We start from the raw sequence: 124,817 nt of genomic DNA, 5'->3' as shown, positions 1-124,817 counted from the left end.
CACAGTGGAGAATCAAAACACAAGCTTTTAGACAATGGTGTGGACGTTGAACTTCTTTTGCACCGTACGTAGGCAACCGTGCGAATCGGAGGTGCGGGGGAAGGGCAACACACCGATCACTCACTCACCCACTCCCATTCTCACTCACCCACTCACCTCCTCACACACTTACCCACTCAACCACCCATCCACTTACCCACCCAATGTATGTATGTACGTTGAACTTCTTTTGTATCGTATGTACCCAACCGTGCTAATCGGAAGTGGACAATAAGTGCGTCGACTGGGCGAGCGCCGTTACTTTGTTGCAGGTGTCCCTACGCTTTCCTACTGGAGAAGACACCAGAGCGATGGAATTTTTAGTTGTCCATCTGAGCAGGAAGTGACATGCCTGCGTTTCACAAACAGCAGTGTAAATGCAGAAGTACGTGTGGGTGGAAGTGGTCGCTGTGGCTTGTGATGCCAATTCTGAGAAATGCAAGACAGGGCTTCCAACAGTTATAGGAAAATTCAGGGTCGCTTTTTTTTACCAAGAGCGGAAACTTCTGGTTTGTAAGTGGATTTTTTTTTCTATAAAGGAAATAAAAATAAAATCGAACTACGAGTAAGTGTAAAAACATAACTAGATATGTGCTGGAACTAGATTGCATGGGGTAGAAATCATTGCTTTTAGCGTCAGCATTGATTTTTGGATGAAAATGCAATGAGATGTTTTAAAACATGCTCCGTGATTGCACATAGTGTGTCTTTGTGCTTGTGAAATGCTAGTAAAAACAACGGAGAGCCAGTATAGTATTGGCAGGATTTTGCACGGGTTTCAAACCAACACAATAAAAAAAACACATTGTAATCTCATTTTCAAAGTATGGTGCAAAATTTTCACGTAAAAATAAACCTTTTCAGGAGTTGTCCTCAACTCTGCTTCTCATGGAAGGCCTCCCCAATTAGAGCAGGCATCAAAGAAGAGAATGCTTGATTAATGGTTAGCCGAACCACAGAGGCCTCAATTACTCAATATGAAAGCCATTGCCATGGCTCACAAGTCCATGTGTGATAATGGACAATGCAAGTTGTGCCGTCATTGATCTAAAGGCGCCATCCACATCAGGTGCGCAACTACATCCCTCCCGAAAATGCGCAACTTCATCATTGCCAGCTGATATAGCCAGGTGGTGGTGGCTATGCACGTGGCCTGTAATCCAGCACTGTGGAGACTAGGGTTGGTGGATAGCACAAATGCAAACTTCCTTCCCGTCGGCGTCAATGTGTCATATACCCTTTTACACCATTGGAACCTCATTTGCCAGTAAAAATATGATAATTGGTTTTTTACCCTTCTATCTGGCAACAAAACTGACACCTTTTTTACAAGGAGTCATGTTTACATAGACCACAATACCTGCAGTCATAATGCAAACAAAAACATAACTCATTATCAGAGTTATGTTTTTGTTTGCATTATGACTGCAGGTATTATCAGAGTTATGTTTTTGTTTGCATTATGACTGCAGGTATTGTGGTCTATGTAACCATGATTCCTTGTAAAAAAGGTGTCAGTTTTGTTGCCAGATGGAAGGGTAAAAAAAACAATTATCGTGTCATACCCTGTTAGAGGTTTTTTGGATTAAATTGCATAAGTATCAATGTGTCATTAAACCCGCCACCACCCGACACATCCAATTAGCAATGTTGTGGGTTTGCTCTCCCAACACACCGGTGTGCTGAACTAGTAACTAGTAACTAATGGGCATGTTTTGTTTAGGTGTCAAACCTTGCTAATTGGCCGTTACGGTTAATGACCCATCATATTTATGTTATGTAAACCAAAAAACCTCTATTATAGATATTAGTCGCAAAAGCCTACGTGTTAAGCCACACCCTGGCATTCGAGAATTCAGGACAGCAAACATGTGGACTCCACCTGTTTCCGTCTGTATGGGATAGAGTGTTTCCCCCTCACACACGTGGATTTTCTCTGGGTGCTCCGGTTTCCACCCACATGTAAGCACTCATTAATTGGGCAATAACACCTTAATACGTAGAGGACCACAGAGCTTGGGCAATTGTTGGCGCCGGCTCACCGCGTGGCTGTCTCGTTGTTTGGCTGCGGCTTCTAGCAGCCCTGAGTTGTTGTCTTTTTGTGAGAGCGATTCGTCCCAGAACTATTTATCCCAGTTGCATGTAATCAAATTGTGCAACTGATCGCTCAGGTGGGGGCCGACCTTCAGACAAAAAAAAACAATACACACGAGGGGTGTAACGAATGCACCAATTAATATCTATTCTTAAGCTTACGATGCATGCTTCGAATCGTGATTATGTGAATTAAATTAATCTTTGTTGTCAATGGGTTCACATACACCCACAGGGGAGATAATATTCACCACAAAGTAAAAATATAATAGATTCCTGGATTTAATTGTGATGCCAAGTCACAAAATTCACTAATTTGCCATGGGATGAATTAGTTACATCACTATTACAAACACGTGTATGTGCACAAAGGAACATATCCCCCATGTAGCATTAACAGACTGTTGGGGCAAGTGCTGATAGCGAGCACCTACAAAGGACAGAAGGGCACACGATGGGGTGGTGTCGTTAGAACCATGCCCAACTGCCTTTGTCCCCCGCATGCTGATGTTTACACATCACAACAAGTATTCATTTGAGGCTGAGCCGACCTAGGTGAGGCCCGGCGACCGGCTCAGATATTCATCACTGTTGTTAGTCGAGAGCGGGAATCGAATTCGGGCCGCCGTGTTCATAGTGCATTGCGCCAACCAGTGCACAGAAAACACACATCCACAAAAGACGGCACAATAATTGTGCATTGTAGGCCGTAGAGTGTGCATATCAATCGAGCTGCGTGTAGCTCCATGTGAGACACCTGCCCGAAAAAAAGGGAATAAATCTATGAATGTAACAAATGAAGGAACTTAAATGGACTGATTTGCCCAGTTAATCATATTAAACGTTTCCATAGGTATTTTTTTTTACCACTCGTAATTTAGATTTATGTCAAGCACTGTCAAGTGGGATATTAACATTTATATAGATTCTTCACTTTCAATGTGGCGGAGTGATGTCTAACGAAAGCGTAGACGGGAACAGGATATATGCAAATACACGAAGGGAAAGAAGTTTGTAGGTACACGGAAACACTGTCCCTTTCTGTGGGTTTTCCAAGAATACTTTATTGAATCTAACAATTTACTCTGCACTACACACTCCACAAGTACTGTATAGCGCCTTTAAAATTTGCACTTTTTCACGGATTAGTTGCTTAAAAGCATATTTTCAAATGTCAACTTAAAATTCTATGTGTTGGGTTATCATTGTTTATACATTCACGTATCTTCCCTTTTGAATCATAAAGGTTAAATATGCAATACTTTTAACCAAATGCCATTGATTAAAAAGGCAATTTTTAAATGTTTAAAGTATTTGTAAATTTCACTTGTACGTGTGCAATTCCCTTTTCGATGTTATTTTGCATATTCGAATAACAAACACGTCCTGAATGCAACTCACAACCCGCGAACCAAATAAAAGATAATTGAAAACTTGTTAGCTGTTAGGGACGTATATACCACAGTTAAATATGTGCGTTATTCTTTATTCCTATTGGTATTTTACTACAAGCAAGTGTGGAAATGAGGTTGTACTTTGCATCATCACAAATCCAACAGGAGGTGTGGTACAGTGGTGTCACGGTAAAGTGAACCTCGAAGGCAAGTAACTTGTGAACGGTTAAACTGTGTTACGGCGGGACTTGCAAAACATCGTACATTCTGAGTGAATGTGCATTCTGCTGCTATGCACTAAGACTGTGGAATGCAATCCCTACCTATATCAAGAAATTGTGAAGATTATTACTTTTAAATCTATCTTGAAAACCTTTGTTTTACTGATAGGCTCTTCCTGTAGCTTGATTTTAACTTGGACTACGATAGTGTAATTATTATTATTGGCTTAATCACAGTTTCTTCTTTAACGTATCTTTATTATTATTATAATATTTTAAAAATTATTTCCATTGGATTGTATCTGCTTGTGAGTGTATTTTTTTACGTACAGTGCTTTGAGATATTCCGATATGAAAGGTGCTTTATAAAATAAAGACTGCAATTATAAAGACAACCCTCGTGTTAGTGTGAAGCAATACTCCAACAAATATGTTGCTTATAACTTAAGGAGTACTTCACGGATGGGATCAAAGTCACAGGGCAGGCATTGGCTTATTTTTTGTGGAGAAATTATCAAACGACCGAATTTCACTGACTTATCAGCTGGAAAATATGGCGTTTCTCTGAATTTTGGGCCACTATTCCACCTTAACTTCATACAACTTTTTTACACTGAGTGGAAGATTATTTTGTACATATGTACGTACAACATATGTATGTACAACACAGAGAACTGCAAAATAAAACAACTTAATTAAAACCTGGAAATATGGGTCATTTAACTTTTTCCCATGACCACCATTATTTGCAGTTAGACCTTATGGATGATTACACTTTTCTGAGCCAAGTATATAATTTCATGAATCTTGTGTAGGAGTCAAAATGTTAAAGCCAATTGTCAATCGCGTGCTGGATGAAAGACTCCACATGCCAGGCCAGTCATAAAGGGCTCTTTGACTACACTTCAGTGCGGGTTGGTGAAATGCTGTTAGTCATGGCCGAGGATTGAGCTCAAGTCTCTGGGTACATTAGGTCAGGGCGAAAACCAAAGAACCACCGCTTCACCCACAATCTTACGTAATATATTTTTTGAGCTGATATTTAACAAAATGAATTATAATGAAAAACGCGTCCAGGAATATCACTATTTTGATCGAACCCAAATGTAAACTATGTGTAAATGATCTTGTACGTTTTTTGAGCATGTAAACTGTCCTGCTTCAAATTATGCACTCACAATAACCCGTTGTTATGCCTACAATGGTCTTGCCATATCTTCTTGGTTTTTTCGGTAAAGTCACGTAGAAGGGAAATAATAAAATAATAAAAATAAAACATAATAAAATAATTCTCACGACGTTTCGGCCACAACTGTTCTTCACCTGAGGACGGCTGCTTGCGTTGTGGCCGAAACGTCGTGACAATTATTTTATTATGTTTTATTTTTATTATTTTATTTTTTCCCTTCTACGTGACTTTACCGAAAGAACCAAGAAGATGAATCCCTGCAGTCACGAAAGCTTTAAATCGGTCTTGCCATAGCTAATGTAGAGGACTCTTCATACATGGTTGGGGACACTTTAAAAAAACGTATCAAAGGGACAGGGGCGAGGAGAGTGGTGACTTCCTAGAAGTTAGTCGATTAACTCTATTAATATAACTAAGCTGTTACGGGGAGGATAAAGTGTTTCAGGCCATATGGAGCAATCAGTAATTACTATCCAGGGTTATCCTTTGTATAGGAGCCTCACTGATTTCTGACCCTCTTACTTCATTTTCAATAGGTGATTGAAATTTTGTGAGCAACCGCTCTGTATTGGTGGGAAATATGCAGAGGATTTGAAATAAAAAGTTGCTATAATTCCTCCTCATTATTTTAGTGGCCTATTTATGGCTATACCTCTTGGGTCAGACCAAATGAACGTGATCAGCATTCGTGTGGCCCCTAACACAGGGGTTCTCAACCGGGAGTTTCTGTTGGAAGTCCCAGAGATACATATATTTTTGTAGTGCCAAATGCTCCCAAATGTTCCTGGACAGGTGGACAACATGTATACAGGTGTCAATAGAGAGGCATTCCACACTGGCCATGCGTCGTTAACGTCTCTGAACAGGTCAAGGGACAGTGTCCCCAACAGCCCTTAATTCAACAGGAAAAATCTTGTGTTCCATTGTTCACTGCAACTAAATGAGAGACTAAACATGTTCTTGGTATACTGAGATATATATAGATTATTGCCAAACATTTTCCAACACTATCACAATCAATGAATGATGTGCATTTCTACTAGCAGAAATTACGTTTTTATTCCTGAATTTTTGGTGGCCACTGCAGAGTGCAGACTTCTTACCAAGTGTGAATCACCACACGGGCTGCTTATACCACTGACAATGGAGGGATGAGCTACATTAACGTGAACCAGAACTTGAATTCCTGCCCACGTGGAAAAAATTATTCTGCTATGATATGAGACATCAAATCCATCTTATATGAATAGGTTATGCTAGAATGGCAAATATTTGTTTTATTTTTGTTACAACTCTTCCATTCTGCCATTCCAAGTGTGTTGTATGGCTTCTTCATTAACACAGTAAATACCTCAAGAGAATCATCAGCACTTAATTTACGTAACGGAGTACTTGACTCGCCTTCATTTGTAAGTGTGTGAAGTTGGCTGCTCAGTGTGTTCATGTGCGGAGGATGGGAGCGCATCAGGCGGACGAGTGTGGGTAGCGCCAGCGCAGGATGGCGCCATCGGTACTGACACTCAAGATGTGCCAGCGGTTGGGGCAGATGCACAGACGAGTCACGTTGCCGCTATGCCCCTTGCCAACGAACGTCACGTCCCCATCGTTGTAGCTCCACACTTTGATGAGCTTGTCATCACCACCTTTGGGTACAAAATCGTCGTGTTAAGATGAGTTGACACTTATTTACATATTCAGCCCTACGGCCAATAAATGTTATTTTGCTCTGACCAATTGTCGCACATTTTTTGCTTTTGGCATCTGGACAGTTATTTTTTTGCCCATTCGAGACTAAAAAGCGACGTGTCTTGTTCCGTTAATGATCTATCAGTGATGCGAATATACTAAGAAAAAAACTTTACAAAATTCCGAGCAGGACATGTATGATAGTTTCAGATAATATTGAGGTTTTTCTAGGTAAATAGAGCATTTAAAACAGTCTGCATCAGCAGCAGGCCATGCTTTCCCACCTGATGACGGACGCTTGTGTTGCGCCCGAAACGTCGTGATTTTTTTTATTTTTTATACCTACGTGAGTTTATCAAAAGAACCAAAGGGTAAGCATTATTATAATAATTATTACTTAATCTGGCCAGGTGGCACAGTGACTATAATGCATGGCTCAAAATGGGAAATCCTAATTAGGCTCTCATACATCTTGACTTAAAGCTTTCGTGACTGCAGGAATTCATATTCTTTGGGTCTTTCGGTAAAGTCACGTAGGTCAAAAAATAATGAAATAAACGAAAAACCTACGACGTTTCGATCACAACACAAGCGATCGTCATCAGGTGGAAAAAAAACTAAGCTGTGTCTGCGGCAGTAGTTACATTAGGGAAACTAAGCGACATGTTTCGGACCGTGTTCGTGAGCAAAAGGCTATCACCAAAGATTCGTTCATGAAGCCATCCATATATACAGACACAAACACAATTTCAACCGAGAGCATGGGTACAAACTCAGAAATCATTGGAAGGACGTCATCAACCAGTTTAAATCATAACTGGCTGTGATGGTTCCATCTTGTCACATTCCGATGTTAGTTTTATCTTACCAAGATGGGACAAGCAATCCCAGTTCCTGCCGTGTCGCCCCTGCATACAACAAGTGGTTAATTTCTCCACGTCTCATGTGACGCCCCCTCTCCTGTTTCCGATTTCACATTAACATAACCATTGCGGTTGCGCAGGCTCCAGGGCACTTGTGCCCCACCCACTTCGTTCTGATACCAGAACGCCGGGGATACGCCCTTTTTAAACCTTTAAAACAGCTTGTTTTTTAGTGTTTCCCCCCCATTTTTTCGACCTGATGACGATTGCTTGTGTTGCGATCGAAACGTCGTTGTTTTTTTCTCATACCTTTTGGGGTCAATAAAATGAGCACCATTTTGTGGGAAGTAAACAATGTTTGTCCTTTGCATGAGATCTACCTCCCACAACGGAGATGTGGAATTCCATCTGCTGGCTCAGAGATGTAAACAAGAGATGAGTACCACCCCAATTTCTCTTTTTTAAATCCTTTATTAAATCCTTTATATTAAGTTCGCTTGCGTGCTTGCGTGCTTGCTTGCTTGTTTACGACCGTGCAAATCTTTCAGTCGTTTTTTAACCCACTTCCCGTGATCCAATCGAGTTGACATTTTGCACACAGACTCGTTGTGCGTGACAATTAATTTTCGTAAAAAAATTTTCCCAAAATTTTACACTGTTTAGGGCATTTTTTTAAAATATTTAATTACCAATTGCTTAATGCTGCCAGACAATCATCTGCCCCATAGGTGGCAGCCATCTCAAGCCAGAGGACGAGAGGACTCTAGCCGCCACGCATATAAAGGATTTATAGTGAAAAACTATGTTTTTACGGGTTAATTTTTATTAAGTTCACTTGCGCGCTTGCTTGCTTGCTTACGACCGTGCAAATCTTTCGGTCGTTTTTTAACCCACTTCCCGTGATCCAATCGAGCTGACATTTTCCACACAGACTCGTTGTGCGTGACAATTAATGTTCGTGAACATTTTTTTCCAAAATTTTACACTTTTTAGGACAAAAATATTATATTTAATTACCAATTGCTTAATGGTGCCATGCAATCATCTGACCCATAGGTGGCAGCCATCTCAAGCCAGAGGACGAGAGGACTCTAGCCGCCACGCATATAAAGGATTTATAGTGAAAAACTTTGTTTTTACGGGTTATACTTGTTTCTGCTGTCCTCACACTCTGGAACCTTCTTCCCTGGACCATCTGTGCTCTTGACTTCCTCTTTTGCTCTGCCTATGACTCATTCTCTGTGCAAAGTAAGTAAATAAATAGGCCTCGTATCTGCAGGGTGCCCATCTACCACTGTTCCGAACAGCACCTCATGGGATGGTCACATTTAGTTGCTATATACATCCAAATGTTATCTTATTGGATTGTATGTTTTGTATATGTTGAACTTCTTTTGCATCATACTAACCACTTTGCTTCATCACGATCTTTGGTCTCTGTTACACAATTTCCAGAATGTACTCTTGTCAACTTCCACAGCAATTGTTAACCCTGCACATAACTAATTACATAAGCTCCCAGTGCTGGGCAAGAGAGACTAGTGGTTGTGTTGTTGCACTTCTTGGTTGCTGGAGTAACATCACCACATTGCTACAGGAAATTACGTATTTAGTTCACAAGAATTCACAAGATTGAAACCTATGACTCCGTACTTTGTTACACAAATGACATCAATGACCTGGCTAAGTCAGTTACTTTAATAATTTAGTTTGTAAATTGCATATTGGAGAAAAATAATAAAGTCTGTGCCGAGAGTCATTCCACCAAAGTTATCATAACCTCAGTGCATGAAAAGTTTGCAGTAATCTACAAAATATGATTTTATGAAGGCCACATGACCTTGTTTATTTTTGTGAGGGTTTGTTAAAAAGCCATTTTAAATTAATCACAACCTATTTGTCCATTTTAGATTTGAAGCTGCAAGGATCCATACTCTTTAGTTTTTTCGGTAAAGTCACGTAAGTTAAAAAAGGAAAACGAAAACAAATCAATTAAATCACGACGTCTCGGAGGCAACACAAGCCCCCGTCTTCAGGTGGAACAGACACAGCAAAATTACTGTATCAAGTGAAGTGAAGATACACGACCTTATATACTGGTTAAGGGGAGGGGGGAGGAGCCAGGATGGGCTCCCCTTAACCAGTATATAAGGTCGTGTATCTTAGAGTTCACTTCACTTGATACAGTAATTTTGCTGTAACTGTTCCACCTGAAGACGGGGGGAATGAAAAGTGTTTATTGGATTTATGATGGCGGTCGTGGTCATAGCCAAACATGTAGTGGAAATAGAGTTGGTATGTGTAAATATTATAGCCGTAACAGCATTAGTTGATATAAATTATTGTTACTATTTATATTTTTTTACAAGGCACACAGACCCAAAAAAGGGCTTCAATAAATAAGCATTGTTTTCCTAATATTCCCCTATAATCAATATTTTGTAGCTTATATAAATATATAAACATGTACAATATAACCAGTGGCATGCGCAATGGTCTACGTTTAAGCATGTGTCTGCTGCTCCAGAGAGTGGATGCGATGTAGTGCTTGTAGTACTAGAGCAGGACACATTCTACCTGTTACAAAGTACTCTCCGTCAGGTGACACATCCATGCCGTTGATGGATCCAGACTGCGAGGCCTCCAGCTCGCGGATGGGGGATCCATCAAACACCTCCCAGAACCCGATCTATGAAGCGCGCACACCAGACACAAAGGGCGACGCATTACAGACCAAAAACTTTCCCCGAGGCACTTGCAAACCCATTTCACGCCCCCCTATATTCCCTCCATGAGAGCGGAGTTGTTATCATTGGATGGAGATGTTCTGAATAGTTTACGTGATCATAGTAGACATGTTGTGCAGTAAAGGTTTAATGAACACCTACTGATGGAAATTAAGAGATGAAAAGCAATATCAATCTCGAGGTGCCCCACATTTCCTTGCTCAAGCAACCGCTGGCAGTCTAGACCCTATTCTTAGGTTTTTTGGTAAAGTTACGTAGGTAAAAAATTAAAATTAATGAAATAAAAATAAAATAAAAAATCACGACGTTTCGGAGGCAACACAAGCCTCCGTCTTCAGGTGGAACCGTCACAGCACGATAGCTGTATCAAGTAAGAGAAATTCCAAGAAAACAGTCTTTGTATATATACTGGTTGAGGGTGGATGGAGCCAAGGTAGGCCCTGGATATTATTATTGTGAGGCTGAAGCACGCTGTTAGGAATGAGCCTTTGTTGTGTAGACTGGTTGAAAAGAGTTGTTAAGGTGAGGCTGATGTAAAGGTGTGTGTAAATGGGACTGAGCCTTTTGTTATGTAGAGGTGGTGAGGCTGAAACCGCTGCCAGGAATGAGTCTTTGTTGTGTAGACTGGTTGAACTGGGAGGTTCTAAGAGTTGTTAAGGTGCGGCTGATGTAAAGGTGCGGCTGCTGTGAATGGGACTGAGCCTTTGTTATGTAGATGAAAAAGCACTTTTGCAACGTTGCTGGGATTAATTCTAGATTTGCCAAATATGTGTGGTAAAACTTAAAGTAGGAAAACCAGTGTGTGAAAAAAGAAGAAGAAACTATACGGTAACTGAAGAATAGTGCCTGTCAAATAAGATGGTCCAAATATGTGTAGTTAAATATTTTTTGCATGGTTAATATCCCCTCCCTTTGATGCTGCTAATCCTGCATAATGCACGGGCATAAGTAGTACTAATCACATACCTGCATTTCCCATAAATATGCTAAATTCCTCTTGATATGCATATTCTTTTGTCAAGGCGCCCTTTTCCCCCCTTCCAAACCAGCTTATATATATGCTCCAAGCACGTGTGCTGTTTCATTCAGACGCTGTCGCCTCGACAGACCTGGTTTTCACCTGAGGACGGCTGCTTGGGTTGTGGCCGAAACGTCGTGAGAATAATTTTATTATGTTTTATTTTTATTATTTTATTACTTCCCTTCTACGTGACTTTACCGAAAGAACCAAGAAGATAATAACATCTTTCCAATGATTACTAAGTTTGTACCCATCATCACGGTTGAAATTATGTCTGTGTTTGTATATTTGGATGGCTTCGTGTACCAAGGTGTGTACCAAGGTGCTCTGCAAACCAGGAGGTTTGCAGAGCACCTTGGTCTCGGAAAAGACAATTTCATGAGAGCCCACAGCGTTGTAGCAATAATCGGCAACGGCGGAAGAATCAGTTTTGCCGTGTTTCAGATCTGACTTGTGCTCGCGGACACGATCAGAGATATGTCGTGATTTTTTATTTATTTTTTTATTTTACTTTTATTAATTAAATTTTTTTTACATACGTGACTTTACCGAAAAAACCTAAGAATATGAATCCTTGCAGTCACGAAAGCTTCAAATCTAGTCTAGACCCTACTAGAGTGAGCTCTCGAGCGCCTCTCTGCGACATCAATAAAATATTACAGCATTTTAGTTATTTGCAAAATGTAATGGTAATAATAATAGGTAGTAAATAAGTAATTTGTTAAATAATATGAGACTGAATAGCCTCGTGATCCAGTGGTAAGCATGCTTGTCATTGCAGTTTTCATTCATATGTTGTTCAATTCTTACGGATGCCCATACATTTCTATGAGGAATTACCAAAGTACAAAACCTGACGTTACATATATTTCACGAGTGAGTGAGTGTGATAAAATTCAATTCCAAATCCCAAATCTTTACATTGGTGTTATTTTTCGTTGAGTTTACAGGCCATTTAAATGGCTTGCCTACATCACTAAGCTGATCCAACAGTTACGGTTAGGACACGTGTGGGTTTGTGTGTGTGCTCTTTAACCTATTGGCCATGTGCCGTGTCGGCCTTCATAGGTTCTCGCTAACAGCATTTGCTCCAACAGTCTGTTAAGGCTAAGGGAATCTTTGCCTTTAATCTATGCATGGCTGGAGTTTGACACGTGACGGTGTGGTAATTCTATACGGTACTTCCTAATTTGTCTCACCAAGGAAGTTGGTGTCATCTTGGTCTATAGCCCACAATAAAGGCTGATGTCTGTACGTATACCCCCTACTATGGGTGTCCACTCATGGTTTGTTGGTGGCCCCCTACAGCAACACATCACCACCCACCTCCAGCGTGAAACGTGTCCTGGCTGTATGACACATAGTGGTGCATCGCCATAACTATTGCCACACTGTCTAACAGACATACGTGTGTGCAAGTGCACAATTAGTTACTCCTCTAATGCACATGAAGCACATTCACAGGTATATGTTTTCAATTGAACCAGGATGCCCCTCATGTGGAACAAGATTACTCTTGGCTTACATGTTATAACTATCCCTCCCCAGTTAATATACCAACGAATTAATTAACATGTTTTTGGGTAACACGTCATTTTCCAAATGATCAATTTGTAGCCTGATAGCGCCCGATTAACAGAGTTTATTATTCAGGCGTTTATAGAATTCTGTAAATAACTGGGAATACCGCAAATCACAAATATGAAAACAAATGCCATTTGGCTTTTTTTCAAGAACAATTATAGACTCAATTGGTCACGTTGTACATGGACATTTTAAGTCTTTAAAATTTCTGGGAAATATGACGAGGAGCTAAGAGGGTCACATGTTAAAAGCCAATCAGCTTACTGTGGTGAATTCCTTCCCTTGTGTTCAACACCCATCAAATTCAATGACACATTCCAGGATGTGCTCGTTTCACTGTAATGTTAAATGCTGCACAAGCGTGTTGCCACTTTTCGTTATAAGTTTAGTTTTTGCGGCATTCCAGGTTCATTGTTATCTTCACATCTGTATTGTTCACATTGTGATTACTACCATGGTTTAGCCATGAAGCCTCAATTAGTCTTGTTCGTTCGTTTCTCAATCCGCTTGTCCTGGTGAGGGTCCCAGCAGCAGCATGTTGAGTAGGGCGATCCAGACCTCCCTTTCCCTGGCGTTCCCAGGCCAGCCAAGCGATATTGTCCTGCCAGCGTATCCTGGGCCAGCCCCGGGGTCTTTGCCCAGTGGGACATGCCCGGGAGAGTTCCAGGGGGAGTCTATCGGGGGGCATCCTTACAAGGCACCTGAATCACCTCAACTGGCTCTTCTCGATCTGGAGGAGCAGCGGCTCGACTCTGAGACTTGTCCTGGATTACCGAGCTCCTCACTCGATCATGGAGAGGGAGCCCGGCAACTCTGCGGAGGAACCTCATTTCGGCCCCTTGTATCCGCGATCTCATCCTTTCAGCCATTACCCAAAGCTCATGACCATAGGCGAGGGTGTCTCAAGACTCTTTATCAGGAGGCTCCTGTCACGTTTTCACAGTTGGAAGCAATGGTCCCCATATATAAAATTGAGTAATTTCTGCATTGGGATGTTTGGGCAATACCAGTTGCATTGGATTTTTTTTGTCACCTATGGAAGTATTTTATCTCCCATTCCTGTGCTATCTTGTTTCTCAATTTGTCGTGTTGTTTTCCGACTGCGGTATTGGAACTAAAGCAGCGAGAAAAGCAATCGGACAACAGATCAATGTGTGGAATGCTGAAGGAATTGCCCCAATAATATGTTGTGTTCCATATGTTCAAGTGGCTCTGAATGCTCTGAAGGCAAGATGTTTATATAATCTTTCATGTTTAATCAACGGTTTGTTCTGTAATTATCAACTGATATAAAGCTGAGAGACAGAGTGCACTTAAAGTTGTTCTAAGCAAAAAACTAAGTTATTGTTGTGTTTGGCTTAGACCACTGGCTGGCCACCAGAGACTCAAACCCACAATGCCATTGGTGCTGACTCATAATTTTCTCACACATCTGTCCCTTGAGCCACCCAGTCACCATTTTCATTTACAGTTTCGATTTGGAACTGTATTATTGGTATTGGAGTTTCGTGGATAATATATATCGCCTTTTTAGAATGCGTGTTGTGCAAGTTTTGTGATGCTTTTGGAATAGAATGGAAATGCGAGGCTCTGTCCAGAGGGTTGGCAGTGTGTAGCTCCTCCCTCCACTTATCACTGTCCTCCAATAGTGTCACTGCATTGTGAATCTGCATTTTAATAATGATGATGATGTGGAATGATGATGGTGAAGAAGATGATGACATTTTGTCAAGTTTTTTTTGTAACGACGACCTTTTGTCAACTTTGTGTGAACACGAGCGATGTGCACACACCTTTCGGTCCGTGCCGCTGGTAATGATCTGGAATTCCTCTGGATGGTAGCATGCACACTTAAACAAAGTGTTGGCCATCACGATTTGCTTCCTTACAAATCGCCTGCAATACACACAGACAAATAATACATTTATGAAACATACCACCAATGTTGTCAGTTCTGAGAAATACCACAAAAAATGCCTCTAGTTGAAGTTACTTAAAACGTTTTAGATATCCACTTGTAGGAATGTCCTGAATTCCATGCACTTGTCAGGTGGCAAAAACCCATAGGCGGAGTTTCACTTATATATTTGGGGTGGGGGGGGATTCGCTTTGTCCCTCACATTAGGAATCGTGGGTGGATATAATTAATAAATTTGAGTTTTTTCTTCATTGTAAACTACCGAAAATAAATTATTAAAGGTGTCCCGTTTGGGTGGGGCGTCACCCCCCCGTGCCCCCTCACAAACTCCACCCAATATGACAATGCCATGCCAGATACAAGCCGGCGAACAAAGGATGCCAGTGCACAGCGTCGATGCACTGTGTTGCCTTTTGAGGGATTACCTCGGTGGGAATTTCTTTTGCAAATTAACAAAAAATGCGCACAGAATTTATGCAGCTAATAAATTATTATGGGCCCGCTTATTGAATCCCTTAACCATGATAGAATGCTGGCCCTCGTTCCACGTGGCAGCAGGTGTATTGAAAATAAGTGAAAATGAAAAATATCCCCAATGTACGTGACATTCTCATGAATATCAAACATTTTGTATCAGTGCACTAAAAAGTTACTGAGATGAAAACAAAATACAATGCATCATTTTGGAATTTTATATTCAAAGGTACAGTTTCAATTTATATCACTGTGTTCGCTCATCCATGTTCCCATCATACTGCCTGCAGCAGCTAAACACAACGTGACTTGTGCAACAACAACAAATTGACAATTTTCTAAAATAGCCAAAAAAGAAATACAAATTCAAAGAGTTCCCAAAAGAAATACAAATTCAAAGAGTTCCCAAAATAAATCTCTGAAATATTAATATTCATTTAATCATACCTTTGTTCATGAAAAATCGCAATTTCACATGAAAGTTTGAATTTAAATGTAAAAAAAATTACGTATTGCATTCATTGTAACTTTCTGTATCATATTATAATGCTGTAAAATGCTTGGGTGGGAGACCACCATAAACAGCAGGTCGTTATAGGTTGTGGGATTAGATGGTGAGTAGCAGAGGGCAGTGGAACAAATACATTGATGCACTTTCTTCGAAGCTGCCATGCTGTCTCCTTTACCAACTTGCACTCACCAGCATGGTAGTATGGCACATTAGGAATGGACCACTCTTTTAATAAGTCCGTATGTGCAATGCACGTGTGTACACCAGCATGTGATGACTGAGTTGGGCCTGTGGGGGGGAGGGGGGTCTGGCAGGGTTGATGATTAACCGGACGTGTACACCAGTCACGTGGTTAATGGTGACTCGGTGAAGATTACTGTGTGTGACACACGTGCTGTTGCATTCTACAGATTAACCACAATAAATGTATTTGCCCTCGATTTGGAGCACCTGCCCAACGTCCTTCATTTCGAGTGTGCAACAGTAAAGTAGGGTCACATAACCTCCACAACCTGCATGGCGTGGCGAGGCCCTCACCCATAAGCTGATTGACATGTGCATGATTGCCAAGTGGATTTACATCTAATAAACAACCCAGAGCTCTAGTCGTATACATTAAGGGAGCATAGGCTCCTATTGGGGTTTTTTCAGGCTATGCCGTTTATATATTAAGCTACATTCACACAATTGAGGGGCATAGGGCATTATTCAAAAATTATAAGTGTGTGCTAAATACTTAAATATGCCCTGCATATGCCCTTACTTACAATCCTAACAATACATGATGTATGTTGACTTCATGCATTTCCTGTGTTTTTTCTCTTGAAAATCATATTTACCAATGGACCTTTGACTCTGATTAATATATATGTCCTAAGTGTGTGCGCTTTCCTTAGAATGTATGTAAATGAAACATATGCACATACATTTGTAAAATATCTTTGCTCTAAGCATTTCTGAATCTTGTTATCTTTGAATTATTGTATAGACTAGAGCATATAAAAATGCTTGCTCGCACAAACATACATCGGCATGTCCATATCTGGAATGAAAGCTCAGCTATGAGAATTTCAGTGAAAACAGTCAAGTCAAAGTGAGTTCTTGATTAAATGAGAATTGAGCGACTGCTAATTTGTCATTTACAGCCCTGAGCCAATGGTGAACACTCCACTTTCCTTTGGCCGGGAGTGGGTCTGTACGTAGGACAGCCATTGTTGATATTCCCACACAAAGCGGCTGAGCCAACCCCCCAGCCCAATCGGGATTTCTACTGATTGTGAGCTGTTCGCTCTGCTGCTGAGCCACCAGGCCAGCGAGTGAAACCGTAAACAATAAAATTACGTAATTCTGATGTCCTTGGTTTATTTTGGCAAAAGGTTTGATTTAGAATTACAGTTTTTTCTAAAGAAACAAAAACATATAAATGTACAGTGAGCTAATGAGCTGAAGATACAATCTTCAATCATATCTAGCTAAATTCGTGTTTGTTGTTACATCAGGATATTTAAATAACACTACGTAAATCATTCATATAATTATGAATGTATATTGCTTTTGTTCATAAGAACAATTTTGTGTCTGGCAGTTGTGTTTCACAAGAACAACAAGGACTGAATCTGGATGTACCAAGTTTGAAAAGGCACTGCCTTACCAATACTTACTTCACCTGGAATGGTACATTCTACAAACAAAATGAAGGTACCCCAATGGGTTCTCCCTTATTGCCAGTGGTAGCAAATGTTTTCATGGATAAATTTGAGACAGATGCCATCCAGACATCCACCCTCCGTCCTTCCTTGAGGAAAAGATACGTAGATGACACGTTCGTCATCTGGCTACATGGCCAGACAGCACTGGACCAATGTTTTAACCACATCAATTCCATACACCCATCCATCAAATTCACCATGGAAGTAGAAAATTATGGCAAGCTACCATTCCTGGATGTTTTTATCGAGAAGAGACCTGATGACTCGTTGGGACATTCTGTCTACAGGACAGCCACCCACACATATTCCTATCTAAAGCCTGATTCCCACCACCATCCAGCCCAGAAGAACTCCCTCATCAAAACACTACACCATAGGGCACGTTGTATCACTAACATAGCCACTGCTGCTCCCTTTTGCCTCGATGGAATGGTAGCTCTCGCTGTTTAATAGGCTGTATGTCTCACTGGCACGGCCACCGTTACGGTGGTTCTCTTGCGTCGATACGCTGGCCTCTCACTGTGCAGCAGCCAATGCCGCAGCTTGTGTTGCCCATGAGGTGGCGCTATGCCCTGTCTCCTGACACACATGCTATCTTCCCATTAAACTCGTTTACATTGACATGCCAATCTCTTCCATTAACGCAGCTGCTGTGCGTGAGTGCGGTGACGGTGCTCATGTGCGACGGCGGGGCTCATTTTCCATTAAACTCGTTATACATTAACATGTCTCTGGTGTGGACCAATCAGCTTCAAAGACAATGCATATATTATCAGAGTATGAATCTTGACAAAGCTTTCGTGACTGCAGGAATTCATACTCTTTGGGTCTTTCGGTGAAGTCACGTAGATAGAAAAATAATCAAAAATCACGACGTTTCGATCGTAATATGAGCAATTGTCTTCAGGTGAAAAAATACAGCAGGCGGACTGCTGAGGCAGGAAGAAATATAGCGAGAGAGCGACTGCAGCCATAGGTTATAAAGGTTTGAGATGGGTACAACCCAAGGGTAAGTGGGCGGGGCTAGAGATGGAATTTGCAAGTAAATGTAAGATCGCAGAGCTAGGTATATCTCGGCCATTGTATTGTTAGAGATTAGCATGTCAATCTGTTAATGTAACCCCACGGTTACGGTGCTGAATAAGCCATTGTATTGCTCGAGATTAGAGATGAACATGTCAATGTGAGACGGCTCCCGCAGCAGCGGCTGTGTTGATGAGAAACATTCAGCCTATTAAATAACGAGAGCCACCGCCACATCGAGGAAAAGGGAGCAGCAGTTATGTTAGTGAGACATATTGTCTGTTAATGTAAATACATTTAACAAGGTAATGTAACTCAGAGAGTCGGAAATAACTGCGAACATAGGCAGGTAGGATGGAAGCATCACAGCCAGTTATGACTTTACCTGGCTAATAACATCCTTCCAACGATTGCTCAGTTTGTACCCATCTTCTCGGTTGAAATTGTGTCTGTGTTTATATATCTGGATGGCTTCATGAACAAATCTTTGCTGATAGCCAGTGAGTTTGCAGAGTACCTTCGTCTTGGAAAAATCTATTTCGTGTGCCCACAGCATTAAAACAATGATCAGCCACGGCCGAGGTATTGGTCTTCCCGTGTTTCAGATCTGCCTTATGTTCACGAACACGGTCCGAGACATGTCGCTTAGTTTCCCCAATGTAACTACTGCCGCAGACACAGCTTAGTTTGTAGACGCCGGGGTATTGCATGTCAGGGATCACATCCTTCACAGATGGGATCAGATCACGAATTTTACGTACGGTGATGAATCGGACCTGATTTTGGAAATCTTTGTGGTGACCCCTGCTATGTATGGCAAGGTGATGGTTTTGATTGGGTCCTCAGGTGGTTTTCTCCCAACGGATGGGTTGACAGCTTTACGGATTGTGCGATCCGAATATCCATTCATCTTGAGGGCTTGATGTACGTGCTCCAGTTCACTGGCTAGGTGGTGATGGTTGGAAATGCAACGAGCCCTATGGCGTAGAGTTTTGATGAGGGATTTTTTCTGGGCTGGCTGGTGGTAGGAGTCTGGTTTAGATAGGCATCCGTGTGGGTGGCTTTCCTGTAGACAGAGTGTCCCAATTAGCCATCTGGTCTCTTTTCGATAAAAACATTCAAGAATGGTAACTTGCCATCTTCTTGCACCTCCAAGGAGAAAACCTATTCTCGTCTCGTCTACTGTTCCTGGGAGGTTTAATAACTGGTTTCCCTGCATGCCTGTTCTAATGATGTTCTGGTATCTACTTAAGGACCTGCTTCAGGAAGCTCTCTCATGGAGAGCTAAGATTTTGTTAATACCTGGTGACATTGGGTGTAATCTCCAGCGAAATGGCATTAAAACTTGTGATCATTTTGCTTGATTTTCAACATTCCTCCGGTTTGCTGATAAACCAAAACAATCGGCATATTTGCCCACGTGACAACATGATTTGATTTTCTTTGTCAGATGGTGGAGGGATATAGTTAAAAAGAGTTACATTACACCGACGCAATATAACCAAAAATAACTCAATTATGATTGAAACAATATCTCATTGATATATCTGCCCCATCAAAGCTAGTATTTGTTCGGTGTGAGTTTGTCAAGTGACATTTTCTAACAAAGTACAGTCATACCTCGGTATACGACCGCTTTGGAATACGTCGAATTTGTTATACGTCCTGTTTTGACGAGAAAAAATGTCTTGGGATACGACGTCTTGCTTGGGATACGACGCACTTGCTAGAAGTTATATGGGTCGGGATGAGTCACCGCGTACAGTACCCATGTACACAATACTGTTACGGCTCTAACAAGCCATAACAGTATTGTGTGGAATGACCAGACAATGTCATACTTCAGTAACATTCTTAGAAGGCAAAAACAAACTTCAATGGACAGGTTTTTATCAAAACTCAAACCTGGTGAGCCTCAACCAGGTCCAAGTCAAGAAAAAAGACAGAAAAGAGAAAGAGAAAAAACCCCATAATTTCAGCTTCCTGAAGTTTTAATGGAAGGGGACTCTCCTTCCAAAAAATAACATCTCCTTCTCCCCTTCCTCACCACCATCCTCGTAGGCTATCAACTCCTCTCAGCAAGGTAAAGTGATGTCAAATTTTATTTTTATTTCCATTTATTTTAATGTATGCATTTATTTTAATTTATGTATGCATTTTAGTAATAAGTAGTTTCTAAATTATTTTATACAACCCCATTAATGTATAATATGCCATAAAAATATAATTTCTTATACTCTGGAACGGATTATTTCCTTTCCCTTTATTTCTTATGGGAAAAATTTGTATGGTATACGTCATTTTCGGTATAAGTCCTACCTTCTGGAACGAATTAACGACATATACCGAGGTACCACTGTATTGCAAGGCCTCTTAATTTGCTTTGCGTGAATGTTCAATTAAAAAAAGACTCCAACTAAATGGACATGACTCACATTTGTGTTAGAAACATCAGACACCCTTAGCCATCCTTCCTGGCTACCGCAAAACATCAGATTCAGATGTGCAAAATGCAGTGGGTGGTAATGAAATCTAAATAAAGTCGTACATTTAGTATTTTGCACCATTCTTTAAGCACGGGGCCATCAGGAAGGTTCTACGTTTCACAGAGGATGCAGTTGTCTCACAGTCGAGGACGATGATGCTATGTGGCCTACAGCAATTAGGTAATTTGCGAGTAATTAAAACAAATGCCCGTGATGCCATCATCCATGCGTCGTGAGGCCTTTAACGTCCACTGTGAAGCAGGAAAGTATATTTTTGGTGAATTCACCCACAACATTTACCAAGGTGGTCACTGGCCTTGAACGACAAACCTCTTGCAACAAGCTGTAAATATGCTACACCCGTTCAGCCATGTGCCCCGCCAAATTATTTGCATGGTTCCTTAAAATACCTGCCAGTCAATCACACACATGGGAGGAAATTGCCAGGTTCAACCACACTATGTATGTTAGTGTGTGATTCACCATGGCTGCAAAGCCCTTCCTGGTGGCACTCATCCCATTGATTGCAACGGTCACAGAGATAAGTGTGGGAATTGACCATTCAATCATCTATAACAACTGGCATTTCCTAACAATTCTGCCTGTTGAGTGCCTTAAATATTGAAGCAAAGAGGATTTTCATTTGTGACACCTTAGATGTTTTCTGTATGTTTTTGTGTGACCCGAGTTTCTCGACCGAAAGAGACTTTCAGTGTCAATGTGCACTCGCAATTCAATGATATTAAAAATGGTCAGGAGGTACGTAATAACTGCAATAGAATGACAGCCAGAAGAGAATGACAGGACAGGAGGTGGGCAATTGTTCAGAAAATGTAGAATAATCACTTGAACAAGGATATGAATTTGCACAGTGAATCAATATATCTTACTCTCATAATGTCGAGACTCTCTAAAAAAAGTAAAGAATCGTTTATGGAAGCATAAATTATAAAGCTATTAGCTTATATGGTGATAGTCAGAGTTTCAATCTAAATGGAGCTGTCCAGGGCTAAGTTCCTGATATATCGCCCCCCTGCCCCCCACCCTTGCACCTGGCACTGATGGATAAAGCGGGCTGGTATCTAGGGGGTTAGAGGGCCCCAGAAAATAGTCTGTGAGAAATTAAGTCCTGGAGATACGCCTGTAGCATATTTATTCATTTGGAGACACTTTAATGTTTTTTCTTATAATTCCCAGAAGAGAGCAGTTTGGCATTCAATAACGTTTCAGAGGATCTAGAAGCCTGAAACGGAATATATGCATGCTGGCACATGTGTGTTTGCATCCAGAGAGGGGAACGGTGGCCCAGTGGTTAGCGCTCTGCGCTACAAGCCTGCCAATCCGAGTTCGATTCCCGCTTACAGCTAAAACCAGTGAAGATTACCTGGGCCTCCCCTAGGTCGACTCAACCTCAAGTGAGTACAAAGGCAGCAGGGAGTAATGCTGGCCACCCACCGCGTGTGCTGTGCCAGCCTCCATAGGAGCTCCCTAACAAAACTTGCCCCAACATGCTGTTCAGGTCTTTGTCTTTGCATCCAGAGGCTACGAATCACAAAGGAACTAATTTTATTCGAGATTTCTTTCATATGGTTATAAACCATTAGGAATAATTATATTTTTAAGAAGAACATGGTAATAGTTTGCCTGCAAAATGGGTATTTATTTATTGATAATCCACAAATTTGTTGCTTTGAATTCTAACCAATTCGATCTACCATTCAATTTTCCCCCATATTATCAACAGTATCCACACAGCATTCATTACAGGAAAACAAGTTAGAAAATCATAGTGGTGATGTCATCAATTTGTAATAATGATAACTGGTTGGTTGTGGGTGTCCATGTGTGTCCATTTTCATGACTCACTCGAGATCCCATATGATGCAAGTGCCATCAGTACTGGCACTCACACACTCCTTGTCATTGTGCTTCAGGCGGATGCAGCTGATGGACGACTTGTGTTCCTTCATCGCCTCCACAAGCCGCTGACTCTGGGTCCCAAGCTCCCAAACACGAACCTAGGAGCATGAACCATCATGCAAACTCTGGTCATTCTCACAGCAGCGTGTGGCTAACCATCGAACAAAGATGGTTACGGCATCGTGCGCTTCCAGATGTGCTTCTGTGGCCGTCTGGAATGCTTGTCCTTCCAATATTAAGAAACCACTGCAGCTATGCACTTTTAAACCTAGATTGAAAACTGATTTCGTTAAAACTGTTGTCCCTCACCTGCACATTTGATTAACACGGTTGGCTAGTCTGAAATAAGTTCAACTTACATACATAACATTAATAGTTTATCCATAAAAGCTTCAATTGAATCACATTATCCTTATGGAGGGTCTCACATGGCACGTGATTAGTTCCTCTTTTCAGTGTTGCCACATATGGGAAGAAACAAGAGAGACCAGACCCACAAACCATCATCAGCCATGATCAAGCGACTGCTGGATGAAGGCATCCATAAGCTGATGCCATCTCTCACGGTCTTGCGATGAAACTATCCATCTAGCACCTGCGAATGATATTTTTTTCATCACTGATGTCCACTCATCTTCTTGGTTCTTTCGGTAAAGTCACGTGGACGGGAAGTAATGAAATAATAAAAATAAAACATAATAAAATAATTCTCATGACGTTTCGGCCACAATGCAAGCAGCCGTCCTCAGGTGAAAACCAGGTCTGTCGAGGCGACAGCGTCTGAATGAAACAGCACACGTGCTTGGAGCATATATATAAGCTTGGTTGGAAGGGGGGGAAAGGGCGCCTTGACAAAATAATTTGCATATCAAGAGGAATTTAGCATATTTATGGGAAATGCAGGTATGTGATTAGTACTACTTATGCCCGTGCATTAAGCAGGATTAACAGCATCAAAGGGAGGGGATATGGGAAATGCAGGTATGTGATTAGTACTACTTATGCCCGTGCATTATGCAGGATTAGCAGCATCAAAGGGAGGGGATATGGGAAATGCAGGTATGTGAATAGTACTACTTATGCCCGTGCATTATGCAGGATTAGCAGCATCAAAGGGAGGGGATAGGGGTAGCATTAATAAAGGGAAGGAGTGTTAATAGTATGTAGCTGCAGTAACTAAAACCACCACGTAAACAACTAAAGTATAAACTACATAGTATCATCAGTATACTAAATATACTCTACAATAAGCTGAGTTACTAACAGTAAGTAATACATTACAATTCTACGTCGTAAAAAAAAACATATATATATAATATGCTTCCATCTAAACTTTATTCTCTTACACGAGTCGACACCGTACTATATACTGCCATAGACAAAGCCAACATTTAATTATATACTGTATTGCTATAAACCACCTTATACATTGTAATATTACACTATGTATTATTCTACCCACCCTAATGTATATCACACTGCTGTATATTCACTATAATTACATTTGCACGACATGGAATAAAAAGAAGAATTAACTTTCGAAGCGTATATGCTGAAATGCCTAAAGTAGCCTTGTTTATCAACAACCAAGCAAACACATACCCTTCAAGGGATGACAGAAAAATTATAGATGGTGCCAAGTGCCTAATAATTTTAGGGAAAAAAAAGTGTTGCTGTGCCACTCATAGCTGTGATGATATGGTAGGTAAGAAACAGTATGTATTTTACAGTTTCAGTTCATACTATACATCTTCTATGTTCCTACAGGTTAAACCACACTCAGTTTAACACGTAGGCTTTCGCGACCAATATTATTCATAATCAACGTCCGCAGGAAAAAAACACTTTATTTCCCAACCTTTAGTGCATGATTGTTATTAACATCAGTATCATAATGAACAAAATACTATATATCACAATTGCACTATTAAAAGCTATTCTTGCATGTGGCTTTTTGCATAGCAACGCATACATTCACGTTCATGTCTGGTGGCCAAAAGCAAAGCCTTGCCAGAAGCTGAACGGATGTCTTCAATGCCTTTGCTGAATTTCAGGGATTCACAATGGTCCATGATACGGTCCAATGTGCCATTAAATTAATAAGCAAAGGATTCTTTCTAGAATTACATGCAGACACAGACGCTCACAGCACAACGGAGAAGGGCCAAGCAATGTTAGTCCTGCCTTTACAGGCTTCTCTTGTCAGGTATCACGATGTTGCGTGTCATCGTGTTTTATACTGTATGTATGTATGTAGGACTCAATTGATTACAATGAAAACTTTTTGGTGACCTGGTGGAAACCACCATATTTGCTACAAATGATAATCTTCATCCTTGGTTGATGCCCAAGAAAATAACTCGGTGGTGTTGACATAATGCTCTGCAGGCATGAAGTCAGTTCATGAAACAGATATTCTCATGTTTGTATCTAAAATCCACTCCAATGGTCAGCTTAATAAGAGGGACCTTTTCAGGTCCTTCAGACGTAAAGTGTCATTTGTGGGCTAGAAACAATTTGGAGAGAGGCTTTTGCCACTGCTTGTTGATGACAGAAAATGATCAGAGACGAAATAGCACAAAGAGGTCAATTAGAGCAACGGTCCTGACCTGGCCCTCTCCTCCACCGCTGATGATCCGTTTGCAGTCACCGGTCAGGGACACTGTGGTCACTCCCATCCCATGCGCGTTGTCGATGATGTACATCAACCGCCCACTTTCTGGTGTGAACGCTCGGATCTTACCATCGTTCCAGCCTGCAAGCACAAAGCATCCTTCGTGTGATTCGCTCAAAGCAGCTAATATAAATATACACGTGTTTTTGCCCTTCTGGGTCGTATCAGCATGGAGCGGCTGTACTTTGTGCCAACGTCAGGGCTTAATTTATCACTCGATATTTTCGGAAACACTGCTGCGCTGGCTAGAAGTGAAGATTTACGTGCGTAGGGCACTATCACTGGAGTACAATGTACGCCTATCCATAATAATCCTATATTATTGTAACCTGCATTCTGATAATCTTACGTACAAGTTTGGGACTAAATAAGGTGAGATGAAAATGGTGTCAATTTAATTCTATGAACAATATCCAGACTGGTCCAGATGGCATTAAGAACAGGCTAACATGAAAATCCTTGAGATATACAAGTACATGTAGTAAAACATTGTGTTGGTTTTAGAGGTCAGTATCGAAAAAATTAAGCATGACCACAAAGGTACACATCCTTTGCTCTTCGTTCGGTTAATGTGCAGTCACTTGTTTTTCTTAAGGATAGCAGAGACTATAAAATGGGTCAACGATACTCCTGGCAGCATCTGTTAACCCATCACTGGTGGTTGTTGGCACACGGTGATAATTTTAATCCAGAGTGGACCTAGGTAAATACCACAGCTGGTTCAATTACATCACTGAGCATTGCTTGTCGCGCACATTGTAAGATATTGCTGCAACGAGACTGTTGGCCACAGTAGCAGGCAAAACATAAAATGCTTGAATTCAGTTGAAATTGACAATTATGTTGAAATGTTCCCAAAATTCTACTTTCACGATAGTAAGTGCAGGAGCCATGGTAAATGTCTTGTTCAGTGGTCGAAATTCAAGAAGTATCAATCAGTCCAAAATCACGCCAATTTTTTTTTAATTGCTCTGTCACATGGACCACTATAATAGCCATTGCGTTATATGACCGCAAATTATAAATGAGTAAGATGTTCAGTTGTTATAAATAAATACTCTGAGAAAGGAGAAAGGGGAGCTGTTTTGATCAAACTAATTCAAGTCGAGAAGTCCGTGCTATGTAATTGTGTCCCTGCAAAGCCCTTTCCTCATTTTCCAAAAGGAGGCATGTCAACATTTTCCAAGAGAAGTCCAAAACCTGGTATGGGGCTTTAGTGCTCCCTATTCTAAGTTGCTTTGAATAGCATTACAAGTACAAGCCATGATGTAAACATTTATGGGTATCCCCATATGGCCCTTTAATATGATCTGGGATCCCATAAAAGGGCCATATGAAGTGGACTTCAGATGGAAAAACAGCCAGAAGTCGAACTGAATGTGGGTGGTGATGGCTTTACAATGGCAGAATACTTCCAGAAGCATACATTTTATGAAGGTAACCATTTTGTGTTTTATCCGCATATACTATCACTTTCACAAGGCTGCAACTAGGTCGTGTTGTTGAGTAATTTTATGGGAAAATGTCAAAACTGGGTGGTTTTTAACTTTTGCCGACAAAACTGGATCCCAAATGTCAAAACTGGGTGCACCCTGGGTGGCCAAAAACTTGAGTTTTGGACACTCAGGGTGCACCCAGTTTTGACATTTGTCAAATACACTTGATACAGTTTTGTCGGCAAAAGTTAAAAACCACCCAGTTTTGACATTTTCCCTTATATATATGTAACAAACATGTTTTGTTTTAAGTGTGCAGCACCATACTTCTCGACGCAAACACTATCTACCGTTGTTCTACTGTAGTAGGTGTAGCATGCAAGCTGGCACACTGTACCAGTATACAAATGGCAAGTTCGTGTATGTTCGCGAGCTGAAAGTGTTACTGTAGTTGCAAGCTGGCACACTGTGCCAGTATACATATGGCAAGTAAGTGTTACTGTAGTAGCGAGCTGGCACACTGTGCCAGTATACAAACGGCAAGTAAGCGAGCTGGCACACTGTGCCAGTATACATATGGCAAGTAAGTGTTACTGTAGTAGCGAGCTGGCACACTGTGCCAGTATGCAAACGGCAAGTAAGCGAGCTGGCACACTGTGCCAGTATACAAATGGCAAGTTAGGGTATGTTCGCGAGCTGTAAGTGTTACTGTAGTTGCAAGCTGGCACACTGTGCCAGTATACATATGGCAAGTAAGTGTTACTGTAGTAGCGAGCTGGCACACTGTGCCAGTATGCAAACGGGAAGTTTGTGGTGCAAGGTATGGAACATGAGCCACGAGAAACATCATTTGGAACGCTCTAAATCTGTGGCGACATATGGATGAATAACGCAAGGACCTAAACGTGTACAAAATGATACATTAAATCGTACACCTTCTTCACCCAGTTTTGACATTTGTCCACATTGAACATCACCCAGTTTTGTCATATCAAAAAGCACCACCCTGTTTTGCCTGTCGTTTTCCAAGACCACCCAGTTTTGACATTTGGGATCCAGTTTTGTCGGCAAAAGTTAAAAACCACCCAGTTTTGACATTTTCCCGTAATTTTATTGTGAATTTTTTGTCATGTTTAATTCTATTGTTACAGCAATACTGTGCAAAGTTGTATACATTTGCATTGCTAAAACTTTAAATAACAGCTGATTATACCAAATATATTTTGGGCAAGAACCATCTGAGGACCCAATCAAAACCATCACCTTGCCATACATAGCAGGGGTCACCACAAAGATTTCCAAAAACAGGTCCGATTCATCACCGTACGTAAAATTCGTGATCTGATCCCATCTGTGAAGGATGTGATCCCTGACATGCAATACCCCGGTGTCTACAAACTAAGCTTTGCCTGCGGTAGTAATAACATTGGGGAAACTAAGCGACATGTCTCAGACCGTGTTTGTGAACACAAGGCGGATCTGAAACATGTGTAGTAACGCTTATGACTCGTTCACACCGGAGTTGGAGGCACACTTGTTTATTTAACACCACACGTTGTGACATACACACTGAGGGGGTATCGGCCCCCTCACCCGTCTATCTGAGGACACACCTCTAGGCTAACCCTAGCCTGCCTCTGAGTCCTCCTCTAATGGGCTAGGGGAGGCTATCTTGGCCCGACACTGGTCAGTCGGGCCCGGTACCCAGAGTCCAGACCAGCACTGGCTCTGGCTCTGGTACCACGCCACTGGCTCGAGCCTGCGCGGTCCTGATAAGGACGGCGTGCCAGGGGGAGACCAGGGCTCTATCTAGGACGTCTTCCGTCTCCCTTCTTAGCTAACACCACACTCCCGAGCCCTTCGATACATTCCCCTTTAATACCCAACCCCTCCCTGAGGGGTGGGGCCCCGGGGGATCATAATGACCAAATCGACCCCCCAGGGTGTCTGGCGCGGACGTCGCAGAGGGCACCTGCTCGTGCACACATGTAGCCCCGCCTACTGTGTTTGTTTACCATAGGCTGCCATGCATAACGGGCTCTCTCTCTAACACCCCTACATCACTCCCCCCCGCATAGCATGCAGCCGTCCCGGCTGCCAACATACAAAAATTTGACAATAAAGGTGCCTTCACCCCCTGACCGCGCGTGTGCCTCACTATTTTTGAACAATAACAGGAACCAGAACAAGAACGCAACAGCAAGATGAGAAAACAACCCGTCGCACCCCCCCCGAATAAATACGAATTCCGTAAAAAAAAACAGCCTATATACAATCAGCAGGGAACCCACCACGCACACACAACACACGGTGAAGCCAACATATGTACATCCGAGGAGTGGGGAACACACCACCCACACAACATCCAATGAACACAACAGCTATGTACACATTTTCCGGCCTCACAACAGTTTGCGCATTTTAGCGCGCGTCCTTGCAGCGGGCCCCTCACACGGGGTAACCGCGTGTGGCGGACCATCAGGTGGCAATTGTCCGTCTTGGGGTGAGCATTCATCCGACTCCGCGTGACCCTCGGTATCCACAGGAGGGGTGATTGGGCGTGAGCCCGTCACTCCTGATGCACCTGAAGGTGGCACAGCCGGCAAGGCATTAGGTGAGAGCGACGGAGACGGACCCAGCGAGTCGGCCGACCCCCCACATGCTTGGCCACGCGCGTGTGAAGTGTGATTGTGTACCGCAGAGAAGGGTTTTAACCTAGAGGGGTGCACGAACCATCGCCGCTTCCCCCACTTGATGCGCACGCACTGCGGTCGTAACACCTCCACCACTTCCACAGGGCCCCGCCACGGCCGCACCAGTTTAGAGGAGGTTGCCAGTGGCACCTGGGGGCAGTGCAGCCATGCCTTGTCCCCCGGCTTCCACTGCAGCATGTGCGCTCGACTCAATCTGAGGCGCTCATTTGCCTTCTGACGGAGGTCAGAGTTTTGCATTGCAGCATCCCGTGCCTCTGTCAATTTGTCCAGATTAAATTTAACGTGGTCAGCCAGATTAGTTTTTCCCTGCGGCACGGGGATCTGCAACTGGGCACGAACAGGCGGGTCTGGTTCTCGGCCGTACATGAGGTAAAAGGGAGAAAACCCCGTAGCTGCATGGGGTGCCATCCGGTACGCCGCCAAGACCCCCTGAATTTGTAGGTCCCAATCCGTTTGCGAGTCCGAAACTTGTTGTGATAACATGGACGTGATGGTGCGATGCAACCGTTCGACCATCCCGTCAGTTTGTGGGTGATATGGGGAGGTCCGAATTTTCTTTGTGCCCAGGAGATCACAGACTTGTCTGAGTAGTTTACCGGAAAAATTTCTGCCCTGGTCGGTCAGCAGCCTCTCCGGAGCACCTTTGTCCAGGACATAACCCTGAACAAAGGCCTCCACGATGGCTGCTGCCGACTGGTTGGCCAGAGGCCAGGCCATAGGCCAGCGTGTAAAATACTCGACACCAGTCAACAAATATCTATTCCCCCTGGGGGTGGCGGGGAATGGTCCCAAAATGTCCAGAGCGACCAGCTCGTTTATCCTGGACACTTTGATCGATTGCAAGGGCGGGTTAGACTCCCGTGCCGGCGGTTTGCGTTGTGCACATCGAGGGCATGATCCCAACAAATCCCCAACATCCCTCGTCATGCCAGGCCAATAAAAATCAAGTTGCAGCAAGGCGAGAGTCTTTTGGGTCCCCAGGTGTAGGAGGCGCTCATGAGCGGCCCATACCACCCTGCCCCGCAACCCAGTAGGGACCACCAGCCGATGTCGACGCGACTTCCCGTCCCAATGCATCAGCAGGCCTTGGCACATTTCCCATGCGTCGGAACCACCTCTTTTTCCCCCCGCCGCACCGCCAACGCGACGTCGCCACCCGAGGAGGGACACATCCTCCATCTGGAGGCGCCCCCAGTCAATGACGGGCAACCCCAACAGGGAATCTTTGCCCTGTTGTTCGATCGAATTAGTAACTACTGTATCGTCGTCGTTGGCGGCCGCCAAGACAGGAACCGATGTGTCCCCTGGAGGTCTGCAACGTCCAGACCCCAGGAGGCATGCACACTCGGAGGTGGTTGGCAAGCGCGACAGAGCGTCCGCGTTGGTGTGGCGAACGCCCTTACGGTATGTGGTTTGGAAATCGTAATCCTGGAGGACCTCCAACCATCGGGACAATTGTCCCGATGGCTGTTGAACCCTCAGGGCGTACTGCAGTGCCGCATGATCTGTGCGGACGGTGAAATGCCGACCGTACAGATATGGGCGATACTGTTGGATGAAATGGACAATTGCCAACAGTTCCCTACGGGTGACACAATATCGTTGCTCCGCTGGAGACAACACCCGACTGCCGTACGCAACCACACGTTCCACGCCGTCAACCACCTGGGAGAGCACGCCCCCAATACCCGTGTTGCTCGCATCGGTGTCGAGCAAGAATGGTTTTGAAAAATCAGGGTAAATCAGGGGAGGAGCGTTTACCAAAGCGTCCCGAAGGGAGCAAAAAGCAGCTTCCTCCTCCTGACCCCAGCAGAACCGAACCCCTTTTGATGTTAAAGCGTGTAGGGGTTTTGCTATAGTCGCAAAATTAGCGACGAAGCGTCTATAATACGACGCAAACCCAATAAAACTCCTAACCTCTCCCACTGAGGTGGGAGTCGGCCAGGAGCTTACACACTGCGTTTTGGCGGGATCGGTAGAAATACCTGAGCGTCCCACGATGTGCCCCAAATAACGCACCGACTCGCGTAACAAATGGCATTTTTGGGGCTTAAATTTCAAATTAGCAGCCCGCATCTTTAGGAAAACCGCCCGCAACCTCTGGAGATGTTCATCAAAAGTTTTGCCAAAGACAATAACGTCATCCAAATAAATCAGGCACGACTCCCATTGCAATCCAGCCAAAACCAATTCCATCAACCGCTGGAAAGTTGCCGGCGCTGAGTGTAAGCCCATCGGCAACCGGTTGAATTGAAACAGGCCGTGCGGAGTACGGAAAGCAGTTTTAGGCTTTGAATCATCGTCCAGAGGAAGCTGCCAGAATCCCGAAAGTAAGTCCAATGTGGAGAAGAATCGCGCTCCCGCCAAGGCGTCAAGCGATTCGTCCATCCGTGGGAGCGGGTATGCGTCGGCAACCGTAATTTTGTTAAGGCGCCGAAAGTCAACGCAAAACCGCAACGAACCGTCCTGCTTCTTAACCAGGACGATCGGCGCTCCCCAAGGGCTGTTGGAGGGAGAAATGATGTCGGCGGCTAGCATGTCATCAACAGCCGATTTGACATGGTCCTTTTCGGCGGGACTCAACCGAAAAGGATTCTGGCGTATTGGCGCGCTGTCACCCGTATCAATATGGTGACGCAGCAGATTAGTGCAGCCCAAATCGTATTTATCCCGACTGAAAACGTCGGAAAATTCCCTTAGTAGTGTCTTAAGACGTTGACGCTCTAAATTTGACAGGTCCGTCGATCCCGCACAAAGCGCCTCGAGCCACCCTTCATCGCTGTCCGAATGAGGTCGCGGTGCAGGGACAGCGCCGACATGACTCGCGACGGGTTCCTCACAGGGCACCGGCGTTGCGTGAGCAAGCACGGTCCCCTGTGGGACCACCACCGTCTGCGAGCCCACATTGAGGACCGCGATGAAGGGTTCTCCTTCCCCTCTCACTATGGTCTGGGCCGGGAGTAAATCAGGTCCACTGACCCCGGCCCTAGACGGTCCCAACAGAACCCCTTGAGCCCCAATGCCCTTAGCGAAGGGCCGCCGAAGTTTCAAAGGAATCAACATTTGCGCCCCCGGAGGAACGCGCACCGTTCTATCTACGAACGCCGGCACCGTCGCGAACGCCGTCCGGCTCGTAGCGGGGGATGGCAGAAACGCCATGCGTCGGCCCGATGGGAGCTCAATGCATCCCTGGTCGATTAATATCCTAATCGGCATTTTGGCCAGGAAGTCCGTCCCCAGCAGGCACGGAACCGCCAGCGAGGAGGAAACAAAAATCGGCCCAGACAATTTAATATCCCCGACACAAATTTGGGCACGAATTTGTCCGATGATGCCAAGTGAACCCCCGTTAGCAGCAAAGAATGGCACGTTAACAGGCATCAAAGGACGGCTTTGGGCAGGGAGAATGTTATAAATCAACTCCGAAATAATGGTCGCCGATGCTCCTGTATCGACCAGGATGCGCACCTCGACCCCATCGATGTGGCCCACAACGGCCGACGACCCTGACGACGCGGCTACAACCCGATGGGCCAACACGGACCACTGGCTGGGTTCAATCTGAGTACCCAGAGCGGTGCGTGTTGGTGCCATGGTACGCGATATTGGCCCCCCCTTCGCTGCGGTGTTTGAGTGTGTGACGGGCGTGTGCGTGGGCCAAGCATGAGGGGTGCCGCGACTCGCCGGATTATGATGGTGGAGCTTGTGACGAGGGCCGGCGTCCCGTTGAGGTGTCGTCCTGCGCTGCCCAGGAGAGCGGCACCCCGAGGCGACGTGGCCCCGGATGCCGCAGTTGTAACAGCGTGGAAGCGCTGGTGACGACGATGGATGTTGTAGACGGCTTGAACCGGCCCGGTCCTCCCGTACTCCCGCTCCATGCTGCCGTTGATGGTCGATGGCGCAAACCTCTTCCGCCGGGAGGGTGGCTGCAGCGACGGCACGCCCGCTCGCCGCCTTGCTGGCCTTCCGTCGTTGAGAGGACAGGTTTGCGTGGAGAAGACGGGCCGCTTGGAGGGAGCACATCTCTGCATCGTCCTGTGCGACAATGACGATGTCTAAGTCGTCCGCCAGCAAAAGTATCTTCTCTGTCACCATGGCGTCGACACCCTCGTCATCCATTCGTGGAAAGGCCTCCTTCGCCAGTGCCAGGAGGCTTGTGCGGTACGCCAGGGGCGACTCCTTCGTCCCCCGCTGGCGATCGTAAAAGAGTTGGCGACAGTCCGATGGTGGACCATATACCGCCGACAGCACCTGCATCGCCTTCCGCAGCGTGGAGCGCCTCTCCTTCGAAGCCGATGTTAGAGTGGCGAGGGCGTCGCTGTCGAGAAGTGCTGGCAGCGCGCGGAGAGCCTCGGCGTCTGTCCACTGTGCCATCTCCTGGTGAGCGAGGAAGCGCCGCTGGAAGCCGCCCCAGTCGCCATCCTCGCCCACAAATTCCTTGAGTGGAGGTAGCCGCTGATGTAAGGCAGCGGCTGCAGAGGAAGAACGCACTCCCTCGTCCGCCTCACTCAAGTCAGCGTCGGCACGAACCAGCGATGGCATCGCCGGTCGCACCCGTGGTGACGTTCCGCCCGTTGGTGGTGACGCGGCAGGTACTGTACTCCCGCCGTTGGACGCGATGCTTAGAGCGGCCACGCCCTCAACAGCAGCTGCGGCGATGGCGGGAGTTTCAAAATGTTGCTCCGTGGAAATGGCGGGAAGGCGCTGTGATCGTCGGCTGCCGTTGCCCCGTGGCGGTCCCGCAGCCCCCAGCTGCGTGATGGTGTCGAGCATGGCGGCTGCGGCGTACAGCAGCTCGGTCAGCTTCGCGTGCGCCTCCCTCAGCCCCTCCATCGACGGCTCCCCTTCCTCCAGCTGCTGTGGCGTGGATGCGCCCAGCCCCGGCTGGTCGATGGCATCTTCAGCCGTCTCGGGCCCTCCGACTGCAGTGGTGTCTTCTGCCTCTGGTACCCCGACTCGAGTCGTCCGGCGTGTATCCATGTTCGTATTTTGTTTCACTTCTGACGCCAGATGTAGTAACGCTTATGACTCGTTCACACCGGAGTTGGAGGCACACTTGTTTATTTAACACCACACGTTGTGACATACACACTGAGGGGGTATCGGCCCCCTCACCCGTCTATCTGAGGACACACCTCTAGGCTAACCCTAGCCTGCCTCTGAGTCCTCCTCTAATGGGCTAGGGGAGGCTATCTTGGCCCGACACTGGTCAGTCGGGCCCGGTACCCAGAGTCCAGACCAGCACTGGCTCTGGCTCTGGTACCACGCCACTGGCTCGAGCCTGCGCGGTCCTGATAAGGACGGCGTGCCAGGGGGAGACCAGGGCTCTATCTAGGACGTCTTCCGTCTCCCTTCTTAGCTAACACCACACTCCCGAGCCCTTCGATACATTCCCCTTTAATACCCAACCCCTCCCTGAGGGGTGGGGCCCCGGGGGATCATAATGACCAAATCGACCCCCCAGGGTGTCTGGCGCGGACGTCGCAGAGGGCACCTGCTCGTGCACACATGTAGCCCCGCCTACTGTGTTTGTTTACCATAGGCTGCCATGCATAACGGGCTCTCTCTCTAACACCCCTACACATGGTAGGATCAATACCTCAGCCGTGGCTGATCATTGTTTTAATGCTGTGGGCACACACGAAATAGATTTTTCCAAGACGAATGTACTCTGCAAACCCACTGGCTATCAGCAAAGATTAATTCATGAAGCAATCCAGATATATAAACACAGACACAATTTCAACCGAGAAGATGGGTACAAACTGAGCAATCATTGGAAGGACGTTACTAACCAGTTTAAGTCATAACTGGCTGTGATGTTTCCATCCTACCTGCCGATGTTAGTAGTTATTTTCGACTCTTTGGTGTTACATTACCAGGTTAAATGTCTCACTAACACAGCCACTGTTGCTCGTTTTGCTCGATGTGGTGGTGGCTTTACGATCTTACATTGACATGCTAATCTCTCACAATACAATGGCCACCTCCGCAGCTTCGTCGTCAAGGAGGTGACTCTCCGATTTACCCGATCTTACATTTACATGCAAATTTCATCACTAGCCCCGCCCACTTCGCTTACGACCCTTGGGTTACACCCATCTCAAACCTTTAGAACATCCTGCCTCAACAGCTCTCCCGCTATTTATTCACCTGATGACGATTGCTTGTGTTGCGATCGAAATGCCGTGATATTTTTATTATATTAAAATGTTTTCTATCTACGTGGCTTTTCCGAAAGACCCAAAGAATATGCATAGCACATAGATAGGTTCAAAGAAAATGTAAAAAATAACCTAAAACTATGACGTTTTGATCGCAACACAAGCGGTAGACCGTAATTTTTTTTTTTTTACAATCTACGTGACTTTACCGAAAGACCCAAATAATATGAATTCCTGCAGTCACGAAAGCTTTAAGTCCACATTGTACGTGTTTCAAAAACAAAGCAATGAAACAATGGACAACAACACCACTCTTCTATGTTAAGAGCAAGACTGTGTTTCGCATTATACCTCTCGTATAAGTGTCATGGTATTTTCGTTGGTATATATTTTCCAATTTACTCCCATTGTGCTACTGAATTTTTTTCTTCCAATCAGCCATAACCTATCCCCTGCCGGATGAAGGCCTCCCTAAGTAATGACAATTTCTTATGATCTTGAGATAGAAAAATCCACCTCGCCTCCTGCATATTAGCTGACCTCGTTGTTCCACCTCCACGGTGGACGAGCTCTCAGGTGTGTTCGCTCCTTTTGCTCTGCCACTCCATCATCAGTATTGATCACCAGCCATTATCCGTCCTCGGGACATATCAGGTCAAAGCCCACACGTTTTTTGTAAAGGTCAGTATGTTGTCTCCAACTGCCTTGTCCTCTCTGATCCACGTCTCTCCGTGGAGTTCCAAGCATGTCGCCATGTAGACTATAGATAATCTCGCAGTCTGTGGAATGGTATTACTCCACACGCCACTCTCACTCTAATGCTGCACTTACGACCTCACATCGTAGACATGTGTGCACCTCCCCACCCAAAACATGTTTTGTCCCGTTGCCCCTCGGACGCATTGCACTACTGATATTCGATAAGGCTCCATTTAAAATGTGAAATTGCTGATCTTAACTCGCGTGTGTTAAGGTAGATGTGTCTCTGTGTGTATAGACGTTCACATATCCCAAGATAACAAAAAAAGCCTTTAATAAGAGAGTGCTGCAAATTCTATTCAAGAATCGTGTACAAAAACATTCACAATTGCGGTTGGGATAGATACTTATATATCAACAAATGTAAACAAAGATCCTTACCTATAATTGGTTAGATATTAAGCTAAGAGTTATAGTACAGATTAAATGGTAGGCATGATTTAAATATTCATTTCAAAATTTATTTTCGAATTTCCACCGTGAATTGCTGTCCTGCATGCACACTTCTAGCTCTACTGATGTGCTCTACTGATGTGCCGCCAAAGTTAAGTGCCTGTCGCATACATTGCACGTTGCTTCTCCGATTTTCCATTACCAGGTATTACAGTTATTCGTGGTACAAAATCTAACGGTAAAGAATGAACATGTGTGACCTAGAAAGCAGTAAGCTTGTTTCAAAACACATGCTTAACTTGTACGCATGTCGCTACTCTGGATGTAAAGGAGGGCTTGGAATGCCCAACACATTCCCAATATTTGCACACTAATATCTGCTCAGCTCTTGATCTGTTTTGTTTATGATACATATGTCACTGCAGATAATACATGGTGATCAACACGTATTTTTGTTCAGGTACATTGGTACGCCCTTTTCATTCAGTTTAGTTCCGTTTCTCAGAATAACTCCGGCCTGCTCTTGCCAGCCTCTACAGTTCATAATTTTGACCCCGGTCAACCTTGAATAATAACTGCCCTAGGTACCTACAATCTGATATATTCCGTGTCTTGAATGGTTTAGTGAAGCTTGTTGTGCATGATGCCAAATATCGCATGGTTCAGTAATCTGCAAGCTCGCTGCTAATGCAAATTTAATTTGAAAAATATGATTGTAAACACCAGTTTTAGGAGTGGTGGACTGAAAAGTATCGGGAAGTAACTCCCAGCAACCTCTAAATCTGTCCATCTGTATGTTTTATTAATTATTTCTAACAATGCCTTTATGGTTATATTCATTGTTATAACATATTGCTTTTCTAATTTTACATGTGTGAACTGCTGCAAACAATTTGAAAGGTTTTTTTTTCCACCAGCAAATCCATTGTAATAATATTCAGCACTGCTCCCACCTTTTTTCCAATTCGGCACAATACGGATTAATGCTTTGACATGTTATGAAGGCCTCTGATTATAGCACTCCCTTGCCTGTGCTTTTTCCACTATAAAATAAAAAATCTACACTTTTCATACAATACCAATATATATATGAACACTTTGCCTGCTTTGAGCTTCTTCAACATCCCTATCCTTTTTTAGCAACCTAAGTTAATGCACACAGCCAAAACGCATTTGCCCAAAATGCACTTTATAGTCTGTTTATGCAAAGTATATTTAATGTTTAGTTGCGTGAATGAACTCACACCGATTGCACATTACTGCAAACAAAGAACATTGTATACTGTATTTAGCATACATTTCCTATACATGTGTAGTGACATCGCGGATGTTGTTGTGTGGTGCCGGCCCTAGAGAGGCACGGCGTGCGATGCACTTACATCGCGGACACCCCGTACATGTGGGTGTAGTACCAGCCCTAGAGGGGCTCGGTGAGCGATGATAGAGAGCGCTGAGTGGCACCACGCTCGGCGTGCAGTGCTGTCCACTTTCGGAGGGGGTGTGAGGGTGCCGGCCATGAATGGGGTTAATAAAGGCCATGGAACTCTGGTTGACTCTGGAAGGCACGTGACGGGTAAGATCTACACAGGGGCCCCAAGTGGGGGGCTAGTGGTGGTCACGTGTCGGGGCGAGATCCTGCTAGAGGGTTCGAGGTGGTCGTGGCCAAGGGTGGAGCCAGCCACGACCAGCGAGGATATAAACCGGGTCCCCAGAGGGACCGGGGTTCAGCGTTGCTGTTGTTAACCTGAAGATCTACGTTCGATGTTCTACGTCCGAGAAGAGTCACCAACACATGGATGTGGACCCAAGCTGGGGTCCTGTCCATTGTAGCTACTCCCAGTGTAATTAGTGTAGTTAGCCTGGTGGTCCACCACCATAGGTTGTTATCTGGTAAAGGGGCAGCTACCCCTTTGTGTTGGTATCAATAACTGTGTTGCCTCCAAAGAGTGCGTCTGCGACTCAGTTGAATCCACTACACATGTATGAGGGTCTATCTATTATTCCTTTGCAGAAAAATCAAGCGTGTCGTGGGGAACATGATTAACAAAAAAGATAATTATCTCAATTGGGGTGTGTCATTATAATCATACAATATTTGCTTTCTATATGGGATGTTGGCTATCAACATCAAGGCAACTCCTATGACTAATTGGGAATGGGACGCAAGCGTAGGATTGATCACCCTGTCGCTGGCCGCCTTTGGGGAGGGTGTATAGTGTAAAAGGCCGAAACACCCTAGGAACCAAAGGTACACTACTGACGATGCGCTCCCCAAATTTCACCAGGCTCACTGTTCATGAACTCTTGGAAGTGCTTGCACAAAGGATAGTAACATCTCATCCTGTGTTCTTGGAATCCATATACAATAATTAAAGTTTTTTTTTTGTACACGGCATTCTGGGAGTTAATAATTTCAGCAGCATTGATTCAGTGCAAGCAAACTCTAGACTGGTTTTAACATATATTGTTGCTGATATTATGCCTCTCAGAATACTGTGGGGGCAGATGGGTTGTGTAATCATACTTTTTACGCAGAAACATGAAGGAGACATTCTCTGATTGTCTATTTTGTATATTTGTAAGTATGCTTTTGTACATTCAGATACCTACGTGTTTGCACTTTAGAATACATACAAATACATACATTTACATACATACACGGCATTTTATTTAACAGATAATAGTTTTAGATGACACATGTGTAAATATAACCAATGTCCTGCACAATATGAATACAAGAGGAAGCTCCAGAACTAGATGGAATAGCTATGGACATCATTAAACAATCAGGACCAGCTGTTGTAACAAAATTAGCGTACCTATTTACTAAACGTTTCTACAGTCTGCCACTGCTGCCTGAGCCACTGCTGTCATTCAATAACTCACCTGAATCCCACCCCTTCAGGAGCCACGAGTGACACCACATTGATTTATCGCTGCAGTGGGCTCATGACAAATGTTTAATGGTTTTTTCAGTATTCCTGTAATAGCTTGCCATGCTACAGTGCTATAGATTTCGTCATTATTATCATCATAAAAAAACTATTTAGAAGTATAGAATAAGATTTCCGTGAACCTACGGATAATAGTAGATAAATGTAAGACAATTTCAATGAGTCGAACTAGCCTTCGTCAATGTTTGTGTAAAATCTTGAATTGAAGCTTTCGTGACTGCAGCAATCCATACTCTTTGGTTCTTTCGGTAAAGTCACGTAGGTAGAAAAAATAATAGATCACGACGTTTTGATCGCAACAACAAGTGACCATCTTCAGGTGAAAGAACCAAAGAGTATGTTTGTGTAAAGATAACACTGTGTGTGTGTTGAGCAAGGCACACTCTTTTAAATCACTAATCAATTGGAATGTGTAGAGCACTATCTTTCACCTTCAAAGTCCTTAACAAAATAAACAATAATGCTTTTATTGCTGTTTAAATGAAATACTGTCATGATTAAACAACAGAGATTAAATAACACGTTTCTTGGAGCTACTACACCAGCAATACACACTAACCATATAACTCAGTTGTCTTATCCAATATCCGCTGTCCACTTAATGTTGTCAGAATAAAAGGCTTCTTGTTGGAAATGCAACCGTGAAATGTTTCAGACTGAAAGACAGCCTTTCGTGTTGCTCAGAATTACACTTTTGACAATAGTCTCTTGCCTCATGACATAAATTAAATCTGTATTTTGAAGCTCACAGCATGTGGTAGTGTGTTATGTTTTATTCAGAGGACTGATGTGCAACCAGCCCAGTAATCAATTATTTGGGGTACGATGCAGTCAATGTGAATACAAAATGTCAAAGAAAACTTAAAAATGTATTACACGATAAACAGAATGAGTTATAATATAATCGTTATTCACGAACTTGCTATCCGTGACTTTGGCTATCAGCGAATGGCATCTGAAACTCTACGCGACTGCATCGAGAGAGAGAAAGTGATGAGAGAGAATGTGACGAGAAAGTGATGAGATAAAGTGATGATGTTGCGCGCAGCATCATCATAATTTAAGGTGAGTTAATTCATAAACTATTATAAAATATTGACTTAAAACTTTCGTAACTGCAGGCATTCATATTTTATGGTTCTTTCGGTAAAGTCACGTAGATAGGACCAATACTTCTGCCGTGGCTGATCATTATTTTAATGCAGCTGGCTCACACGAAATTGATTTCTCTAAGACGATGGTACTTTGCAAGCCTACTGGCTATCAACAAAGATTCGTTCATGAAGCCATTCGTATTTATAGACACAGACATAATTTCAACCGAGAGGATGGTTATAAGCTCAGAAATCATTGGAAAGATGTCATCAACCACTTTGGGTCATGACTTGATTCGTGTTTTCTTATCAACCTCCACCGTCAGCAGTGTGAGTGTGTAGCGAGATGCAATGCTTTGATTGGTGTAGACCTACTGCCCGTGTCGGAGCCCTCTCCCACATTAACATTAGCTGCCCCGCCCATCTCTAAACCTTTATTAAACAGCTTGCCCTCAGAGGTTAACCTCCCTTGTGTTGCGATCGAAACGTCGTGATATTTTTAATTACTTTAATTTTTCATTTTTGTTATATTTTTTTTGTTATTATCTATCTACGTGACTTTACCGAAAGAACCATAGAATATTATTAAATATATTTTTAACTTTGTATATCATCACCAATTTCTCGTGTTATTATGATACATTTGTATGTATTTAATAACTTACGTATGTGTAAAGGTGTAATTGGGCAAAGACACGCCCTTCCCATGCAGTTAGCCGGTAGTGACGGCCACATGCCGACAGGGGGCAGAAGAGGGGCTGAGCCCCAGTGCTAAGAGACTATGGCCCATGAGGGCCCAACGTTTACCCTATGGAACGGTATGTTGAAAGGGACAGACCCCAGACCCCAGGAGGGGGGCTGGGGGATGACATCACCCCCAGATCCTTCTGGAAGGTTCGGGAGGGAAGGTGTGGCCGGGGCGGGGCGAGCCACGGCACTGCATAAAAGCGGGATCCCTGAACGGTCCCGGCAGTTGTCGTCCAGCTGAAGACAAGAAGCCTCCTGAAGAGAAGAGCCCCAAGGGCAGAGCCGTACCCCTGGCTAGGGTCGGCTCAAGCTAACCAGTGAAGACTGAAGAGAAGAGCCCAAGGGCAGAGTCATACCCCTGGCTAGGGTTGAATCTAGCTATAACCAGTGAAGACCCAAGCTTCACTCAAGGAGGACTTGTAGATTAGCCAGTGAGAGGCTTATTAGTCCGGAGGGGCTACCTCCTTAGGGTATCGGGTGTGAGGGGCCGCTACCCTTCTGTGTTAGGGATTGCTGTTAAATAAAAACCGTGTTGCCTCAGATAAACTCTCTTCTAGTTATTCAATCCACTACATATTTATAATTTAAGGTAACTCATTCCAAAGTTATGTTTCTGTAGGCCAATATCATTAACCGCAAAATTTCTATTCACAAGCATCTCCGGAATGGATCCCTCGCGAATAACAAGGGAATATCGTATGTGAAGGCTGAATAAACACAGCAAATGCAGTTTGTTGTGTTTATATTGCACCACCAGCCTTGCTAGCTCAGTGTTTTAACTCCTAAACCACCGAGCCATTTTCATGTAACTGGTGCTTTACACCTTAATTGCCAAGCCATCCATCTGGGGATTGGTTTGGAAAAATATACAGAGCTACCTACTCTTTCAGTGCTTGTGTTATAATATGTGCTTTAAATATACCTATAAGAGATCTTCGTTCAGAATATATTACTGTAAATATATGGTTGCTCCATCCTTAGCTGTATAGCTTAATTGTCTGTCCGTAGCTTCAAATGATAAAAAATTAACCCGTAAAAACAAAGTTTTTCACTATAAATCCTTTATATGCGTGGCATCGGTTTTATTTTATTATTCATTTCTGTTTTTCTTGAGAAAGAGTTTCATTTTTATCACATTGGTATTTTAAATTAAATATGACATTTTTTTTCCTAAAAATTGGAAAATTTAGGAAAAATTTTTTCACGAAAATAAATTGTCACGCACAACGAGTCTGTGTGCAAAATGTCAGCTCGATTGGATCACGGGAAGTGGGTTAAAAAACGACCGAAAGATTTGCACGGTCGTAAGCGCGCAAGCAAGCAAGCAAGTGAACTTAATATAAAGGATTTAAAAAGACACCTTTGCTCTAACCCTTGGTGCTTGTCGCTTAATATAAATATAACGGGCAAAAATATTCAAAAACTAATTCGTAAAAAATTAACCCGTAAAAACAAAGTTTTTCACTATAAATCCTTTATATGCGTGGCGGCTAGAGTCCTCTCGTCCTCTGGCTTGAGATGGCTGCCACCTATGGGTCAGATGATTGCCTGCCACCAATAAGCAATTGGTAATTAAATATAATTTATTTTTTCCTAAAAAGTGTAAAATTTTGGGGAAAAAATTTCACGAAAATAAATTGTCACGCACAACGAGTCTGTGTGCAAAATGTCAGCTCGATTGGATCACGGGAAGTGGGTTAAAAAACGACCGAAAGATTTTCACGGTCGTAAGCGCGCAAGCAAGCAAGTGAACTTAATATAAAGGATTTAAAAATGTCAACTCAGATGAACTATTTAGGAATGCAGTAAGCAGAGAGGTGGTAGAATATGCATCATGCTGTTGCTTTTGAATGCAATTGCACAGCTATGTCTAAATAACACGACATCGCGTGTATGTGAGCTTATGCACGTAAGTATTGCCGTAAGTATGCTCACCGCTCACGATGCTCTTTCCATTGCGCGCAAACTGGATGGAGTGGCAGGTCATGTTGGGCACAGTGATCCGCAGCAGCTCTTTGCCCGACTGTGTGTGCCACACACGTATGTCCTGACTTGAGCAGGTGGCGAACAGCTCCGATGTGCCACTGGTTATACAACAAGAAAGAATCAGTCAACTTTTTTTTATACTACCGTAATATTCAAATTATAAGACGCAGTTATATCCGCTGTGGTGTACTAGTTATGAATACTGGACTTACAATCCAGAGGTCACTGATACGATGATCTCCCAGTACGGCAGTTAAATCATTGGCGCAAGTTTCTGAAATCTTCAGCCTCTGACCATTCCACGAGTATAAATAGGCATGCCACAGTAAGTTGATCGGCAGGTAATATGGTGTAGCACAGTATGTATACTCCCACCTCTTCCAAATGTATGGCCAGCATGGAAGCGTAAACCAAAATACCCTCTCTCAAACTCTCTCTAGTGGAGGGACTTCTGCCAGGAGTGGCGTGAGCAAGTATTTGCAAGGCCGCACCTATCCCATGATGTAATTGAAAGCAAAAGTTGGGGGTGCACCTGTAATCCACTAGTTGCTTGTACGTAACCAGATTAGTACAACGTTATTCAGATTCAGAACATTTATTTAGACTGGAGGAATCCTATAAGCTACAAAGCTCCTTTTCACAGATGTGCAGGAGGGGGCGGGCCAGAGAGTTACAACAACAAACAATACAAAAAACAATTTGAGTGCAAAGTATAGGAAGGCTCAGCAAGTCACTAAATATAAATGGAAACTTTAAACGCGCATGCCCCCTGCATCAGTCAGTTTGTGGAACTTTTGTACCAAACTGAAACAAGATATGGAGACCTCGTCTTGTACACTGAAGTGTGCAGGCTTCGCGGTAGTAAAATACTGGACCACTTCTTGGCACTACTACTGACAATCAAGTAGTTCCTTGCTCAGAAATCATTGATACTGGGAACAAGAGTGCACCTTACTGGAGAATACGTTTTTATCTTAAATCCCAGGACAAAACGAAACGTAGGCTGGATACATAATATTCTGGTTACTCACGTTTCCCTATAAAAGAGAGACAGCTACAATATGCCTTCTTATGGTAAATTGAATTAAGGTATCATTCATTTTCTTGATTATTCATTTAAAATCTTTAGACATCGCATCCCAACTGACGTATTGACATCGGAGCTCAGAACATAGGATTTCTTCACCGAGCTCTTTCCAGGGACGAGCACGACACACCATGCTGTGAAATGACCCACAAGAGAGATGCACAATCTCTTAAGGGTCATTTCAACAGGTCTCTCGTACTGCAACCACAAGAGCATTATGTAGACAAATGCTTCCGCTCTGTGAGAGTCTATTGACACATTAAGTCATTAAAACTGTAAAAAAAAAGGATGCGAGAATATTACTTTCACGATATCCAGGGATCAGTTTTAGCACAAATTAGGCTCAAGCCCATGATCTCAGCAGTTCTCACTCAGTGCTCCAATAAAGATCGCAGCCTTCCTAGCACCATGGTGGCGAGATGTTAACTACCTCGTCTGGTATACAAAAGGTCGTGGGTTCGATTCAGACTCTGACACATGTAAAGTATATTTGGAATTTGCATATTCTCCCTGTGGTCGCGTGGGCTTTTCTCCGGGTCCTCCAGTTTTTCCCTCCAGATTTATAATCAACGTGCGTTTAGAGTATTGGCTGCTAGAAATGTCCACGTGATAAGCCACTTCGTTGAGCTTTCATTTGTGATCAGGTCGTATCTGAAAAAAAACTGAAAAAGCTCAGTGGGCCTTACCTGGTAAAATAAAAAAAATGTTTGTAGTTTTTATAGAAACATCAAAACCTATATTATAATCTATAACGTTATGCCTAACATATCTTACAGGCCACAAGCTTCCATTAATAATTTGTACAATCTTGCCACGTTTTGTGTCATCCATGTGTAATGAGATGAAAGCATTTTCTTGGTTGGTATTCAGTATTTAAATAGATAGGCATTATTTTCCTGTAATAGGCTTCCTGTTTGCTTGCAAACAGACTGTAAACAATGCGGTCTGGCAGCCCAGGTCAAAACGTGTTTAGAATGTTGATATAATTTAGGTGACCGATGAATATGCCACAATGCCATCCATTAAATTTGGTTTTACACCAGTCACTTTATTCCCACGGAGAGATGATTTACATATACGTGGATAGACATGGGAATTACCCACTGATCTACACAAAAAAGTGCAGTAAGTAGCAAACTGAAAACATTGCAAGAGTAGTTAAAGATATTTTTCATCGTTTGAATGCTCCCTGATGGACACTACTTCAATCTGTTTTGACATAACTGGTGAAAAAACAGAACATGTACAGATTACACTGCTAGTAGTTTGTGGCTCGAGTTTGGAAAAAAGCAAACGCTGCCTTGAAATTCACAGTTTCCAATCAATTAGGCCCTAGAGCTCCTTCACCTCACTCACGTGAGCAAGTGCTCTAAAGCACGTGCTCCATATTTTCTGCTGTTCTGCCCACACTGAACCAAAACGGCACGAAATGTACCATCATCGCCCAGTTTCTAACGAGAACAAAAATTCCAGTGGATCATTGCAGATCACCTGCAGGTGTCCCACGATAAACATGACTCGATCCACACTTGAACCGCAAGCCGTAAAAACGTCTTCGGACCGACCTGACACCACCCTGCTTTACAGGTCAGCTGCAGGTAGCCGTATTGCTGGCCTATTGTTAAAAGGTGAAGCCGTGCAATTACTTGAAGCTCTATAGAGCTCTTCTAGGGTAGTTTGACCCACTCTTTCAAACTGGTCAGACTTTATCACACAGGATACAACATGTTGATCTACTGACTATGGTGTACCCATTTATACTGCAGGGTGGACAGAGGTGTGGTAAATTTTAATAAACTAGCAGCATTATTTCAGCTGCCGTGCCGGGAGATGAATTGAACTGCTGACTACGTGACTGCAAGGAACCATACTCTTTGTTTGTTTCGGTAAAGTCACGTAGGTTTCTAACGATCAATTAAATCACGACGTTTCGGAGGCAACACAAGCCTCTGTCTTCAGGTGGAACCGTCACAGCAAAAATTACTCTAACAGGAGAAGGGAGCTCCAAGAGACACGACCTTAAATACTGGTTAAGGAAAAGGGAGGAGGAGCCAGGATGGGCACAGCCCAGTATTTAAGGTCGTGTCTCTTGGAACTCCCTTCTCCTGTTACAGTAATTTTTGCTGTGACGGTTCCACCTGAAGACGGAGGCTTGTGTTGCCTCCGAAACGTCGTGATTTAATTTGTTTTCCTTTTTTAACCTACGTGACTTTACCGAAAAAACCAAAGAGTATGAACTGCTGACCTCTGGATTACAAGTCATGTGTGCTACCCATTACACTATGACAGCATCCCGTTATATTAGTATTGTAAAACAAAAAAACACACGATTGAAAGCAGCCTTACAATGGAAAGGCAACGTCGTTGACGGGCTCGCTGTGGCACGTGGCGATCATCTCATGAGTGAACTCGGGCAGGTTGAACTGATAGATCTGAGCCACTGCTGTTCCAGCAAAGAACTGGTGACCTTGACCACGCAGGGAAATGGATGTCACTGCACCCTCCAGTGCCACCTTTCTGAACACGAGAAGATAACATGCATCAGTGGGGAGCCAGAACAAAAAAATGAAAGGCACAGGTGCATTCTAAAATTATTACACTCAACTGCATTCAACAAATGTTTTGTATTAGCTTGCTTGGAATATATATGTATATAATTATGAATGCACCTGCACACGACTTCACACTGTGATACAATACAATTCTCAAGTGGATTCTACCCGCACAATAGATGCACATTTGTAGGTCCACTTAAAATACAAAAATACAAGGGATAATACATCAATTGTCAAATTATTTTGTTCACATGTTATATATTTTTGGCAAATGCATGTGACTGCCGTGATTTCTGCTCATTGATAAAACATTTATAGAACTGATACTGTCTACTTAATTGCTCATAACTAGAAAAACGAATAATAATACATAATATTAATTTAAAGCCTTTGTGACTGCACTCTTGGATGCAGGCCTCCCCATACAGTGTCAGCCATGAGGGGATTGTTTGACCACACTTCACTATTCTGGGCAAAAAAAAGGGGTTATTGTGAAAGACAGAAGTACAGAATTGATTAGACATCACTCACGAATGATGCCAGCTGTGGCTGGGTATCGAAGTCAGGTTACCTGATTTGTAGCGTAGTGTGCTAACCACTGTACCAGAACTTAATCCGTTAAAGTATAACAATTAGAATAATTTCATAAACTGTATGCTATCATTGCATTAAGAATCACAGTAACAATAAGTATTCATTCATAGTGGATTGTTGATTTAGGCCACAGAATAATCTGGCCAAATGTCTGTCATAAGGCCTACAATCACCTGACATTGCCAAACTATTTAAACTGCCATGTGTACAAGCATTTAATCGCCAACTATATCTTTTTTCAACTCGCCGGTAAGTTGAAGAACAATTTTCACAACCATATGTATACATATGATACTACATCTCAGTTATTGACATATGCCAATGGTGATTTGTCAATTAACCATTGTAAATGTTAACACGTCGCGTAATCTTAAGGTAACATGATACTGCTATCCCACTACAGGTGAGTAGATTCATAGGTAGCATATAATGCTCATCATTGGCGTGGGTAAATTACAATACTGCACAATTTGAATATATTAATTTGTAAATGTTGTTCCTCTGATGTCGTAAAGAAGTCAGATCAGGTGACACGGTTATTCTGACTTCCTGGATTTACTCTCGACTTCCTGGATTTTATCCTGAAGATGCCTGGTTGACATTTCAATTAAACTTTGTATCTAAATGCTAAGTTTGAGTGTGAAAATTGTTCTTCAATTCACAGGTCAGCTGAAACAAGAATAATTGGAAAAGTTAACACTTGTACAACAAGTTATAAAGTATTTTGTTTGGCTATATCAGGTGGTGAAATGTCTTACAGCAGAAATGTAGCCAGATCATTACGTAGCCTAGCCCAACAATCAATTATGAATCATATTGGCTGAGAAAACCTATGTGTCGGGTGTTAATTGTATAAATGTTAATATTTAGCTAATATTTAAAAATAAGTTCACAACATTCTATATCATTAAATAATACAACATTTAATGTTAAAATTGTATACCTACACACCAAAACAATGATAAAACATTATGACATCTACATAAAAGAGTGGTACTTGAACAGTGAACATGATAACAAATATTGGCAGCAATTTTAGTTTGATTCTGAATTCAGAAGATGATCCAGATGCATGTCACCAACATGTGAAACTCACTGCACTCTTAATGTAGTTATACACAAATTGAGCCTTGTGCTGCTTTGTTGTAAAGCTCAAGAAAAACAGTCCAATTATCCTGAACTGTTGCACAAAATAATATTGTTGTCCATGTTGCTCTTGATTAAGCATTGGCTTTCATATGGAGCAACTTTGAAAGCCGAATAATGTCAGACCTGCATCACGCACCTTTTTTTAAATGCCTTTCAAATGTTTTTGTTGGACAAGCAACAAGTGGTCTGATTGGCTGGCTGAGGTAAGGTGATCATCATGGCAATATGACACAACACATTAACAACATCTTGCGGACTCAATGAGTCGTTCTCAGTAACCTCGTTAACGTAAATCAGGCAAATATTGACAAGTATATTAAATTTCGATTTAAAGCTTTCGTGACTGCAGGGATTCATCTTCTTGGTTCTTTCGGTAAATATAGTATAGTAAAGGTGCACTTGACAAATGTCGTGCGTAATACTTGGCCGTTTCACTAATGCTGCTGAGAATGTGACTGAGTTGCTATGGCTTTTTCTGAAAAAATAACATTTTGTACAGGGGACAGCGATTCCGCTATAGACAATGTATAATGATGATAAATCACATGAGTGACACTTACTGCATTGTCTTGAAGTTGGCTTCCTTGCAAAGTGCAACCACACCATCTCCTGTACCAACCAAAAGCTCTCCAGACTTGAGGAGACTCAAGGCTGTTACTCCCTACCAGGGACAAACAGGAATTGGATTGTTTGTTAATGGAAATGCCCGTTAGATTTTTGCTTGAATCAAATACAGCTCTTTGGAACCATTCAGAACTACAATGACAATTAAGCACACGATGCAACATATAATTGGAGATGTAATGCTCACTAACAAGAACACTCTTTTATCAGGATACATTGCAGGATGATGAGCGATGAATAAAACTGGTGACAATGGCAGCCAAATAATGTGAATCTAATCTCTCTCTGTGTGTCCTCGTGTTGTTGCTCTATTATTTCCTGCAGTCACGAAATCTCCAAATCCCTCATTGACATGCTAATTTCTATACCCCCCCCCCTCTCTCTCTGCCCCCCTCTCTCTATTTAAGGCCTCGACACAGAGGCGTTGTTTCTCTGTGTGCCTATGTGTGTGTGTCTCTCTCTGTGTGTCTGTGTTATCTCTCTCTGCTTATGTGTCTGTCTATGTGTCTCCGTGTCTGTGTTTTGTCTCTCTCTCAAATTTAGCAATCTTTGGAAGAACGTAATCACCAAGTAGGGTGTTGACTGTTGTGTTAGCCGACTCACTGTGTTGTATTGCATTATATTTCTAAGTTTACTAGGTTTGTTTTCTCTTTCATTTGTACCTGATGATGGTTGCTTGTGTTGCAATCGAAACGTCGCATGCTATCATTTATTTCTTTTTTATTTCTCAAAATCAAGTTTGAACCACCTCTACGGGGAGGTTTTAAGTTTGTGTTCTCTCTCTCTGTGTCTCTGTGTTGTCTCTCTCTGCTTGTGTGTCTGTCTTTGTGTCTCCGTGTCTGGGTCTTGTCTCTCTCTCAAATTCCACACTTAACTTCTAATTTAGCAATCTTTGGAAGAATGTAATCAACTGTGTTGCATTGCATTACATTTCCAAATTTTATTAAGTTTATTTTTATTAAGTGTGTTTTCTCTCTCTGTGTGTCTTTGTGTTGTCTCTCTAGTATTTCCTGCAGTTTGGTTTCTCTCTCTCTGTGTGTCTCTGTTGTCTCTCTCTGCTTGTGTGTCGGTATTTGTGTCTGTGTTTTGTCTCTCTCTCACATTTAGAAATCTTTGGAAGAACGTAATCAACCAGGTAGAGTGTTGACTGTTATGTTAGCCGAATCTCTGTGTTGTATTGCATTATCTTTCTAAGTTTACTAGGGTTGTTTTAACTTTCATTTGTACCTGATGACGATCGCTTGTGTTGCAATCGAAACGTCGTATGCTATTATTTAATTTAAAAATATTTCTACGTGACTTTACCGAAAGAACCAAAGAGTAACCAAAAGGAAAGTGGAGTGATTCCATAACAGCCTGAATGTAAGAAATACATTGTATTCCAGTATATCAGCTGACATAAATGTGTACGACCTTATGTGGAAAAGCCACCAAATTGAGGCATTCTTAATGAAACACTGATATGATAATTTGCAATAGTGGAAACTGAATATTTCAATGTTATTTCTTAAATGACATTCAGTAGCTGTTACAAAGCCAAGTGAATAACAACCTCTTCAAGCAGAAACACACCTAGAACAATTGCCTTTGTTCAAGAGCCTCAACATTGTTTGGAAAGATCTTGCATTAGAATGCATGGGCAATTTATTTTAGTTAATCTAAATATGTTAACCAGATATAAACGTCTGTGATGTCTCACGAGAGAAATATATCATTTTTGGATAAACATTAAATTTTTAGCTAATACATTCTAAGTTTATTATATTTTTGTCATATATCTCTAAATTAGGTTGCAATGACAGAGCGTTTGACTCACACTTGGCCATCAAATCTCCAAAGCCTCTAAAATAAAATAAAAACACTTTGTTGGATGTCAACAGTAGTTGTCATGTGGAAATACTGGCCCCATCATGTTAATATGGAATTAATATTATTGACTCCGGTACATTAATGAAGATGAGAATTGCCCTATACTTGTATGGCACCTTGTTATTTATCCGAGTTATGCAGGCCTGCCGCCAATGATCGGAAACAACAACACTTTAGATCTGCTGCTCTTGGTAATCTTGTTGTTGTTAAACAAACCCCGCCTAAAGACGACTCATGAATGCGTTTCAGAAGGTGGGCCCTTTCACGTGGATTTTACTACCCGACAAACTCAAGAACACAAAACCTTGAGTTCAACCGCTTCAAGAGAGACCTTAAAATTAATTTTAAAAACACAGTGTGACGAGTCAGAAATGCGCATTAGAGATTCTATTAGCATGATTTTGCATTTGTTAAATGACTATTTACATTACGTTACATGAGCAGGGGAATGTATTTTCACGATCTAAATACAAAATCCAACAACAGATTATTAAAAAGTAACATTATACGAACCGAGTTAAATAAAAATAAATGTTAAGTGGTGTAATGTTCTGAAAAGAATATACACAATGCCATTGAGAATATTTGAACGGTCCCCGTCACACTGCTGAATTGGTTAAAAGAACTGCAGGAAATGTGGATGAATTATTCACCGTGAAGAGGATTATTGATGAGCGTGTCAAATCATGAGGAAAGAACTTCAACATTTGTAGCATGCCACATGATCGAATCCCAGGGGTCACAACACCAAACGGTGACATGAGGGCAGTCGGGAGCCCAACAATTTTACAATACCTATGGCTTGGAATAGATGCATTACCAAGGCGATGACATTTAAAAAAAAAAAATTTCGAACACGTGGATTGGAAAGTATTTTTTTCAAGTTTTAGAATATCAAATCGTTGTTTTTGCTATTACCTTCATTAAAAGTATATACATTTGCAACTTAATAACATGAACATGGAGTGGGATTGAGCATCATTGGCAGTCATGGTTAACATCAATTCAGCGTGATATCCAAACCAATCCTGGGCCCCTCATCTCACTGCACCTGCCCTACGAGCGTTACACAACCTCCATTACCAAGGGCGAGTAAACAGACTGTTATCAAACTGTGGCTTCAAAAAGAGCTGTAAAAAGATTTGTTTTAATCCATGTTGTTATTAATCATAACAATAAAAACAAGTAAAGCAAAGAATATAGTCAGTATACTATGTATTTTTGTGATTTTCAGGCGGTCTAAGGTTTTTGGTCATAAATATTACATTCAAGATGAAAAGGTCATCACAGCAAGTGCTGCGAATGGCACTGCACCTTGTCATCACTTTCTTCCTTTTGCAAGATCCGACAATTAATGTAGAGTTGACCCCCAACTTTTGAATTCAGCTCACACAATATCCCACCACCTTCCCTTTGTCACCAACTTATGTGTCCATGTATCACTGTAATGTCTCATTCTTATTTGTGGATCGAGCATTGCGTCAACACATAACGACGCAATGCCCGATCCACAAAAACGAAGGAGACATTACAGCAGTGGCGGCTCCTGCAAAATCTCTCAGGGGGGGCAAATGTCTGGATGATTGATAAGGATAAGGTCCACCCATGCAATGGATAAATTAACAGCTTAAGCATGTAAAGGCAACTTCACTTCTTTAATATTAATGAAAAATAAAGTGACTCTTACAATACATCTTGTTTGTTTCTATACTCACTATTAAAACAAATCACTCAAGTTTCTTTTATTAAAGATTCCACTAGGTGGCGACAAATTATATTGTTGGATGAAACGTGCTTACGTATGATGACGTAAGCACGTATGATGACGTAAGCACGTTAGGGCGAGCCCTCCCGGAAGCCATAGAGAATGCATTGCAGCGCCCCCGTTCGAAAAAAAACATCTTTGAATGTAAGTCTATGGGACCACTCGGGACGATTCTCAGCTGGAGGGAAATCGCCCAAAAAGAGGCGGTACTCCACAGAACGTAGCATGACGCTGATTGGACTATATCCAGAGGCACAGTGACGGCTAGTGTGACTCTGTGGTTGAATGACATTGGTGGTGCGTCGCCCAATCGCCCTAATGAAGAAACCGCCCCTGCATTACAGCGATACACTCCGCTGCTTCTAACGCGGTTATCTGGCTTGACCACTTCAATGTGAAATTGTAGTTGTTGCTCTGCATCTCCGTCAGCCATACGAAAGAAGATGTGTCCACTCCAATGTAAGTACATTCATAATCGCATAACAATTATAACCTAACTCAAACAAAGGTTTTCATAGCCAACACATTGATGCGTATATTCTATGGGTCTTTCGGTAAAGCCACGTAGATATAAAAATAATAAAAAATATCATGACGTTTCGATCGCAAAACAAGCAATCGTCTTCAGGTGAGAATACGATTGCTTAAAAAAAGCTTTAAGTCAATGATACGTATGTTTTTGGCTTTCACCACATTGTAGTTTTATGCTATTTTTTGTCAATAGCACCCATAAAATCGTCATATTTACAGATATCACTTATGCTTGCCAATGTATTGATCAAAATCTGACCAATATCAAGCAGTGTGCTTAAGCAGTGTGCTGCTTCAGATGAAACAGCACTCATAATATGCCCTGTTCCATGCTGCACACGTATCTCACCCACCGTGACATCTTTCCGATTAAATCTACAATGCCTTCCTATCATATTTTGTTGTGAACTTCACCATTGAATTACAAGGTGTAGGATTAGATTTACGAGTGTGGAATTTTCCTGTCAACATTTGTCTCCAAATAGAAATGTACGTATTAATTACAGCATGAAAAACATGTTGAATTAACTGTAAAGCAATAAAGCATCATCAGCTAAATCAAGATTTGAATTTGTAAACTGGTAACTTAATAGGGTCACCATCAGTCTCTGAGCACCCTGAGTAATATCATTTATGCATTTTTTTGCCTGAATTTTTTGGTTATCTGTTACTGGCACGTTTTACATTTCTAAAGTCATGCAATTATGAGGTCCAGGATTACATTCATAACTGGGAAATGTAAGCTTTTTTCACCATAAAAATATATTTGTAAAATTTAGTCTGGTGAATATATAATATTTGTGTTAAGATATGTGTTTGGGTACTTGTTTTGTGTATTTATGTTACAGCTCAGTAATCTTTTAATGTTTCCTTTGAAAGAGCCTTATTACTGTAAAGGCTCGAGGTGATTTTCAATTTCATATGCGAGTGGTTCATCTACTGGCCCTTTGATTACAATCCCCATTCACGTGGCAGAGGTATGGGCAGAACAACCACCACTGACTTCCCACAAATTGCTTTTCATTTATCAAGCCTGTAGGGTAGAAAGGTTGTCTACGCTTGACTGCAATATAAACTTGCACCTTCCAATTGTGAGAAGCATATTCTAACTACTATTCCCCCTGGGGCCTTCATATATATACAACAACCGCCATTCGCTACTAAGTGGCGGTGACATCACCACGACGTTTGTGCCAAGCTATTTGCACGTTGAGGCCAAGTGAAGTGTCAAACGCCCTCTGGCAGGAGGTCACGAGGCAGACCCAGGTGCCACGGGTCGACTGACTGAGATGACTGGCTGATGCACCACCTGTGCCCTCTACTGTGCCAACTTCCTGTGCTTTAGCCACCTGGCACTCCGCTCGTTGTTTTGAGCGTCACTCCTCCCGCCTCCGTTGTTGTTGGAGGGCGACTGCCTCCAACTGCCCAGTAGCGTCCTTCACGAGCCTCCTCTACAGAGGCCAATCTTGACACTGCTGGTACCAGTCATCGACAAGTCCACTCAGCTCCACATCCTCCTGTACCACATCACTCCATCTCTTCTCTAGCCTGTGCTGCGCTTGTTTAGCCCCCTCTATCTGGCCGAACAAAAGCTGTTTAGGCATGCAGCGGCTGGGCATGCGGGCTATATGACCCAGTCAATGCAGCCTTGCCTGCCGGAGGAGCTCACCGATGGGACTTTGTCCAGATATTTCAAGGATATGTGAGCTCCTCATACAATCCAGCCTGGTTAAACCCAGGATGGATCGTAGGCAGGCAAGCCTACATGTTTCTAACCGGCGAAGATGTTCCATTAGGGGGGTCCACGTTTCGCAAGCGTAGAGAAGGGAGGGAATGACTGTGGCCGAGAAGACCTGAAGCTTCGTGCGGGGCGACAGACCAGGTAGCTTCCACACAGCTTTACACAACCGATGAAAAGATAATGCCGCTCTACTGATTCGGAGTGAGACCTCTGCTGTCAAAGCGGAGCCGGTCATGAGCACACTGGCCAGGTATGGGAAACTCTCCACTCTCTTCACAACTGCCCTATCACCAATTGGGAGTTGTGGGGGTGGAGTGTCCAATGCTACAAAATACCCAGGCAGGTGCTTAGTTTTGGTGGGGCTGATGATAAGTCCCCACCTCTTAGTGGCAAGCTCCAGGTTCAGCAGCAGCGTCTCCATCTCCTCCTCTGAGTGAGCAGCAATTACCAGATCATCGGCATACATAACATGGTTGAGCAATAGGGAGCTATCCCTTTTCCGCACCCAGGCATCAGTCTCCCATTGTATCTGTACCAGATGGAAATTCCTCCGGTACAGCTATTGAAGGCTTCACGAACGTGGTCGAAATAGATGTTAAATAATTAATGTGGGAGCCAGAGGACATCCCCGTCGCACCCCAAGGTGAACAGGGAATGGCTCCGACTCTTAGCCACGCAGTTTTACCCGGGCCCGCTCACCAGCAGCGGGTCAAGGACTCCGAAAGTACGAAGAACCCAGAGCCCAAGCCTACTGATGGCATCATAGGCCTTGACCAGGTTAATAAAACAGAGATGTAGGTCTTGTTGGAATTTCTTACACCTCTGCTGGTGGCCCCCCTTCTTAAATAGGGGGACCACCAGGGCATCCTTCCAATTCTGCGGAACCCGTCCAGTGGTCCAGACTGTTGTTATGATGTCATGTAGGGCAGTCTGTGCACAAATGCCACCCTCCCTCAGCATTTCGCTTGGGAGATCATCTCTGCCTGGTGCCTTTCTCTGGTCTCAGGCTCTGGATCGCCTTCAGTACTTCCTCAACAGATGGCACCTCAGCCAGCCACTCATAGGGGGTGACATCTTCCAATGTTTGAGGCACCGCAGCCTCAGCAGGGTCATCCCCACTTTGTCCCATGATGTTTTCCAGGCTGAGGGATTTCCCCTCCCCCAGGACCTCACAAAAATGCCCAGCAAATCTGCAAACCTGTTCCTGGGGGTCGGAGATTGGATCACCGTTCTTTCCCCTAATAATGACAATAGGTGTGGCACTGCAGGTTACTTTTTTGATAGAGTTAAGGAGCAATTTGTGATCGCAGGCCATTGAGGCAGACTCCATCTCCTCAGCAACCCGCGACCACCAACTATCCTTGCAGCACCTCACGGCTCTCCGAAACTCTGAGCGAAGGCTGCGGTAAGCCTCCTCATTTTCTGACGTGGGATGCTGTACACGATGAGAGTGGGCCTGTCGCTTTTTCTCAGCCAGCCTGAACACCTCCTCTGTCAGCCAGGGTCTCTGGGGAGGTCTGGACCGTGTACCCAAAGCAGCCATTGCAGCTGCATGAGCCACAGTCCTAAACCTGGCCCATTTCCCCTCGACATCAGGAGGAGTGGGGAACGATGCCAACCCCAGCAGAAAGTGATGATGAAATTCTCGCTTGGAACTTTCATCACCTAGCTGAGACCATGCCACTATGGGTTTGAATGGTGTCCTGGGTGTACACCCACCGGAGTGGAAAAATGGCAGGCACATTTTATAGATGACAAGTCGATGGTCAGTGGACATATCAGCTCCATGGTAGGTCCTGGTGTCAAGGACATGGGCCCGCATCTGCTGTTCCGTCACTATGTAGTCCAGCAGATGTTCTTGCTTGGACCCGGCATGCATCCAAGATGTTGTGTGGATATGCCGATGCCGGAACAGCGTGTTGGTAATTACAAGCCTATGTGCTGCACAAAAATCAAGCAGCCTCCTACCATTGTTATTGAGCTGATCTGGCCCATGCCTTCCAATCACTCCAGACCAGGTGCTAGCATCATGACCAACTCGGGAATTGAAGTCACCCAACAAGATGGCTCTATCCCGAGGGGCCGCTTTGGCCAGCACCTGTGACAGGAGTTCATAGAAGGAATCTGACTCATCGGCCTTGCTGCATCCCTCCACGGATGCTCGTCTTCGGTGGGGGCATAAGTAACCATAACCACCACTCCTCACCTCTGGTTGATGGGAAGGCGAGCCCAAAGTAGTCTGGGGCTTACATCTTCCCACACCTCACCGCCACGCGCCCACGCCCCCTTCACTCCCTGTTGTTTATCAGTCTCCTGCCCCGAGTCAAGGACTGTCCACCCCTCGTGGTAGCAGGAGCCAGAGCCGGTCCACCGGACCTCCTGAATACCAGAGATCTAGGTGGTACCGGTCCAGCTCCTGACAGAGGAGTGGCAGCCTCTCCTCCGCAGTGAGCGTTTGAACATTCCACGTGGCCATATGTAGTGGCTTTTTGTTACTTCTGGAGGAGCCCCAAGGGTAAGGATTCAGTCTCCTGGCTCTGCCAAATGGGGTTTGGCCAGGAGACATCATAGTCACCTGCCACCCCGGGGCCTCCGGCACAAGCTTAATACATTTTTTTTGTCCAGCAAAAACAACCTCCTCCCTCTTCGTGGTGCCAGACGGCAACGCTGTGGTGGGCAGTGCCGTGGGGGGAGGGCCAATTTAGATTGGCCTTTTCCTTCATGGCCATTGTAACCACGACAGCAGCCAAATGGGAGCTCTGGACGGGTGCGAGGGGCTGGTAACCCCTCCACCTTCAATTAATTACCACCAAACCACGATTAACAGGACCCTGCGGGGTGGGCTGGTAGGAACGAACAATTGAATGGCTATAATAAAATGAAATGGCAAAAAATGGCCGCCAATAAGTGGATGCCCCGTGGCCCCGCCCTCCACCCGCGTAACCCCGCCCCGGCCACCCGTGGCCCCGCCCCATCTCGGTGTCTCCGGCCCCAGCTCGTTGCCCCGCCCCTTACCGCCGTAACCCCGCCCCAACCCCGCGTAGCCCCGCCCTCCACCTCGTGCCCACGCCCCCTGCCGCCGTTGCCCCGCCCAGCCCCACGTAGCCCCGCCCCCTGCCGCTGTAGCCCCGCCCAATACACCCCTAGCGGGGGAGAGATTCCCAGGCCTGGCTCTAGGCTGGAAAGCCGCCGACGAGGAGGGGGTAGGGAGTTGTTTTTTTAATGTAAAAGCTTTAAATCTAAATGTTTCTACTAAAAAACATCAGGGAATGTAACATTTTTAAACATTAACTCCCTTTCACACATGCGGGGGTACGATACGAAGGGAGAGTTTGAGGCCTAGGTCTAGGCTTTAGGCCTAGCTATAGGCTTTAGGGCACCGTGAGTTAATTTTTAATTTATCTGTTTTAATTATTTATGTAAAAGCTTTAAATTTAAATGTTTCTATTTAAAAGCATCAGGGAATGTAACATTGTTAAACATTAACTCTCTTGCACACACGATGGGGGAACGATATGAAGGGAGAGTTTAAGGCGTTGTTCAAGGCTTGAGGCCTAGCTGTAGGCTTTAGGCCGCCGTGAGTTAATTTTTAATTTAAATGTTTTTATTATTTATGTAAAAGCTTTAAATTTAAATGTTTCTATTTAAAAGCATCAAGGAATGTAACATTGTTAAACATTAACTCCCTTGCACACACGCGGGGGTACGATACGAAGGGAGACTTTGAGGCCTAGTTCTAGGCTTTAGGCCTAGCTGTAGGCTTTAGGGCGCTGTGAGTTTTTTATTTATTTTCAAAGTTTTTATTAAAAGCTATCTCAGGGAATTATAAGGGAATGTTACACGTGTTTAGCCAGGAAAGCCTCATTAATTTAAATGTTTTAATTAAAAGCTATCTGAGGGAATTATAAGGGAATGTTACACTTGTTTAGCCAGGAAAGCCTCACAGAGTCTAAAGGTTTTTGTAGGGTCATGCCAAGTGTTTGCAGTAGGGGGCGATGTTGCTACACGGACGGACGGACAAACGGACGGAAGATATAATCTATTGTAGGCTGGTCCACTTCGTTCCTACCAGTAAAATATATATGTACATATACAGTATATAACATGCATGCGTCGGTGTCTTGAATAACCTGTTTTATTATGCGGTCTACTATAGACTGCATATGTTTTTACGATTGTGCTGAAGGGCTCTCCGATGTGTTTCTGGGTTGTACTATATTTGTTGTTCGGCATTTAGGTCCGACGTTTGCTCCTGAAGGAGCTCCCAGCAAGTGGAGTGAAACATTGGACATCGTGCCAAACAACACACGGTACAACCCAGAAACACATTGGAGAGGTGTAAAATAGAATACAATTGTAGATTTGTGTATTTTAAAACGAGGTTAGAGCCCAACTGCTATATATATGATCTAATATATTATATAAAGGTCATATTTATGCACTCGTATTTCCATGAGTCCAGACCAGATATTTAACTCATCAATACCACCCGGGGTGACATCACTTTCGTGGTTTCAATGTCTTTAAATGACCAGCAACAGTGAATAATGTGATAACCATTTGAAATGAGTGTGGTTATCAAATAATGTATTTGTATTACACATTGGTATCGCTAACGTTTTACTACCTTAGGTGATACCAATTTCTGCTCTGGTTCACGGACAAAATCCATACTTGATTTGAAGCTTTCGTGACTGCAGAAATTACTCTTTAGTTCTTTCGGTAAAGTCACATTTTCTACGCTACTATACCAACAAGTGGACTATGTCCACTTATGCAAGCCATGACTGAAAACCAAACTCAGATCATTGGGATCATAGCACAGTGCACTAACCAGAATGCCACCACTCCACCCAAGTTTCACCAGTATGACAATACAAATTCCATCTCAAGCATTACAATAATAAAAAATATAGTAGGTTAATATTTTTGGCCAGTGTTGTTTAATGCAGAGTTGTAAATAATTTAGATGGAATGACTCATAGCTGGAGACTCCACTTAAAATACATTTGAATGCGTCAGGGGACCACGTGTCAAAGTGACATGCATCTATGAATCAAGATAGTGAGATCTTATGTCATAAAGAGGCTGGAAAGATCATTTATGTAGTTCAGAGCCAAAGTTGTTTCATCACCATTTATTTTTGAAAACATAAAGTCAGTTAAGACTATATTACCTATTGTCCACGATCTGCAACATCATCCAGTGATTTCCACTGAAACTGTGTATAGTGAAATATCTCTGATACGTGACACTCTTTTCCATGATTTTATAATGTCCCAGTTCTTTTGGCTGAACCGTTATTCTTCAATATTATCAATTGATCAGCACTCCTATTGATTCACACATATTCCAGATGAGGAGTTAAAGATAGGCAATATTTTTCCTGTTTTCCACAGCAAGATGATAAAGATGATGCTGATAAGATTATGATGACAATGCTAATGAAGTTCACACGGTCACCCATGGATAACAGGATCAAGCATGGAGAGGAAGAAAGATAATAAATTGACTATGGAGATGATATACATGTTGAGCTTCTTTTGCACCGTACGATGCTAATCGTGCAAATCAGGGGTGCGGGGGAAGGACAATACACTAAACACACAAAATTATGATGAATATGCAGGAAAACATGAGATAATCATGATAACAGGATGATGATAATGATGAAGAGGATGGATAATGATAAGACAATAATGGATGTTGGAGATGCAGATAAAAAAAATGAAGGTGATAATGATGTATGATGATCCGTTCAAAGATGAAGGGGTCACAGCAGAAGGGTAGAGCCGTAGTTTCAGCAGTTTCATGCATGTGTGTAACAATGTTAGTGGAAAAGTGGATTGCACTTGGTTTCTGAGGTCAAGACCAGTCGATACGGTAAACATTTTACTTTGCTTTTCAGTAGCTTTATATTTTATTTAAAAACAAAGACATGTTACCAGTGTGAACTTGTTCTTCTCCGGACCATAGCTGTTGAGCAGCTTCGTTTTGAGATTAACCTTCAAGATGTCTCCACTTGTGGTGCCACAGTAAAAGAAGCTGTCATCTGGTGCCACCTAGACTCGGACAACAAGCACCACCACCACCATGACCGTTGAGGTTTTTCACAAATAACGGTTTATCCAAATGTAATATTTGCATCCAAGAACAAACGGGCGACAATCCTCCATTCTGGATCCCTCCACACATCCCAAAGTTCATTGACCCAGAGAGGACATTACAGCTATGAACCATTTTAAAGATCTTTTTTTTTTTACATAAGCCATTGACAATTGTGCTGAGGCCATCACACTTCTAATGCCTAAAATCCAGGAAAGGTGTCACAAGGGAAGGTGGAGGCTTCAAGTTATTGGAAAAATCTGACAGTTAAATTTCATATATCTGGCTTCTGACCCACTCTGTAGGAATGTTTGAGTAATGCCTGAACATAACAAGGCTGGATTGGCAATGTTAACATATTCACATGCAGAGCACAGTATTAAGCAAATGTTTGTTGTGGAGGAATTAAAACTATTCCTAATTCATCATATAAATTTGAGTTTATTCATTACCAGCTGAATAAATCCGTAAAACAGATAATTGACATCAAGGCAAGCCCACACAAAACAAAAAAAGGTTTAATTACTTTTCCATAACTGTTTATCGTAAATAAGTGACATCGCAACTGATCTGAGGCACCCTGCCATCCAATGCGGTGAAGTAAGACAATAAAAAATAAAACCATACAAACTTACATGGAAAACCTGAATCCAATCGTGGATGAAAAATGGCTGTAATTATTATTAATTTCAAAGGAACATCATATCATGCATATACCTGTGGTTGAACATATACATGATTTGTTCTGCCACAAATGCAAGAAGGAATGAGTACAAGGATGGAGGATATCTACTTACTGCCACACACTTGATTATCCTCTTAAGTTGACCTGTCTGGCAGTCTGTAGGTCGAATTTTACGGTTGGGGACGTCCAGTTGCCATACCCGAATGGTGTCACTGAGGAATATTATAAGAAGCACATAAAAGTTGATGAGAAAAGTGCAGTTTCCAAAATATGAAGAATGTTTGTGTTGCATGTTGTGTTTCACTCTCACGACAACATATCAAATGTTACTCGATGAGAAAATTAAGCAATTTCTCTTTTAGTACCTCGATATTGTTATTCAGAAAAGTGTTTTTTACAATAATATCATAACTGTAAATATGAGAACACTTTCTAGCAAAGACTGTAGTATCAGTATAAAGTTTGGAGCACATAAAAGACAAAATGTTTCACACACCTCATGAGATACTAAGTAACCAAATAAATTTAAAGGGGGAAAATTGATGGTGCATGCTAACGCACACGTACTCGTGAACCGCTGTGCCAGTGCATCAGTGGTGTTCACTTGAATCTGCCACAGTGCACATGGCAGTAGTGGCCAAACAACCCATCACTAGGTGCAGCTCAATAATACAATTTCAGGAACAACGTAATTTTGAAGTGGGAGCAGTTCCGGTAACTCGGCCCTGGCAGCGGAGCCAGACACGAGTACTCCAGGGCTGCTCTTACAGAATGCTACATTTTAAACTCCACAGCCAATTAGGGTGAGTGAACCATAACCACCCGAGATGACCATCGTGCGTGACCCACTCAGCGCATGTCTTGTGGCTCTCAGCCCTGTGAATGCGATGTCGCTCATAGCATCTGAATGTTTGACAACCACTGGTAGATATATAGCGAATGAGTCATGAGTCATACTGTCAATTGAAAACATATTTTACAGTTAATATGTCGTAATTTACATTGAAAAAACGTAAAGTTTATACATTCTTGCTTAGGCACAACATACTTCGGGTTATCAGAACTGTGTTGAATTATGTTGTTTGAATGTGTTTTTAAAAGCAATTGAATCAATTAAAATTTTACTTTGAACAGATTTTTTTTGGAATGTATTGTATTTTTATAGAATTACGATAGTAATACACAAATATTCTTTGGGTCTTTCGGTAAAGCCACGTAGATATAAAAATATTAAAAATATCACGACGTTTCGATCGCAACACAAGCAATCGTCATCAGGTGAAAAAATATAGCAGGAGAGCTGCTGAGTCAAGATGTTATAAAGGTTTGAGATGGGTGTAGCCCAAGGGTCATAAGCGAAGTGGGCGGGGCTAGAGATCAAATTTGCATGTAAATGTAAGATCGGAGAGCTGAGCTACCTCCACGACGACGAAGCTGTGGAAGTGGCAATTGTATTGTGAGAGATTAGCATGTCAACAATCTAAGGAAAACGAAAACCACCGCCGCATCAAGGAAAACGTGCAATGGTGGTTGTGTTAGTGAGACATTTAGCCTGTTAATATAAAATTAGCATGTCAATGTAAGAAAAACGAGAGCCACCGCCACATCAAGGAAAACGAGCAACGTTGGCTCACTTCGTTTATGACCCTTGGGCTACACCCATCTGAAACCTTTATAACATCCTGCCTCAGCAGCTCTCCTGCTATATTTTTTTCTGCCTCAGTAGCTCTCTCGCTATATTTTTTCACCTGATGACGATTGCTTGTGTTGCAATCTAAACGTCATATTTTTATTATTTTTCTATCTACTTGGCTTTACCGAAATACCTAAATAATATGAATTCCTGCAGTCACGGGGAGGGTTTCCACACAACTATTAGATCTTTTAATATACTTCGAGACAAGAAGGCTCATCTGATCGAGTCGCTCACTATTCTGAAGAGATGCCGCGACACTAAGGTCTATACCGATCTCCTTTACACTGACATCTGCTGCTGTCACTTCTCCAATTGCTAAACGGATTTTTTTCAGGGCCAACCTAGCCCTGATCTCAGAGAGAATAAGATTGCACCGATTTGAACTAAACAATTTAGACAAGACTCTCTTGCAATCACACTTAACATTGACAGAAAAAATGTCTACATCTGATTGGGACCATGTAGATAACATGACAGCCTCTTCAGCCGCCTCAATGTCAGCTTAATGCAAAGATAACCTGATTTCCAAGTTCAACCTCCTTTCTAAGAAGAAGTCAGATCCACACATTAAAAAGTTAGACGGTGACAATCAATCAGAGTAACAGCCCAATTTCCAGCAGCCTAAAATCGGTTCGAGTTAAAGGGTTGAATTTCGCAGTCACCCCTAAACTCATCCCAGTTGATGATATAATTGCCCAGGTTGACATAGCCCTTAAGGGTTTCGGACACATGCCTGCAGACGTGGCAAGATCGGATATCGCTGCAATCCTCAAAAACGCTGACACCTATTAGCAACATTAGCAATGATAAGCGTTTTGAGCTTTCTCAACTAAAAAAGAGAGATTAAATAGTCATCCTCTCAGCCGACAAGGGCAATGCCACTATCATCATGGACAAAACCACATGCTATAACAAAATTCAGGACCTATTTAATGATGGCAGCTATACCAAAATCAATAGAGATCCTACCAACCGCCTGATTCGACATTTTTAATCGAACCAACCAAGCGGCTTTCCTTAACCCCCTCTGCTGCTAGACCACCCATATTTTATGGCTTACCAAAATTTATAAAGAAGGTACACCACTCCGTCCTATCATCTCCACCATTGACTCACCCACCTACAAGCTGGCCCGATTTCTGACTGAGACCTTACAACCATTCACTGGTAAGACCACCTCAGTTGTACTTAACTCAGCTAACTTGGTATCTTTAGTAGTAGGGTTTTACCCTTTAAACTGGTACAAAACTGACACCTTTATACAAGGCATCATGTTTGCAATAACCACAACACAATCAGTCAAAATGCAAACAAAAAGAAACAACTCTGATAATGATATGCACTGTCCTTGAAGTTGATTGGTCCACACCCGAGACAGCTTTTCTTAGAGCCTAGTCTCCATAGGTGTTGGACCAGATGACACCAAAAGGCGTACAACTCAAAAACAGCGCACTATCAGAGTATTGAGAGCTCGGGGTAAACATTTACACTATGAGACCTCCTTTACCAGTGGCAAAATATAGTAGTGGGTTTTTACCCTTTAAACTGGTACAAAACTGACACTTTTATCCAAGGCATCATGTTTGCAATAACCACAACACAAGCAGTGAAAATGCAAACAAAAAGAAACAACTCTGATAATAATAATGATATGCACTGTCCTTCAAGTTGATTGATCCACACCCGAGACAGCTTTTGTTAAAGCTGTCTCGGGTGTGGACCAGATGACGCCAAAAGGTGTACAACTCAAAAACAGCGCACTATCAGAGTATTGAGAGCTCGGGGTAAGCATTCACCATGGAGGTGAAAAAGGATGGAAAGTTACCATTCTTGGAGGTTTTAATCGAAAAGAGACAAGATGGCTCAATGGGATACTGTCTACAGGAAAGCCACCCATACAGATGCCTACCTAAAACCTGACTCCCACCACCATCCATCCCAGAAGAATTTCCTCATCAAAACTCTACACCATAGAGCTCATTATACTTCCGACCATCACCACCTAGCCAGTGAACTGGAGCACGTACACCAAGCCCTCAAGATGAATGGATATTAAGACTACACAATCCGTAGAGCTATCATCCAATCGTTGGGAAAGAACCGTCTGAGGACCCAATCAAAACTATCATCTTGCCATACATAACAGGGGTTACCAAAAAGATTTCCAAAATCATGAGCAAACACAAGACCCAGGTTCGATTCAACACAGTACATAAAATTCGTGATCTGATCAGATCTGTGAAGGATTTGATCCCTGACATGCAATACCCTGGTGTCTACAAACTAAACTGTGTCTGCGGCAGTAGTCACATTGGGGAAACTAAGCGGTATGTCTCGGACCGTGTTCGTGAACATTGTTTTAACGCTGTGGGCACACACGAAATATATTTTTCCAAGACGAAGGTACTCTGCAATCCAACTGGCTATCAGCAAAGATTCGTTCATGAAGCCATCCAGATATATAAACACAGACACAATTTCAACCGAGAAGATGGGTACAAACTGAGCAATCATTGGAAGGATGTTATTAACCAGTTTAAGTCATATCTGGCTGTGATGTTTCCATCCTACCTGCCGATGTTAGCAGTTATATTCGACTCTCTGAGTTACATTACCAGGTCAAATGTCTTTACATTAACAGGCTAAATGTCTCACGAACACAGCCACCATTGCTTGTTTTCCTTGATGTGCGGTGGTTTTCGTTTTTCCTACATTGACATGCTAATCTCTCACAATACAATGGCCACCTCCACAGCTTCGTCATCGTGGTAGTAGCGCAGCTCTCCGATCTTACATTTGTATGCAAATTTCATCTCTAGCCCCGCCCATTTTGCTTACGCAGTTATTTTCGACTCTCTGAATTACATTAACAGGTTAAATGTCTGTATATTAACAGGCTAAATGTCTCACTAACACAGCCACCGTTGCTCGTTTTCCTTGATGTGGTGGTGGTTTTCGATTTTCTTACATTGACATACTAATCTCTCACAATAAAATGGCCACCTCCACAGCTTCGTCATCGTGGAGGTAGCTCAGCTCTCCGATTTTACATTTACATGCAAATTTCATCTCTAACCCCGCCCACTTCGCTTATGACCCTTGGGCGACACCCATCTCAAACCTTTATAACGTCCTGCCTCAGCAGCTCTCCTGCTATATTTTTTCCTGCCTCAGTAGCTCTCCCGCTATATTTTTCACCTGATGACGATTGCTTGTGTTGCGATCGAAACGTCGTGATATGTTATTATTTATTTATTTATCTACGTGGCTCTACCGAAACACCTAAAGAATATGAATTCCTGCAGTCACGAAAGCTTTAATTCAAGTAATAAACAAATTTAAAATATACAATTTTATTACATTTTCAACACAAATTTTTGTTATTTTGGTAACTAGCCAAGTCTTTATATTCTTAAAAAAATATGTTATGCCTTCACATATTGTAATTTCTTCCAAACAATACAAAATGTTTATTATACACTTCGTCTTTGGAAAACAAGCATGTCTGAATCGACTCTAAACTGAAAAAATGCATATTTATGGATACCATTCTGTGCAGATATACAATGATACATATACTGCATTCAAAAGTTAAAGGGGGCCCAATCCATATATTTAGAGATGGATTGGGCCCCCCAATTCTTTGGGGAATGACAGCCAAAGGAAGAGGGGTTAGTGTGATTTGGTGGATTGGGGGTTGGTGGATCATTAGCGATTGTAACAGCAACATCATCGCGAGTCATCATCAATCAACAGTGTTTAAATCCGAATCATGTAAAAGTTTGCTTCCACACTTTTGCAAAATTTCGGTGTTATGTGGAAATTCCCAAAAAAATTATTACAACAAATTCACACAGCAGTTGTTGGCCTGATTCTCCATGAGGAATGGGTGGTCCCATTACAAAAAACATCCGGCAGCCAATCAGGAACCGGCGGATTGCCCAGCAACCAAGACCACCGTCCCCCCCCACCCCCCATGCAGCCAACACCATCATCAGCACCCTCTGGACGAGCAGGCCAACTCCCACCACACCCCTCATTACAGACCTGGTCAAAGAGACTCAGCATCCCCGGGTTTGGAAGGATTAACTAATATTTGTTCCTGCTGTGTTTTGTATGTTGGCTTCAGATATGCCTGTTTAGATGAATGTTTTGCACATTGCTAATTTTAGTCATTGTTTGCATTCAGGCATTTTTTTGTTCCAAAAAAACCCATCATTTTTATATTTGTACCAGGACTGCAATTTCAGTGCCATGTTTGTTCAGGTGTGTATCCCCACATCAACACAAATTATCTTCAGACCCATGGGTGCACATACATCATCACCAGCTATCAGTACCACCACCATCATCATCACATTCATCGCTACATCTTTCTGCACGTGCACCGTGCATGCCATTCACACAGCAGCACAGAGGTTGCCCCCTGTAGCCCAGCTGGTGTCTATGAGGGTTACAACTGCAAGTGTGCATGCGCTGTGTGGTATACTGGGGTGGCAGTGAGAATGGGCATTGGCAAGTATAAAAGGTCATATAGACAAGCATGCGGAGGACACTGTACTCGTTGGTTCTTTCGATAAAGTCACTTTACCGAAAGAACCAAAGGGTATGGATCCTTGCAATCATGAAAACTTCAAATTCAGAATGGAGGACACTGTGTTGATCAATGCAAGGCAAGAAAGATTGGCCAGCCAATAACTGCCCGGCATGCCTTGTGACCTTCAAAAATAGTCATGGCTGGTACATGCACCTCCTGCCTCGCTGCATTGTGATGCATGGTGCAATGGATGTTATTTCCCTGGAGCAGGGGATTCTATTCACAATGTGGAACACAGCACGCAATGATAATGCCATTGATGTACTGCTGGGCCTAGATTAAGCTGCCCTCAGATCTGACAAGCTTGAACTAGCGTGCCTTTAAAATGACAATTGTATGCTCAATCACATAGGATGTGTGGCGATATCATTGTAATGCTTCTGTGGGCACAGCTGCACGGAATAGGTTCCGTGACCAAAGGGCCTTTCACTCCCTCCATATTGAGCAGTGAAGTCTATTATATGAGCCACGATTGATTAGGCTAAAATGAAAGTGGAATGTTTACATGTTATTGAGGTGAGCATAAAAACACAAGTGGTACATTTACAGAATGGGACCCTTTGCACTTCACGAAGCTGTCACCTAGGAGTGTGGTATGATTGGCACTTGTGTCTACCTCTCCAAGGAAGTCAGCAATAGCATGGAAATAATGCCGGGTTATGGCCTTCTGCTGCTGTGTGACTGGCAGCCTGATGCAATGGTCTGCAGCAGTCACCAATGCACAAGTGACTTTCCAAATTTGTGACAAGCAGATAAGTGTTGATTATGATGATGATTGATGACAATAAATGATGATCATAACGACATTGCTGCTGCAGGTGATGATGATCAAATTAACTCCCAATCCATAATCGCACACCAACCTTCATCTTGCGGTGATCCATCAAGAATTGCTTCCTAAGCTCTTTACTACTAGTGCACACACTGAAATTGGCTGCAACTTAAATATATTTCTCAGAATATATCCGATTTTTGTGGAATTGGCAGTCATTCCACCAAGGAATGGCAGAATGACAGTGAAACTAGCTCGACAAATCGAGCTCTTAATCTCATTTGACCAATGTCAGTCAGCTGTGTAACCAGATTCTGCTGTTTACTTCATACAATGCAGAACTCAGTCAGATAATGGTTTAACCGCTGTAGGGATTTAATTGTTAGGCAATAACTCTGCCATAGAACCACACACCTAGATTCTATACATAAACACACAAAGTATACGGTATCTTTAGTGCAGTGTATGCGCTACATGAGTTCAGATCCAGTTGGGCGACAATCTTGAAGAGCACTCAATTCCAAGGTCATAAGTGAACATATCACTTGTGAGTGTACTCAGCCCGTTGTCTCCCTCAGAATGCTAAACATGTATCATTTGTGGGAAGTAAACAATGGTTGTCTCATGGGTGGACTTACTTCTGCTGAAGAACTGTGTAATTTTCACAACTGGCCCACAGTCATCATTGGAGATGATCAGCTGACCAAGCCAATATACTTATCCATTTAATATTTTATTCACGCGTGAAGTACATGTTCACACACAAAACATTTCAAGGCTTGTAGTATGCATTGCTACTGTGATACTCACTTTCCAGCTGTAATGAAGGAGAGGTCGCTGGTGTTGGTGAAGCGGACGGTGTTTGTGGTGCCAGCCGTTGGCAGTGAAACAGCATTGCCACACACAGCTTCCTTCTTAGTCACGTTCCAGATCACCACACTTTAAAGAGATACACATTTTTGCTTGGCTTGGATTACATGGTTATCTACCATTCTTTTTCTTTTGAAGTAAATTGAATGATGCAGGCCAATGTCATTGATTAATTGGGAGATATAACAGCTGAACAGTCGGTCTCATTTGCAACACTTATTTGGTATATCTGGTTCCAATGTCAGTATCTAGCGATAAAAGCTAACCCGACTTCACAACCTGTCACATCACATTGTTCCAAAGGGGTAATTTAATTATTCAAGCCATTTCAATTTTGATTAATACTGTGTCTTGTCTATTTTAGAGTTAACATATTCAATGTTTGGTTGTAATTTTTCTCAGTTTTAGGTGACAAGATCATTGATTATTTTTGGGGATTTAAATGTAAGTAAAAATGAACACCAAATAACAAAAATACCTGCCATCATCCTGGCCTCCCAAGGACGCCAAGTAGAGGTCATTCGGTGAGAAGGCCAATGCTTCCACCTTCACCTTGTGCAAAGTGAGCCGGGCATGTAGCTCACGCTTCTCAAAATTCCACAAAATAACGTCCGCCTGCATTCAAAAGACAATTCAAGTACAAGGAACTGTGTGCATGTGGAATGCAAATGAGATTTCTCAATTCTATTTTCCGTTACTATGGCTCTAAAGAAAGCTGTCTCTGGTGTGGACCAATCAGTTTCAAGGACAATGCATGAATTATCAGTGTTTTTTTGTTTGCATTCTGACTGCAAGTATTGTGGTTAATGTAAACATGATTCCTTGCAAAAGGTTTCAGTTTTGTCACCAGAAAAAAGGGGGAAAACCCTATTATTACAATTACGCACGTTAATGTTGAGAAGGCTTTTTGTAGATATTAAGAGACTTCCTTTTTTTGTTGACAAATAAAAAAGAATTCTGGAGAGACACAACTGCTCCTTTTACTAATTAACACAAAGCAGCATATGTATATATCAGGAAATTAATAAAGGTGGACCAAGATGAAAATTATGAAATTACAGTGTGTGTGTGAGTTATTAAGTGTAACAAGCTAAAATTTGAGTTTATGGGTTTTAACATTAAGTTCGACTTGATTTAATCTCGGTCCGCCTTCACTAAATGGCATAGGAATTCAAATTTTTGACAGTGAACTAAAATTAGAAATAATAATGGAAATGTTCAGCAACAAAAAAAATAATACTGTATGTATGAAGATAACAGATTTCAATCAGAATATATTAATTTTTCAATCAGAGTATGTTGGTGAAGGAGGGGACCAGAACAAGTTCAGATATCATTTGCCATAATATTAGCCATGGTTGGTAATAATCTTAGGTCGCCAGGTTTGTACTTCAGTGCAATAACTAATTTACCAGCACTCCGCCCCAATGATTTATATTTCGTACCTTAAAGCCCATGTAGGTAACTTGACCGGATGCAACATAGCGGCCACTGTTAGACACAGCCAGACAAGACACGTTGTTGGTATGTCCATGCAGAAATGACTGACGGGCCCCCTTGAGGCTCCGGATGACCACAGTACAGCCCAGTGGATAGAGCAAGTGCTCACAATCGGGATGGGAAACCAGACCGGATGGCACCTGCCCTGCTCAACAAAAATACACACACACACATCCAAAATACAGATGCACATACCATCTATATAAATCTTAATTAGTGAATAGAGTACCGCTAATATTAACAAATACCGTTTTATACCAAAATTTCGTGTTGTGGAATACCAATACCTAAAGCCAGCTTGGAAACATTTGTTTTCACACAATCACCTAGTACTCGCTATGGTTATCAAGTAGAATTGCTCAAAGATAATAGGTAGACCGATAGACATTTTCGGAATTTATATAATCGGTTCCAAAAGTCAGTAACCGGTAATTGTTTCCAGTGGATTTTTAGTCATGCACTGATTGGCACGTGCATACGTACAATGGTACTGAGACCTAAGCCATCACGTTGTACATTTGCCTTCGCTTCTTAGTTAATAGGTAATGGCCAACCCTGCAATTTATTTTCTTATTCAAGCCATTGCTGACAGAAGGGCCTCCACTAGAGAGAGCTTTAGATGGTATACGATCTACTACTCTTCTACCCTGACCAGACCCCTTGAAATGTGGGCTTGTCCCATACTTCACCCCACCACTTACAACATGTCATTCAACTGTGGGTGTACCAATGGTTAGTGCTCGGTAGCCAGAGACAGATGAATTCAAGACACTTTCCCAACCAATTATTTCAACTGTTGCGCCGGGATATGGAGTCGAAACGCAACCTCTGCATTGCAAGTCCAGTGTACTAACCATTACACTGCAGCAGCTCCCTTCATTTCTCAGTTGAAAATGGAATGTTTTGTTTATTAATAGACATCGTTTATCTGCAGCAAACCAGTAACTGTTATTTAACTATTTTATTTCATGCGGTTACGGGTAATGAAAAAAAAGATTGAAACACCTTCTCCCAGCTTTCCTTTGCAATTGCAATAAATGTAAAAAAAAATCTGTAACCTGGTTCATCCAAATTAGTGTTTGAAAACGTAGTACAGCAAAGATGAGTGAATGTTAAGATTTGATAAATCAGTAAGATATTACATTTCGATTTAAAGCTTTCGTGACTGCAGGGATTCATCTTCTTGGTTCATTCGGTAAAGTCTGAATTCAGACGCTGTCTCCCCGACAGACCTGGTCTTTACCTGAGGATGGCTGCTTGCGTTGTGGCCGAAACGTCGTGAGAATTATTTTATTATGTTTTATTTTTATTATTTTATTACTTCCCTTCTACGTGACTTTACCGAAAGAACCAAGAAGACAGTAAGACATTGTATCGTGTCAATAAAATATTTATGTAATGTTATTCAATATTTAGTCTCTGAATTATATTTTCACTAGCTTAACTACCCGGCTTCGCCCGGGACTTGGATTCTCGACGCCCGGCCGTCTTTGTCTCCCCAGTGGCGATGTTCACACCACGGTTACTCGTTTGAGGCTGAGTCGACCTAGGGGAGTCCCAGGACCGGTTCAAATGATCGTCACAGGTGGTGGTAGTAAGTGGGAATCGAACTCGGGTCGCCGAGTTCATAGCGCAGCGCACTAACCACTACACTACCGCTCGCCCCACACACGCGCCACGTCCATAGGTACACATACACGCGCTTGCTACAGACACACATCTTTAACGGTGCGTACGGCAGTAAACGACAGGAATAATAAAGCAATGCTGCGCGAACAACGTCTTAGACCTGCAAAACATTTGTATGGCACTTTACTCACGGAGGGTTGGGGGGGGATGCGTGATGAGCAGGCACACTGCGTTACGCTTCCGCACGCGCGGGTCACATGACAGATGTGACGTCACAGCTCACTTGCCGTGCAAAATATATGCATTATTGCGCCCCCCCCCCAAAAGAATACAAAAGTAATGTTTTTATAAGTTTTGCATGGTGTACATTCTGGAAAGTACCCACATGGCAAATTTTACGTTTTTTGCATGTCGGGAAGTACGCTAAACATTTTCAACAGACACACATTGACAAATTTCCCTTTTTTATATATATAAATAGTAAAACCCGGCGTTGCACGGGTCTTCACGTGTTGTCTGAGTTGGAGGCTTTGTATTTTGTGGTTTGCATGTGGACGCGTTCGTAAAAACAAAGTTTTTCACTATAAATTCTTTATATGCGTGGCAGCGAACTTAATATAAAGGATTTAAAAATATATTCGCCTGTGAAGGACGCGGGGATCGATCCCGCGACCTTTGGCATGGGAAGCGAGGGCGCTACCAACTGCGCTACTCCGCCACGGCCTCAATGAACGGGCCAATCGCAGCGCTAGGAAAACCAAACGGACCAATCGTGTCTCGCAAATCCCTCACATTTCGTCCAATGAAACTGCGTATGGTCCGGCGACACAGACACACACACAGACAGACAGATTAGCTATTTTATATATATAGACTCGCTTAAGTAATCGGTGTTGCCCGGGTGAAAAATATATTTCTTAATAACCTTACATATATACACACCCTCACCACTCACCCTCACCATTGACCCTCACCACTCTCCCTCACCAATCACACCCTCACCAATCACCACTCACCCTCAACACTCACCCTCACCACTCACCCTCACCATTCACCCTCACCACTCTCCCTCACCACTCATCCTCACCAATCACACCCTCACCACTCTCCCTCACCACTCTCCCTCACCACTCACACCCTCACCAATCACCACTCACCACTCACCCTCAACACTCACCCTCACCACTCACCCTCACCATTCACCCTCACCACTCTCCCTCACCACTCTCCCTCACCACTCATCCTCACCAATCACACCCTCACCAATCACCACTCACCACTCACCCTCACCACTCACCCTCACCATTCACCCTCACCACTCTCCCTCAGCACTCATCCTCACCAATGACACGCTCACCAATCACCACTCACCCTCAACACTCACCCTCACCACTCACCCTCACCACTCTCCCTCACCACTCATCCTCACCAATCACACCCTTACCAATCACCACTCACCACTCACCCTCAACACTCACCCTCACCACTCACCCTCACCAGTCACCCTCACCACTCAACCTCCCCTCACCACTCACTAATCACCACTCACAATCGCCACTCACAACCGCCCTCACCATTATATTTTTGCCCCAGTCAACGCCGGATATTTCCCATTCGTAGCAGTTCATATCAACTCTATAAGCAACTTATATTAAACAGGAAGCGCGATCCTAAAGCAATTTACAACCTTCGATTAGTCCTTTGTGCGATTCAAAGAATCGATTCCTGGCATGTTGGGGGTTTACATTTTGAATGATAGAGTTTCATTTTCATTTTTATTTTATTTTTTTATTTTTTCTGGAGTTTTTAATTACATTTTTGCCCCGGTCAACGCCGGATATTTCCCGTTCGTAGCAGTTTATATCGACTTTAAGCAACTTATAGTAAACGGGAATCGTCGGAATCTAAAGGAATCTACAACATTCGATTCGTTTGCGCGATTCAGAGAATCGATTCTTGGCGCATCGGGTTTAAAAGTAATTACACAGTTGTTTTTTCATTGGTATGTAATGTTTGAAAGTTTTCATAAGATTTTAAATGTATTTTCCCCCCGGGCAACGCTGGGTATATCGAGTTTATACGACAAATGCGTGCGCATATTTTGAACGGGAATTAAAAATGGCGTCCACCCGGCAGCGAATGCGTCGCTACTCGTTGCCAGGGGCAACCGCCGTCCAATGAAACTGCGTATGGTCCGGCGACACACAGACACACACACAGACAGACAGACAGATTTGCGATTTTATATATATATAGATTACGGCTCTGTATAATGTAATGGTTTGCCTGAATTTGCTATTAAATTCCTCTCTGTTTTGTACAATGTAATTTTCGATAGAAGAATAAGATAATAGTGGCGCTCAGGATACATTATTCATTGACACTCCATGCCATGCACTAGTCCTTTTATGGAAATGTAGCTGTGGAGAATTCTGATGAATTGGACAGGAAAAGTCAATGATTGCTGAACATATAATACGGCTATTTTAAATAGCGATGATCATGCTTGACAAGTCATCATGACAACCAGTAGCATTAGCTCATTAGGTGATAGCCTATGGGCATCTCAAACCGGTACCTAACCCTAATCTGCTCTTCGATTGTCACTCAACAGAAATAATTATTTTGGCAGCTCTACCTTTCCTTACTATAACACAAGTAACCTTGTTTATCTTTCCACATTATTTTTTTTTTAAAACACACTCTTGGGGATCTTTGTATGTGAAATCCTATCCGTACATGTTAAATACCATGGACAGGCAAATTATGGATTGAGGTCAGTACCACCCTTAACATTTAATTTCAGCATTAAATAAAGGAGATGGGAAACATAAATTAGCTTTTCGTCAGCTTAGTGGCGCATTAATATGTAATGACCAACGCGATTTATCAAGGACAACTTGCAGTCTTCTCTTTCAATGTAGGGCAGTTTTATTCTAACCTCACGAACAATGTATGTTGAACTTCTTTCACACCGTTCGTAGCCAACCGTGCTAATCGGAGGTGCAGGGGAAGGACAACAACTAAAGACACAAAACATTGCCGGTGACAGCGCCAATGGAGGTGTCCATTCCTGCACAATTCTTTAAATCTAAGACAGAATTAACTCGTTTTGCACCCGTTTAACTATCGAAAAGAGAAGAATTAAAAATATATAAAGTCAATTCATTTGTCTGACTTAGCGAGTAGCTCAGGAAAGACTTTCACTTTGCTTTATTTAATAGAGCATAGCTGAATTATCTCTTGGGAATGAGACATTCTGGAAAATACAATCTGTGGAATACAAACTAAACACAAAAAGCAGTTTGAAACAAATTCGTTTTCAATCTGGAGACGATAACTTCAGCAAAGGAATATAGTGTATCACGGCTAATTCGGTGATGCGTAAATCCTCATCCACACTCGACCGCTCTCTTGTACTCTTCACTTCATCCCCCTGGCACCACAGGGCACTATGATTATTCACTACTCGTCTGCTCTCCATCCACCTGCCACCCGGCAACTCCAAATCTTCCGCACTTATCATGCTGTCGCGCCCACTCCGTCGGCCCGCGCCAACCTCCTCCGTTCGGTATCTCTCTCACGCGGCGCCGTCACTGCGGCTTGACACCGCTCACCCGGGGCCTCCTCCCTCACGGACTCTCCTTCTACTTTAATCCTTGACTTACAACTTTCGTGACTGCAGGAATTCATATTATATGGTTCTTTCGGTAAAGTCACGGAGATAAAAAAAAAAGGAATACCAATAAAATAATAAAAATTTAAATGAAAATAAAGTGAATATTATTTTATTGTTATTCTTTTTTCTATCTATGTGACTTTACCGAAAGAACCATAGAATACTTTAATCCTGTTACCCGAGCCACACCCTCCATGATATCACCCATTATCTCCCACACCACCCCCTGTCCCCACCATGTTTTCATCCCCATTGGCAAATCGGGCCATACGACCCCTGGGGCATCCCATTGTCCACCTTGCCACGACCTATTCATCAAAGCTTGGTGCCTTGACAACTCTGGTCAGTTTCCTCGTCCCTCCCAAGCTGTCCTCGAAGACCCCAACTCCCCTTGGCTGGCTCTATAACACTTTGTCCTCAGTTGCCCTTGCTCCCTCCATGCTGTCCCCCGTCTGATTACGTAATCTCCATACTGTGTGTGCGGGTGCCCCAAGCCCCTGGTAGTGTGGGTCATTGCACATACGACAGATTGGTAGGTCACTGCGCAGGTAGGGGATTAATTTCCCGCAATCATAACTGGCAGAGAAATAACATACATAACACACTCACCATAGTTATTTTGCTAATTTTCCTAATTTAAATGCTCACATTTATAAAATGACGATTATTTAACGATATGCCAAGCTTTCTAAGATATCTTGAAGAAATCCATGGGCCTTGGACTTCAGGTTAGACGGAAGCGGAAAGGGTTAGACCATGACCTATTCTGTGATACTCATGATCAGGAGAACACAATGCTCATTACTTAAAACAAAACAAACATAATAAAAAAACAATACCGCACTCTTGTTATTAAAAAAACAGCAATGGAATGCATGCACATGTACTGTGTTCGGGATGTACGTGTCAATCAACTGCTGGACGAAGGCCTCCCTAAAGCGTGCGCGTCGCGCGGGTTATTTGACCATACTTCACCCTTGTAGGATAATGGATTTTTGCTGCACTGCCCTCTGCTGCCCACAACGTACCGCGGATTACCTATAACACCTGTTATGCATGCTCTCCCATTCGAGCACTCCCAGGGCTCATGCCCGCTTAGCTTCCAAGGTCGGGTGCATTTGGGATGATTTAGTCATTGGCATTGCTGTGATTACAATAGAGTACTGTATTATTATTCACGACAATACATAATTGTGAATCATTACTGTAACAGTGCAATGAGCTATTCGTGCGAATATTGTTACTGCATTACTTGTGACTTTAAAATGTTGCACAGAGTGCAAGAGTTCAGGCGTTCCTACTATTATCATCTATTTGACTACACGAAGTCTTGCATTCTTGATTCATTCATATTCAGCCACGAATAATCCACTGATGTGTGAAAGTCTCCTGAAGTCACTATCTTGTACGGTCCCCATCATCATCAGCCATGGCCCATCCACTGCCGGATGGTCTCCCCAAAGTTGTCGCCATCTCCCATGATCCTCATCAACAGTAGCCATGGTCAATCCACTGCTCGATGAAAACCACCCCAAAGCCTTTGCCACCTCTCAATCCACCTTTAGCACCTGCACACATCATCACCCGATTCCATCACTCCATCTTCTCGGCGGAGGTCCTCTCGAACGCGTCCTTCTCTTTTGGCTCACACCTCCGTTATGATTCTTGCCCATCGTCCATCAACTCTTAATGTAGCCAAGAACACGTTCTGCCCAAGACCCATATATATATTTACTAACAATTTAAATGGTGCCATTAACCTGTGTAAGTTGTCTTATCCGCAATGGGTTCCTTCTCTGGCTTCGGTGCAATCCCAAACGTGCACCTCACTATTATCAGTATCACGATCTCTCCACCGCCGGATGAAAAGGCCAATGAGAACGTCAACTTTGCTGGCATGTCTCAACTTTGCTGGCACGTCTCAACTTTGTTGGCACGTCCAACTAAAAGCCTCTCTCCAGCACCGATCATGCGCCAATCTCATTCGCCACGTGGGCTTGACCGCCCCCAATGTGACATTGCAGCCGCTGCGACCTCTTCATCGAGTCTCCGTCGAACGCAAAGAAGGTACACCCCCCGCCACCACCGGCTGAACAACGGGTATCGATCGCCGCTCATATCGGTGACCGAGAATCGATCTCCTTACCGTTGAAACCAATCACCGACTCCAGCTCCAGTCGCGTCCCTTGCCCGTCAGTCATGGTCCGCCTCTCTCACGCGACAGCTTAAGCGCGGCCCACGGTATGTCTCGTACAATCTTGATCTCTTGTCGTCTGAGGGACGCCACCGACTAATTGTTAATGTATCGCTCGGCTAAAACCAACAAAAAACCCAGACAAAAACTATTAAATGAAGTGGAGAGATTTGAACTCCCGTTTCGGTTCGTTCGCTGACCGGGGATTGTTTACGTGTCTCGTTGCCATGGAGTCGCTAGGGGCAACCGCCCCCTCCTCACCCCCCCCCTTTCAAGCCTCCACCCCCGCCCCTACCCCGCCCCTACCCCGCCCGCCCTCCCGCACCCTCCCCTCCACCCCCCTTTTAACCCCCACCCCCTCAGCCTCACACCTTTAAAGGGGCAGTGTCGTCTCACGAGTGCCATTCATAAAAACACAACAGTCGTGCCAGTATTGCGTATGGCTGCAATGTTAAATCATAGCTGTCAATCCCTTATCAGTGTCCTACCTTATTACAGGCTAATTCAGTCCTTATTGGTCACCCCGTATCCTTATAAATCTCAACGTTCATCCTACAATTTAAGTCCCATCACAAGGAAAAAATATAAATAGACACTCATCACTAGTACACTCACCAACACTATTACTCTCAACCAATACACTCACCACTACATACCTGTCACCCCCTTATCAGTGTCCTACCTTATTACAGACAAATTAAGACCTTAATGGTCCTTATAAATTTCGACGTTCATCATACAAAGTCCCATCACAAGGGAGAAACACAAACAGACACGTCTTTTGCCCGTATTGAAACGGCTGTACGCCGTATGGACCTGAAAACTCAATTTCCCTGTACAAGAATACGGGTAAACCGTATGGGTTGGCAGGCATGTAAACTAAACGATACTTTTTTAAATTTTATTTCACCAGAGGTGATGTCCACTGAGCTGTACAGCTCTTTCTCAGTAGCGACCAGGCCACAGATGATTTCTGAAACAAATTGGCTTATCGCGTGGAAATGTATAGCAGCGCAAATTCTCTAAACGCGTGATGTTGATTCTAAATGCCGATGTGGAAAACCCGGAGGACCCGGAGAAAAATCCACGCGACCACGGGGGGCGGGGGGGAAGAGAGAGATAGACATGCGAACTCCAAATATACACGCAAGCGTCAGGATTGGGTTCGAACCCACGACCTCCTGTATACCAGGCAAGGAAGTGAACATCTCCTAGCCACCGTGTGCTCAGGAGTTAAATGCCGGACGTCGAGGTTAGCTGCTAGCCACGACGAGAGAGGCTTCAGGAGAGAGTCCTTGTAATGTTATCGTTCCTCCTAAATGCCCGTTGTGTAAAAATGTAAAAACTAACATTGAATTAAAAAGTTTGATTGAGAATCTTAAGGAGGAAGTAATTGCATTGCTCCATCTGATTTTTACGAACTGGATATTTTTTTCAGAGTTTTGCCGCCCCCCCCCTCGCAAAGTTAATTGATTTAGTTATAAAAAAAAACCTGTCGTGTGTAGTTTTTAGCGGCTGCGCTGTACGGCTCTCAGATCTGTTTTCGCTTTGTCGTAATGTGTACCCCGTGTTGTTCGGCACGGTGCGCGCTTTGGCTGGAAGATTTGCCAGAAAGGCGCCCGACGTGCTGAACCAAACATAAACTGACTTGTCCGACGTGTTTGCCCCACGTGCTTTGTGTCATCATGGTGCAGAGGGAAACATCAACCGTCATACTGGACAGCATGCGGTAACAACCCGACACAGATCGGGAGACCGTGTTTATTTGATTTGAATATCGAAGATGGCATTCTCTTTCTCCTGGACAGAAATGCTGCTGCACAAACATTCTATAGTGTGTTTATAAAAAAAGAGACACCTCAGGGAGTCCTCCATGATAATTAGTTGTATTTAAATTGCCACTTGTGTAATGAATGGCATAATGTATCCCTTTATTGCTGCTGCTTTTTGTTCCTCCCGAAATACACAAGGTTTTGAATTGTTTAACAGCCTGGTCATTAAAGACCGTGTTATATCATTAATAGTGTGTGCAAGGGCAGTCTGATGTATATTGCCGCTCTCACTCCCGCTAATATTTTCCCTCGTCTGATTTTATTACTCTTCGTCACTCTTTAAGCGATTTATTTCCCCATACATTTGCAATTAAAACACTTGTTATCGCTTCAGTGGAGGTTATCAACGTGTTAAGTCCCTTAAGTTCCAAGTGCACCTAGTTTTAGTGGCCTCTACCTTAATGTGTTGCCACCACATGTAACCCGGTCTTGAGGCACATAGATACGTACATATGCCTTCAGAAAAAAGGACACTCACATTTTTAATCGCATGTAAAAAAAAATCTCCCCAAATAATACACATAACGACTTGAAATCATAGCTGACAAAATGCAAGAAGGGTGGGAGTATTTAAATTATGTAAAACACATCCTCAATATGGGAGCATCCGCAATCACCGTTTCACCATAACCACACGATGTTTCATCATGGGACCTCCTTTGCCAGTACCAAAATATACTAATAGGGTTTTTCCCCTTTTTTCTGGCAACAAAACTGACACCTTTTGCAAGGAATCATGCTTACATTAACCACAATACTTGCAGCCAAATGCAAACAAAAAACAATACTCTGATAATTTATGCATTGACAATGCAAACAAAAAACAATACTCTGATAATTTATGCATTGACAATGCATAAATAGTTTTTTGTTTTCATTGACTGCAAGTATTGTGGTTAATGTAAGCATGATTCCTTGCAAAAGGTGCCAGTTTTGTTGCCAGAAAAAAGGGGAAAACCCTTATTAGTAACCACACGATGCTCGGTGCTATACACCCACTTTGTTAACGACTGTTTCTCGTGCGAAATATAAAATTGCATTACTTAACCTGGTGAATTTTTTTTACGAACAATGGATTGAAGAACTAAAGGGCATCAAGATAAATGGTGAACGTATTTACAGATTTACTGTGGAGATAAATCTCAGCAAAATTATTGAATCGTTTATAAAGAAGACTTCAATGCTTAGCTCAAGATACAATGTGAGCAAAACAAAAGTCACATCCAACAAGTTAGCGAAATAAATGAATATGCCTGTTGGACACAGGTACAAATGGAAACACAATTTTAGTATGCAAAATTATAAAATGAAGAGGCAGACGACACGGTGGCGCGATGTTAGCTACCTCCCCCGGTATGCATGAGGTCGTTGGTTCGATGCTAACCTTTATCCCTGTATATTTGGAGTTTCCATCTTCTCCCCGTGGCCGTGTGGATTTTTCTCTGGGTCCTTCGGGTTTCCCTTCACATTTAGAAACATGCCTTTAGAGTTATTTGGCTGTGATACATTTCTCATAAGCCACTCCGTTGAGCTATCATTTGCGGCCAGGGCGCTTCTGAAATAAAACAAATGTCTAAAGCTCAGTGGGCTTTGCCTGGTAAATAAAAAAGATAATTAGTTTTGAGTTTAGTTTAGAAAGCAGGTTGGAGTGCTTTTGAACATTTTTGTTTATTTGATCGTGAAAAGAAACACATCAGTGCCAACAAAGTAAGGTTTTCAATCAGTGCACATTACCGGGTATGCCATTCAGATTTGAAGCATATACACCGACAAAGAAAGTGGAATAAAGGCACGGAGATGTGCCTCTTTCTGTCTCTATTTTTACATCTAGCATGGATCAGAGAACCAATGCAGATTACAGACATCATATTGACTAGTAATAGAAGTAAGTAGTCATCAGTGGTCGAGACTGATGATGGAGTGGTAGCCAAATGAGAAGACATATCCGAGAGGACATCCAGTGCGGAGATGGAGCGACAAGATCAGTTCTAGCAGCGTGTGGAGAGGCCTTCAACTAGCAGTGGATAGATCATGGCTGCTGATGATGAACGTTATATTGGAATTAATTAGCTTGTCGATTTTTTCTTATTTTACCAGGTAAGGCCCCACTGAACTATATATCTCTTCTTCAGAAGTGACCTGGCTATCACAAATGATAGCTCAAAGAAATGGCTTATCACGTGGAAATATATAGCAGCTAAAAATTCTAAACGCAAGTTGATTCTAAATGTGGAGGGAAAAACCGGAGGACCTCGAAAAAAATCCACACGACCACGGGGGAGAACATGCAAATTCCAAATATACAGGCGTCACGGTCGGATCGAACCCACGACCTCCTGCATACCAGGCGAGGTAATTAACATCTCGCCACCGTGCAATGTAATATTTGTAGTTCTTACCTCGTATTCTTTAGCGTGTGCGTTTTGTGCTGAAACCAGGTGCGCAGTTTCAGAATTTGAACCTTTTGGCGGGACCCCCGGGTCCCGAATAAATGGAAATAAAAATCGTGATAAATGTATTTTTGGTGACTCCGTCCCACTGCGCACAAAAACGCCGCGACCCCCCTGGCGCGGATCATTCTGTTGTCATGTCGTCCAAGCGCAGCAGCGAGGACGAATGCGCAGAAGAGCTGAACAAGCGAATGCTGCACTCCATGCTCGGGTATGGGCAGGATCATAAGTCTTATCCAAAGCTGCTCAAACTGCCTACACGACTTAAGTCGTATATTTGTGTAATGCGAGCAAGGATTGAGGGGGGGCGGAGTCTGGGTCACGTGGGGAGTGGGTGGAGTTAGGGTCACGTGGGGGAGAGGATTTAGGGAGAGAACCGGAAGGGGAAGGGGGAGTTGAGACGGAGTGAAACACGAGGAGGCCACGCTGGGCAAGACGGAGAGAGTGGCGCGGTCGCCACGCGGTGGGAGACGTCGACACCGACAGCCATCGGTGTCAGACGAAGAGAGCTAACGGGGCAGTGAGAGGCTAGCTGTGTAAGGGGCAGCAGTGACGCTAGACAGCGGGCAGCGGTGTGGCTGCAAGGATTGCCTGACGGAGCAGCAGGGAGACTGCATAACGGAGCAGCCGAGGGCTGTGGAGAGGTCGTGGAGCGGGACGCGGGCCTGAGCGAGACGCCGTGGTATCGAGATTCAACGAACCCAATAAAGGACAACGGAGATCGACATCTGAGAGAGAGTCTTTTATTACATTGGTGTCAGAAGTGAAACGGCATGTCAAAACAGCTCAGGAGGAAGACCGTCCCTGCACCATCTTCGGCAAAATCTTCCGACGACGACCTCCCTCCAGCGGTGGCGCTACCCACAATGGAGGAGGAAAGCGGAGCGGAGACGAGCGGGGTTCCAGCCGTGCAGGACGTGGCCGCCTCGGTGGGCCCATCCGCGCGACTGGACGCTGACGACGGATGGCGACAGGTGGCGGCGCAACTGGAGGCGCTGAAGACGTTGTTGGCGCAATTGTGCGTCCTCGTGACGCCGGCGACGGCTTCGGGGAGGCCCGGCGAGGAACAACGGGCCGGGCCTTGCTGTCGCCATCAGCCCTCTCGAGCACGCGGCACGAAGACGCCATCTTGGGCGTGCCCAAGGAAGAACGGCGGGAAGCCGCCATCTTGCGCCCTCCGCCGCGGGAAGCCGCCATCTTGCACACGTTGCGGAGTGACGCCATCTTGTCGCTGCCGCGCGTGTCACCATCGGAGGAGGACGGAGGAGCAAGAACCCGCAGCTGTCATTTAACAACGGTCAAAGAATTCCCAATCGGCGGCGATTGGAGCGCATTCACCTGCCATTTTCAAGCGGCCGTACGCTCCGCCAAATGGACGGACGCGGAGGCCCTGGAAGTCTTACCAACACTTCTCGATGACGAGTCCGTCCGGTTCTTCCGCTCCATCAAGGCCGACAAAAAGAAGACGTTGTAGGGTGTCTTCGAGGAGATGGCGGATGCGTACGAGCCTCCGGACGACGCCCATCGGAGATTTGTTCAGCGCCAACGGGCGCCTGATGAATCGCCGGTGGCCTTCAGAGGCGCAGTTCTGGAACTGGCGATGGCGGCATACCCCGAGACGGAGCCCGATTTGTTGGAGCCCCTCGTGTTGGGCAAAATGCTCGAATTATCTAGAGACCTGGGGATCCCCATGCCAGTGTGCAGCCATGATAAATTGACGTCCCGTGCTGTGGCTAAGTGCTTGGACGCTCAATTTAATCTCCGACGCTGGAAGCAGGTGTCAGCTTGGACGGGGGGGCGCGTCGTTGAAGGCGGTGCTACGGGGTGGGATCCTACGAAGGCGATCTACGTTCCTGACGACAAGGGTCCACAGGAGTTGACGGCCGCCTCCGCCCAGTGGCCTGCTCGGGGGGGGACGGGGCCGAGGTCCGGGCCGCCGGCGCGGGAGCGTCGGGACAGGGGGGGTGCCGCGCGTCGGAACGACGTGGAGTGTTTCCGCTGCGGCCGTAAGGGCCACTTCGCCAGGGACTGTTGGGCTCGCATCCCGGGGCCGCCCCAGCAGGAGGCCTCGACCACAGACGTCGCGCGAAAAGACCCACCAGGACAGGCAAGTCGGTGCTCACCAAACACCTGGCAAGGCCTGTCACCTCATGCATCACCATCGCCGCGCGGTCCGTGTGTCGTTAACAACAAGGTGCCTCCGGTTGACCCGTGTCGCTCGCTGACGCAATGGCGCCGATTGGCACGGAGGGTAGTTGCGGCCGCTACGGGGTCGTCCACAATACCGGGTTCCATTCAGGGGGTCGACGTGCGTATTTTGGTGGACTCCGGTGCGTCCGCGACCATTATTTCGGATGTCATTTTCCATCTTTTGGGCATTCCGCTAGGGAGAGTGCGAGCGGTTTATGATTCATGCATAGCGGCGAACGGGGGAAGTATGGGCATTGTGGGCCAGGTGGACGCCAACATATCCATTGGGGGGGTGTCGGCTACAGGGACCGTGTTGATCTCTAGGTCCCTCGTGGTACCCTGTTTGTTGGGGACTGATTTCCTGGCAAAAATGCCCATTCAAATAAGGATTGATCAAAACTGCATTGAATTACCAGGGGGGCGCAAAATTTTGTTCCTACCGTCGCCATGGGGCCGGCCTGCCCCTGTTTGCCAGGTGCAGGCGCTGTCTGAGGTATCTGTTGACATTCCACCTGGTTCGCAGATGCTTATCCCGTTGAGATATCGGAAGCCAGTACTTGGCGTTGAGGGAGCGGCGGGGGTTCTGTTATCGCCGTCCACGGCTATAACGGGCGGCTCGGCGCTGGTTGGAGCACAAACAATTGTCCGGCCGGGCCAGCCCCCGTTCTTACAGGTGCTAAATGGGAGTGCAGAGAATGTCAGTGTCCCGGCCGGAATGGTTGTGGCTCACGCCACGACCGCGTTCACGACTCATGACAACCGGGTCCGCCGGGATATGGTAGGGGGGGTTTCGGGGCCAACGGGGCAGGATGACCGTTGGGTTGCCGAGTTATGCGGGGAGAATTCATCCCTGACCAGAGAGCAACGGTCCGCGCTTCACGCGCTGTTGCTAAATTATTCCGACGTGTTCAGCTCGGATGATTTTGACTTGGAACGCACCTCCCTGCTTTCTCACCACATTGATACGGGGGATGCCGCTCCGATTCGGTTGAACTCGCATCGGTTGAGCCCGATGGAGCGGGATCAGGTTCGCGGGGCAGTGGAGGACATGCTAGCCGCTGACATTATATCCCCGTCTAACAGTCCATGGGGCGCGCCGGTAGTCCTTGTGAAGAAGAAGGATGGGAAACTGCGATTTTGCGTCGATTTTCGGAAATTGAATAAGGTGTCCATCGCAGACGCGTACCCACTTCCGCGTATGGATGATTCCCTCGATGCCTTGTCTGGGGCGAAGTTTTTTTCAACATTGGATCTCTCTTCGGGATTCTGGCAGCTTCCCCTTGACGAGTCCTCGAGGTAAAAGACGGCTTTTCGCACGCCGCAGGGACTGTTTCAGTTTAATTGCCTTCCGATGGGCTTGAATGCGGCTCCCGCCACTTTTCAGCGGTTGATGGAGCTGGTGTTAACGGGTCTGCAGTGGGAGACATGTTTGATTTATTTAGACGATGTCATCGTCTTTAGCCGCACATTTGACGAACATTTGCAGAGATTGGAGATGGTTTTTGCTAGGATGCGCTCCGAAAATTTAAAATTCAAACCGAAAAAGTGTCACCTACTGCAACGGTCCGTGCGTTATTTGGGACACATAGTCAGTGCGGACGGGGTGGCCACGGACCCGGAGAAGACGGCGTGCGTCCGCAACTTGCCAACCCCGGCCTCGGTTGGGGACGTACGTCGCTTCTTGGAGTTCGCCTCATACTATCGCAGGTTCGTCCCGAACTTTGCTATGATCGCTAGGCCCTTGCACCTCCTTATGGGTCAGGGTCGGAGGTTCAGTTGGGGTCTACCGGAGGAAGCGGCGTTTCAGGGCCTACGCGATCGGTTGACGACGGCGCCGACATTGGACTATCCGGATTTTGATCGACCTTTTATTCTGGATACGGACGCTAGTGACACTGGGATAGGGGCCATTCTGTCACAGTCCAAGGGCGACGTGGAGCGCGTGGTAGCCTACGGTAGCCGTGTACTGTCCCCGGCAGAAACCCGCTACTGCGTTACTCGCCGCGAATTATTGTCTATTGTCTATTTTCTCCGCCAATATTGGCCGTATCTTTACGGCCGGTCATTTATTGTGTGCACGGACCATGCAGCTCTGCAATATGCCCTGAGGGTTGACCAACCATCTTGCCAACTGGCATGATGGTTGGAGACCCTGCAGGAATTTTCCTTCGACATACAATATCGGAAGGGGTCGCGTCACGCGAATGCGGACGCACTCTCCAGATTACCGCAGGGGTCCCCTTGCGCTTGCGCGTCGGGTACGAATAGGTGTACGCCGGTTCAGCTACCCCCTCGGCCTGTCATGTCAGCTGTCAAGGTGCCTGGGGCTCCGGTGTGCCCAGGACCGGCCGATGGGGTTCTGAACCTGCCGCGCTCGGTATGGATTCGCGAACAATTGCTTGACGACTCGTTGGGGGCTTTACGGAGTCAGGCTGCGAAGGGAGCGGGGAGATTGCTGTCCGGTGGGACGCCGGGGGCCGCTCTCTGGGATGGGTTGCTCATGTGGAGAGTGGGATTGCATGACCGCTGGCATCTGGTAGTACCGTCGTCGCTACGGTACGAATTGATTCGGACTCTGCACGGCGACACTTTATTACATCTCGGGGTGCAGAAGACTTTGTTAACATTACAGCGAGACTACTTCTGGCACGGCATGACAACGGATGTCGTCGGACACATTCGGGCGTGTCCCGAGTGTGCCCGGCGGAAGCCGCCTAAAAACCCTTACGTGCCGCCGGTGCAGTCTATACAAGTGTCTCGAATCAACAAGTTGGTGGCGCTGGATATTTTGGGACCTTTCCCGCCATCCGCTAGGGGTAATAAATATTTGCTGGTCGGGGTGGAATATCTTTCCCGCTGGCCGATGGCTTGGCCATTACCCGACCAGTCAGCGGCGTCTATCACGGACGCCTTCCTATTTGGATATGTGATGGACAAAGGGGCGCCGGAGAGGCTACTCACGGATGAGGGGCGAAATTCTTCTTCCAAATTGTTGGCGGAAGTGTGCGCTGCTCTGGGAACCAAGAAGGTTCGTACGTCTCCTTACCACCCGCAGACGGATGGCATGGTGGAACGCCTTAATCGGATGCTGTCGGCCATGCTATGTCACACGGTTGACGAGAAACAAGCTGATTGGGACTTGCATATACCTGGGGTACTCTCCGCGTATCGGATGACGCCTCATGCGGCCACTGGGTATTCTCCATTTTTTCTCATGTACGGCCGCGAGAATGTGCCGCCGGTGGAAGTACAGCTGAGTACGGGGGCGAAGGGTCCTGTTAAACCTCTCCCCGAATACATTCAGGACACGGTTCAATGCGTCGCCGAGGCACGGGAGGGGGCCCGGTTGGCTACTGCCAAGACTCAGGCACGAAACGAGCGTTGCTCCCGGCGCTCGACCGGTACATGCCCCTGGCGAGTGGGGGACATGGCATGGCTGCACTGCCCGCAGGTGCGGCCGGGGACCTCCCCTAAGCTTCACAAACCATGGCAGGGGCCGGTTAAGCTTATTGAAGTCCCTAACCCGCAATTCGCACGGGTTCAGTTCGGATCGCGGCGTTGGTACGTTCATAATTCTAGGCTGAAGCCCTACGTGGCCCCGCGGACGGATGCGTCATCCCCTGATGTTGCCTTGCTGGTGTCTGTTGCGCCCGACGCACCTCTGCCCTTGCCTGTTGACTCTGCAAGCGCGCCTGTTGTGCCTTCTACAGACGAACCAGCCGTGACGCCGGCGGATGTGGCGAATCCTGCTTTGGGTGGGCCTACCACGGCGATGGGGCCACTTGGCCCCGCTGCCCTTCCAACCCCACCACAGACACGGTTGCCAAAGACCCCGGACTTGGGTCTTCCTGGGGAACGGGACCTTGGCGTTGACGGGCCTCCAACAGCGGCGGGCGGTTTTACTCCCGTCGATCTTAAGACCCCGTCGCGTTCTCGGTCCGTGGGGGGACCGCCGCCCGTTCGGGACGGGCCGGCGACCCGCACGCGTTCCAAATCCCTTTCCTTTCGTTGATTGTTATTGTTCTTGTTGTTCTTGTTATCGTTCTTATATTCTCCGTTGTCCAGTGATGCCAGATAGTTCCAATATTGTTCGCATTATTTTCTTGTAATTATTGCAGCCAAGGACGGCTGGGTTTTCATTAGGGGGGGGGGTCATGTAATGCGAGCAAGAATTGAGGGGGGGCGGAGACTGGGTCACGTGGGGAGTGGGTGGAGTTAGGGTCACGTGGGGGAGAGGATTTAGGGAGAGAACCGGAAGGGGAAGGGGGAGTTGAGACGGAGTGAAACACGAGGAGGCCACGCTGGGCAAGACGGAGAGAGTGGCGCGGTCGCCACGCGGTGGGAGACGTCGACACCGACAGCCATCGGTGTCAGACGAAGAGAGCTAACGGGGCAGTGAGAAGCTAGCTGTGTAAGGGGCAGCAGTGACGCTAGACAGCGGGGCAGCGGTGTGGCTGCAAGGATTGCCTGACGGAGCAGCAGGGAGACTGCATATTGGAGCAGCAGGGAGACTGCATAACGGAGCAGCCGAGGGCTGTGGAGAGGTCGTCAAGCGGGACGCGGGCCTGAGCGAGACGCCGTGGTATCGAGATTCTACTAACCCAATAAAGGACAACGGAGATCGACATCTGAGAGAGTCCTTTATTACATTTGTCATCACGGTATGCCTAATACAGTGAAACTGCTCTCTTATCTTCATTTTTATTTGCCACCTACCAATGTCTGCAGCCACGATCAATCGATTACAATCCTATTACCTGCAGATATTTAACAGATGAGCTGCGTTGCACCGTTAATTCCTCCTGTTTGATAATACTTCTCTTGTCCGTATGCATCTGTGCAGATAGTTTTTTTTTGCGGTTAAGCCATAGTCCCCACATATCAATGCGGATAAGAGGAGTGGCGACCCACTCACCTGTAAAGTAACATTGGTATAAACGCTTGTTACAATTAGAACAGTGCATTGAAAACGCGTCCTATTTTATGCACTGTTTACAAAGGGTGTTCACAAATCCACACTGAGAAACACGATGATCGACAGAGGGGTGTAAACAATTTTTTCGATAGTGTATTTAAATAGAGGTACTGCAGGTAAGTAGCTTTCAGTTTTAAAGGCATAGTTTAACAAGACAACACTTGCCACCATCCTTCAAACCCATTGGTAAAAAAGAGCAAAGTTTTTGTTTACATACCTACTACAATCACCCAGGAATGTCTGTCTTAAACGCTCGTGACGTCACTCCACATCGACCAGCCCCCCTCATTAATATTCAAAAGCAGGTGACGTCCTCCAAATGGACACCCCCCCACCCCTCCTCATTAAAAATCATGAGCGGGTCACATCACTCAATATCGAGTATTCCACCCCCCCTCACTAATAATCATGCGCAAGTGACGTCCCTCCACATGGACCAGACCCCCTCATTAATATTCATGAGCAGGTGACGTCCTCCAAATGGACACCCCCCCCCCCCCCATTATTACCTACTTTAATGAGCCAAGAATGTGTGTAACGCTCGTGACGTCACTCCACGTCGACCAGCCCCCATCATTAATAATCATGACCAGGTGACGTCACTCCACATGGGGGGCCGAGGCGCCTACTCCCCCCTCCTCGGTGTCAACTCACGACAAAGGCAGAACCCTCACGTCACGCGATCTCCGCCACGCTATTGAGACATACAGTGAGGGAAAAAAGTATTTGATCCCCTGCTGATTTTTTTACGTTTGCCCACTGACAAAGAAATGATCAGTCTATAATTTTAATGGTAAGTTTATTTGAACAGTGAGAGACAGAATAACAACAACAACATCCAGAAAAACCAATGTTAAAAATGTTATGAATTTATTTGCATTTTAATGAGGGAAATAAGTATTTGACCCCACTGCAAAACGTGACTTAGTACTTGGTGGCAAAACCCTTGTTGGCAATCACAGAGGTCAGACGTTTCTTGTAGTTGGCCACCAGGTTTGCACACATCTCAGGAGGGATTTGTCCCACTCCTCTTTGCAGATCTTCTCCAAGTCATTAAGGTTTCGAGGCTGACTTTTAGCAACTCGAACCTTCAGCTCCCTCCACAGATTTTCTATGGGACTAAGGTCTGGAGACTGGCTAGGCCACTCCAGGACCTTAATGTGCTTCTTCTTGAGCCACTCCTTTGTTGCCTTGGCCGTGTGTTTTGGGTCATTGTCATGCTGGAATATCCATTCACGACCCATTTTCAATGCCCTGGCTGAGGGAAGGAGGTTCTCACCCAAGATATGACGGTACATGGCTCCGTCCATCGTCCCTTTGATGCGGTGAAGTTGTCCTGTCCCCTTAGCAGAAAAACACCCCCAAAGCATAATGTTTCCACCTCCATGTTTGACAGTGGGGATGGTGTTCTTGGGGTCATAGGCAGCATTCCTCCTCCTCCAAACACGGTGAGTTGATTTGATGCCAAAGAGCTCCATTTTGGTCTCATCTGACCACGACACTTTCACCCAGTTGTCCTCTGAATCATTCAGATATTCATTGCCAAACTTCAGACGGGCATGTATATGTGCTTTCTTGAGCAGGGGACCTTGCGGGCGCTGCAGGATTTCAGTCCTTCGCGGCGTAGTGTGTTACCAACTGTTTTCTTGGTGACTATGGTCCCAGCTGCCTTGAGATCATTGGCAAGATCCTCCCGTGAACTTCTGGGCTGATTCCTCACCGTTCTCATGATCATTGCCACTCCACGAGGTGAGATCTGCATGGAGCCCCAGGCCGAGGGAGATTGACAGTTCTTTTGTGTTTCTTCCATTTGCGAATAATCGCACCAACTGTTATCACCTTCTCACCAAGCTCCTTGGCGATGGTCTTGAAGCCCATTCCAGCCTTGTATAGGTCTACAATCTTGCCCCTGACATCCTTGGAGAGCTCTTTGGTCTTGGCCATGGTGGAGAGTTTGGAATCTGATTGATTGATTGCTTCTGTGAACAGGTGTCTTTTATACAGGTAACAAGCTGAGATTAGGAGCACTCCCTTTAAGATTGTGCTCCTGATCTCAGCTCGTTACCTGTATAAAAGACACCTGGCAGCCAGAAATCTTTCTGATTGAGAGGGGGTCAAACAGTGGCGGCTCCTGCAAAATCTCTCAGGGGGGGCAAATGTCAGGATGATTGATAAGGTCCACCCATGCAATGAATAAATTAACAGCTTAAGCATGTAAAGGCAACTTCACTTCTTTAATATTAATGAAAAATAAAGTGACTCTTACAATACATCTTGTTTGTTTATATACTCACTATTAAAACAACCCACTCAAGTTTATTTTATTAAAGATTCCACTAGGTGGCGATAAATTATATTGTTGGATGAAACGTGCTTACGTATGATGACGTTAGCACGTATGATGACGTAAGCACGTTAGTGCATGCCCTCCCGGAAGCCATAGAGAATGCATTGCAGCGCCCCCGTTCGAAAAAAAACATCTTTGAATGTAAGTCTATGGGGCAACTCGGGGCGATTCTCAGCCGTAGTGAAATCGCCCAAAAAGAGGCGGTACTCCACAGAACGTGACATGACGCTGATTGGACTATATCCAGAGGCTGACAGTGACGGCTAGCGTGACTCTGTGGTTGAATGACATTGGTGGTGCGTCGCCCAATCGCCCTAATGAAGAAACCGCCCCTGAGGTCAAATACTTATTTCCCTCATTAAAATGCAAATCAATTTATAACATTTTTTACGTGCGTTTTTTTTGGATTTTGTTGTTGTTATTCTGTCTCTCACTATTGAAATAAAACTACTATTAAAATTATAGACTGATCATTTCTTTGTCAGTGGGCAAACATACAAAATCAGCAGGGAATCAAATACTTTTTTCCCTCACTGTATGTGGATTCTTTTTTCACACCGTACGTAGCCAACTGTGCTAATCGGAGGTGCGAAAGGACAACAAAACTAAAAACCGCTGAGCAGTGCCCAGTGAGGGCGTCGAAGATCAAACCCAGGCACGCAAATCGCGGGGTCGCTCACAAGGAAGAGGTTCGTTGTTGATGATGAGAGGAGTGATTGCCATACCACCTGGTGAAATTATTATTATTCTTGTCAGCTACATGGATCTATTTTGTGTAAGCCTTAACAGTAAGAATGTACAGTTAATGATTTACTGAATGAGAATCACTTGTAAAAAAGTGCATGTATATGCAAATCACGTACAAATCGCAGATTAGTAGATATTCAATGCATTTTTTTTCCTTTTAACCTAAAAGCCTTTGGTTTTAATCGCTTTGAGTATCTTCAGGAGCCAGGCATAGCCAGTTGTTGAAATGTCAGGTATCTGCATTGAAGTGGGAAACTGTTGGCAAATAAGGCAATGATAATTATATTGTACTCTGCAGTATATTATAAACGATTCTATGATTGATTTGCCATGCCACCTCACTTATTTATGAAAAATCACAGATAATAGTATATGCCGGTTATCTTACTATACAGTATACAGTTATTTCCTTGCATTGAGATGCGCAATTGGTGTGGTGCAGTGGTTTAGTGCAGTGAAGTGGTCTAGTGCAATATGTATGTTGAACTTCTTTCGCACCGTACGTAGCCAACCATGCCAATCGGAGGCGCTGGGGAAGGAAACAAACTAAACACAAAAGTCAGTTCTAAAAAAATAGCTTTCAAAAATATGACATGGCCAGAGAAGCCAACAACAGTAACTGGTTTTTGTACCAGTTGAAAGGGTAAAAACCTATTACTATATTTTGCCACTGGTAAAGGAGGTCTCATAGTGAACAGTAACTGGAGTTTTGGCAACAATATAACCATTCATATACTCATCCATCATCATTTAGTCATTCACTATCATCTTCATCCTCCTACTCCATCATCATCATATCCTCTTCATATAATCGTCAGTCATGGTCTCTTCACTGCTGGATGAATGCCTCCCCCACGTGAGTCACCATTACTCGCGGTCCAGCGATGGCACAATCTATTCGTACTCGCGAAATCGATCTCATCACTCCCATCTCCGCAGGTGATTTCTCTCTCTCTCCTTTCGGCTGCCATTCCGTTGTCCGTCTCAGCTGCGTGCGTTTGCTGTAAAAGCAATCAAAATGAGCACACGTGCGCGACCACGTGTGCTCGCACGTGCTCGACCACGTGTGCTCACACGTGCGAGACCACGCGTGCGGGGTGGCAAGGGACAGTGGTGGCGGATGACAAACGTTTGGGCTGCCGAGATGGCGAGGAAGATGGCAGGTCGGGGACATTACGTTCGCGAATGCTGTTTGCGATGACCTTTTTGACGGTTGCTTCGTATGCAACATGGTTTGTTATTCACGCACTCCTGTAACCTACGTGCAATAACAACAACAAAAAACACCACCCATTCAAATGGAATTGGTTAAGCATTCAAATGCACGACCTCTTCTGAAATGGGACACTCGCTCCGAAGATTTCCTTGCGTAAATAGATGACATCGTCATTGTCATCAGAAAAAAGCAGCAGCAATGGCACGATGATGGAGATGATCACTCTTGTCGTCAGCATCATCAGCATCAGCAAACAGCGTGACAACGACATGCCTGTCAACCCATACAGTTTACCCGTATTCTTGTACAGGGAAATTTAGTTTTCAGGTCCATACGGCCTACAGCCGTTTCAGTATGGGCAAAAAAATATCATATTTTTGTCTATTTGTTTGTGTTTTTTTTTCCCCACGGGGTGACCAACAAGGTCTGAATTGGTCTGTAATAAGGTAGGCACTGATGAGGGGTTGACAGGTATGCAATGATGATGATGTCATCAGTGTCAGCATGATCGACATCAGCAACACTTTGCCTGGAACATAACTGGTTATCCTCTTAACCTTCAAATATGTGATATTATTGTATATACTGTACCACGTTCATCCTGGTCGTCCAATGGTGGGTTGTCCGAATGTGGGGAGCGGTAGTGTAGCGGTTATCGCGCTGCACTACGAAACTGATTCCTGCTCATGACGATTATCTGAGCCGGTCCTGGGCCTCCCCTAGGTCGACTCAGCCTCAAATAATTACCTGGTGCGGTGTGTAAACATCACCACTGGGGAGACAAAGGCGGCCGGGCGTGGTCCTGACCACCCACCCCCTCGTGTGCTGTGCTGACCTTCATAGGTGCTCGCTAACAGCACTTGCTTCTCCAGTCTGTTGAGGCTATACGGGGGATCTTTGTACTATTGTAACCTAAAAACACAATTGACAGCTGCGCACGAGATAAGACAAAAAAACAAGCAGTAGGGTGCCCCCCCCCCCCTTTCCTCTAATCTTGCCCCCCTACATTGAGAAAAGGATTGCATCTCCCATTGGGGATGTTTCCTACCCCCCCCCCCTTCTCCCCACTTCACTCCACCAGTGTATAAAACCAACTCCTCTAATCCATAAGCCCGGTGGATAATATGGATTCATTTATTGCCAGGTGCAACCAATTGTTGGCGGGAAAAAAAATAATTAAGTATACCGCAGAGGGATGATGGCTGTGTTTTTTGTTGTCGTTGCATAACGGTTCAGACCCACGGATAACGGGGAGTGGCAAGTGATTGGTAGGAGGAATTTCAACGTGCTGTCCATATAATGCACGTCAAAGGCCAGTTAAAGGCACGAGTACACACCGCATGACCTTTTCACGCACGTTCGGGGATTGAACCTTTTCTCCAGAGCGACACACGAAAAAAAAGACCCCGTTGGCAGAATTGACAAAATGCCACCCCATACCTCTTCCCAGAGTCAACAGCACATGTCATCACAAGTGTAAATACTTCGTGCAAACTATGTGTGGAAGTCTAAACGTGAATGATGTTTTTACAACCCTTGCACATATCATCATCATTAATCCACATGCAATGGAGAGTTACGCTGTTATTTCTGATTTAATTAGATATCCAGTTGTGTAAAAAAAACTCCTGATAGCTAATCTTATCAGCCACATACTTGCATTACCATACATCCCAGTGACGTAATGGGTTATACATTGTGAGCTGAGTTTGATTCCTGCCTCACATCAGTGGCGTCGCTGCAATTCAAAACGGCGTCTACTGCTGCCTCCTTGGATTGGTTGAAGAAACTTGCCATTCAACTGTAACACGTTTAAAAACGGTGGCTTTTCCCTTCCTGCCATGTGAGAGTGAGAGGGAGCGTGGTGCGTGATGTCTGATCCAGCTCAGGGTCACCAACCCGCACTGATCAACGTGGCCAAAGTGAGATCAAACAATCCGGTAAAGTCACAAGCGTCCGTCATCAGGTGGGAAAGCTTTCCCACCTGATGACGGACGCTTGTGTTGCGTCCGAAACGTCGTGATTTATTTTATTTTCTATCTACGTGACTTTACCGAAAGAACCAAAGAGTATGGATTCCTGCAGTCACGAAAGCTTCAAATCAAGATCAAACAATCCGCCAAGACTGACAAGGCATGTGGAGGTATTCATCCAGGATTGGATGGACAAATTATTTTGAAGCCAAATTCTTGCCTTTGAGCACGCAGATAACGCAACACTTGAAACACTGTATAACAATAAATATTTGTAAAAATGTAATTTCGACTTGCGTCTGAGCTCAGAGCCAAACATATTCAGATTCCAAAGAACACAGGATGAGATGTTACTATCCTTTGTGCAAGCACTTCCAAGAGTTCATGAACAGTGAGCCTGGTGAAATTTGGGGAGCGCATCGTCAGTAGTGAACCTTTGGATCCTAGGGTGTTTCGGCCTTTCATACTATACACCCTCCCCAAAGGCGGCCAGCGACAGGGTGATCAATCCTACGCTTGCGTCCCATTCCCAATTAGTCATAGGAGTTGCCTTGTTGTTGATAGCCAACATCCCATGGGACTATGCATGGCAGGGGTGTCCTCCTCCCTGAGTCAAGCATTGTTGACTGCATACCTCCTGGCCCTCTCACTTTGGGGCCCAGCTGGGGTCTTTCCTCTTCATCCAGAGCCACTGACTGCTGCCTTCTGCCGCCTCCGATACAGCTCTGATTGCCGAACGCTGGCTCTGGCCCTTAATCCCCAGGTCTCTAAGCAGTCTGGTTGTAGATGTTGCCACAAAACCTCTGCAGCCCACCTCCACTGGTCGGACTTCTGTGTTCCAGCCATGATGCCGTGCTTCGGCAGCTAGATCGGAATAGCGCAGATGTTTTCGCTCATAAGCCTCATCTACTGAGTCCTCCCAGGGTACTGTGAGCTCAATGATGAAGACCTTCTTGAGCGAACGGGACCAGAGCACCATGTCAGGTCTTAGGGTGGTGGTTGCGATCTCCGGAGGAAACACAAGTTGCCGGCCAATGTCAGCTAGCATTTTCCAGTCGCGGGCCAAGCGCAGCTGGTCTCGCTCTATTGGTGTAGAGCCGCTCTTCGGTGGTTTAGCCCCTTCGCGGAAAAAGGTCGTCCGTAAGGGGTGTGATGCTGCTGGGGGTGGTAGAGAGTTGGTGGCAGCTCGCTTGTCCTCCAGGGCGGACGCAAGGTTTTAAAGGACTTGGTTGTGACGCCAAGTGTAGCGTCCTTGGGTGAGGCTTGTTTTACACCCTGTGAGAATGTGCCTGAGGTTGGCTGGCATGGAACAGAGGGCACAGTCCGGATCTTCACCATACCATTGGTGAAGATTAACTGGTGTTGGAAGGATGTCATATGTTGCTCTGATGGAAAAGCTCAACCGCCAGAGCAAAATGTACTTGTTTTTTACAGCCTTCCTTTATCTTGTGTTTTCCCCAAAGAGGATGTAATGCTATGAGCTAGGACTTTCATAGGGGCCTTCAACTACGAGCTCCAAAGTACACACAGAGTTCAACACGGTTCAAGTTTAATTTCGTTTAACCAGGCAAGAACCCAAGAGGCAAGGATATCGTTTTAATTTCCAAGAGTGACCTGGGGCGATTACAGTTGATCATCGAGTATCAGGCTGCTTCCAACATTATCCGGCAGTCCCTGGCCGATCCGGTGAAACTGCTCCAAAGGCTGTAACCAGTCCGGCAATCGGAACCATGTTCGTGACAAAAAAGTAGCTATGCTTGATTTCAGTGTGAAACATTATATACACGACATTATACACTACACACAACTTAAACAATGAGAATACTGCACGTATATACATCACCCCATGCAGTCTTCGAGATTGGAGTGGTAAGCACGGTACAGTAAATAAAGTAACTTTATCAAGTAGGATATTTAGTTTGTGTATTTGTATTTAAAACACAAAAAAAATAATGATTAGTGATTATTCGGCGTTGTTAAAAAAAATCCGGCGCCCCCTCCTCCCTGAATAATCAATGGTTCTACTCTATCTGCCAGTCCGTGGCAATGATTGCCATATATATATAATCCCAATTGAGTGATTATTAGCGGACAAGTACGGATTTGGACAAAAATTTGGACCCTTGATGGCCAGCTTTTGCGAATGACGTCAGGATTTTTGTTGTTGTTGTTTTAACATCCACTTTAAAGCAGACGGCACATATCATTATTTTTACGATGATTATTACACAGCACGGTACTAATCAGGGCGGCCACCCAGATTCGAACCGTGCACCTCTGCAACAACAACCGGCGAATGCCCTACAGCAACAGTGGCGTGCAACAATTATAAATACATTATAAATGAATTCTGTTAAATGTTTAAGTGGATGCTTACACGGTTTAATAAAAAAAAAGTCGATGACTGTTCGTGACTGAAGATGATGGTGATTTATTTTAATTTGATATTAGTGTTCGAATACAAAATGTAATTTGCTTTAATAAACACTGCGGAATGAGCCTGGAATTCAACACAAGCTTCAATAGAGACACCTGCTTCAGTTCTGAGAATCAAAACGAGCCACAAGAAGCAATGAAATTAATCAAAAGGGGAAAACAAATCCATAAACGAGTACTAATCAGTAATTACACATTCATTAAAAGCCAATTCTTCTTGAATCAATGTGTGGTTATGTGCACTGTGTTGGGAATTGGAAAGCAAAACACGTGAAGGTGAATCGACAAATGTGTAATCTGTGTGCATACGTGTATGTATGTAGGGAGTGGTGGAGCAGTGGTTAGCGCTCCGCGCCTCAAACCAGGCCACCTGAGTCGAATTCCCACTCACGACCAACAACAGTGGCGAATATTTGAAGTGGTCCAAGGTCTTCGACTTGATCGACTCAGCCATAAATGTGTACCTGGTGCGGTGTGTACACATCAAGGACTGGGGGGACAACGGCTGCCGAGCGTGGTGTTGGCCACCCACCGACCCCCTCGTGTGCTGTGCCAACCTTTATAGGTGTTCGCTAAAAGCACTTGCACAAACAAACAGTCTGTTAAAGGCTAAAAGGGGGATTTTTGTCTTATAAGTGCATCTGCTAAATACGTACAGCTTTAAACGTTGATATAATACATCAACAAAGTCCCTAGGCAAAGCAGTGATGATGACAACCGTATTAATTGTAACCTGTATTTTCCTATTAAATGCAGCATATGCTGGCACACAGGAGTGCTTATTGATAAAAAAAAAACCTTCTCATTTATTTTACCACCATTAAATGCTGCCTTGGGAGACCTGCCATAGAAGAAATACAATAAAAAAAGAATAATTAGGATTACACTTTCGATAAGAATAAACTTGCATTATCCTCTACTGCTGGCTGTTCATTTGTGTTGACATTTTATTTTTTGTTCCACAAGAAACGATATAAAAAATTTAATATATATTTTTACAAAACCCATCCCTCTTCCCGCAGACCCACTCGCTCTCTAAACCCGCTTTTACTGCATCATATACGTGTGGGGGTTAAGTGTGAAGTTCACAACAGGCGTGGGTGGAATGCGTTGCAGTGAGCATGGGAGGAGGGGGGGGTTTATATAGCACCTCGGCCGCAAGTGCATTTAACACGCGTGCAGTGACGCACATTTGACACAGAATTTGATATAACAATAACTGATACGACTATTAAGCCCTCCCCGTGCTGTGCGCTCACAAGCCCCGTTGCTTCCCCGCGACCCGGTGTTCAATCCTCTCTCCCTCCCTCCTGCCTGCCTCACAAATCGCCGGTTTCCGAGAGCGCCTTGCGGCTCTCTCTACAACAGCTTCGCTATCATCCGTGCGTCGTTCCCCTCTGCACACAATTCAATGCAGGTAGAGTTTTAACCGAAGGAGGAGGAGCAGAAGCAGCGCTCGTTGGAACATGGCTCTTCAGAACGCAACAAGCATGGTGAATTCTACAGACGAGCAACGTACGTTGGCGAACTGGTCTGGAAATGCATCGCAAGAAGGTAGGCGATTCGTCAATTACACAGCATCCATCATCACGTGCTTTATTTGGTCGATAGTTTAAACCAATGTCGTGTTTATTGAACCAGAGCCAGAATTACACCGAGGCATATTTCCGCTTTTGCAAGGGCTTTCATAACAGACGTACGTACAGCTTCGTTCAAATGTATTTGTGAAAGGAAATAAAAGATTGTGATAGACCACTGCGCTGTAACCACGCTCAGAATGATTGGTTACGACCCTTAAGAAAGGGCACACAATTGTTTACATTGCTGAATGTATTGTGGTCTGCTCGTTAAGGACACGACGATAATTTGTTATTCGGGTGCAAATTACTCACCTGTTTGACTCAAAAATCGAACATCTGTACTTTAAAAAAAATATCCAAATGGGAAGAGGACATTTTAGTGGCAGTGGAGAAAGAAATGTTGATTGTGCAATAAACTGAAATGAGCCAGATAATGCAGTCAATGGTTCAGTTCCCATAGCCGGGGTGTTAAAGGCGTCGAGGGTTAAACATTGCCATGAAAGGTGTAAGTGGACGTTAGGTTTGTCCACTTCACAGCAGGCGACGTGGGTCAACACCCAATACATCTACGATGCAGGGGTCATTGAATTAGTCCAAAATAAATGGTAAGAGAAATGTATTACTGGGTGTTACCTACACATCATGAAACTTTAATGGGTTCCAGGCAAGTTAAATAAAAAAACAGAGGGGTAATGTTTACAGAATACAGCTACGTTGTTTTTAAACATTGGTTATGATGCAGGGTGCAGGTGACGTAGCGTGGGTGTTAGCATGCTGCGCGATGGACAGAGCACAAGACCCTATTCAATCTCACGGCCACAGTGGGATGTGATATCAGATATCAGAACCAGTTCTGAGCCCCCCTTGACCATACTTCGCAATGCCGACAGCATTGCGAAATATGGTCAAGCAATCCCCATGACAGGCACAGAGTGGGGAAACCTTTCATCCAAAAGTTGGTGACGAAAGGCTATTTAAGAATTTTGCACGTATTAGGTGCCTTTCACAACAACTCAAGGTGCCACAACAGCGCAAGTGTTTATTTCAATCGCATGCTGTTACCACAATGGTATTATGCGATGCTTGCAATGCATTGATGCGAGGTTTTTTGGATCACATCAGTTTCCAAATTGGTTCAACTTCAGGGTGGCAGGGTTGGCGCATTGGTAACACTTGGGCAAGAAAGTTGCGGGTTCGATTCCCGACTAGGGCACTTCTCTATGTGGGGTTTGTATGTTCTCCCTGTTCTTTATGGGTTTCCTCCAGGTCCTCAGGCTTTCTCCGATAGTAAAAAAAAAATCATACAATGTTACTGGTGAAAAAAATGAGAATAGTTTTTTTACCCTTTCTGGCAATAAAACAGGTTTCAAGATCTTCTTGGTTCTTTCGGTAAAGTCACGTAGAAGGGAAATAATAAAATAATAAAAATAAAACATAATTAAACACAATTCTCACGACGTTTCGGCCACAATGCAAGCAGCCGTCCCCTGCTTGCGTTGTGGCCGAAACGTCGTGAAAATTGTATTTTATTATGTTTTTTTTTATTTCCCTTCTACGTGACTTTACCGAAAGAACCAAGAAGATGAATCCCTGCAGTCACGAAGCTTTAAATCGAGGTTTTAAGATGTTGAAACACCAAATAGATACCTTTGTAAGGAATTAAAGCTGCATTAACCACGCGTATTTGGTGCAAAACAAACAAAACAAACATGTCCTGGTAATATATGCATTGTCTTTGAAACTGATTGGCCTCCACTCGAGACACTGACTTCAAAGGCAATGCATATAATTATCAGAGCATGTTTTTCCAAAAGTACGTGTCGTTAGTGCAGAGTTGATGCCTTGAAAAAGGAATCTCTTTGTTGTTTGAATATCTTAACGCCTGTTTTATTGCCAGAAAAGGTAAAACCTATTCTTATTAAATCCTTTATATTAAGTTCACTTGCGCGCTTGCTTGCTTGCTTACCACCGTGCAAATCTTTCGGTCGTTTTTTAACCCACTTCCCGTGATCCAATCGAGCCGACATTTTCCACACAGACTCGTTGTGCGTGACAATTAATGTTCGTGAAAATGTTTTTCCAAAATTTTACACTTCTTAGGACAAAAATATTATATTTAATTACCAATTGCTTAATGGTGCCATGCAATCATCTGACCCATAGGTGGCAGCCATCTCAAGCCAGAGGACGAGAGGACTCTAGCCGCCACGCATATAAAGGATTTATAGTGAAAAACTTAGTTTTTACGGGTTATATTTTTTTAAATCCTTTATGTTAAGTTCACTTGCTTGCTTGCTTGCGCGCTTACGACCGTGCAAATCTTTCGGTCGTTTTTAACCCACTTCCCGTGATCCAATCGAGCTGACATTTGGCACACAGACTCGTTGTGCGTGACAATTTATTTTCGTGAAAATTTTTTTCCAAAATGTTACACTTTTTAGGAAATTTTTTATATATTTAATTACTAATTGCTTAATGGTGGCAGGCAATCATCTGACCCATAGGTGGCAGCCATCTCAAGCCAGAGGACGAGATGACTCTAGCCGCCACGCATATAAAGGATTTATAGTGAAAAACTTTGTTTTTACGGGTTAATTTTTTTTCCATCATTTTTGATACTGCCAAAAAAAGGTCCCATAGATGAATGTGACTGGTATTGACCAAACCCATCCCAACGCTGAAATTTACCCACAAATGACTCAATTGTGATTACGCGCAGTCACGTGGCCACCAACTGAGACAACGTCGCAGGACCCTCCTGAAATAGTCTTGAGAGGCAGTGAGGCTTTCCTAGGTAAACAAGCACAATAATAATCATCATCATCATCGTCATAGAAAATACCTACACAGCATTGTGATGTATTTGTATGTAGCTTGTTGAGAATGTGAATAAAAGTGGAACAAAATTCATCAAAAAATGTAGGCTGAATCACTTTTCAATCATCAAACCCAAGTTTCTTTTTGCTGACGCAGATGGGCATGCAAACAAACGTTCAATTTTGGAACGCGGCTAAATGAGATTCTGTTCTCGCGTACATCGCAACACATGAAGGAGCTGTGGCAGTGCAGGGGTGGGCAACCTGCAGCTTCGAAGCAGCACGCGGCTCTTTAACGACTGCCGTCTCGTATTCACCACAGTGCATTGTGGCTCTATAAATATTGAGGGGGTTGTTTTTTTTACCGAATTTGATAAAAATGGCAGTCTTGTTATTTTGGTTGCCGACCTCTGACCTCGGGGGATGCTCAGGACTGGTTGAGAAACTCTCCGTCGCCGTTGTCACCAATGTTGGCCATGGGTGGGAATCAAAGTCTGGCTGCTGGAGCACTCATGTACAAAGACAAAGATCCCCCCCTATAGCCTGAACAGACTGTTGGGGCAAGTGCTGTTAGCAAGGACCTTTGAAGACCTGGACGGCACACGAGGGGGTGGGTGGCCAGCACCACGCCCGGCCGCCTTTGTCTCATTGTGGCGATATTTACACACCACACCAGGTACTCATTTAAGGCTGAGTCGACCTAGGGGAGGTCCAGGACCAGTTCAGATATTCGTCACTGGTGTTGGCCGTGAGCGGGAATCAAACTCGGGTAGCCGGATTCGTAGTGCAGCACACTAACCGGTACGCTATCGCTCTCACATACACATGCATGTGCAAATTAGCGATACTAACACACACATGTGAGGTAAGCGCATTTACTGAACACTTGTCACAGCTGTGCATATGACAAAGTATCCGGAACCCGATCTTGGGGACTAAGCAGCGTTGAGCCTGCAGTGCTTGGAAAGGTGACCAGCATGAGTGACAGGCGATATAGGCTGTGTGCTAGATGGTGGGCAGCAAACAGTAGTACGGTAAATAACGTTATTATAATGTATTTCTATGCTCCCCCTACAGTGACCAACCAGCATGGTGCATTGTGGTCCAACCACAATAACCCCTCCCATGACCCCTTAGGGGCCGTCCATAAATGACGTCACGCGATTTTGGATGATTTTTTTATCCCCCCCCCCCCCTTATTCACACGGTGTCACAAAAAGTCAGACCCCCCCCCTCAAATATGACGTCACAAAGCTCTGCCCCCCCCTCCCAGAAAAAATAAAACATGCTTCAAATCGCGTTAAACTATTGTCATTGTAGTGCAATTTAATGTGGCGCGGCACTCTGATGTTGTAGGAGAAAACATTTGTAATGTGAGGATATATCCGGCTCACTGACATATCACAACTCGTCATGATGATTGGCTCTGCCGGTCCTGGTCCATAGCCAATGGGGGGAAGCCTAGGGGCATGGCCCTGACGTAATGGAAAGGTGACAGCTGTAAGTAGAGGATTGGTTGTGCTGGCTTTGGCCACAGCCAATGGGGAGATGAGTCAGGGGCGTGGTCCCGGGAGCCTACGAGGGAGTCTGGAATATTCCATAGAGGCTAACCAGGATTGGTGGAAACGTACCACGTGACCCAGGTATTAAATAGGGGTGGAGACGAACAACACGTGGTCAGAACCGGAACGGAGGAGGAGGCCACACGAGAGCGGGGCTCCAAGTTGGCACGTGGCTGCGCGTCTCTCTCTCCCTCTCTATCCCTCTCACGCTGCCGGTCAGCAGCGTGAAGGAGAGCTGTAATGAAAAGTGAATAAAAGACCGGATTCCAGAAGTCGCCTCAACGACCTTTATTACATTGGTGTCAGAAGTATCTCTTGAGACCGTTTTGACGATTCTTCTAAAATGTCCAAGCACCTCAAGAAGAGAAACCCACCGGACCCTCCGTCGGAGGAAGAGGTTGAGGCGGAAGAGGACGAACTGCTGGGAGCTGCGGGTCCTCTGCCTCCATCTGCTGCTCTCCCTGACGCCGCTCATCGCTGACAGGCTGGCGAAGCGACGTCTCCGACTGCGGACGAGGGGTGGCGTCGACTGGCGGAGCAGATTGAATCGCTCCGTGCGATTTTGCTAAATCTTGTGACGGCGGTCGCATCTTCAGCGGCCCTCGGTCGGCCGCGTGGAATTCAACCAAGGGCCGATGATCAAGATTTTCAGCGGGAAACGACGTCCGCCATTGCTCCTGCCGCGGAGGTTAGAGGCCTCCATCTTGGGCGGGGCTGCTGCAACAAAGCCGCCGGACGCCATCTTGGGCGGGGCTGCCGCCACATGGCCGCTGGACGCCATCTTGAGCGGGGCTACTGCCACGCGGCAGCCGGATGCCATCTTGGGCGGGGCTGCCGCCACGCGGCCGCCGGACGCCATTTTGACGGAGCCGCGAAATATGCGGGGAGCGGGATTGGAGACGCTCGAGGCTTCGGACATTCACCGCGGACATCGCCTTCCTCAAATCAAGGAGTTTGTCGCCGGGGACGATTGGAGTGCGTTCATGTGGCGGTTCGAGTCAGCCTTTTGGTCGGTGCGATGAACAGAGGCGGAGGCGCTGGAGGCTCTGCCCACGCTGTTGGATGATGTCTCCTTGGCGGTCTTCCGATCCATCCCGGCGAGCAAGAAGAAGACGCTGCATGACGCTTTCATGGAAATGGCGGAATTCTACAAACCGCTGACGGCGGCTACCAGAAAATGTATGCAACGTCGTCGAGGAGCAGAGGAATCGCCCTTGGCTTACCGAGGGGCGCTTGCCATGGCCGCCTACCCCGATTCGTCAGCCGATCTCCTGGATCCTCTCATCCTTTCCAGAATGATTGAGCTGGCCCAGGAACTAAACATCTCGTTGCCGGTGTGCGGCCACGAACCGCTCACGTCTCGATGGGCGGCACGCTGCTTGGACGCCAAGTTCAACCTTAAACGCTGGGATCAGATGGCGGCATGGACGGGGGATCCTGAAATAGACGGTCCACCATTGGGGTGGTCTCCACGTCGGGACGTCCACGGCTCCAATGACTCCAGCGACGACGAGGTGATGGCTGATGTTCCTTGCTGGGTCCCGAAATGCCGGCCGCGTGAGCAGCGTGATGGGGCCGGACGACCACGAGCAGGGACCGGGACGAGCGACCGCCGGGCGACGGCGGCCACGTGTTTTAAGTGTGGCCGACGAGGCCATTTCGCCCGGGATTGCCGCTGCCGACTTCAACCTTCTCAGCTCCCGTCGGGCCGGCTTCCATCTCCTCCACCGGACGTGGATCCACGGCATCCTTGGGCAAGTCGGCACACACATGGTTGCACTCCGGACGGGAATTGTGGTACACCTGTGTCGATGCCACACTCTGCTACACAATGGAACAAATTGGCCCGTAGGGTGGTAGCAGCCGCGTCGGGGTCCTCGACGGTACGGGGTACCATCGATGGGATCGATGTTTGTATTTTGGTGGACACTGGCGCGTCTGCTACCATCATTTCCGATGTTATTTTTCATCTCCTGTCCATTCCTACGTCACGGATCCGACCGGCTAACGACACGTGCGTTGCTGCAAATGGGGATAGCATGGGTATTTTGGGGCGAGTAGATGTGCGCATTGCTATAGGGAATATCACCGCGGAGGGACCAGTTTTGATCTCACGTTCACTGGCCGTCCCATGCCTATTGGGTACCGATTTCCTGCGCCGCATGCCAGATAAAATACTCGTCGACCAAGGTTGCTTGGAAATGCCAGGGGGCCGTAGAATGTCGTTCCTGCCGTCCCTGCTGGGCCATTCACCCCCAGGAAACGCTGTTAACACGATTGTTGCTGCCACGGTAGAAGTACCATCAGGCTCGCAAATGCTTATTCCGCTGCGTTACCGAAAGCGATTGGACGGTGCGACGGGTGTGCTGTTGTCCCCGTCGAATTCTGTGGCAAAATCCTTTTCCCTAGTGGCGGCTCAAACTATCGTTCGGCCTGGTCAGGCCCTGTTTTTTCAGGTGTTAAATGGGGGCCCGGACCGGGTCGTCGTCCCGGCTGGCTCGGTATTGGCTCACGCCACTAACGATTTCACCAGCTTTGAGGGTGAACCACCCACAGAAATGGCCGCTGGCAGGCCACGATCCGATCGTTCAGACGATCGATGGATCGCAGATTTGTGTGGGGAAAATACATCTTTGTTGGCCACGCAGCGGAGCGCCTTGCATTCATTATTATCGGAGTACGCTGACGTTTTCAGTTTAAACAATTTGGATCTGGGCCATACCTCGCTCTTGTCGCACCATATCGACACCGGTGCGGCGGGACCGATTTGTATGCACCCGCATCGCATGAGCCCTGCAGAAAGGGAAGACGTGCGTGGCACGGTGGACGACATGTTGGCGGCCAATATAATTTCGCCGTCCAACAGTCCTTGGGGCGCGCCGGTGGTGCTGGTTAAGAAAATGGATGGTGGGACGAGGTTTTGTGTGGACTTCTGCCGATTGAATAAGTTATCCATGGCGGACGCATACCCCTTGCCACGGATGGACGACTCGTTGGACGCTTTGTCAGGGGCAAATTTTTTCTCCACCCTCGACCTGTCGTCTGGGTTTTGGCAGCTTCCCCTCGATGACGCGTCCAAACCAAAAACGGCGTTCCGCACGCCACAAGGCCTCTTTGAGTTTAACCGCCTACCTATGGGCTTGAATGCGGCACCGGCGACATTCCAACGCCTGATGGAACTGGTGCTAGCGGGGCTGCAGTGGGAAATGTGCCTCATATATTTGGACGATATCATCAGCCGCACGTTCGAAGAACACCTCCAACGACTGGAGACTGTATTTCAGAGGATGCGCTCGGCTGACCTAAAATTTAAACCAAAGAAGTGCCACCTTTTGCAATGGTCCGTCCGCTACTTGAGACACATCGTCAGCTCTGACGGTGTGTCCACAGACCCTCAGAAAATGGCGTGTGTCCGAGAGTGGCCCATGCCCACTTCGGTGGGCGACGTACGGCGGTTTATAGGGTTCGCATTCTACTATCGCTGTTTTGTTAAGAACTTTGCAATGCTGGCTAAGCCGCTGCATGTTCTGACGAGGAAAAATCTGAGATTTAAATGGGGCCCCGGAAGAGGAGCGCTCTTTTCAATCTCTTCGGGATCATTTGGCCACCACGCCAACGCTCGACTACCCAGACTTTTCCCAGCCGTTCATCCTTGACACGGATGCTAGCGATATCGGCAGAGGAGCCGTTTTGTTGCAGCGGAAAGACGGGGTCGAGTGAGTGGTGGCATACGGCAGCAGGGTTCTGTCCCCTGCCGAGACGCGCTATTGCGTGATGCGACGAGAACTGCTAGCTATCGTACATTTTGTTCACCAGTACCGGCCGTACCTGTATGGACGGAAATTCCTCGTGCGCACTGACCACGCTGCCTTGCAATATTCTTTGAAATTGGAACAACCGTCCAGTCAATTGGCTCGGTGGTTGGAATCGTTACAGGAATTTTCCTTCAATATCACGTACCGCAAGGGTACTCGCCATGGCAACGCGGACGCTCTCTCCAGGTTGCCCCCGACTCCTCCCTGCACCTGTCTGACGGGTACGCACCGCTGTGCGGCACTGCCTACCTCGCCCTGTCCGGTTATGGGGGCGATGTCGAACGATGAAGCTCAGGATGTACCTGCTGGCGCCGACGATACGCTGCATTTGCCGCACTCGGTGTGGCTACGTGAGCAGGAGGCTGATGCCTCGCTGGCTCCGCTGCGGGAACTAACCGAGATCTCATTTGGCGGGATGGAAATGGCAGATGTTTCAGGGCCAGGCGGGATTGCTGATGTGTACGGATGGATTGTCTGACCGTTCACGCCTGGTTGTGCCGACATCCCTGCGCCACGATCTAGTCCGCGCTCTGCACGCCGACAAGCTGATGCACCTCAGCGTGCAGAAAACATTGCTCGCGTTGCAACAGGATTTCTTTTGGCTCGGCATGACAGCAGATGTCACAAACTTTATCCGGTCATGCCATGATTGTGCAAAGCGGAAACCGCCTTGTCAAAATTATATCCCGCCACTACGTTCGATCGAGGTGTCCCGTATTAATGAGCTGGTTGCTCTGGACATCCTGGGCCCGTTCCTTCCATTGGCTAGGGGAAATAAATATCTCTTGGTCGGGGTCGAATATTTTTCTTGCTGGCCTATGGCCTGGCCTTTGCCTGACCAAACGGCCTCATCCATCACTGACGCTTTCTTGAATGGATACGTCATGGACAAAGGAGCACCCGAAGGGCTGCTCACGGATCAAGGACGTAACTTCTCCTCCAAATTGCTCAAAGACGTGTGCTCTGCGTTGGGTACAAAGAAAATCCGCACTTCCCCTTACCATCCGAAAACAGATGGCATGGTGGAATGATTTAACCGAACCCTTTCGGCCATGCTTTGTCACACGGTTAGTGAAAAACAAACCGATTGGGACTTGCACATACCGGGCGTCCTGGTGGCATACCGCATGGTTCCGCATGCGTCCACAGGATATTCGCCATTTTTCCTGATGTATGGCCGTGAGAATGTACCCCCAATTGATGTGCAACTGGGTGCAGCGGGGAAACAACCGTCCCCTTCCTTGCCTGATCACGTACGGGACTCGCTTAAACGGGTTACGGAGGCGCGAGAGGCCGCCAGATGTGCGACGGCCTGTACGCAGGCGAGGAACGAGAGGTATGCCCGTCGATCGCGAACTGACATGCCTTGGTCGGTGGGCGATTTGGCATAGCTCCATTGCCCTCAGATGCCAGTGGGTACGTCCCCTAAACTGCACAGGCCTTGGCGGGGGCCTGTGAGGCTGGTGGACATTTGGAATCCCCAGAGTGTCCGCATCCAGTACGGCCAACGTCATTGGTATGTCCATTCGTCGCGGCTTAAGCCCTACGTTGACCCCCGTGCTGGCCCTTCATCTCCACTTGTTGACCTGCCGGGGTCTGGCGTGCCGAATGTGCCACTTGCCTCGCCCGTTGATCCCCAGCGGGGCTGTGTTATACCCCCCGCAGATGAAGGACGACGAGACCCTGGACGTCCCACCTCCAATGGGGCCTGTCCCAGATACAACGGAAATCGAACATTATTCTTCTTCTCCACGGCAACCACCTCCTGCTGAACAGTCGGCGAGGCAACCACGCGCGAAGGAAGGAGAGGGTCCGGCGTCACGCATGCGGTCGAAATCTCTCCCGTTTAGCTAATATAAATTGCCTTGCGGTCTGTCACCCTGTTGTTACTGCGCTACAGGGGCGTACTAATGTATGTCTGTTGTTAAATGTTTTAAATTCCTCGGCGCGTTGACGCCTACTCCCCCCTTACCTTGTTAATGCGTCTTAGACGCCCTAAGATTTATTCTAATGGGATTCGGTCTGACTTTTTACACGGGGGGGGGGGGGGGGGGGGGTGATGTAATGTGAGGATATATCCGGCTCACTGACGTATCACAACTCGTCATGATGATTGGCTCTGCCGGTCCTGGTCCATAGCCAATGGGGGGAAGCCTAGGGGCGTGGCCCTGACGTAATGGAAAGGTGACAGCTGTAAGTAGAGGATTGGTTCTGCTGGCTTTGGCCACAGCCAATGGGGAGATGAGTCAGGGGCGTGGTCCCGGGAGCCTACGAGGGAGTCTGGAATATTCCATAGAGGCTAACCAGGATTGGTGGAAACGTACCACGTGACCCAGGTATTAAATAGGGGTGGAGACGAACAACACGTGGTCAGAACTGGAACGAACGGAGGAGGAGGCCACGCGAGAGCGGGGCTCCAAGTTGCCACGTGGCTGTGCATCTCTCTCCCTCTCTATCCCTCTCACACTGCCGGTGAGCAGCGTGAAGGAGAGCTGTAATGAAAAATGAATAAAAGACCGGATTCCAGAAGTCGCCTCAACGACCTTTATTACACATTTATTAAAACGTATATTTAATTAAGTAGAACGTGTTGTCTATATTTATTTAAAGTTGCGCATTTTGATGTAACGTCACATTTATCAAACCCCACCCCCTCGTCACACATCGTCACAAATGTCTGACCCTCCCCCCCTAGGTGCGTGACATCATTTATGGATGGCCCCTTAGGGTATACAGTGAGGGAAAAAAGTATTTGATCCGCTGCTGATTTTGTACGTTTGCCCAATGACAAAGAAATGATCAGTCTATAATTTTAATGGTAGGTTTATTTGAACAGTGAGAGACAGAATAACAACAACAAAATCCAGAAAAACGCATGTCAAAAATGTTATAAATTGTTTTGAATTTTAATGAGGGAAATAAGTATTTGACCCCTCTGCAAAACATGACTTAGTGCTTGGTGGCAAAACCCTTGTTGGCAATCACAAAGGTCAGACGTTTCTTGTAGTTGGCCACCAGTAGTGTGTTACCAACTGTTTTCTTGGTGACTATGGTCCCAGCTGCCTTGAGATCATTGACAAGATCCTCCCGTGTAGTTCTGGGCTGATTTCTCACCGTTCTCATGATCATTGCAACTCCACGAAGTGAGATCTTGCATGGAGCCTCAGGCCGAGGGAGATTGACAATTCTTTTGTGTTTCTTCCATTTGCGAATAATCGCACCAACTGTTGTCACCTTCTCACCAAGCTGCTTGGCGATGGTCTTGTAGCCCATTCCAGCCTTGTGTAGGTCGACAATCTTGTCCCTGACATCCTTGGAGAGCTCTTTGGTCTTGGCCATGGTGGAGAGTTTGGAATCTGATTGATTGATTGCTTCTGTGAACAGGTGTCTTTTATACAGGTAACAAGCTGAGATTGGGAGCACTCCCTTTAAGAGTGTGCTCCTAATCTCAGCTCGTTACCTGTATAAAATACACCTATGAGCCAGAAATCTTTCTGATTGAGAGGGGGTCAAATACTTATTTTCCTCATTAAAATGCAATTCAATTTATAACATTTTTGACATGCGTTTTTCGGGATTTTTTTGTTGTTATTCTGTCTCTCACTGTTCAAATAAACCTACCATTAAAATTATAGACTGATAATTTCTTTGTCAGTGGGCAAACGTACAAAATCAGCACGGGGTCAAATACGTTTTTTCCTTCACTGTAGGGAAGCCCTAATTCCTTCTTGCACATGGCAATTATTTCAGGACCTAAATGCCAATGTCGAGGTCTGCTGGCCATAAGAGGGCTTCAGGAGAGAGTTCGTGTAGTTTTGCTGTTCCTCCTCCATTGAAGGAGCGCAGACTGCAGTCGTTTACTAAGCAGTCAGTCTGTAGTTTTAGCTGCATGGCCACGATCGTACTGCTATGGCTTGTCTTTAAAATTTCCATTCATTAAGGAGATGTGCGCATCAGCCTGTTTATGCTGCGCTGTGGTTGATGGTTACAGCAGTGGCTTCGAGCTTTGTCAAAGCCAGGAGGTGCGATGTCTGGGTCTTCAATGAGATGTTAATTTTGTGCATTCGTTTTTTTTTCCACTCCGCTCGCCGACATATGACAAGCAGATACGTGTAATTTCAAACCCCCATTTTCAGACAAAGATAAATTATATTCTTAGGTTTTTTCGGTAAAGTCACGTAGGTAAAACACGACGTTTCGGAGGCAACACAAGTCTCCGTTTATTTTCATTAATTTTGATGTTTTACCTACGTGACTTTACCGAAAAAACCTAAGAATATGATTCCTTGCAGTCACGAAAGCTTCAAATCTAGAAAGATAAATTACTTATGCAGCCCTCCTAAATTATTCGGACAATGGCTTTGTGCGCGTGCGCTGTATGCCATGCAGTGCACAATGGTGCACGTTTATTACAAATCTCATTGTGAATGTCCATGCTCAACAGCCCTTTATCAATCGACCACTGGATGAGGACCAGTGCAGGTTGAGGGAGGTTCATTTGTCCATACTTTACCACGCTGCTCAGTGATGGGATGGTGGTGGTGAGGGTAGATGCATGCGTACAGAAGTTCAACAAAACAATGGATTTTTCTGCACTGCCCCTCTGCTGCCCACAACGAAGCCCTACAGCCTGTAACACTTGTTATGCATGGTGGTTACACTTGCCACAATATATCAATAATAATAATGCCCTTAATCCAAAGAGTCTCATTGAGTCTCAAGTCTCTTTTTCAGGAGGATCTGTTTTAGATAACTGGCTAATTATTCAGTATATTTTGCTTTGGAGTCGAACTTGAGTACCCAGAGAAACCCCACACACAATATAAAAGTGGATAACACTAAGGAATCAATAAAAGATAGGTCGACAGGAAACATACAGTGACGACACATCGATTTTTCTAATAAATTCCCGACCCGTGCGTTTAATCATGCATATAAGAATTCACTATTTTAGGTATACGACACATTTATATTTAAATATATATGCTGTTACATTTATGCTTAGGGAGCTAAGTAGCAATACAAAGGAGATGGTTAAAACAAGGCCAACGATATTGAGTACACGTATACATATTCTTGAATGGAATTGCCATCGTAAATAATTGTCACTCAGAATCGCCTTTTACGCGTGTAATAATGATTAGGCAGTGTTCTCGGAATATTTCTGCAGAGCGACATTTGAAGGCAGCAGAGGGCAGTGCATAATACATTGTTGCACTGTAATACTCTCCCACATCAATGCTCCCCGCCTTCACCAATGCTCAGTGCCGGATTATCCTAGTAGCAAAAGTAGCAAATGTTGCGGGCCCCGCACTTTCAAGGGCCCCGCACTAAATGCTTTCATGCTATCAATTCCGGGTCAGTGATTCTGCACTTGCTCTATCACTATAGTAGTATACTGCCTTCAACTCTTATTTACAACTGGGTGTTTAAGGTTAGCGATTTGTCCTATTATCTGGCTATATCGCAAATGAAAAAATACAATTACTTTACTATGCAAGTTCAAAGTTTGTATTTTAATGTTTGTGTGTTTTTTTTTTATTTCAGGGCCCTTTATAACATATGCTACAGGCCCCGCACTAGCTTAATCCAGCGCTGCCAATGCTCATTGATCAGCGTGGTGAAGTATCGTCAATTTATCCCCCACAATCTGCATGTCGTGGTGAGGCCCTCATGCCAGCAGTGGATTGACAAAAGGGCTTCACGTGGATATTCTATTTGCACGAATCACACCATACGCATTAAATCATAATGATAATAGTTATGAAGTATGGTATTCTGTCGAGATGTTAACTTCCTCGCCTGCTATGCAGGAGGCCGTAGGTTCGATCCTGACCATGACACCTATATATTTGGAGTTTGTATGTCTCTCTCCTCATGGCCGTGTATATTTTTCTCCAGCTCCTCTGGTTTTCCCCTGTACATTTAGAATAAACATGCGTTTAGAGCAGTGGTTCTTAACCTGGGTTCGATCGAACCCCAGGGGTTCGGTGAGTCAGTCTCAGGGGTTCGGCGAAGGTTAAGACACACCCGACTCATATGATTCGTGATGACACGTCCGGCTTGGCCATCATTGGCTGCAAGTGATCACGCTACATCGCTTGGCCTATCTGTGCTGCAGGGAATTTGGTGCGCTCGGTAGTCGGCTTGTGACTGCCGTGATGGTACGTCGTGTCATTTCTTTCTTTATATTTTAATCCCTTCATACTAACTATGTCGAGCAAAAAAATAAAGTGGTCGGACGAATATGTACAATATGGATTCACATGTATAACGGAACGTGATGGGAGTCAGCGTCCTAACTGCATGATTTGCAATGCCAAGTTGAGCAATTCTAGTCTAGCACCGGCAAAACTAAGGGAACACTTCCTTAAGCTGCATGGAGATGGGGAATACAAGAACACAACGCTCGCTGAATTCAAGGTGAAGAGAGCCAGATTCGATGAAAAGGCTACTCTGCCTGTTCTCGGCTTTGTACCCATCAACACACCGATCCTCACAGCATCGTACGAAGTTGCTTACCTGATCGCAAAGCAGGGCAAACCACACATCATTGGTGAAACACTCATAAAACCAGCTGTGTTAAAGATGGCGAAAATCATGCTGGGAAAAGCGGCTGAAGTTAAGTTATCCCAAATTCCTCTTTCAAATTACACCATCAGCGACAGAATAGAGGACATGAGCAAAGACATCTTGGCTCAAGTAGTTGCAGATCTGATTTCAAGCCCGGCAAAATTCAGCCTGCAACTCGACGAGACCACAGACGTTTCCAATCTAAGCCAACTTGCTGTATTCGTGCGCTATGTGAAAGACGACGTGATAAAGGAATTTTTTTTATTTTGTAAGCCTCTTACAACAACAACTAAGGCAGCTGATGTGAAGAAACTTGTGGATGACTTCTTCAAAGACAACAATCTTTCGTGGGATATGGTTTCTGCAGTTTGTTCGGACGGAGCTCCAGTCATGCTGGGAAGAAAGTCTGGTTTTGGTGCGCTAGCGAAAGCCGATGCACCACACATCATTGTTACGCATTGTATTCTGCACAGGCATGCGTTGGCAACAAAAACCTTGCCTCCAAAACTGACAGAAGTATTAAAAAATGTAGTGGAATGCGTGAACTATGTGCGAAATAGTGCTCTGAGGCACCGCATCTTCAGTGAGCTGTGTAAAGAAATGGGCTCTGAATTCGAGGTACTTCTGTACCATTCTAACGTTCGGTGGTTATCCCGGGGACAGGTGCTGAATCGTGTTTTTGCCATGCGTGTGGAATTAGCCCTGTTTTTGCAAGAGCACCAACATTGTCATGCAGATTGCTTCAAAATTTTTGAGTTCATTCTCATTTTAGCGTACATGGCTGATATCTTCGCAGCTCTCAATCATCTCAATCAGCAGATGCAGGGCGGTGGAGTCAACATCATTGAAGCGGAAGAAAACCTGAAGGCTTTTCAAAAAAAGCTACCGTTATGGAAACGACGAACAGAGAACGATAACTTCGCAAACTTTTCCCTGCTGGACGACTATGTAAGTAAGATCGAAGATGTATCTGGAATCGGAGACATTTCTGTACCCGCGGAACTGAAGCAAGCAATTGCCACGCACTTAGATGAGCTTGCAAAGTCTCTCGACGGATACTTCCCTACAAGAGAGTCATATCCAGCATGGGTGAGACAGCCGTTCACGTTTAGTGTTGAGACAGCAGATGTCAATGATGAATACCTCGACGAAATCATTGAAATTCAGCAGAGCCAGGTTCAACAGCAACTCTTCAGAACAACAACGCTCTCAACGTTTTGGTGTCAAAAAATGGTAACGTACCATGTTATTGCTAAGAAAGCCCTGGAGATTTTCATACCGTTTGTTACAACATATATTTGCGAACAATCCTTTTAGAGGATGCTGGACATAAAAACGAAGAAAAGAAACAGACTTTGTTGCGAAAATGACATGAGAGTGGCACTTGCCAAGGTGAAGCCGCGCATTTCTGAACTGGTCCCTGAAAGGCAACAGCAAAAGTCACACTGATTTGCAGTAAGTATTCATTATTTTGTTTTTGTGTGAAAATCATGTTTTGCTGGTTTTGTTCTTTGAACACAGTGATGTTGATGCACGGTTCATTTCGTGCACCAGTAAAACATATACCTATGTTTTGAATTTGAAAAAATCATATTTTATTTTTCCAATTAAGAAGGGTTCGGTGAATGCGCATATGAAACTGGTGGGGTTCAGTACCTCCAACAAGGTTAAGAACCACTGGTTTAGAGTATTTGGCTGCTATAAATGTCCACACGATAAGCCACTTCGTTGACCTATCATTTGTGGCCAGGTCACTTCTGGAAAAGAGCTATATAGCCCAGTGGGCCTTACCTGGTAAAATAAGAAAAAAGTTTAGTTTAGTTTTAGAAAGTGATGGCAAAATAGGCTCTGGTCTAGGGGTAATGGGACTCCTCGTGTAACAGATAAAGGTGCAGCCCTGCATTTACCTGCTCATGTCACTGTAGGCAGACTTTAAAGATCTCAACCGAACCAGACATCGCTGACGCTGTTCGGAAGAGAGTTCCACAGTCCAGGTGCAACATAAATGGATAACCATAGGCACCCACGGGCCTAGTCTTCCACGCTTATCCCACCAATCAAACTGCTGGGTAGACAGAAGCGTGGGCGGAGGAAGAATGAATAACAGCCACGCTGGGAGATTGAAGCGGAGACATTTTTGGATGTACCTCCAGTGGGTACAGGTTAATTAACGTATTATAGCACGTTAATAACGTGTAGAGTCAAACGGTGATGTACACTCAGAATTATCTCATAACAGTTAAACTCTTTAATTTTGAAAAAGATTGCAACAACTATACAACCACTTTTCAGACACACACACAGGACAAAGATCCCCCGTGTAGCCTTTAACAGACTTTTGGGGCAAGTACTGTTAGCAAACACATATGAATGCCAGAATGGTACACGAGGGGGTTGGTGGCCAGAAATACGCCCGGCCGCCTTTGTCTCCCCAGTGGAGATGTTTCCACATCGCACTAGGTATGGTACTCATTTGAGGCTGAGTCGACTTAGGGGAGGCCTGGGGCCGGTGCAGATTTCAACACTATTATTCGTTGTGAGCGGGAATCGAACTCGAGTCGCCGGGTTTGTAGCGCAGCGCGCTCACTGCTACACTACTGCTCCTCACAATACACATACGCACAGAGACACACAGATATACTACAAGTGTTTAATCATTACCACATGACAACTCTCCTCGTGGAGCACCGAGCAGCCCTTCTATCAAATCACGACCCCGGACTCGTGCCAATGAATATATTCACTGGATAGGTGAATTGGTAAGACAGACGGCCGGGTTGGCTAACTAACCTCACCTCCCAGATTGCGGGTTTTACTTACATACAGGTGTGCACACCTAACGCAAGTTGCCAACGCAGGTTTGGTAAAACGACAAACACAAAGTCAAGGACTTAGGCTGAAAAACAAAGAATCGTGCTTAAGAAAGTAGCCCAATAATGTGTATACCGCATGAACCCAAAACACATCCTCACCACCTTTACTCCATATTCTACATTACGATAGAAACAAAAATAATGTAGTGAATGATAAAGTAATCTTACAAAATGCTGCCGTTGTATGCTGTAAATTGGACTTGTAATTCGTTTCGATCACCTGGTGATGTAGTTGCAACAATATTGTGCGTTTTTCAGCCCCCCCCCTCACCTCTGTCTACTCAGCAGTATGAACTGTTACACCACAGTGAGTCGATCAGTAAGGTCGGTCATGTGTGGTGGGGTAAAGTGTGGGTTACTCCCATTACTCTTCAAAATATCCTCGAGAGAAGCTCCCATATTGTGGTAATCTTGTCGACAATGTTGCTCCAATAATGAGAATGCAGAATTTCAGCCACTGGCTCAGGTCCACCAATAATGATGAATACCAAAGCCTTTATTCAACGCTTTGGCAAGGAATTATTTAAACATGTGAATATATTGCGTGCACTGGGATTTGTGCTACCTCACAGCTGATAATTGGAGTGACTGCATGGAATAACACGGCCAATTTAACACGAACGCTTTTACGATGAATAGATTTTTGCGGTCAGATCGTGTAAATAAAATGTGCTGACATAATTTTTGTGACAACTGCCTGATGTTGCTCGTTGTAACTATCGGTGAAACGTCGTATCCAATTGTTCATTGCTGTGGATTGCTTTCCAACACACCAGTGTGATGAAGCAGTAATGGACTGGTACGTTTGTTCACGTGACAACTTTATTTATTTGGCTGTGTCAGGTGGAGGAGGGTGTTCGACACACATCGTAGTTTTATGATCTGACCCAAAAATTAATCATGAACATGGCCAAGTTTGGGAGGATTAGAGTGCGGTGGGAGAGAATATTTAAATTATTACCAGTTAATGAAATTTCACCCGTAAATTGGTTTAAACTTCCAAGCTTCACGGTAAAATAGATACACAAAATAACAAAAAAATAAATTCTAAATTTCGATTTCAAGCTTTCGTGACTGCAGGGATTCATCTTCTTGGTTCTTTTGGTAAAGTCACGTAGAAGGGAAGTAATAAAAATAATAAAAATAAAACATGATAAAATAATTTTCACGACGTTTCGGCCACAACGCAAGCAGCCGTCCTCAGGTGAAAACCAGGTCTGTCGAGGCGACAGCGTCTGAATGAAACAGCACCATGCTAGGAGCATATATTTAAGCTGGGTTGGAAGGGGGGGGAAGGGCGCCTTGACAAAAGAATTTGCATATCAAGAGGAATTTAGCATATTTATGGGAAATGCAGGTATGTGATTAGTACTACTTATGCCCGTGCATTATGCAGGATTAGCAGCATCAAAGGGAGGGGATATGGGAAATGCAGGTATGTGATTAGTACTACTTATGCCCGTGCATTATGCAGGATTAGCAGCATCAAAGGGAGGGGATATGAGAAATGCAGGTATGTGATTAGTACTACTTATGCCCGTGCATTATGCAGGATTAGCAGCATCAAAGGGAGGGGATATGGGAAATGCAGGTATATGATTAGTACTACTTATGCCCGTGCATTATGCAGGATCAGCAGCATCAAAGGGAGGGGATAGGGGTAGCATTAATAAAGGGAAGGAGTGTTAATAGTATGGAGCTGCAGTAACTAAAACCACCACGTAAACAACTAAAGTATAAACTACATAGTATCATCAGCATACTAAATATACTCTACAATAAGCTGAGTTACTAACAGTAAGTAATACATTACAATTCTACGTCGTAAAAAATATAATATGCTTCCATCTAAACTTTATTCTCTTACATCACACGAGTCTACACCGTACTATATACTGCCATAGACAAACCCAACATTAAATTACATACTGTATTTCTATAAACCACCCTATACCTTATACATTGTCATATTACACTATGTATTATTCTACCCACACTAATGTATATCACACTGCTGTATATTCACGATACAATTACGATACTATATATTACTTTGCACATTGTATTAAGCATATACATTTTATACTATTTGTTATTATACACTGTACCATTGACCGTCGTGTGAAAGATACTAAGAGGAAGCAACGAAATATGTCAATGGGAGAGTAGTGAGGGAAACTTGCAGCGGAGCAAAGAATCCATTCCCTGCGGAGAATACAATGCCAGTGAGTGGCACGCGGTCTGAAAGTCACCGCAAACGTGAACACAATCAGTTAAGATCCGAAATGGTTTATTTCGTCCTTCCAATGATTGCTAAGCCAGAATCCATCTTCTCGGTTGAAATTGTCTCTGTGTTTGTATATGTGGATCGCCTCATGAACGAATCTCTCATGGTAGCCAGATGGCTTGCAGAGAACCTCTGTCTTGGAGAAGTCAATATCATGTGAGCCCACTGAATTGTAACAGTGATCTGCCATGGCTGAGGTGTTTGTCCTACCATGTTTCAAGTCTGCTTTATGTTCACGGATGCGGTCCGAGACATGTCGTTTGGTTTCTCCAATGTAACTGCTACCACAGAGGCAACTTAGTTTGTAGACGCCAGGGTACTGTATGTCTGGAACCACATCTTTTACAGACGGGACCAGATCACGGATTTTATGTACTGTGTTAAATCGGACCTGGATCTTGTGTTTTATCAGGATTTTGGAGATCTTTTTTGTGACCCCAGCAATGTAGGGTAAGGTGATGGTCTTGAAAGGCTCCTCAACAGGATCCTTCTTGATGGTTGGAGTGATGGCTTTGCGGATTGTGTAGTCGGAGTAACAATTAGCCTTAAGAGCTAGCGTACGTGTTTGAGTTCACTGGCAATGTGTTCCTGGTCGGATATGCATTGGGCTCTATGGTATAGAGTCTTTATGAGGGAATTCTTCTGGGATGGATGGTGGTGGGAATCCGGTTTTAGGTAAGCATCCGTATGGGTGGCTTTCCTGTACACAGAGTGGCTCTTTGAACCATCAGGTCTCCTTTTAATTAGGACATCCAAAAAGGGTTCTTGCCATCTTTTTCGACTTCCATGCTGAATCTGATGGCTGGGTGTATGGAATTGATGTGGTCGAGAAATTGGTCTAGAGCAGGCCGGCCATGTGGCCAGATGACAAAAGTGTCATCTACGTACCTCTTCCATAAGGTCGGGCGTAGCGTGGCAGTCTGGATGGCGTCAGTCTCAAATTTCTCCATGAAAACGTTGGCTACAACCGGAGATAGGGAGGAGCCCATTGGGGTGCCCTCAGTTTGCTTGTAGAAAGTTCCATTCCAGGTGAAGTATGTTTTGGTTAAGCAGTGTCTCACCAGGGGGGATACCCCAGTATTCAGTCCATGATGAACCAAGTCTTCAATGATTGCGATGGTGTCAGGTACAGGAACTTTGGTGAATAAGGAAACCACATCAAAACTGACAAGCAGGTCGTCTGGGGACAGGGAAATCCCCTTGATTGTCGATACCAGGTCAGTAGAGTTTAGTACCGCAGAGGTGGTTTTTCCAGTGAAAGGCCATAGGATTTCAGACAAAAAACGAGCCAGTTTGTAGGTGGGGGAGTTGATAGTAGAGACAATGGGACGAAGAGGTGTATCTTCTTTATGTATCTTTGGCAAGCCGTATAATCTTGGTGGCCTGGCTGCAGAAGGTTTCAACAAGAACTGTTTGGTCTGATCAACGACGGTCAATGGTACAGTGTATAATAACAAATAGTATAACATTTATATGCTTAATACAATGTACAAAGTAATATATAGTATCAGAATTGTATTGTGAATATACAGCAGTGTGATATACATTAGGGTGGGTAGAATAATACATAGTGTAATATTACAATGTATTACAATGTAATATTACAATGTATAATGTATATGGTTTATTACAATACAGTATATAATTTAATGTTGGGTTTGTCTATGGCAGTATATAGTACGGTGTAGACTCGTGTGATGTAAAAGAATAAAGTTTAGATGGAAGCATATTATATTTTTTACGACGTAGAATTGTAATGTATTACTTACTGTTAGTACACTGATGATACTATGTAGTTTATACTTTAGTTGTTTACGTGGTGGTTTTAGTTACTGCAGACACATACTTTTAACACTTCTTCCCTTTATTAATGCTACCCCTATCCCCTCCCTTTGATGCTGCTAATCCTGAATAATGCACGGGCATAAGTGGTACTAATCACATACCTGCATTTCCCATATCCCCTCCCTTTGATGCTGCTAATCCTGCATAATGCACGGGCATAAGTAGTACTAATCACATACCTGCATTTCCCATAAATATGCTAAATTCCTCTTGATATGCAAATTCTTTTGTCAAGGCGCCCTTTCCCCCCCTTCCAACCCAGCTTAAATATATGCTCCTAGCATGGTGCTGTTTCATTCAGACGCTGTCGCCTCGACAGACCTGGTTTTCACCTGAGGACGGGTGCTTGCGTTGTGGCCGAAACGTCGTGAGAATTATTTTATTATGTTTTATTTTTATTATTTTTATTACTTCCCTTCTACGTGACTTTACCGAAAGAACCAAGAAAATAAATTCTAAATATTAGTAATGTAGCAAAATAATGGAATGTACACGAGTGGACGTGGACCGTGGAGATGGAGCGATGAAATCAGCTCGCGTGCCGGTGCTCGGTGGATTGTTTCATTGTAGAATCGTGAGAGATAGTGAATGCTTGTATTAATCTGGCAGTTTATTGATCATGGCTGATTACAGTGATAATACTTTTTGTTGTTGTTGCTTCTATAGCATTTTCAATGTTATGAGTTTTTGTCTAATAATTTGTGAATTTAAATGTTCTCCAAAGTCGATGACATTTTGACTGTTTAAAAACAAACAGCAAAAAATGATTTGCATTTCAAAAATGGCATGATGCGCAATAACAAAATTGTCATGTGTTCTGTATATTAGTAAACAGTACGTGACATACCATTTATAAAATCTCCACGTCCTGAAAGGATGGATACTGGTGGGTCCTCAAAGCAGATCAGCACATGATGTGAGCATATTCACTTGGATAAACGAGCTACACAATAACGCCGTTGTTCATGAAGAACCGGGTTCCCTTTGTCCCCATTTTAAGGAAACACATTTAAAAATGTCATTTACACCCAGGGTCGAACCAACATTGAACCACGTTAAACCCAATAGCTCACTAATAAGGGAAATAGCTGCTACGCGTTACATTTGTAGTGCGTTAGCCTGTCAATCCCATGAGTGCAACCTCTGCCAGTGCAATTTATTATCAAAATTTCGTATCGACAATAATATATATTCTAAACGCACAGAGAATGCAAGCTGCTGCCAACTTGGATTGTGACATGAGCTGTGCTGGTGTGGCCCTGCGATCAGTCTTCCTGGAGCCCTGGATGGATGGGTGGATAGGGCACTGAAGTGATAGATGCATTCGGAAACTTGGCCAATTTGCACAGCATACTATCAAAACCCCAAAGGATTCAAATGTATGGCAGCTCCCCCACACTGTTGTCTTATCGGCGAAAGTGGCCCACCTCTAAACATTGCTGAACACTGGATTACTCAAATGTAGCGGCCTCTACTGACTAATGAGGTCGCATGAACCAATTACATCGAGCACGCACGAATCAAGAATAACCTAGACGGAGATCCTTGCGTGCGTAAGTCAATGCATGTATAAGCGGCTTTTGGCTAGCCATCGAACAAAGATGGTTACTGCATTGTGACCTTTCATATGTGCTTCAGTTGTGAGCATGAATCGGACTCGGGTGGACGGATTCATAGCGCAGTACCACTACATTACCATTCTTTCCCGGTTACACACGCACACAAACTGCACGGGTAAAAAATAACAAGTTATTGAAATCCTGTGTAAAGGTAAGTCATTCCGTTATGTAGGGACAGCATAGCTGAGCTGCATTGGCTAATTGCCTGCAGAGTGTGAAAGGTTGTCTTCTGTTGTGTC

General features: G+C 44.7%; 1 protein-coding gene across 1 annotated transcript; it reads right to left on the bottom strand.

Annotated features, from left to right (window-relative positions):
* Positions 1-3,169: 3,169 nt before the first annotated feature.
* CFAP52 (cilia and flagella associated protein 52) lies at positions 3,170-79,663 on the bottom strand. Its single transcript, XM_078611113.1, has 14 exons — positions 79,395-79,663; positions 71,886-72,085; positions 70,919-71,055; positions 70,381-70,509; positions 62,618-62,717; positions 61,661-61,777; positions 49,746-49,846; positions 47,234-47,404; positions 43,750-43,898; positions 25,489-25,634; positions 22,826-22,977; positions 14,632-14,734; positions 10,064-10,175; positions 3,170-6,580 (listed from the first exon to the last, which is right to left on the bottom strand). The coding sequence occupies exons 1-14, from the start codon at positions 79,447-79,449 to the stop codon at positions 6,402-6,404; spliced, it is 1,851 nt and encodes a 616-aa protein (XP_078467239.1). The 5' UTR covers positions 79,450-79,663; the 3' UTR covers positions 3,170-6,401.
* Positions 79,664-124,817: the final 45,154 nt, after the last annotated feature.

Source organism: Lampetra planeri, chromosome 35 (assembly GCF_965212315.1).
Source record: "Lampetra planeri chromosome 35, kcLamPlan1.2.h2, whole genome shotgun sequence".
NCBI classification, from domain to species: Eukaryota; Metazoa; Chordata; class Hyperoartia; order Petromyzontiformes; family Petromyzontidae; genus Lampetra; species Lampetra planeri.
This window is presented reverse-complemented; position numbering and strand designations above follow the sequence as displayed.

Bases quoted from the DNA above. Each gene is read 5' to 3' on its own strand.
- CFAP52 (XM_078611113.1), bottom strand. From the start codon at position 79,449: ATGACTGACGGGCAAGGGACGCGACTGGAGCTGGAGTCGGTGATTGGT. The intron at 70,510-70,918 runs GTATTTTTGTTA...ATCTCTTTAAAG, and splicing joins GGAGGCCAGGATGATGGCAG to TGTGGTGATCTGGAACGTGA. The intron at 43,899-47,233 runs GTAAGGCTGCTT...TTGTATAACCAG, and splicing joins AACGACGTTGCCTTTCCATT to TGGCACATCGGAGCTGTTCG.